This window comes from Pipistrellus kuhlii, unplaced genomic scaffold, assembly GCF_014108245.1.
Source record: "Pipistrellus kuhlii isolate mPipKuh1 unplaced genomic scaffold, mPipKuh1.p scaffold_m20_p_5, whole genome shotgun sequence".
NCBI lineage: Eukaryota > Metazoa > Chordata > Mammalia > Chiroptera > Vespertilionidae > Pipistrellus > Pipistrellus kuhlii.
Window position 1 is genome coordinate 72,896,872 of NW_023425551.1, and position 140,212 is coordinate 73,037,083.

The window sequence follows — 140,212 nt, forward strand, 5'->3', positions numbered from 1 at the left end:
AGGGCAGGAATGACTCCTCCTCGACCCGGAGCCTCCCAGGGCCGCCCAGAGAAGTCAGGTGGGTCAGCGGTTATCACTGGGGATGATCATGCCCCTAGGGAATGCTGGGAATGTGTCAGGGCGTTTTCGGTTGGCATAGCTGGGGAGCGGGGTGGGGTGCTCCTGGCATCCTGTGGGCAGAGGCCACGGCTGCTGCTCACCATCCTGCGGTGCCCGGGACAGCCTGTGGCTGATCCTGCACACAGGTCAGGAGGGCGAGGCTGGGGAACCTGGGGTACGTGAACGGCGAAGGGCACCCACAAGCAAGGCGAGCTGCTCTGTGCCTGGCTGTCCCAGGGTTGTGTGGCCTCCCGGGGGCCTGGAGGACCCAGAAGGCGCTGGTGCCAAGGGAACATCAGAGGGCGGATGAGGCAATGACAGGTACAGCTCTCTTCCCTCATCTCCCTGAGGCCTCCGCCCCGCAGCTCCCAGCTCAGCATTGCTCACCTCCCTCATGCAAAGCTCGCTTACATCCTGGACACCTAGTCCCGGGGGCTGAGCCCATCACTCAGCCAGCTGGCAGGGAGGACACACACACACACAAACATGCACACACATGCACACACAAACTCCACCCCAGTAATCCACAAGCTCTCCCCAGAGAGGCACAGGCCGGAGCCCTGTTAGGTGGGGGCATGGGCAGCTGAGACAGACAGACAAGGCCGGGTCTGGGAAAGACAGGCAGACGGCGGAGCATGAGTGGCCGGAAGCCTTCTGTTCCTGTTCATGTCCTGTCCCCCCTCAGACTGGGTGTCATCTCAGAGTGGGGGCGGGCTGTCCCCCCATCAGACAGGACAGCTGAGGACCCACAGTTGGGAGCAATGAAGACGGTGACTGGATTCCCAGTTAGGGAGCTTCTGAAGAGCCAGGGCTGGGCTGGGGTCTGCTCCCGGGGCCCGGCCTGCACTCCCAGGCTCAGGCCATGGTGAGGGCCCGAGGAGCCGGGAGGCTGGGGCCAGGGTGTCTCCCAGGCTGGCTCAGGGGCAGGGCTGAGCCCACACTGGCCACTTACCTCCCACCCGCAGAACAACCCAGCTGTGCCGGCCCCTTACTCTCTCCACTGCAGTCTGCTCTGTGCCCCGAGAACCCAGCCCCCACCCGCACCCCCAGCCCTGAGGCCTGGTGCCCCGCTGCCTGTGGGCCCGGCCTCCGAGGACCCAGCCTCTGCACCGAGGGCCTGCTTTCCAGGCCGAGGGGAGTTCTCTCTGCTCCCCGAGCTTTATTTCTGTCGCTGGGGTTCCCTCACGCAAGCCTTGTCCCCAGGCAGCTGTGACGGTGGTGAGCAGTCCCCCCTTCGCCCCAACTTCAGCCTCTCAGCGGGGACCAGGAGAGAGCTCCAGTGTCTGAACCACAGCCTGTTCTCTCCCCAAACTGTGTGAGGAAGAGGACCCTTCGGGGACACAGCCCCTTTCCGGGGGTTTGGTCTGCAGGGCACAGGCCTGGGCCGTATCCGAGCCTACCTGTGGACAGCATTTTGGTGGCTGGTCTGGTGCTGACAGTTAAAGGTTCTGGGGGGAGGGGCGGAGGACTCCACCCGCTCAGAAGGCTCCAATTGCAGGGGGTTCCTAGGTCGCTGGCTCCTTTAACAGCTGCCTTTCCCCTCTCATCCCCCGGGGGCGCTCTGAGGCCCTCTCCCCACAGGGATGGGAGACTCAGCACCCACCCCAGGGGGCCTTCTCCGGGTGGGCTGTCCTCACGTCCAGGGTGAGTGGGGCAAAAACAGGCTTACAGTTGTTCCTATGGAAAATGATAACAGTAGCCCTAACTGGTTTGGCTCAATGGATAAAGCGTCTGCCTGCAGACTGAGGGGTCCCAGGTTCGATTCCCATCAAGGGCATGTATCTTGGTTGCGAGCACATCCCCAGTAGGGAGTGTGTAAGAGGCAGCTGAATCGATATTTCTCTCTTATCGATGTTTCTAACTCTCTATCCCTCTCCTTTCCTCTGTAAAAAAAAAAAAAAAAATCAGCAAAATATATTTAAAAAGAGAGAAAATGGTACAGTAATTAATAAGTAATAATACAAAAATAAACTGCTTTGCTGACTTGTAACTGTAAACCTACTTTTGCCTCACCCTGTGTGTTCAATCAGGTCAAGTAGGATCCTAGTCTGTCTCCTTCAGCCCAGGGCTTGTCCTGGGCACCCCAGCCCAACTTTTATCCTGAAACCTCCTCATTCCCAAAAGCCGCTCTGCTGCAGACCCAGCGTTCTCCCCGCCTGTCTGTCCTGTCTCCTCACAGACGCCAGCTGTATAGGATGCGGGCTCCCTACCCTGGCAATGACCAAATGGTAACTCGTCCCTTCTGCAACCACCCTATTTCCAAACACGGGCACCTGCGGAGGTCCTGAGGGACACAGCTCCACCCTTGACCTCTCCTCGGCCTGGTTAGCCCGCTGGCCTGTCAGGTCTCTCCCTGGGAAGAGGGACTCTGGTGGGGAGTGGTGCCCGGTGCACATTTTCTAGCACAGAATGCAGGGCCGTTGAGGACAGGCACTGCCGAGGTTGCCTGGTGCTCCTTGGCCCTGCCGGGCGGTGCATGGGGCACAGGGCGGCCGCTCAGGCAACTGAACGGAACCCAGAGCCTTGTTGCAAGTGGACCACGGGCAAGTCCTCTCTGCTGCCCTTTCTAGGTCTCCATTTCCTCATCTGTAAGAATATAAATGACGGGAGGGAGGGAGGGGGGCAAAAAAAAAAATCAATAAAATATGTAAAAAAAAAAAAAAGAATATAAATGATAGTTTACTAAATTCCTTGTGTGGCAAACACTGGCCAAAGTTTTATTACAGTATCTTGTTATAATTGTCCTATTTTTACCTTTAGTTATAGCAATAACTTTCTAGGCCTAATTCATAAGTCAGACTTTATTATGTATTGGAAAACACAGACTAAGAACTCTTTGCTTCTTGAATCCTAAAACAGCTCAAGGACATGGTTTCACGATTCCCACTTTATCGACTAAGAAAGTGAGGTCCAGAGGCGACGCATGTATTTGGTCTCTGCCCAGGTTCCTGACACAGAGCTCCCCCATCCCTTGGAGGTTCCTGAGGGATAGGAGCACCTTTTGTTTAACAAGGCGACTCTTGGGGCCTTCTTGATGGCCTCCAGGTGGGGCTGTCACCAGAAGGTCTAAGCCATGAACTTTCAGCCCACCCTCCTCCTCCGGGGAGGACAGGGGACCGGGGATTCAGTTAACAATCCATCATGTTTAGACACAAGACGGAAGGAAGACGAAGCATCCCATGAACAGTAGGAACGTACAGGAAGAAGAAGAAGTGGAGGCACTAGAGAAGGGAGCCACACCCAGCACCTGATTCCTCCCCTTGTCTATGATGCAGACCAGGCATTTCCAACTGCTGTGCCACAGAGTTTTAAAACATGAAATATCTGACTACCCAGTCAGGGGCACTGGCCTCTTTTCCCTTAGACTGTAAAAAAAATATGGCAACAGCCAGCACCACGATAGCTGTCCTGTGTGAATGAATAAAAATCACACCTATTTTTATTGTCAGGTTGGCAAAAAACTTAATGTATTTTTTTTTGTGTGCCACAGAATTTTAGTAGTTCGTTTATGTGCCATGCGTTGAAAAAGACTGAGCGTTGCTGATTAGCAGCCGTTGTGGTTATCAGAGAAAGAGAGGTAAAACGTACTACATTTATGTTAAGTTTTATTACAGTATCTTGTTATAATTGTCCTTCAGTTATTTTTTTATTTTTTTTTTTACCTTCAGTTATTGTTGTTAATCTCTTCCTGGGCCTAATTCATAAATTAGACTTTTTATGCATCGGGAAACACAGAGTACATAGGGCTCAGGACAGTCTGCAGTCCCGGGCACCCACTGGGGCCGTAGCCATGTCCCCACGGACAGGGGACGGCCGTAGTGGGATACAGTGCATACGTTACAACGCTGTTGTCACCAGGAACCAATACTTCCATTGTAAGAGAAAGAGACACAAAACATCAAAGAAACAAGAGAGAAATCTACCTTGCCTTTGTGATGAAAACTTTGTGAGGTACCGGGTTCAGAGAGCGTCTGGGTGGGAGACACCTCCACATGCTGTCCCAACCCCACAAGGACAGAAGCTCTGGGGTTCCTTCTGGGCCTCCCCCCCGGGTCCTTCCTCGTCTGGCTCTCCCCTTGTACCCTTGATCATGTCTTTCTATAACACACTGCCGCATCTAGCCAATTACGGAATCTGAGAGTTCTCCTCTATGACAGCCTCCCACCTGGGGCAGGGCTCTCCCGGCACCTTCGTCCTGCAGGCTCTCGGGGCCTTACCTGGAGTTTCACGTCGGAAACCCTTGAACTTGGCCTTCAGCTCAGGTGCTTCCAGTAGAGCCTTTAGGGCGGGGTTCGGGGAGACCCTCCCCCAAGAAGGGAAGGCACGCTGAGCAGTGAGGAAGCAAGGGGTCTAGGCTGACCAGAACCCGGGCTGAGGTCTGTCCAGGCCAGGCTGTGCGGAGAGACAATGGGGCTTGGCAGGCGGGCGACAGTGATATGTCTGTCCTCCTGTATGGACACAGCCTTCAGGAGCCCCGAGGGGCCTTCACGCGCCAACATGCTGCTTCTTTAAGCCTACCCACTGGCTGGCACTGTGCTCCCCCGCCCCTGGCCTGGAAGCTCCGGCAGCCCAGGACGTTGGGACTCATTTCACAGATCTGCAGATCTGACCTGCACCAGAAGGCCGAGCCCGGCCTTCATCTCCACTGTGCTTGGCCCACGCTTACCCACAGCCAGTGAGCAGGACATATTGGCCCTCCAAGCAGTTCCTTGTGTGGTGGCTTCTCTCACCCCAGGCACTGTTTGCTTCCTGTCCCTTGCCGCTCCTGGGTGATTGGGCTTTCTGCTGTCTAACCCCCGCCCCCGCCTACTGTCTCTCGTAGACCATCTGCAGGCCTTGGCAGACTATTCCCTCTCCTCCTCCTTCTCAGAGCTCTCTGCTCCCCTGGGAGTGCCTGGACTCACTTTCTCCTTTTGTGGGTTCTGCTGGTAGGTATGGGGGGGCCAAGAAGATGCCAGGAAATGGGGTGACCCCATGGCTCTGTGGGCCTCTGAAGGGTGGGCTACAGCAGTCACAGGAAATTTGTGTTTTAAAAAATATATCTTTATTGATTTCAGAGAGGAAAGGAGAGGGAGACAGAAATATCAATGAAGAGCCCTAGCTGGCTTGGCTCCATGGGTAGAGCATCGGCCTGCAGACTGAAGGGTCACATGTTTGATTCTGGTCCAGGGCATATGCCTGTGTTGCGGGCTCCATCCCCAGTAGGGGGCATGCAAGAGGCAGCCAATCAATGGTCCTCTCTCATCATTGATGTTTTTCTCTCTCTCTCCTGCTCTGAAATAATTTTTTTTTTTTTTTTTTTTTTTTTAAAGAGAAACATCAATGAAGAGAACCATTGACCAGCTGCCTCCTGCACATCCCCTACTGGGGATTGAGCCTGCAACCTGGGCATATGCCCTTGCCTGGAATTGAACCCGGGGCCCTTGAGTTCACAGGCCAACGCTCTATCCACTGAGCCAAGCCGGCTAGGGCTATGGGAAATTCCTTAGAGAAGGTGCACTTAAGCTGGGCTTAGAGGATGAGTAAGATCTGATGGAGGGCGGGAGGGGGCTCTTAGGTGAGGGCCTTGAACACTCTTGAGGGTTCAGGGATGGATGGGCTGGGCCAGTTTCCTGAGAGTCAGCGGGACCTTTCAAAATCCCCGCACCTCCCCCCCCCCCCCCCAGGCCGGTTTGACCTCGGGCCACCCCAAGCCCTCCCTGGGTCTGTGTCTTCGCCCACAGCAAGGGGACAGCCACACAATTCTGTGCGCCACTTTGCAGGTGCGATTCATGATCATGGCATTAACCGTAATTGATGTTTACTGGGTGCTTATCAAGTGCCAGGGGCTGGGCCAAGGCAACCCTTGACATAGATTACCTTATGTAATCCGGCAGCAAACCCACGCCCGACTCGAGCCAGGTCTCTGAGGGAATGCTTTACAGCACGCCATGGCCATTCAGCACAATCCCAGGCACATGCTAACAACTCGGTATGCCGGGTAACAGTGACAACAAATCACGCCGACAGAATTCGGTTGACTGCAGCGCCGTTTTCTTGCCTCTCCCTCTCCAGCGCAGCCTGCTGAGCCCCTTCCTCCAAGCAGCTTTCTTGGGACCTTCCTCCTCCAGGAAGCCTTCCCAGACCAGCATGGCACTTGTGGCCTCTCTACCCTGCATCTCTACTCTACTGGTGCGGTCTCGGGGACTCAGAATGTTGGCCCGTGTCCCTGCCCCTCAGTCTGAGTGGGGGTCCCACAAGTTCCTCAGGGCAAGCGATGGAGGCAGAGGGGGCAGAGGCAAGGGGATGGGGGGGGCAATGTTAGCACAGCAGGCCCCTCCCCCGAGGCCCCCAGAAGTCTCTGCACAGGATGTCTACCCAGGCTCACGTGGGGACTCCACACAGATCCTCAAGACTCACGGAGGGTGGCGGCTGGACCCCAGCCATGTGTCCAGGGCAGCAGTGCAAAGAGGACACCTGTCTCGGAGCTTTTCTTTCCGTTTTTTATTTTAAAGGAAAAAAAAACAAAAAAAAACAACAAAAACAAAAGAAAAACAGTGCAAAAACCCATTTTCCAGTGTCAGCCATGCCTGTCCCCCACCCCAGGCCACCCCCTGGCTCAGGCCTGACTCTTCCTCCCCCTCGGCACCCCCTCCCCTCTCATGCAACCCTCAGGGGCCGAGGCTCCGCTTCCCTGGAGCGCCAGATCCCAGGGGGGTTTGGGGGGGACAGAACTGGGGGCCGCCCTGATCTGCCTGCACCCCCGCCCCCCTCGTCTCCAGCCACTGCACCAGGTACCCAGCTTGGCTCTCATTAACCCTTTTCTGACCACACTACTAGCCTGGGGCGGCGGGGGGGGGGGGGGGGGGCGCCGATCTGGGGAGCTGTGTCCACACCCCTGTGCCCCGGGGCCAGCTCGGGGCTCTCCTCACTGAGGTTAGAGGCTCTCTCTCCCCCCGCTGTGGTGGGGGGAGAGCGGCACCCCCGCCCCGGATTTAAATACCTTAATGAAAGCAGGGACTGGGGAGGAAGGGGCTTTAGACCTAATAAATTATTAGCGTTTTTCTTTTTAGTGTCCATGAGGGGTGGGTGGGTGGGCGGGTGGGTGGGGCAGGGCGTGGCCTCCAGGGCCCCCCCTCCCCTTACTGGTGGATCTCATTCTCTATGAGGCTGTCCTCGCAAGACTGGAAGTCTGTGTCCGTGAGGCCATCGGGTGGCATCAGTAGCTCCTCATCCTGGGACGAGGTGGACGGGGGCTCGTCCCCCGAGCTCCCGGGACCCCCATCCCCATCCCCGTCCGCCTCTGAGTCCTGCAGCACCTGAGCGATGTATTTCTGAGGGGGGAAAGGGGTGAGGTGTGAGGGCGGACGGGGAGGGAGGGGTGACGGACCGGGAGTCGCAGGCCTGCAGGGGAGGTGAGCAGTACCCTGTGCCCAGGGGAGGCGGGCAGGCGGCCCCCCCCCCCCCCCCCCCCCGTGAGGCAGGTCTCTCCTGCCCCTCTCCCCTTTCTGGAGGATCATGGGACAGTCAGCTCTGGAGCCATCTCCGAGGCCCCCCCCACCTTGGCCATGGGGTGGAGCACTTACCGCAGATTTGGGGACAGCGGCCACAGTGGGGGGACGGCCGTTGCTTCTGGAGTCCGCGGTGTCTGTCTCTGTGTGCTCAATCTTGAGGGCCCGGGATGAGTATCAGCCACCATTGCGACCCCACACCCTGCCGGCACGCTTTGCCCCTGCCCTCAGCTCCCAACCACCTCCCCCTGCACACCCTGGAGCTTCTGCCCTCGGCCGCCCCCTCACCCCCTCGCCCCACACCTTGTAGTTGTGGGCACTGAGGTATTTGAAGTGTCCGAAGCAGACGTGGCAGAGACAGATGACAATGGTGATGACCAGGACCACGAATGTGAACATGGACGTGGGGGCTAGGAACCCTGTTATGGAGGGGGAACGGGACAAAGAATGGGCTGCTGCCTCTCCTCCCAGGGGCTCTCACTCCACTCTGCTACCTTCTGAATGCAGCCCCTCACTCCCACGTGCTGCGGCCTCTCCCTGGCCTCTGTCCGTGCCCCGCCCCCACCACGGGCCTTCCTGGGGCCTGGGCTCCGGAGGGCGGGCCCTCACCGGTGCGCATGGTGGAGAAGAAGAGCAGCCAGAAGAGGCAGAGGATGGGCGCAGCCACCACCTGGTTCACGGCCCCCGAGTGGATCTTCTTGTCCAGCTTGGCCGGCAGGTAGGCGTAGTAGAGGTTGTACCTGTCTACCAGGTGCTTCAGCAGCATGTACATGAGTCCTGGGGGAAGCCACATGGTCCCTGACCTCGGAACCAGCCTGCCAGGCCTCCGTGCGTCCGTCACAGGTCGTCCTGGTCCTTCTGAGGTCCCCGAAGGGCCGGCCTCCCTTCGCCTGCCTCGGCCTGGCACAGGCGCGCGCCCGCAGCCCCCAGCCCTCAGCAGGCCCAGGCTCAGCTTCCTCTGCTCCCCCGCTCGCTCTGCAGCCCCTCCCTGGCCCCTCCACTATGAGAAACCCGTTCGTTTGGGTCAGCACGCATCCTGCTAAGATCCACACTGTCTTTTCCTGCTGCTGTTCCTACAGACGCCTGTGCATCAGGAGGCACATTCTGTTTCCCGGAGACTGAGGGGCTGGGAGCTTGTGGATGAGGACAGGGAGGTTAGTTTGGGAGTTTGGAGCCTTCCATGACCAGGCAGGGTGGTTAACGGGTTAGGATGTTTTCAGGGGAAAGTGAGGGCAATAGTTGAAGAGAAACTTTGCTAAATTTCAGAAAGAAGAGGGACTCGCCTAAGTCATGCGATCCAGCCCCACCCTGCCCGCAGGACCTTCCTGAGTCTATGGGGCCGTGTAGACATGTGCCCACGGCTCCTGTGGAGATGTGTGCGGACACCTCCGTGGGTGTGTGACGTGTGTCCCGGTATACCCGGCTGAGTGGAAGCCTTGGTGCGGGCGAGGATGGTCATGTTGGGGTGACTGTGCCCAGGGGTCCAGCACACCGGATGGGTCCGGCCTGAGCGGAGCTGGCTTTTCCCCTCCTTCCCCGCAGGCCGGGTCCCAGACTGAGCCAGGGACCGGTGGGAGGCCGGAGGGGCCGGTCTCCCAGCCAGGGCCCTGTCCACTCGGGGCGGCCTGCCTTCCTAGCGTGGCGGGCGTGAGGTCCTGGGTCCCCCCGAGCAGGGCCCAGGTCCCGGCGCGGCGGTGCCTACCGAAGGGCACGATGATGGGGCAGGTGATACTGTAGGTCATGACCACCGTGAAGACGCACATCATCCAGGCGTAGGCTGCGCCAAACTGGAACTCGTAGGCCTGATGCTGGGGGGGAGATGGGCAGGAGGTGGCTCAGCGGGGAGGGGCAGCCTGGAGGGGCATGGGGCAGGTGGGTGGGGAGGGAGCAGGAGAGGCAGTGGGGAAAAGGAACCCGTCTCCAGGGAAGGGCAGGGCATAGGCAGATGAAGAGAGGAGCTGTGGCCGAGGAGGAGGAGGAGGAGGTCAGGGTGAAGAGTGACAGGGCACAGGCAGGGGCCTTCGAGGGAGCAGGGACTGGCAGGGGTGCACTTGGGAGCGGGGTGCTCCGAGTCCTCCTGTGGGGTTAGGATCACGGGCCCTAGGTGTGGGGGCCTGGATCTCCCCCAGCTCCCACCACAGAGCACTAGACCCGCAGAGCTGGCCAGGGCCCTCAGTGTTATCTATGTCGACCCATCACTGTACCTACGGGAAAGCAGATGGGAAGGGGGCAGCCCAGCACCCAGAAGCCCCACACCCTAGCACTGCCGCTGTTTCTGGCCGGGCCCACCAGGGGGCGCTGTGCAGGCCGCTGCGCCGGGCGGCCGTACCCGCTTCACGTTGCGCCTCTCGGCGGCCGAGCGCGCCAGGCAGAGCCGGATCATGTACATGAGCAGGCCCGGGATGCGCAGCAGGTCCATGGCGTTGCCGATAAAGGCTGAGGCAATGACGTAGTTCACGAAGAAGGCGCCGTTGTCGGGCAGGAACACGCACCTGCGGGCACCGGGCGCTCCAGCACTGTACCCTCGGGGGCCTGTGGCCTCCTGCCCACTGCCGGCTGACAGCACCACACCTCCCCCCAGCTGTCTTGTGAGCACGAGGTGACCCAGTCCCTCCCCCCAGAGTGTGAGTCCCACAGACAGACAGACGGACGCCAGGGTGTCAGCAGCCACCTCAGACACTTCCACGTGCGTGGACACCACGGAGAGTGTGCGCCCAGAGGCGCTCTGCGAACCTGTGCCCCATAAAGCCCCTCGGAGAGAGTGCTTGAGGCCCCTAAGGCCACCAGGATTCAGGGCATGACTCCCGAGATCTCCATAGACAAGCCCTGACACACACACACACGCACACACCCAAAGATCCCTGAGAGTGTGCCCCAGGACCACCCAGAAGGCTCCCCTCTGTAGGCCTTAACTTAACCCAAAGTTACCTGGCCCCGTCCCCCCCGCCCGCCCCGGATGAGTCCCAGTCTCCCCTAGAAGACAAGCTCAGAGATCCTCCCTAGAGATGTTCAGAGGGAAGAGCCCAGGATGCTCATGACGCCCCAAGTGTGAGCCCAAGATTCCCACAGATGGCCCAGAGCAAGACCCCGAGAGCTGCACCCACAGAACAGGCATTGCACACTCCCCTGACTCCCTCCCCGGGACCCCCAGAGCAGGGGCCCAGAGAGAACGCCACAGTCACACCTCCGAGCAGGAGCCTGAAACGGGAGAGGTCTTCCCAGAACGTGTGCCCCGTTAGTACCCCAAAGCGTGAGCCCGAGAGTCCCCCCCAGATACTCAAAGTGTGGGCTCCAGAGACCCTCAAGGATACGCTAGGGACCCCCAAGATCCCACCACGCATACCTCTCCAAACGTCCCAAGTCCCAGAGTTCACCCCAGAATATAAACCCAGAGCCCTCAACCTCCCCCCCACCTCCCGCCGTGGGGCCTTAAATACACATTGAGGGAGACCTTGGAGTGAGCCCCAACACAACCAGGGACAACTGCCAGGCATATGCCTGAGACACGTGAGTCTGGGACGCTCCTGGCAGCCTGGGATGTAAGCCCCTCCCCTCCCAGCCGCAGGGCTGGGGAGCTTTTACCCTCCCAGGCCTTCCCGCCCCGTCCTCCATCCAGTCTTCTTCCCTGGGGCCCCGGCCACTCACTCAAACCGAATCGCTGCCTCAGCCAAGAATTTCTTGTCAAAGAGCCAGCGGAAGAAGAGGTCCAGGCTGGAGAGGAGAGGCGTGGTGGGGGCTGGAGTAGGGATGGGGAGTCCCAGCCGGGAGCCTCTGAGGGTGCCCCTAGGCACGGGGTCCCTCGCTTGGGAGGGGAGGTGGGAGCCTGGACTGCTCCCTCTCCCCATCCTGCGACAGCCCCCCGCCCCAGCTCCCGTCCCTTCCTGCGGACCCACCTGCTCAGTCCCAGCGAGGGCAGGAGCAGCACCATGAAGATGAGGAAGGTGTAGCACTTGTGCATGGTGGTCCTGTTCTCCCCGGAGCTGAGGCAGGGGGCGGAGGGGCAGAGGTCAGCGGGCCGGTCCCCAGGCCGCTCCCCCAGCCAATGCAGTGTCCCAGGGGGGTCCCCTGGGGAGAGGGGGCTTCCCAAGGGGAGGTGCTGGCACCATGCCTCCCTGCCCGCGCTGGGACCCCGGGGGCAGGGGGCCTCAGTGGCAAAGGGCTGCCCGTGGCTGGGTGTGCCTCCAGGCGCCATGTGCACGGAGCTGCTCACCGTGTCCAGTGGGCTTCGAAGAAGGCAGAGTAGTAGACGATGGTGGGGAGCAGGGCGGAGAAGCACCACAGCAGCAGGGTGGGGAAGAACTGGGTGATGATGGGGTTCTGCAGGTACATGGGGGTGGGGGGGTGGGAGGATGCTTCAGGCGAGGGAAGCCTGGTGGGCCCAGCTTGCTTTGCTTCCCTGCCCGCTCCCCCCGAGTCCCGGGCCCCATATCAGAAGCCCAGACATCTGGAGGCCCAGGGTTGAGGGTCGGGGCCGGGGCCAGATGCACAAGCCCCAGGGTGAAATATATTAGTACGTGCTGAGGACATACTATGTGCCAAGCACTGGCCACGTACTTTGCACGGATTCCTCATAACGCTATTACTCCGTGTTAGCGATGAGCCAACTGAGGCAAACTCCCCCGCACGGTTCAGTAGCTTACCCAGCTCGTAAGCAGTGGGCTGGGGATTGGAACCCAGGTAGTCTGGGTCTTACTGACTGGGCTAGTATAACTCAGAGATTTTCAAACGACCCTCCTTTGAATGACGTGGCAGGAGGGGTGAGGGGAGACCAGGTGGAGTGTCCCCCTCTCTATCTATCACCTGAGGAGCCTTGACTCTCCACACTGGGTTTCATGTAAGATTCCTTCCGATAAAAGCTCCGAGTCGAGAAGCCAGGGACCTAGTCTGAACCTTCTACCTTGGAGTGAGGGATAGGACTGATCCAAGGTCATATGGTCAGTTAGGACGGGGCCCTGGCTCTCTTTCTCCCCTGGGAGGAGGTGGCACACAGTGGGACCTGCAGCCCAGGGTCACGTGGGAACTGCTTGGTGGGCTGGGACTGGGCAGGAGGCATCCTAGTCCCCCACGCTCCTTCCCAGGAGGGAGTCAGAGCCCGGTTTCTGGGTCCTGAGACACATAGTGGAGGGGTGGGGGGCGTGGCCTCACGTTGAGGTACTCCACGGGCTTGGTGACGTTGAACTTGTCCATGGTGGTGATGATGATGGCCGGGGTGGTGAGGAAGAAGAGGAGGATGAAGAGGATGACATTGATGACCAGACAGCGCAGCCACCAGATGAAGCCGCGGATGGAGAGGTGCTCCCTGGGGAGGAAGGGGAGGCAGTCACTTCGGGGACCGGATGCCTGTTCGGTCCCCAGGGACACCTAGGACCTCCCTCCCCTCCCATCCCCTCCCATCCCCTCCCTTCCCCTCTGCCCACGGCAGCCCACCCAGGCCCCACGGAGCCTGCCCCCTGCTCACCAATAAATGTTCTGGGGGTCAGGGGCGTAGGTCACGGTCCAGTTGGAGATGTGCAAGGACTCGCTGCAGGACGAGGAGCGCGGCTCCCCACGGCAGGTGCAGCCCTGGCACTTACACACGTTGAAATCCTTCAGGATGCTGTGGGGATGGACACCAGTTACCAGGGGCCCAGCCGATAGGGAGCCCAGGGACCTGGGGGTCCCTGCTGACTGCCGGGGGCCCGGGGCCGGGGGAGGGCAGGCTGGGAGGAGGCTCACATGGCGGTGATGGTCTCGTTGTGGAAGGTGACGAAGGCCATGCCGAGAGGCTTCTCGTTCACCTTCTCCCTCTCCCGCTGGTAGTCCTCCTTCAGCTTCTGCTCCAGCTTCGTGTAGTACTCGATGGCCTCCACCTGCAGGGAAGGGTGAGGCAGATCTGGGCAGAGAGCTGGGCTGGTGCCCACAGCACCAGCCAGCACTGACCTACAGCTTCCTACAGGCCAGGCGCTGCTTTGAGCCCTGTCTGCTTCTCACAATCCTATGAGGTAGGTACAATGAGCCCCATCTTACAGATGGGGACACTGAGGTGCAGAGCAGTCAAGAAACTTGCCTAGCCCTGATTGGTTTGGCTCAGTGGATAAAGCGTCGGCCTGCACGGACTGAAGGGTCCCAGGTTCGATTCCAGGTCAAGGGCATGTACCTTGGTTGCAGGCACATCCCCAGTAGGGGGCGTGCAGGGGGCAGCTGATTGATGCTTCTCTCTCACATCGATATTTCTAACTCTCTATCCCTCTCCCTTCCTCTCTGTAAAAAAATCAATAAAATATATTATTTAAAAGAAAGAAAAGAAACTTGCCTAAAAGCCGCTGCATACAGCACAACACTGTCCTCTTGGCTGACCTCCCTGATTCAGGGCCTGAAAATTTGGTCACTGCAGGGACAGGGGGCAACACAGCTGTGGGGATGGGGCTGCAAGGACTGTAGGAACAGGCGGAGGGCTGGGGAGAGGGACTGCGCCCTGCCGTGGCCTGGCTCCAGCCCGGCCTGGCCCCTCTGGGAGCCTGTTTGCCTTTGGGTGTTGTGTGCAGGGCCTGCTTATGTGTGTGTTCCCAGGGTTATGGGGCATATATCACTGGGAGCATCCGTCTCTGCTGTGACCCATCCCCCCAGGACCTGCCAACTCCTCCCGGTGCCGCCTGCAGCTCTGGGGCCCCCCTGCTGTCTGCGCCCAGGCCAGGCAGGCCCCGCCCCCGGCCAGCCCACCTCGTACCTGCTCACAGCCCCGCACCACACAGCAGCAGAGGTGGCCGCAGGGCTTGGGGTTGATCATGGTGGGGACGTTGTCTTTGCTCTGGAGGTTTGTGAAGTACAGCTTTCCCCGCTCAGCCTTCTTCCTGTGGTACCAAGTGCCCAGTCACAGCCTGCCTGGCTGGGGCGGAGGTGGGGGCTGGGGCTGGGGGTGGGGAATAGCGCTGGGGCAGGGCTGGGGCTGGGAGGACAGGGAGGGGGCCCAGCTCAGGGATCATCTAGTCCTCTCCCTAGAGACAGGACTATCTTGCTCTTGGGTTTGTTTAGGACGCATGTTTCAAACATGTCCCCATCCCTCGAAGGCCAGAGATTCTTCCTGTAGTCTGGCCTCAATTCCTTACTCGGTAGTTAAAGGAGGGTCTGTCTTCAGAGGGGGTGGGGACGATGAAGCCTTTTGCAACCAGCTCTAACCTCTAGGCCTTGCTCTCTCCAGAGCTGAACTGATAAGCGCTCCAGGGGCTGAATTAACATCAAAGGCCCCGGGAAACACCTGGCAGGGGAGCCAGGCTCCTCTATGGATCTGAAACACCCTCTGCACTGGGCAGCGGCCACAGCTGTCACCCCCCACCTCCGGTCCCTGGCCCATTACCTCTCTGCATCCAGAAACATGAGGCGAGCCACGTTGTAACACGGGCGGGCTTCCAGGACCGTGCAGTTGGGGTAGGCCTCCCTGAAATAGAGTCCACCGTCATCTTCAGCGGGGACCCTGCCCACACACCCCAACTTTCATGCATGACCCCATTACCTTCAGGACACCCGCCCCTCCGCCCCCAATTCAAGCAACCCCTTTCTTAGTCTACACAGATGAGAGGTCTCCGAGAATCACTCTTTGAGATTCCTCCTCAGGCTGATCTGCGTCGGGGGAGTGTGCACAGAGGAGTGGGGACCGTGTGGGCCGAGGCCCCGGGACGTGAGTGCTTGGTGCTCGGGCAGCCACGACTGTGGTCTGATTCTTGTCCGAGGCTGCGAACTTTACGTCGAGAGACTGTTTCTACTCATGGGTTGTTCCCTTTATCCTGTTCCCAGAATGTCTGGGTACAGTTCAACATTAAGCCTTGACCATGGACTGACCCTAACCAACTCACAGCCCAGGCTACAGAATGATCTCTCCCCCAAACCCAACCAGAGGTTGATCCTGAACCTTGACCCAAGATTGACCTGTAACCCTGGACAGAGACTGACCCTTTACTCTGACCCAAACTGATCCATAACCTAGATCCAAGAATGACCCTCTAACCCTGACCCTAGGCTGACCCCAACCTTTGAGACTGACCAGACTGTTCTTGACTCTCAGTACCTAGTACCTGGCAGGACTCAAGGGGTATCTGCTGACTGGTCTTAATCCCTAATCTAGACTGAGCCCCATTAAACATTTGCATGAAGGACCACTAAGTGTTACGGATGCAGGAGACAGGGTTCTGAAGCAACAAGATGGACCACACAAAACTCACGAGAGTTTGGAACATGACATCTGGGATGGGGTTCTTGAAAAGCACTTCCGGGACCTTTCCCCTGACAATGTTATTTTCAGACCATTTTAGGGCTCCTCTTTGGAAGGGCCTCACCCCTGTGGCAGGCGAGCCCTCATTCTCATAAGACTAATCTCTAATCCCTTGATCCCCACCACACAGGCTCCCTGCGTTTGCACACAGGATATTCCCTAACTCTGCCGGGCCAGTCCTCCAATCCAGACAGACCCCAGGCCTGGACCACAAGCCCTGCCCAACACTGTCAACTGGCCCAGGGGCTCCCTGAGGACAGGCAGCCTGTGTGTCACCACATACCCATGCCTGAGCCCACAGCTCGCACATAGGAGGTGCCCGATGGACGAGTGCTGAAGCCTGGATCAATGAAATATGCTGTAATATTCACCCCATGGATCCCCCAGACTCCCATTAGGACCACCTCTGCTTATGGGCTCACCGTCAATTTCAATCAAAGGCTATTTCCTAAACAGAACCACAGCCAGATTCTTGAAACAGACGACTTGGATCATGAGCTCCCCACAGATAGCACCATGACTGGTTCTTTGTCTTCCTGGTATGATGCACACAGTAGGTGCACAACAAATGTTTGTGGAATGGACGGATGCTTGACTGTGGAGTTCATTCCTGCATGCAGGTCTCCGCTCAAACATTCCCGTCAGAGTCCCCCAACTCATCCCATCTGAACACCCTTCCTGACACCTTTACTCTGTCCCTCTTCCAGCTTTGGTTTTCTTCTTCCTTTTTATTTTTCATTTGTTTTTAAAAAAATATTTTTAATTGATTTTTTTACAGAAAGAAAGGGAGAGGGATAGAGAGTTAGAAACATCTATCGGCTGCCTCCTGCGCACTCCCTATTGGGGATCTGCCCACAACCAAGGCACATGCCCTTGACCAGAATTGAACCTGGGACCTTTCAGTCCGCAGGCCGACGCTCTATCCACTGAGCCAAATTGGCTTTGGCTTCTTCCTTTTTAAATATATTTTTATTAATTTCAGAAAGGAAGGGAGAGGGCAAGAGAGAGAGAGAAGAAACATCAGTGAGAGAGAATCCTCAATCCGCTGCCTCCTGCACTGAGGACTGAGCTCACAACCCGGGCATGTGGCCTGACTGGGAAATGAACCGTGACCTCCTGATTCCTAGGTTGATGCTCAACCACGGAGCCACGCCAGCCGAACTGGTTTTCTTCTTAGCACCTACTTGACACAGTGTCCATAACTAGTTTACTCGCTCCTGGTCCTCCTCGGCCCCCTGGAATGTAAGCAGGTGGAGGTGGGGACTTCTTCTTCTTTGCTTATTGGTATTTCCCCAGTTCCTACTGCAGTGAAGCCACAGGGCAGCTCCACAGACACTTGTTGCTAAAGGACTCAGTCAGCACAAGCCGACAGTTGATTCCTATTAAAATGTCACCTAATTCGAGCACACACTGTCCTTCATACTGACCCAGATTGCCTCTAATGCTGATCACGGCTTAAGTGCCAGGTGGGACCCCAAATCATTCTCTCATACTGACCAAGTTTGATTTAATTTTGACTGCCATGAGGGCAGGCCTGTTTCTCATTTACTTATACCTGGGGTACAGAAGGTGACTAATAAATGCCTATTGAGGGAATAAGTGTTTATCTACCTATGTAATCACAACACAGTCATCTTCTCATCACTCAGAGGCATGGAACCTGACCCTGACCAGACTCACTCGCATTGCTGTCCTGACCCGGAACAGCGCCCGACCCCTGATCCCGGCCAACCGACAGGGAATCCAGACCTCACCAAATCCCGATCCTGACCACAGACAGCCCTGACTCAGACCATCACTGCCCCTGACCAACTCCTAATTCTGACCACAGACTGACCTCAGGCCACTCTTTGATCAGGCCCTGGACTGGCTCCTAAAGCTGGCCTCCCTGCTGCGAACCCCCGAGAGTTCGATGGTCCTTTATTCACACTCACAGTTCCGAGGCCCAGCACTTGAGGAAGCGTGCTGAGCAGATAGACGAATGAGGCTAGGATCCCTGATCCTGCACACAGACCGCCTGGCACCTGGGGCCCCTCCCTGCCGGACAGACTTCCAGAGCTGGAAAGAGCCTCAGGGAACACACGGCCCGGCGCTCCTGGGCTCCATGACGAAGCTCTCCCCGCCAGGCTACACACAAACTCCAGACCACCACACGTAATTATGAAAAGGCGACACCTATGGACCCTCGGGCCACAGCCCACCACCCAGCTCATGTCGGAAAACGGCGGTGGATGGAGGGGTCGGGGTGGTTGTGTGGCACAGACTGGACTCCCTTCCCAAGTATTTCTCCTGTGTTCTATCACCCAGGCCAGGTGTTCGGCCTCCCTAGAGCCAGAGAATTCTCCAGTCTAACCTCCACCCTCCCGTGGCCCAGACCTCGGAGGGAGAGCAGTGGGAGGCACGTGAGGAGGGTCTTGGGAGTTGAAAGGCAAAGAAGGGTCTGCAGGGCCTGGGGCTGGGGTAGGAGTGTGGCTACTCACTCAAAATGCTTCTTGATCTTTTCTGACTCTGCATATTTGGAGATCCCGTTGATGAAGAGAGTCCGCTTCACCTGGCGGGAGAGGCAGGTGAGAGGGACCGAAGATGCAGGGAGGGGTGGGGATTGGAGAGCAGAGAGGAGCGGAGAGAGGTGGGAGGGGCCCTGGTGAATTTCTAGTAGAAACCAGGCAGTGAGCCTAACGAGAGAGCCTCTGGCCCCTGCTCCACGGGGGCTTGCGGGCGAGGAGACAGAGTGCCGGTCTCGGACCCTCAGGCCGTGAAGCCCCAGAGCAATGGCTGGCATGGGGTGTGGGCGTTTGCTACCAGTTCAGGGAATCAGCAGAGAAGGGCGGGGGTCTGACAACCACAGCATTTTCCTGAGCGCCAGGCACAGCCGGCGTGCTTTCCACGCATCCCTCTCCTCGCCTCGCCTCCCCACCGCCCCCGGGAGCGGCACCGCTGTTACTTCCTTCGTCAGAAGAGGAAACCAAGCAATTAGCGTACAGGGTGGGGGCTCCTGAGCTGCTGGGCCAGGAGTCCAACGGAGCCGGCCTGACTCTGGGGCTGATGCACTTCAAGCTGATGCCAGAGAGGCCCGGGAGGGCGGGGGTTGGGGGTGAGAGGGAGAGGAAGAGGCGGCACGGGTGGTCCCGGCTCTGCCCCACTCACCAGGTCATCCTCCTTGTAGCGCATCTTGGACGTGTGTCTGCGCATGCTGTAGACAGTGAGCAGCAGGTACAGGAAGGCGAAGGAGGTGTGCAGCCAGAGCAGGTGGTTCCTGGCAGAGCAGAGGGCACAGAGGCCACGCGGCTAGACACCCACTCAGAGAGCCCGGGCCTCTCGGTGGTAATCAAACCCCGGGCAGGGCTCCTCTACTGGCACACAGAGCGGGCCCCACCCTCCACATCCTCTAGACCACACGTGTCAAACACAAGGCCCGCGGGCCAAATCCGTCCCGCCAGGCCTTGCAATGTGGCCCGCACCGCGCTGTCGTCACTGCACTCCGCTGCGTTTCCATCACAGTGACAGTTTATGACTGTTCAGTAAACCATTCGGCCCGCGATTTAGGCTGGATTTTAGATTTTGGCCCCTTCTCTGATTGAGTTTGACACCCCTACTCTAGACTCTGAGACTGTCCCATTCCGACGGAAATAATCCCAGAGGCCACCTCTCCGTGCCCTACCCCCTGGCTTCACTGCCCCCCCCCCCCCCCCAGGTGGCCTCGCCGACCCGGCCTGAGGTTGCATCCTCCTCTCTGTATCTGGTCCTTCCTGGCGACCCCACAGCAGGTGCTCCCTCTTCCGCTTCCAACCACAGCCTCCCGGCCCCACAGACTCAGTCACTGCCCCCCCCCCCCGACCCTCCCGCTCCTTCCCTCCTTGTTAGGGCTCATCTCTGACATGGACCCTGGCCTCACAGACCTGCTTCTCAAACGTACCCTGATTTCAGGTTGGCGATGGTGGTCCTCCCGAAGCTGTAGGCATTGTTCTCTGGGGGGTGGGGAAGGGGAGAGGATGGTGGGGGGTCAGGGCCTGTGGCCTCTGGGTCCTCCTCTCCACGCCCCCCCCGCCCCCCCACATCCGGGCCCTCACGGACCCAGCAGGTCCCCTGAGAAGTTGACGGGCAGCACGATGCCCACGGAGAGGACCCCCACGACGACCAGCAGCCCGATGATGTGCCTCTGGAAGGACAGGTAGTGCACGGCGTCGCCCCCGCACTTGTCCCGGATCTCATCGTCCCTGAGGGCGGGGGACAGGGCGTCAGGTGAGGACAGGCCACCAGGGCGCCCACGTGCCTGCCCTTACCCACCCCACCCCCACCCCCACCCTCACCCTTGCCAATCTGGCAGCAGTGTGGGGCTGAAATGGGGTCTGAGACTCCTATTTTCTGGGAAGAGAGGGAGGAGGAGCGGGAAGGGAAAGGGGAAAAGAAGGATGAAGGGAGAAGGGGGAGAACAGAGAGAAGGAGAGGAATAACTGAGGGAACAGGAAGGAAGTTAGGAAGGAAGAAGGAGGAAAGAGGAGTGAAAGGAGAAGAAAGACTGCAGAGAGAAATGAAGGCTGGAGAGGAAGGGAAAGCAAAAGAGGAAGAAGGGAAAGGGGGCGTTGAGGCCAAAGGAGGAGGACAGTGACAGAAGAAGCAGATGCAGGAGGCTGGAGGGGGTTTGGGACGCAGGCCCCTTACGGGTGCCGGTGCACGCGGTACATGGCCCGCTTGGGGAGGGGCCGGGGGCTGCGGGCGGTGGCGGTGCTGACCTATGCGGCTTCCTGCCTCTCTCAGCGCTCACTGCCTGCCTGCCGCACTCGCCAGCTCCTGCCTTCTGCTCGACACTGGCTCCTGCCTGCTGCTGCCTGGCTGGCTGCTCCCAGCCTGCATGCTGCTCCCACCCACAGGGGCAGGGAGGGCTGTGGGCGGCGTGGGCCTCCCGGGCAGGGGGCACAGGAGGCCACGGGCAGTCAGTGAGGCTAGCTCAGGGCGCAGCAGGAGCCCAGGCTCCGGGGCCAGGCTCCTAGAGGAGGGAGGAGGGTGCTAAGCTGGCTAGGAGCGCTAAGGCCCTCAATGCTGCTGGCCTCTGGATTGGGTGGGGAGATGACAAGTGCTGAAGTCTTTCTGTTTCTTTCTTTAGAGCCTGAAGACTGTTCACTTACTTTATCCTGAAGATGGCTGTCAGCCAGGAACAGAAACCCTGGGGGGACAGAGGGCCATCAGCGGCAGCCCTGGCCCCCTCCGCCCTAAACCTCCCCCTCAGGTCCCGCTCACCCTGGCGCAGCTTCCACAAACTCTCCCCCACAAAACTGGCTCACCCCAGGGAGGGAGAGAGGGAAGGGCCAGCCTTCAAGGAAGAATGGGACCAAGGGCAAAGAAAGGGACTGTGCCTAGGCCAAACACCCAACAGGGCGGCAGACTGGAGCAGGCCTGCAGCGGTGTGGCCAGGGCAGAGATGGGTGGTCTAGGAAGAGCAGTGAGACCTCTAGACCTGTAGCTAATAAGGAGTGTTTGCAGCCTGGCTGGCACCAGCAGAGGGCTGGCCTCACGGCCTGGGACCCGGCCTCTTGTCTTCCAGCACACACATCTCACAGGCCACTGAGCACCATCTCCCGCCCACATGTCCCAGACCCGCCTTCCCACAGAGCCCGCACTCAGAGCCGGGGGAACGCGGGGGAGGGCTGGGCAGGGAGAGCCCTTCCCCACCTTCCGGCCAGGGGAAGGTCCAGGCTGCACACAGGCTGGAGCAGAGAGCTAACCTCTGGCCCGGGAGGGCTGTGCTACCTGCTGCCAATGTCACTGCGTCTGGGACCATCGGGGCAGCCTCGTTCTGGCTGGCGGGTGACACCTTCGCTTAGCCACTTACCAGTAGGCGTCCCATTCAGGAAGCTGGCAGGCTTCTTCCGCTACAGCTGCCTCAGCAGCTGCTGCCCAGGGGCCCAGCCTAAGCGGGACTGGCCAGGGCCACCCCGGGACCTGAAGACTCGGACTGACCAGGACACTCGCCCTGGCACAACGCTGGGGCCAGGGAGGTGGGTCTGATGTGAGAGGGGGTCTGGGGACTGCTGGGAATCACCAAGGACGAGTCTTAGCTTCAGGGGGGGCCCCTGCCATGCAGCTCCAATCCGCAAGCTCGTCAACGGGCCTCACCCACCCACCCCGCCAGCCAGGGGCTGCCTGCCCACCCGCCTGCAACCTCTGAGCAACACAGTAAGCGTCACGGAAAGCTCATTATTCCTTCTGAGACCATGACTCAGGAAAAAGGGGTCCTTAGAATTAAGCAAGAGGCTGGCACAGGACTCTACAGCGGAACAAGTCCGAGATCACGAATTAGGCTGGTGCCAGCTTGGAGGCTGGCAGGGAGGACAGCACCAGGAGCTCTTGGCTGGGCGGTTATCCTGTGGCTCTCACAGGCCTCACACCACAGGTCTGCCTGCTCCCGGGAGCTAAAGGCTGCTGCCTTCCCCCACCCCTCCCCCCCTGCACTGGAGGGCCAGGAGTGGCTACCAAGTCCAGGGAGGGCACTCACATTGTCTCTTTGGTCAAAGTCAACGGAGCTGGAGACAGACGTGAGACGCTCATACCGGTCATGACTGTCCCCGTGCATAGCTGAGGCCACACTGGGGGTGAGGAGGCGAGAAAGGAGAGAGCCTGGTGAGTCCGGGTCCCGCCCGGGCGGGCAGGGGTGACGCGGGCGGGCTCCCCCTCCAGAGCTCCAGGCGTGAGACAAGGCACAGAAAGCGCAGTGGCCCAGCAGGAAAGAAGAAATGAGGCCCCTCTCCCCGCCTCCCCCCTTCAGCGGGGTCTGGGGAAAGACACAGGCTGCAGGGGGAAGGGAGGAGGGTGTCTTCATCGTCGCCCCCTGGAGGCTGAAGGTAGCGTGGGAACTGGCCCTGCCATTCCGGAGCGGACAGGGCGCAGGGCCACGGGGAGGTGAAGGACAGGATGGACAAGGGGGGCCGAGGGGATGCCTCCCAGGTGGGCCCGGATCCACCCTCTTCCCTGACCCCAGCAGCTGCCGAAGTTCCACCACCAGTCCTACAGACAGAGACCGAGACGTGACACAGGGGGCCAGACCGGGGGCTCCTCGGGCAGCTCCCCTCTCAGGCCTCCTGAAGCAGTGGGCAGAGAACCCTGGAATAAGAAGAGCCAGCTGTTAGGGAAGCCACAGGTGACACCCCATCTTGACTCTGCCACCAACCGGGTGCGGTTTCTGTGAACTTCCGGGAGGACGGCCCCTCCACTCCAGCCACGGAGGCTGGGCGCACAGGGAGGGCTTCTCCCAGGCAGAGAGCCGGGGAGAGAGCTGGGGGGTAAGGCAGCGACAAGCTGGGGAGCCCCCTGCTCTGCAAAGCACACCGCCTGCGTTAATCCGAGAAGGAGCCTGCAGAAGAGAAAACTGCAGAGAGAAAAAACCAGCGACTCGGCAGGAGAGAAGAGGAGCACGAGAGAAGGAAAGAGAAAGCTGGTTTAGTGGATGAGGGGGCTGGCGCCCCACATACTATTCCTGTTCCACTCGGTCCCTCTCCTGCCGCCGAAGCCTGGGGGCAGAGAACAGACAACGTTAGGGGAGGGGAAGGGGGGAGGGGGGAGGGTCCCTGGAAATGGCAAGGGACAAAGGCCCAATGAGGGGCCCTCATGCCCCCCCAAACCAGGGGGGTGGCAGAGGGCTGGCCCTTTTCTAGAGGCGTATGGCACACGCTGTGTGTGCGTGTGCAGAGGTGGGGAAGCCCCAAAGCTTTACCTGTCTGCATCTGTCACCAAGGCCAGCCGCCCATAGTCCCAGGCTACCTTCCGGAGGATGGAGAACAAGAACAGCAATGCCTGAGGGAAGAGGCGGGGGAGAGGGAGGGGTTGGCAGGGGGAGAGGCCACTCGCCCACTGGACTGGCCAGAAGAGCAGGGGCAAGGGGGGAAGCATCTTGTCTTAGAAGGGGGTGGCCCTGGCCTGGGAACGGGCAGAGGCTAGGCTTGTGCTGTGGGATGGGGATGCCTCCTGCAGTTAAGCCTGGGGAGTCAGGGCCAGGTGGGAGAGTGGTTAGAGCTCCAGGTATTTGTGCCAGCTATGTGCAGAGTATGGGTGGGTGCCAAGGACGTGGGTGGCACGCGAGCACTCACAAGGAAGCACATGAAGTCGAGGGCCAGCACGGTGGGGACGCCCCCGAAGGGCAGGCCCTGCAGGACGGTGCTGCGGATGCGTGCGCTGTAGCAGTAGTCCTTGGGGTTGCTGTTGTTGAGGGCCGTGGTGCCCAGTGTGGCCAGCAGGAAGGGCAGCATGACTGCTACTGCCGCATGGTCCTCCTGGGCAGAGGGCAGAGCGGTCAGCGGGGCCTGGCCCCTCTCCCTCTCAGAGCTCTGGCAAGGTGGGTGTGGGGAGGGGGAAGCCAGGGTAGGTCACAGGGCTTGCTGGGTGGGTGGAAGTGCTGGCCTCCAGAGATAAGCGCCTGGGGAGGGGAGGGTTGAGTCATTATAAATTTACCTTCACTGGCTCTCAGGCTGTGACCCCACCCGGGTCTGGGGAACTTGGCCCAGATGGGGACTGGGGAGACTGGTTTTTCTAAGCTAGAAGTCGTCTGTGGGCCTCTAACACCTACCGCCCACCACCTCCACACACACACTTGCAAATGCTCTCCACACACACAGTCTCTGTCTCCTTCTCTCCCTGTCTCAGCCAGGGGGCGGAGCTGAGCCTGAGAGAAGATGGGGAGGGGTCCTATGCCTGCGGATCCAAGGCTAAAAGGTGGGGTCTCTCCACCATCGGAGGGTGAGGAACCAGCTACCCCACCCCGATCTTCTCTCTCTCCCATTAGAAAAAGGACATGTTTTCATTTGCTTAGAATTTTCAAGTCATCACCTTCCCAACATAACTGACTTCAAAATAAGATATTCACCTTCAGAGCTGCCCCCGCTGTCCCCAGGGTAGGGGGTCTGAGAAGAGGGTCAGAGCGGGAAGTCGATTAAAAAGCAGGACTTCTGGACTAACCCAGTCACTGTTGCTTACTCTCATTCCTTTTCCCCTGCCCAGGCAGCAGCTGCACGCTTCTCCACTAGACTTCCTCACCTCTCTCCAATTATTTCTGCACTGGAATCACCTGAATGGTGTGGAGACTACAACTCCCAGCCTGCCCTGCTCCAGGGGCAGGAGCAGGGCAGGCTGGGAATGCGTGCCTCCAGCGAGCTTTTCCATTGGCAAAGGAAGGGAGAGTGGGCGGGGGCCTCTGAGCCTGTCCAAACCCCTGGCTGCCAGTACTGCCGTCCAGTCCGGTTTCCCGCTACTGCAGGGCTGTCCAGCCCTGGACGGTCCGATGGTCCAGGTGGAGGGTGGGGAGAAGAGAAGGGACGGGCAGCCCAGATGCCAGGGTTCTGGAAGTGCCTGGGGACGGGCCATGCAGTGCTCTGGGGAGGCTTCCAAGGAGAAGTGTGGCTGTGGCATCACTGCCCCACCCCCGTTTACTGGATGGCCCCTGGGGCCCCCTTCTGCTGACAACACTGAAGCTCTGCTTGGTGGGGGTGGGGAGGGGTGGTGTCTCCAGGGAAGAAAGGAAAGCAGACAAAGAGAACAACAAACTCAGCATTGGTGACTGCAACACTGGGGTCAAGTGTCCCCACAGCCCCATGGGGTGACTCAGAGTTTTTCCTGCCCACCAATTCCTGCCCCCCCCTCCCCCCCAACACTTAGACCACAGGGCAAGAGGCATGAACCCTTAGGTGGAGGGAGAAGCTGGGTTGTTTATGTGCTCCATTTGGTCCCCGGGAGTCTCTGAAAGCCTGTTAGGAAGGCTAAGGGAGTAACTGCCCCGTGTGACATGCCTCCCTCTTCCTTTCCAGCCTAAGTTGCCTTAAGAACCGCCCCTCCCATCCCGTCCCCCAAACTAATTTAATAACTGTAGCAAGTGTCATTTAGAGTACCCCCTGTTTCAAGAATACATACATGATTTCATTTAATCCTTGACAATCCCGAGTTAGATGACACTGGCATTTAAGATGAAGACATGGGGGCTCAAAAAGGTTACGTGACTCCTGAAGTCATGCTACTAACAAGAGGATGGGCCTGGGATTCGAACCTCGTCCTTCTTTCTAAAGCTAGGACACTTTTCAGGGCACCACGATGCTTTCCGATGTGCCTAGCACAGGACTCTGCGGACCAAGGAAACTCTGTATATGCTCAATGACTGTCCCCTGGCGAGAGAACGAGGGAGCACAGTGGGTGTGCATTTGGCTTGTAAATGCTGATGTATTTATGTGTGGGGTGGGGTGGGGGGCAGCTAGGTGACTGCATGGCAGCACACAGGGATGGAGTGCTGGTCTGTACGTGGGGGTATGTATGTGGGTTTGTCTGGGAGCCTCGGTGTGTAAGCACAAGGTGCCCAGAACTCTGGGGGGCCAGGGGAGGTTAAAGGTAGGGATAGGGTAGGGATAGGGGTCTGTGGTAGTTGAGGAGCATGTACATTAGTCCCCCTTTGACCCCCAACTCTAATGCACTCCAGAAATTAAGATAGCCCATTCCCACTCCTTGTCTGCTTCTCTCCCCAACTCCAAGGTGCCACCAGGTCAGAAGGTAATGGGTATAAACCCCTGGAGCGCGCGCACACACACACACACACACACACACACCCATCTTCTCCACCTGGAAAGATGTGGAATATTCTGGGAGCTTCTATATTAAGGGAACCAGGTAGGGTGCATGAGGAGAGTCCAGGTAGATGCTTAGTAACTGAAATCACCATGTCCATCTGGGGACTTCCTTTTTACAGTCACAAACACTCTGCCCCCCCCCTGCCCCCAATTGCACTGATCTTCCCACCTAATCCACGAGGAAAGCAGGGCAGATCACTCTCCCCATTTTCAGGGACCCAGGGAGGAGAAGCTCCTCAAAGGAGGTCACAGGGCAGGTCGGTGGAGCCAGGGCTGGTGGCTCTACTGGCTGACAGGGTTACTCCATGTCTTAACTGTGGGGGTGGGTCTGCAGGGCTGTTTCACCCAGGGCAGCTGTTCCTTCCCTGAGAGCAGCAGAGAGGGAAGAGAATGAGGCAGAATTTTTTTTTTTCTGGGGGGAGGGGGGTGGGGAGGGGTAGGTAGTAAGGGAGTGAGGGCAGTGCCTCCACTCCACGAGGTTGCCAGAGCCAGCTGTATCCCGGAATTTCTCTAGTCTGATGCAGGCTTTTAGCTGGAAGTGTGCAGAGAGTGATGGAAGATTTTATTTATGGCTAACGGAAGGCTGTTATTTCACCATTAAGAAGAGTGTGCGTGGCAGGGGTGGGTGAGTTAGAAGTTACAAGTGTTTTCTTACAGAGTTACTTGGGAAGATTTAATTTAGGGCTTGGGATCTTGGGAAGGTAGTGTGATCTACTGGGAGGAGATGGAAACGGAGGCTACTCTGCACTATGTAACCTGGGCCTGAATCCTCTCATCTGTCACAGAGTTAGCATCCTCTCTCTGTTCCTACCCACTTCAGAGGGATGGGCAAAAATGTATTCACAAATGAGTAGGAAAAGAATGCAATTATCAAATACTTCTTTAACTCTTACTCTGTGCCAGGCATGTCCTAAGCACTTTACAAATGTTAACTCATTTACTCCACAGCACAACTCTAGGACAGTGAGGTCCCGAGAGGGTACACATGCCCAGTGTCACACAGCCAGTCTGTGGTGGGTCCAGATATGGACCGAGGCAGCCCAGGTGAAGTCTATGCTCTTCACCACTATGCTCTGTTGCCTGGGCCCACAGGGAGCCACTGCCACCAGGGAGCTGGGGGCTGGCAGCTGTCAGTCTGGAAGATGCCCCACCCTATTTTCTACCTGCTCACCTTCCCTCTTGCTTGTAAACCGCCCCCCCCACCCCCCCCCCACGCACACACACACTCTCAGGCCTAGGGTTTGTGATTTTAGGTTCTGAGGCAGGGGTAAGGAACAAGGCACAGGCTCTCCGATGAGACAGATCTGGCCTGACCTGGCAAATTACCATCCTGGGCCTCAGTTCCTTCCTGTGTAAAATGGGATAATAGTTCAGCCGTGTGGCTGTTTTGAGGATTAAACGAGATGACTTATGCAAAGCTCTTAAGACAGTTCAAGGTACATAATTGGTTCTAAAACATTACCTACTGTTATTAATAAATTGTGGGGGGAAACTGTTCAAAATAAAAAGGAAACTTATGATATGACAGAGCCCCTCCGTCAGGATGGGCTTCCTGTTTCCACCGAAGGGCTTATCCCACACTGGGGACTCTGCCACGGAGAGGCAGGGAATGTTCCCATTGTACCCACCCCACGGGCAGCCGGCTGGGAGGTGGGGGTACAGGAGGGTGATGCTGTGCTAGACTGGGTCAGAAGTTCAGAGAAGAGAACCCGTTATTGATCAACTCCCAGGCAGGGTGCCAGACCCTACCTGGGCTGTCTACTTTGATCCCCAGGATAAATCTTGAAAGGAAGTGGCAGCGAACACACTTTTTAATTGAAACTGAAGTTCAGACAGGTTAGGTAACTTGTCAAGGTCACACAGCGGAGCTGGAATTTGAACTCAAGTCTCCAAGACTGTTATAATTGGAGGGAACGTGCAGGATGTCTAAAAGGGATTCTTAGCTACCCCCCACACCTGCCTTTTGCCTTGCAACATCCCCACCCACCCACCCATGGGCCAAGACTGAGTCGGGTGAGCCAGCAGCAGGCCTCAGCATGTGCCACCTGGGGCATGCCAGGGCTTGGGCCCTTGGGTGCCCTGGAGGATGGCCATACTGCCAGCACACCCCCACTGGAAGCCTGGCAGACACTCCCGCTCCCCTACTCGCCAGTGCCTGGGAGGCAGGCAGGGCCAGGAGCCCTCCTCCGAGGGTTAGGCTCAGCCTCCTTCTTCCTAGGCTGCTGCAGACCCACAGTGAGACCAGAGAGTGGTACTGAGCCGAGAACCCCAGACCCCTTCCCCTCTCCCTTGGGGAAGTGCAGTGCCCAGCGGCCAGTCCTCTGCACAGGGGACCCAGGCAGGTGGCAGCACAGAGCCCCAAGGGCAGCCGGCCCCTCTGACCTCTCCTCTCTACTTCCCCAGCGTCCTCCTCTGCTGGGACGCAAGGCGCCAAAGCTCTGAGGCCGACCTCCCTAGGTGGTCAGGAAGGCCGGGAGGGACAAAGCGCGCCTCCTCCCAGCTGGGCCTTTGCCCCACTCCCGGTTCCGCCGCCGTTGCCTCCTCTCTCCACCGCACCCTCCGACGCAGGCCCGGGCGGCTCATGAATGAACTGCACTGTGTGGGGCGCAGGGAGAGGACGCACGCTCCCGGGGCTGAGCCGCCTCCCCAGCCCGCGACCAGTCAGTGCCCAGGCCGGCTGGGGGCAGCGGCCGGCCTCGTGCCAGCGCCCGCGACACCTGCCCTTCCCCGGGCTCGAACCCCTGCCCCGGGCTCGGCCTCGGGGAGTGGGGTCCTTGGCCCCGGGAGCACGAGAATATAGAAAAGAAGCCGAGGCCATCGGACTTGGAGACCCTGGCACACAACACTCGGGGGCGGGGGCGGCGGCGGGCTCCCCGCAGCGGCGGCGGGCTGCCTGGGCGCAGCTGGAAGCCCGGAGGGCCGCGGAGGGCAGGCGCACCTGGCCCGGGCGGCCGGGAGAAGAGCGGCTCTGGGGCGGCGGGGGTCCCAGCCCTCAGGGTCCCCGGCGGGGTGGGCGCAGAAGGCAGTGCACATCTGGAACCCGGGCGGGGGTCGCCGGGCTCGCATCTGGCTCAAGATGGTGCGGGGTTCGGGGCGGCGCGCGGCATCGGCAGGTCCCGCGGGCCCGGGCACCTCTGGGTCCAGCGGGAGGTGGAAGGGAGGGGACGCGCAGCCGAGTCTGGGGTTTTTCCTCGGGTGGCGGCGGGATCGTCCGAGAGGGGACGGGAAAGAAAGAGGGGGGGGGCTGGGGAAGGGTCGCGTACTCACCCCCAGGCGCAGACTCGGCTCCGGCTCGGAGCCCCTGGTCGGGGCGGGGCGGGGCTGGGGGAGGGGAGGGGGAGTCGCTGGGCGGCTCGAGCTCCCGGCTCCTGCGGCGGCCGCGGCGGTGTCCCGGGAGGGAGGGGGGGGGCGGAGGAGGGGCGGGGCGGGGCCACGCAGGGTGCGCGCGCACTCTCGGGGCGGGGCCCGCCGGGCGCGGGCGCAGGCGCAGGCGCACGGAGAGGCCGCGTGGGGCGCGGGGGGAGGCGGCGCTGGGCCGGAGGGGCCCGCGGCGGGAGATTCCGGGGCGGCGAGAGCGGTACGGAGGGGCGGGGAGGCGGGGGTAGGGGGCGTCCTGCTCCTAACACTTGACTCCCTCCGCTGTCCTGGGGCGGGAGGCGCCCTTTCCGGGGTGGGTGGGCGCGCAGAGGCCGGAGGGCGCTGAGGATAGGCGCTCTGGGGCACAGGGGCTGTGGGAGGGGAGATCTCGTACCCGGACCCTCCTCCCTCCCTCCCATTCCCAAGGGCGGCGCGGGGCTCCCGTGGCCTCCGCGCCCCGCGCCCGGGCGGTGCTCACCTGCTTCCCAGGAGTTTGGGGCCGGCGGCCCGGGCGGGGGCGCGCTGCGGTCGGGCCTTGGCAAGGCGCCCTGGGCCGGTCCCTCTGGTGCGGCACGTCCCTCCGAGCTTGTCTGCCTCTCTCGTCCTCGCACCCCGCTTCCCAGTTTGGACCCGGAGATAACTTGGTGACTTGTCAGGCGTGTTGTGGTGTGGAGAGTGAGTCCACTGCTTTCGCTGCCCCGCGGCTCCCGGGGCTTCCCTGGTTTCTCGTTTCACCCGAGGCCGCGTCTGCCTGGGATTACCTGGATAAAAGAGAGCACTAAGCTGATCGAGAGGCAGAGGTGCGCGCGCGCGTCCTGCGGACTCCTGTGCAGGAGCGCATCGCCCACACAGTTAGGCACAGAGCACCAGCTGGTTCGTTTACCTTTGGGTTCCTGGGAGGGTTTCTTCCCTTCAGTCTCGAAGGGGCTGGGTTTGGAGACAAAAAGGGAAGCACTGCTTTTCACAGAGGGCAGTAAAGAGATCGAAAGGGCTGCATTTATAAAGAGGCTAACAAAAGGGCCTCTGACAGGGTCACTTGGGGTTATTGGGGAGAAGCTGGAGGTTGGGAGGTGCCTAACCCTGGGCTGCCGGACCCGGAGAGAGTGTGTCTGGTTCCTGTGGCGTTTCAGTGTCTCTGGGGGCGTTCTGAAGCGTTTGTGAGTAGCTTGTGGAATGAGTTTATCAGTTTTGATCTAGTGCAGTTCACACTGAACTCCCAGGCAAACCGAGTCCCGTTGATTAGTTGGAAATCAGCTTACTGGATCACAACCATCATTAAAGGAAAAAAGAAACAGAAGGTAGCGGAGTGCATTGTCCTTGTAAGGGTAAATATCGTTTCATGACGCTTGTTTCAGGTAGACACACCTGTGTTGTGTACTAAGAGATGTTAGAAAACGTGTCTGTGTATAACGGAAAAGCTTGAAACATATTGGTTACCTGCTTGTCCTCTTGCCTTCTTTAACCTGAATTTTCATTAATTTAAACCTGCCCTTGAGGATGCAGTTAGCACACTAGGAATCTGTAATAATAAAAGTGTAATATGCTCATTAAACCGGACGTCCTTCCAGAAGACCTTCTGGACAAAGCCACGGGGGCTGGGGGCCAAGCCCTTTGCACAAATTCGTGCATCGGGCCTCTAGTATACAGTAAAGAACAGAGTGAGTCTCCTTCAGGAGTTTACTGCCCAAGAAGAAAGACAGGCAGTCACTCTTCACTCATTAGAAATGCGTGTGATTGGAGAACAGGATTTTGTTGGAGTAGGAGCAAGACTTTTAGATGAGAAGGCATCTACTCTAGTTTTTGGGTGGAATTGCCCATTTTACCATTAGAGCTTCGTTGATGTGTATTTCCTATGAAACACTGTACATATTGTTGATTCTATGGCTGTAAAGCTGGATAGCACTTGTGGTGGATATCTGGAAAGTGGAGATGGAGGCCATACTTGCCTGGTTTTTGGACCTCTGAGGATCACTTCCTGGTTCATGGGTCTTTTGTTATGTATTATTATTTTTAAGAATGCAGTTATCAATCTGAGCATGTGGTGGATTCCTGATCTGTTCCTGCCAGTGCCTACCTAACTAGGGTCACACATGCTAATAGACAGAGATGAGAATAGTAGGAAGTGCATTGTGGAACCCTTGAAGGAACAGTGGTCAAAATGTTTAATTATTGCTCCTGAATATGAAAGGTAAAAATCTCTTCTGGAGTCCATTTTTCAGGTTTCAGGCTCCCCTCAGCAACTAGAATCTTAGATGATGCAAGAGTTCTTACAGCCTGTCTTTCTTGCCCCACTTCTGTGTTATGATACCTGGACACCTGGACCCACATTAGGTGTATTTTTCCATTGCTTTTATAGTTGTGTGAGAGCTTAGGAGGGTCTCAAAAACCCGGTAATGATTTAGCCATCCTTCTTATTTTTTATTTTTAAATATATTTCATTGATTTTTTTTTTTCCCCAGAGAAGAAGGGAGAGAGAGAGTTAGAAACATCGATGAGAGAGAAACATTGACCAGCTGCCTCCTGCACACCCCCTACTGGGGATGTGCCCACAACCAATGTATATGGCCTTGACCGGAATTGAACCTGGGACCCTTCAGTCCCCAGGCCCATGCTCTATACACTGAGCCAAACCGGTTAGGGCTAGCCATCCTTTTAAAAGGCTGATGGTTTGTTCTGGGTTGTAGCTCACTCTGGTGCGATTTTACAATCACAACCAGCATGTAAGAGAGAACTGTGATTCAGATCCCAGAAATGTTGCTCTGGTTCAGGTAATATGCTCTCTTATTAAGAAAGGTACGAGGTTGCTTATTATTCACTAGTGAAATAACTCAGAGTTGGAAAGTGCCCCTGTCCAAAACTTCCAAAAAAAAAAAAAAAAAAATCACCTATGTCCCTAGAAAAGAGAAGGAGTACTTTTCCATGTTTACTTTAACTTGAAAAACACTTTTAGGCTGGGCCAGTGTGCCTCAGTGGTTGAGTGTTGACCCATGAACCAGGAAGTTACAGTTCGATTCCCGGTCAGGTCACATGCTTAGGTTGTGGACTTGATCTCTAGTAGTGGGCATGCAGGAGGCAGCAGATCAGTGATTCTCATTATTGATGTTTCTCTTCCTCTCTCTGAAATAATAATAATAATAATAATAATAATAATAATAATAAAAACATTAAAAAGAAAACCATATACACCTACTTTCAGGACTGAGTGATTTTTTTGTTTGTTTTGTTTTTAAATAGTTTTCATTGATTTCAGAGAGGAGGGGAGAGGGAGAGAGAAAGAGAAATCCATGATGAGAGAGAATCATGGATAGGCTGCTGCCTGCACGCCCCCTACTGGGGTTCGAGCCTGCAATCCGGGCATGTGCCCTGACCTGGAATCAAGCCCTGACCTCTTGGTTCGTAGGTCGATGCTCAAGCAGTGAGCCACACCGGCCAGGCAGGACTGAGTGATCTTAAAGACACTAGTAGTGCTGCCCTGAGAACAGGGAGCGAGGCTGTTCTCCTTGTGAGGATTCCGGAAACAAACTGCTTAACCTGCAGTCCCTGGTCCCTACTGTGCTATGATGTGGAAAGGGTTTCTCCACTTTAAAGTGACCACTTCCATGAACGAAACTAAAGCTCAGTTCCTACCGTGCCTCTTCCCAGTTACCCTTGGCAGAGAGTCATTAAGGCCAGGAGAGGCTGATCCCAGGGTCACAGACAGCAGAGGGGAGGACGGGTGGAAGGAGATAGACTTCTATCAGCAGCATTTCCTGTTTGAGTCCAGGGCCTCCTCTAGGTGCTTCCTTTCCTCTTTGCCCGTCTCCCCACCTGACGGCTCCGTAAACCTGGCTTTGTGCCGCTGGCCCACTAGAGGTGGTGATAGGAAGGAAACACGTTCATGATTGAGTAGAACTGAACTTTGTGCACTTTCTCTGAGTCTGACCACACTGATTATTACAAACTTATTTTTGGACTGTAGATGTTTGGATACTTGTGACATTGGGGTTGAGGGGGAGTTTGAATGATTGAGAATTGTCAACTATATTTTAGAACCACAGCTTGAAATACTTTTGTGACCAGGTTGGGGGAGGTGAATAAATAAATACAGGACAAGAGTTCTGGAAACACTGGCCCAAACAGGTCTTCGTGCTGAAGAATACGCTGTGAAGACTCAATTTGGCTGGGGAATCAGGTCAGCTCCAGCTCTTTGCCTAAGCTGTGCTGGGTGTCATACAGATGTTATTGAAAAGACAGCTTTTTAATTCCTGAGTTTTTAAAGATTATATGGCAGCCTTGATAGAGAAGCATGGATCCTTGTCCTGTGTGGGGTGTTTTCTTTTTTTTTCTGTGGTGAAAGCAGCATCTTTAGCTGTGCAGGTGTTGTGCAGGGTACAATAGGGTGTAATAGAAACAGTTTTCTAATCTTGAACGAGTCAACAAGTCACTTAGCGTATCAGACTTCATTTCTAGTTGCAAAAATGGTACTGACATTTCTAGTCTGCAAAAATGGTAGAATCATTCACAGTCCTAGACTGATTCAGTCCCTTGCAGACTGTTGCTCTCGGTTATTTGTCTTTGTGTTTTCATTGGGTGCTCAGGAATGAAATCATCTAAGAAAGCAATCTGTGTGAAAGCGCTTTGAGAGTTGTAACATGCTGTCCTCGTGTGAGTTTAAAAAAGATCCCCGAAAGAGGGTCAGTGGACAACAAAACAGGAATGAGTTTTTAAGCAACAGGTGAGAGTGCTTGTTGGTGCAGAATGATGGGGGTGAAACCTGCAGGAGGTTCAGGGTCCTGGAGGTCCTTTGCTTGGTTCCTCCAAGCTGCCAAGCCTCTGCGTTGTCCTGCTTTAGCTAAGAGGACGTCTGCCTCCTCGTGTGGGGTTTCTCCTTTTGTGGGTGCACGCCGCCTTTGATTTCTTAGCGTTTCTCTTCTGTCCTGTTACTTACCTATCTCCTCTAAGCACTCCTGTATGATTGTGGAGCTTTTATTTGTTTACTAGTCTCTTTTCTTTAGAGCCCCTTCCTGTTGAAAAACCTTTGACATGCCTCACCTAAAGATGGAAACCGTTCATGAGGAAACAATGTGTAATTATAGCCGAAGCCCGTTTGGCTCAGCGGTAGAGCGTCGATCGATTCCGGTCAAGGGTATGTGCCTTGGTTGCGGGCACATCCCCGGTGGGGGGTGTGCAAGAGGCAGCTGGTCGATGTTTCTCATCGACGTTTCTAGCTCTCTATCTCTCTCCCTTTCTGTTAAAAATCAATAAAATATATTTTAAAAAAATGTGTAATTATATACAGGGCTGTGATACTAAGTACATTTCCACGATCCTCAAGTAACGGTACTTTCCAGTTTTCCACAAAGCATCCATTATTTTTTTCAGTCAGTCTCTGTGTGTTAAAATTAGCTAAAAATGAGCTCTCAGTGGGTAGGAGGCCCCCCAAGTCACTCGGAGAAAGGCACAAGAGAGACCACCAGTCCCCCTACATGGAGCCTGCTGGAGCTGGGGGATGAGTTGCAGATTAATTTTATCCATTTGACAGATACTCACTGAGCTGCATTTGTGTGTCAGGCACTGTTCTGGGTCCTGAGTGTGCAGCACTGTACAGGGCAGGCAGGCAGGCAGGCGGGTATGGCCCTGCCCTCACCTCACTGAGCGCCCTTCCAGTGGGATCTGTAAGGTGATGCCAAGTGAAAAGCTCGCCTGTGTGTACTGAAATGCACAGTCCTCCCTGGCTTCCACAACTGAAGGCAGACCTTCAAGTTAAGTCAGGTGGGAAATGGACATGGTTCTTGGGTTGTAAGTAATTTATCCTTTTCTTCCTTCTCTCTCTCTCTCTCTCTCTCTTTAAATATTTTATTGATTTCTGAGAGGAAAGAAGAGGGAGAGAGAAACATAAGTGATGAGAGAGAATCATTGATCGGCTGCCTCCTGCACGCCCCCTACTGGGGATCAAGCCTGCAGCCGGACATGTACCATGTCTGGAGTCGAACCTGGGACCTTTCAGTCCTCAGGCTTACGCTCTATCCACTGAGCCAAACCAGGTAGGGTATCTTTTCTTTCTTCTCCCCCTGTCCTCCCTTCTTTCCATTTCTCCCTCCCTCCCTCCCTCTCTCCCTCCCTTCTTTTCTTCCTTTGCCCTCCCCTCTCTTCCTCCTCCTCTCCCCTTCCCCCTTTTGGAGAGGTTGTGATTCATAGACCAAACGTGAAGGGCAATACTCAGTACTGACCAGAAAATGGCATGAAAAGCCCTCTCTGGCACTGGAGTTGTCTGAACACCTGGCCTCTGAGTGAGAGTGTTAGAGGAGGAAGTATCATTGGGGTTATTTTCCGGGCAAACAGAAGACTGGGTGTTGAAATAAAGCATTATATATAGACTACATTTGAAGTGGATCAGGGCCTGTGCTTACAGGGTGGATTTACGTTAGGAAATAACATCGAGGCCAATCAAAGTTACTTTGAAGTAAATTGCTGCCTCCATTATTCTTCCTTGACTCAAACCAGTCATTTAGAGGTGGAATGCAGTGTTTTTTACAGCGGGCAGTGTGGGCACCAGCCTGGGGGATGATTCCAGGGGCCTGTGACAGCATGAGCCAGTCCTGCCGCCACCAGCACTGTGGTCCCCTAAAGCATGTTTGCGTGTGATGTCCCGGTTCCCGACAGACAGAGAAGAGCTCCACAGCAGTGGTCGCCAGCCTTTCGGACCTCACGGACCATCAGTGGTCCTCGGACCCCCGGCTGCTGACCACCGTTCTACAGTGTGTCTGGAGCTATGAGTAGGGATGTCTTTCTTTTTTTCTTTAAAAAAAAAAATATTTATTGATTTCAGAGACGAAGGGATAGAGATAGAAACATCAACGATGAGAGAGAATCATTGATTGGCTGCCTCCTGCACACCCCCTGGATTGAGCCCACAACCCAGGCATGTGCCCTTGGCTGGAATCGAACCCGGGACCCTTCAGTCCGCAGGCTGATGCTCTATCCACTGAGCCAAACCAGCTAGGGATAGGGATGTCTTTTCTTTGGCTACTTTATTTATTCAACCAGTGTTGACTGTACGACTCCAGGGGGACCTGCTGAGGTCTTGCTGGGGTGGGAGTAAAGGAGGCTACAGACTTAAAAAAAAAAAAAAAAAAGGAATAAAGGATATCCATCCATCCATCCATCCATCCATCTATCTGTCTGTCTGTCTGTCTATACAATAAGTGAATACATTTGGTTCTTTTGTGCTTTCAACTTCGTAGGAAGGCTTACTGTTGTCCATCTGATGTCTTAGGCCCTTTGGGCCTAAAGGTCATCTTTAGGTCACCAAGAGCTAGTGAAAAGTCCTTGAATCAGGCCCTTCCGTGTGCGACTGTAAGAGCTCCCTGGAGACAGGAATGTGTGCTCTTGTGGTTGAGGACAGTACAAGTATCCCCCATGACCTGAGTCTGCGATTCCTGAATTCCTGCAATGAGTTCAGATGCCACGTTATCAAGATTTCTGTGGTTTCTGAGTTTGAGTAGCAAGAACTAGAATGTTAAGGGTTATCAGCTTTAAAAACAACAATGACAACAACCACAACAAAAAACCCCACAAAGAATATCAGCTTTATTTTTTAAAAAGTACCTAAATTTGCCCGGCTGGTGTTGCTCAGTGGTTGAGAATCAACCCATGCATGAACCAGGAGGTCACGGTTCAATTCCCGGTCAGGGCACATGCTGGGGTTGTGGGTTTGATCCCCATGTGGGGTGTGCAGGAGGCAGCTAATTGATGATTCTTGTCATTGATGTTCTCTCTCTCTCTCCTTTCCCTTCCCTCCCTCCCTCCCTCTTTCACCCTTCCTCTCTCTGAAATCAATAAAAACATATTTTTAAAAAGTACCTAAATTAAAAAAAAAAAGCACCTAAATTTATTCACTGTTTGAGTTTGGATCCTGGAAGTTGGAGCAGTGAGAGTGCTTTTGGCACGGGCTGCCCAACTGTCCTCTGTCAGGAGGGGTAGCATCTGATGCTGCAGTTTGCACGAGGCTTCATGGAGGAGTAGCACTTGGAGTTGGGTCAGACTTAGCTGGGCAGAGATGGGCATAGGCCGGGGGGCTCGTGAGCAAGGCCCTGCGAGGCCTGGGTGTGTTTGTGCACACACTGCCCTGAAGAGTTCAGGCACCTTGAAGGACGAGGTTTGTTATACTCAAGACAGGAAAGTTCTGGAAAGCCCTGAGGCACTTCTGTAGTTCTTGGACCAACCTAAGTGCCATTGATGAAACAGAGTGGTGTGAAGGGACAGGTGTCTCCTTCTCAGGAGCGGACGTGTGGGTGGTGTTGGGCTAACCTCGAGGGCTCTCTCAGGAGCGTGGCCAAGATGGGCGGTACCTGCAGCCTGGACCAGGACTGCCGTTTGGAGCAGGTTGTTAAAAAGCCAGTCGTCAGTTATTGCTCCATTGTGGAGCTCTTGCCACCGACACCACAGATTGTCTGGAAAACTTAAATTGGGTTACAATGAAAAATTTTAACCTGATGTTATCTATATTACAGTTGACTTAGCAACCATTGAGTTGGGTATGAGTAAAATGTACATGGAACAAGGATGATTTAACAGTTGGAAAAATATTAATTTTAAAATTAAAGCTACCATGCTCACGCTGTTGACTAAGAGCAAGGGCTCAGGAAGCCGACTATTTGGGTTTAGGTTACAAGGCTGTCACTCCTGTCTGTGTGACCTTGGCCACGTTATCTCACGTCCCTGGGCCTCGCCTCCTCACGTACGAAATGGGGCCAGTTACAGCTCCCGTTTCATAGAGTGGTGTGAGGCTTACATGGGATGGTAACGTAGAGCATTTAGGCCAGTGCCTGTAGCATAATAACTGCTCAATACATTTTCGTAAAGGAAGCAGGAAAAGACCAGGCTGCCCTTACAGATGCTTCTGACCCTGAGCTTCCATGTGTGAGGTGAGTTTCGTATGGTAGAGTGAGGCTGCAGGGTGCGGTAAAAAGAACCTGGGATGGAAACCTGGTCCACTTCTGGTTCTGGTTCTGCCCTGGCTAGTCGTGGGGCTTTACATACGTCACTTCATCTCTCCGTGTCTCAGTGTCCTAATCTGTGAAATGAGATGCGACTAGATGATGACGACGATGATGACGACGATGATGATGATGATGATGATGAAGGCAGCTAATAGGTTCTGAGTGCCAGGCACTGGGCCCTGTGCTCTGAACGGCTCACGCCATGACCTCCTGTGAGTACGCGTTACAGATGGGGACATGGGAGCTCCGTTCCTTCTGCAGGGTTACCTCGCCACCCAGGTAAAGCTTGCCTCATCCAGCATTCCTCAATGCTGTGCATTAGGTGTTAGTAGTTCTGCAAGTTATCGGACTCCTTTTGCACTTAATTTTTCCACCATACTTCCATCTTGGCCAGTGCTTACTGGGTTGTTATAAAGAAAACACTGGGGAGTAGGCCTGTGATTTGAGGCTAAATTGCAGTTAAAACGCATTTCTAAAGTGTGTAGATATTCCTGTGGAGGTAAACGTGGGTTCCCTGCCCCCACACCCTTAAGAAATAAAGTCTTACTTGAGGTGTTTTGAGCTTGGGCAGAGCTGCATGTAAACACTTCGGTGGGGGAGCCTCTCCAGCAGGGCTTTCGCAGAGGCCCTCTACAGCCCGGCGTGCGGAGGGCGAACAGGCGTGTTTTGCAGTTGGAAAGACTAGCTGGCTCTAGGTTTTTCATAAACACACCCCTACCTGATGCCCAGGTGTTGCAGGAAACGGGGCTGCCATGTTTCCAGGGTTGTGCACGCTGGAGCATTAGTGTTGGGTCGGGGTGTGCTCTCCACATTAGCTGCAGGGTGGGGCAGGTGGTTGTTCTGAGTTAGGATGCTGTTTGGGAGACTTACCCAAATAGAGACTTTGGGCAGTGACTTGTCAAAGGCTTCGTTTGGCTCCACTTTGCTAGCCTTGAGCTGTCCAGATGTCCTGGCGTTGACGTGCGGGGGGAGAGGTGATGTGACAGACAGCCTGGGCAGTGGCTCAGGTAATCTGCTTCCTTTCCGGGAGCAGAAATTCTGGTCTCAGGAGGCCACGCATGTCAACGAGGCCGTGCATGCAGGTTTCCTTTGCAGAGGGCATGGAACATGATCGCTGGCTGGCTGTGCAGCCAGGATCGACGCTTCCCTCAGGCCCTGTGGGAGTGATGGGGTGATGAAGGCACTGTCTGTGCCATTGTGTTCCTTGTGGCGAGAACTGCTGTGGGTCATGGCGGCGCTCTGACACCAGCGAGAACATGAATCAGCAGAATTGTAGCTGGAGTTCCAGTGAATCATCGGCGTACCTTTTCACCACTGAGGTTTATGTTTGGTGATGAACGATCTTGTGCTGGAAGTGCCATCTTCCACACAAGTCCTCAGCCGTCTTTTATTAAAAAACAACAACAAAGAACACGGGCTTTGCGTAAAGCCACTGACGTAACAATAAAATCTCCCCCTTTTTCTGCAGGATTTGCCTTCTTGGGATCCCATGGCTTTCCTGACTGGGCTCAGGGGCCCTCTCACCCACATCAGCAGCGGCCTCGGCTGGCGCTGTTTCAGGTAACTTTCCCCAGGAAGTTCTTACAGCTGCGTCTTTGATCAGCCTCCCATCAGGGCTGGTTATTATGGTGACTAGACCAGGAGTGGGAACTCCGGGGGCGGGGGTGAAGGAATCAGACTGAGCCGGGGCCTGGTGGGGTCAGGTGAGGGGCAGAGGAACGGAGATGACGGTGCTGTGAGAGGCGGGAGAGGAAAGGCATGTGGTGGGAGATGGAACTTTTCAGTCCTTGCCAAACTTGAGTGAATCGGACATCTCTTAACCCTATGATTTCCCCCCAGTGCATTGAAACCTTCTATTTAAAAACTGGAGTCGTTTTTAAAAAGCTACTTACTACCAAAAGCTCAAGCATGGCGGAAGTGTGACAGCTTCCCCTCCTTTTGGATGCCAACCCAGGGGGAGAGCACAGCTACATTCCTGTTGGCAGACATGCCTCTTGGCCCCGTCCGTGCCCTCCTTTCACAAGCGCTCACCGAGCACCGTGTCTGGGTTGGTAATAGAGAGATGAATAGGAATTGCTTCCTGCCCTGGAAGAGTCCTCACAGTTAGCCATGGAGCAAACTCGGAGACAAATAACTGGAAGGAAGTGTGACAAGTATAATAATAGAGGTTTGTATGTGCTGTGGAGGCCCGGACCAGAGCTGCTAATGGAGGAGGAGGAGGAGGAGGAGGAGGAGGAGGGGAGGAGGAGGAGGAGGAGGAGGAGGAGGAGGAGGAGGGGAGGAGGAGGAGGAGGAGGAGGAGGAGGAGGAGGGGAGGAGGAGGAGGAGGAGGAGGAGGAGGAGGAGGGGGAGGAGAGAAAGGGAAGGAGAGAGGAGGCGGCCCTCCCAGAAGGGAAGAGGGAGCAGGCCCTGGGAAGGCTGCGGGGGCCGTGTGCTTGGCGAGCTCCAGAGCTTCCTGGACACTGGGGCACAGGGCGCGTGTGTAGGTGGTAGGAGATGGTACCTTAGCAGGCAGGTACAATGGGGCCAGGTTGTTGACAGTTAGACATTGGGAAACCATTGAACACTCGTAAGCAGGGGAGTGGCCTCAGTTGATATTCTAAAAGGAGCCCTTGGTTGGCATAGTGAGGTGCACCGGGAGCCGGTTAGGACACAGCGTCATAATCTTGGTGTGAGAGAGTGAGCTGTGAATCTAGGAGGTGTTGATGGGGTGGAGGGAGAGGACAGAGCTGCTTAGGAGGCAGTATCAGTAGGACTGGCAGCAGCTGAGGGTGATGCAGGGAGAGGTGTATGGCTTGGGTGCTGGAGTTTCTGGAGAAGCCATGATCTCGATGGGAAACGCAGTCGCAGGGGGAAGATCACAGGGGAGGCGAAGGGGTCAGTGTGGGGCCTCCTGTGAGTGGCTGTGGGATGTGCAATGAGTGTAGAGTGGAAACACAGGACTAGAACACAGGAGACCGGTGGGGCTGGAGATGGAGGGTACCGGTTGGAAGCGATGGGCATAGATAACATTGCCCAGAATAGGCATTGGGGGGAGAGGAGAGGACCTGGGGCCCCTGGGGAGCACCAGCACATAAGGTGCTAGCATCAGGAAAATGGAAACCCACTGTCCTCAAATTACTTAACAATAGCTCGTCTGCCTTTAAGAGGCACCTGTTTAAAAACAAATGTCTAAAAATAAAATAACAATAAACCACAAAGTTATTTCAAGTGAGGGAAAATGCATTAAGACAGAAGACTGTTACCTTGACATATTTCCTGTCTCTGCTATGTAGTGTCAGCAGACTCCCTTTGCAGACCTACTTACTTATGGTTCCCAGCAACTTATAGATGAGAACATTTGGGAATCAGCATAGTCTGGGGGAGCAGGTTTTGCAGGTAAGTCAGAGGTTGAGGCCTGGCCCATGAGGTATTCCCTTAATACTCAGAGTCCTTTTGGAAATCAAAGGCTTTCAATTCAGGGGGCCATGAGGTTTGTTGTAACAGAAAAGTGGGTTCTCTTTAAAACCCAACAGAGTCAAGATCTTTTTATTTTATTTTTTTATTTTAAATATATTTTTATTGATTTTTTACAGAGAGGAAGGGAGAAGGATAGAGAGTCAGAAACATCAATGAGAGAGAAATATAGATCAAGCTGCCTCTTGCACAACCCCCACTGGGGATATGCCCGCCACCAAAGTACATGCCCTTGACCGGAATCGAACCAGGGACCCTTCAGTCCCTCTATCCACTGAGCCAAAGAGTCAAGATCTTGACCAGGCAGCAGAAGCTTTTGTCTGTGTCGGGTACAGAGAAGTCCTCGGAAGCACCTGCCTTCCGCCAGAGCCTGGGCGGGTCTCTGTCCCGCGGGTTGTTGCTAACGGGAGCTCTGTCCCATCCTGGCCTCTGCGCTGGGCCAGGAGAGGCGCAGGTCTCAGACTTTCTTTTCCTTTCCCCCCAGCACCACCGGGACCCTTGGAGCGATTCAGAAGATGACGCGGGTGCGCGTGGTGGACAACAGCGCCCTGGGGAACACGCCGTACCACCGCCCTCCCCGCTGCATCCACGTCTACAACAAGAACGGGGTGGGCAAGGTGGGCGACCGCATACTGCTGGCCATCAAGGGGCAGAAGAAAAAGGCGCTCATCGTGGGGCACTGCATGCCCGGTCCCCGGATGACGCCCCGGTTCGACTCCAACAACGTGGTCCTCATCGAGGACAATGGGAACCCCGTGGGCACCCGCATTAAGACGCCCATCCCCACCAGCCTGCGCCGCCGGGAAGGCGAGTTCTCCAAGGTGCTGGCCATCGCGCAGAACTTTGTGTGAGCGGAGCCGGCCGCCGCCACCGCTGAGTGGCTCACGGGGGAGCAGTTCTGGAGGCCGCGCCCTGGCTGGAGGGGAGCGTGGGGTCCCATGGCTGGGGAACAGTGTCCTGTGAGAAATAAACATGTTCACATGTGTCCCTTCCTTGAGCTTTCTGGAAGGGTGTTGGGAGGTAAATGGCAGTTACGAGGTGGCCAGCCCGTGTCAGGCCACAGACGGCAGTGTCTGCATGGAGCAGGCTTCCTCGGGGCTCCCTCGGGGGCATCAGGCTCTGGGAGGTGAGGGGGCAGCCAATGCCCATTAGTAAACGTGCAGTGGAACCCATCCCTTCTAACCAGGCAGACCCTCCCCCGTTCAGTGTCATCTCCCTGTGTCAGAGGGCGGTCTGGGAAGTGTGCGGAGAGGACCGGGTTGTCATGAACAAGAGCGGAGTGACGTGTCAGATGCAGCCTGAGGTTGCCTTTAGGCTCTGACAGGACCCAGGCAGACACCCTTCCTCTGCTGGGGAGCGCCCTGCCGGGACCAGAGCCTCCTCGACACCCACAGAGGAGGCTCCCTCCCTGGGTGCTGGGGAGAAGGGGGACTAGCCTGTGTGTGGTGGGTGACCGATCTTGGGCCTGTGCAGGTGATTCAATGGCAGCCTGTCTTCCATTTGTTTATGGGTCTCCTTGGGGCAGTGTGGGGCCTCTCTCGGTTCCTTTGATGGAGCCTCATGAACTCATCTATGAATTCATTCATTCACAATATCTTGGGCGCTAACTCATTAAATAATCCAGGGGCCTCTGAGAGACAGAGTCGCATGATGAGTAAGAACTCTGTTCTGTAGCCAGACTGTCTGGCTTTTGTGGTGACTTTGAGCAAGTTCTCGAACGCCTCTGTCCCTCCGTTTCCTTACCAGTAAAATGGGGATATAACAATGCTACCTACGCAATAGGGCTGCTGATATGAGAGTTTCATGAGTTAGTACCTGTGAGTGCCTGGCAGTGAATAGGCACTCGACAGGTATGAGCTATTTTCTGTCATCATTACTGAGCATGTGCAAGCACAGGGAAACGGGTGAGGCGACGCAGATGTGGTCCCTGTTCCCGAGGAGCTTACTGCGTCCTCGGGGGCTGGATGCCGATCACACCATTGCTTAAATGCAAACCCCTCGCTGTGAGTCAGTGCCCACGAAGGAGGGCTTTGGCTTTCCCCATGGGATTGGAGGCCGCTTCCTGGGAAAGAACGAGCAGGCGTGGCGATAGGAGTCACAGCAGCAGTTACCTGGGAGTAGGGAGGAGTATAGAATGAATAGGGCAAGAGAGCACCTTATGGGGTGCTGGGTTGTTTGGGGTCTGGGCAGAAATCGCATGAATGTGTACATCTGAACTAATTAGGAATCTTCGTACTTGAATGCACTCTATGTACTTTCTACCTTAGTAAACAAATGGAGAGGCATTAGCTAGATGCGGGTGTGTGTTTGTGTGTGTGTGTGTGTGTGTGTGTGTGTGTGTGATATTTCAGGCAGAGGAAGAGCATGCAAAACCCTGTGGTGGGAGGGAATGGGGTAACATCCAGGGACCGAAGGAACAGCCAGGAGCAGGGAGCGCAGGTGAGCGTGGGGTAGGGCGAGGCTGCAGAGGAGCCGTGGGAAGGAGGTTTCCCTGGGGGAGGGCCTGGGGCCCTGCGGTGGAGTTTTTAGCAAGCAGGGCAGGGTGGTGGGAGGGAAGGCATGGTTCTGTTTGCTCCATGGCGAGGGCTGGGGGAGGCCAGCACGAGTGGCATAGGCCTTGCTGGAGACTGCGAGAGGACGGCATGTAGGACTGGGACGGGCGATGGAAGGGAGTAGAAGCCTTTAGGCTAGGGGTGTCGAACTCAATCAGAGAAGGGGCCAAAATCTAAAATCCAGCCTAAATCGCGGGCCGAATGGTTTACTGAACAGTCATAAACTGTCATTGTGATGGAAACGCAGCGGAGTGCAGTGATGACAGCGCGGTGCGGGCCACATTGCAAGGCCTGGCGGGACGGATTTGGCCCGGGGGCCTTGTGTTTGACACATGTGCTTTAGGCGGTGGAACTGACTGGGCTTGGTAATGCATTAATACGGGTGGGGGGCCGGGGAGGGCAGAGAGTGGGCCTAGGTTTCTGGCTTCCATCCATGCCTGTACGGGTGATCCTGACCAGCCCTGCACGGGGTGCCCTGGGAGAGGCCTGAGCGTGGGGGCGGAGGAGCAGCGGGGGCATCTGAGTGGGGTGCCTTTGAGACAGCCAGCAGATGTCAGGTAGGTAGCTGGATATAAATAAACTCTTAAATTGGGATAGCACTTAGCATCTATTTTGAAAGCATCTATGTGTATATGCATACTCTTGGTGTTCTTCAGACCTTCGGTTTGGCAGACGCTGGTCCTGCTTTTAAGATGGAGACACTGAGTTCCAGAGGTCACATGATCTCTTAGGTGCGCAGGCGGGTCTCTGATCCCAATCCCGGGACTTCCAACTCGGGGGGTTTGCTGCCGAGGAGTCTCCAGTCGATTCTCACCGGCTGATATCCCAGAGGATGGTCCAGTTCTCCCGTGTCCAGTGGGCACACTGGGAGCCTCTTGCCTGCTAAGCCTTGACTTCCAGGAAGTGAACACTGGCTTTTAGCCTCTATCTTCCCAGCTGAGCGGTGCACTGCTCCCCAGGCTTCTCCGACGGAGCTCAATTCCGGCGTCTCTGGGTGTTTTAGGAGCTGAAATCCCTCTCCCTCTGGCCTCTGGAAGGGCCAGCAGACTCTGTGGCGTGGTCGCTGCAGTGGCGCCTGGCCAAGGAGGAGGAGTCTCACCCAGGCCAGGCCTGCTTTGCCCGTGGTGAGTGTCTTCAGCAGCAGCAGCTGGCCCTCAGCAAGCTCCTCACTCTGTTTCTGGGCTGCTTCCCAAAGGCTGCAGGAGGAGGGGATCCACCTGCAGGTAAAGCAGAGGTGGAATTGGTGTTCTCATCCTGGCACCGTCGGCCCAGGGGCTGGGCCTTTGCTCCGACCGACCGACCGGGCAGCTTGACCTGAGCTGCTGTCACGCTTTGCAGGTCACTCGCTCTCCGGGGTCGGCCTCACTCCTTTCTCTCTCCTCAGTCAGCAGAAAGTGTGCTCATCCTTCCAACCGCTCCCAGGCTGCCGGCCGCTCGGCTGCATCCCTCAGCCCCTTCACGTGTTAAGGTTTACCCAGGTCCCTCCAGTGACTGTCCTCGCTGCCCCCTCTCCTGTCTTCCGTGGGCTCCCAAGGTGCTCTCGCTGCCCGCTGGAAGGCTGCGGTTTCCACAAAGCCGCTGGCCGGCGCCCACGCTCTGACGCAGGCCCGTGCCGCACGCCGCCCAGAATAGCTTCGGTGCTGCTGCTCTTCCAGCTGCCCTATCACTTTGCAGACCGGGATCTAATTTGCCGTCCAACCTCCACACCCCGGTCTCTCGGCCGGTACTGCTTTCTTTGCTCATAAAATATTTATAATCACAGATTATGTTTCCCTCTGCGTATACACTTGCTTTTGTTTCCCTCCCCCTTCCGTGCTCTTAAGAAGCTGCCCCGACGGGTCAAAGAGCTCATTTCTCTGGGTTCTCAGCCTTCACTGCAGTGTCTGCTGAAGTGTCTGCTGCGGTGCCCGGCCCCACTCCTGGTTGGGCTCCCTCAGCTGCACCACTGCGGGAGGAAGGGCTGCAGACTGGAGGCTGTGGCTGGGAGACCAGGGCTCCAGTCGGGCCTGTGCTGCTAACTCCAGGGTCACTTTGGGCAAGCCACAGCTTCGGGGGGGGGCTGGTGCTCGGGACCCAGCTGTGTTGCGGCCTCTGGAGCGGACCAGGCCTGGCTCTGGCTGCAGCCTTGCCCCAGCCACCTTGAAGGCGTGCCCTTGGCTGCAGATGGGGACACGGCCAAGAATGTGCAGAGATCATCCTGTCACCGTAAACACTCCTGGAGAAGCAGCAGGCCACTTCCTGGATGACAGGCAGTTCCCTCCTGAAACTCTGGAGCTCAGCCTTGTTCCAGTGCCGGCAGCGGAGGCAGCGAGAGCCTCATGCTACAGGCAGAATGCACCCGGGCATGAAGCATGCCGCCTCCCCAGCAGGGGGGCGAGTCCCAGGCCTGGGGGGCCAGTGGGGTCCTCTGGCCTCGCCTGGGCACAGCCTCCTAGGTTCCCTCCTTCACCTTCTCACCGCCTTTCTTGGCTTCTCATGTTCTCTCAGTTTCTTTGAGAATTCTTGTTTTTGAAGAAAATTGCATGATACTGGAATACTTATCTGAAATTCAAATCTGCCCAGCAGCTGCGTTTCTTTCCTTCCTCTAATTTGGTAATCCAATCTTTAACAACAACTTTCGGGGCTTAGTTTTATTCTCTCCCACCTGGAGGATGGCTGTAGATCAAAGTTCAGTCCCCCATCAGCATTGTAGACAATTGCTGAATCATTTTTTTTTGCTAAATATTAGTAATTTCCCAAATTATTTGGGCTTCCTCAGCTCAAAATGGTCATCAGTTTGCTTCTCCATTTTCAACATCAAGCCAGTTTCTTTGTGTTTAAGCCAGTGGTTTTCATCCTGATAATCAGTTGTCATTTGCTCAATATTATGACAGGCTGCCTCCCAAGACATACCAGGTGTCATTTAAAAAGGAGAGGCCATTTAAACGCATTTTATTTTGAGAATTTCACAAGAGCTCTTGAATAAATGGGATGCCCTTGGATGTTATGAAACCCTGATTGGCAGTTGATTTTAGGCCAGATGTTTACTTGGCAAATTGACTCACCTCTTGGTCAACTGGGACGGATCAAAGCCGCCCGTCCTGCTCCCCGCCGCGGGGTAAACCCTCCCGAGGACAGGGAGGGCAGGGAGGGCGGAGAAGCAGAGGCCTGGAGGAGCTCTCCCACGTGCTGGCCTTGGCAGGGGAGCCATGCCCGGCCCCCGGACTCCCTGGGCTGGGAGTGGGCTGTGCCGCCCCGTCCCACAGGCTCACCCAGTGCCCTTGTTGGCTGGCTCCCACGGCCCGAGCAGAGCTCTCATTTGTCCGCTTACCTCACCGGCGCTGTCCTTTGCCAGCCGCGTTAACGCATCGTTTTGCTGCCAGCTCTGGTGAAAGGTTTGCTGGTGAAGGAGAAGAAAACCCTTGCTTGAAACGAGGTTTTAGGGTTGTCTGTGAGTTCTGTTTCTCCAGGCTGGTCCCCACAATAGGCAGACGCTTGAGAATGAGTTACAGAGCTCTCCATTTACTTTTCAGCCTGTGCTGCAGGTCCCCCCCCTCCCCCCCCCCAGGCTTCCCTTTGTACTTAGTGAAGTTGCTCTCGGGCAGGTAACTGCTTGCAGAGAGATGGTACATGTATCTATATTTTTTCTTCCTTTTGTTACACATAAAATTAATTTTAGTCTTACCCATTCCCTATATAAAATCATGTATTTGTTTTTTTAAATTAAAAAATATTTTATTGATTTTTTTTGAGAGAGAGAGAGAGAGAGAGAGAGAGAGAGAGAGAGAGAAACATATATGTGAGGATGGTACCTCCTGCATGTCCCCTACTGGGGATTGAGTCCACAGCCAGGGCATGTGCCTTGACCAGAAATCAAACCAACAACTTTTATTTATTTTTTGTTAATCGTCACCTGAGAAATTTTTTCCCCATTGATTTTTTTTTTTTAGACTCTAAGGGGGAGTGTGGGGGAGGGAGGAAAGAAGGGGGGTGGGGAGAGAGAGAGAGAGAGAGAGAGAGAGAGAGAGAGAGAGAGAGAGAATATTGATGTGAGTGAGACACATTCATTGGTTGCCTCCCGCATATGCCCTGACTGGGGCTGGGGAATCAACCTGCAACCCAGGTGCACACCTTTGGTGAGCAGGTCAATCTCTCATCCTGAGCAACACCGTCTGGGGCTGAACCGACAGCTTTTGGTGCACAGGACAATGCCCAAACAGCTGAGCCTTGCTGGCCAGGGCTTTATGTTTTTTAAAAGCCTGATGCTGAGTGAATTAGGAGTGCATTGTCATGACGTCTGCAAGCAATGATCAACTGATGAATCTCAATGAGTATATGGTGATTGTACCGTTCTTTCCACCTTTTTTAAGTGTGACATTTTCAAAAAATAATGTTGAGGATAAAAGATATAGAAAGGAATAAAAAATTTTTTTTGATGAAAAATAAAAGCAATAAAAAGGTATTTTTTCTTTTCAAAAAATTCTGATGAAAGCAAACGTATGTTTGAAATGTGTTCCCCTGGCCAGGGCCCAGCTGGGTCAGCTGAGCTTGTAGCTCTGCACTGGCCATGGGATTGGACAGTTCAGAGCAGGAGTCCGGGCTGCGGAGTCCACCCACTTGCTGCCCACACTCCAGCTCCTGGCTCCACCTTTCACACCACCTCTCCCCCTCCCTGTGGCCTGGGCTTGGGCTGTGCTCTTTCCTTCTTTCAGTCTAGGAACATGACCATTGCATTTCTTTTAACTCCATGTTCTGAGCACCTGGCACATAGTAGGTATGCAGTGAATGCCATTAATAAATTGCTTCTGTTCAAGTTTGCGGTGAATTGTTTTTTAAAAGTATATATTTTTATTGATTTCAAAGAGGGAATCATTGTCTCCTGCATGCCCCCTACTAGGGATCAAGTCCATAACCCGGGCTTGTGCCCTGACTGGGAATTGAACCGGGACCTCCTGGTTCAACCACTGAACCACCCGGCAGGGCTGTGGTGAGCTTTTAAGGGAACGGAGGGCTTTGTGCTTCCTGAGAGCCTCTGTGAGGAGGGTGTCCTTTGCTTCCTTTGGGACACGTGGTTGGGAATGCAAAGGAGCCTTTCTCCCTGGGCAAGCGCTTGTCAGAGCTCACCTCCTGTGAGTTCACTTCAGCACAGAACAGGCGTGGCTCGGCCCTTTCACTCCGACCCTGTAGAGTCGGGGCTGAGGAGGCCTCCGAATTTCCCAGGTGGAAGCTGAAGATTCAGGATGAGAACTCGGCTTTTCTGGTTCCCAGACCAGTGCTTTTCAGAACCTCACCGCGTCAGTGAGCAGTGTTTTTCACCGCTGCGTTTAAAACCCTTTGGACTGAAGTTGGATTTTTAAAACCCTTCACCATGCCTACCGAGCCCGTGGTGGGGAAAGCAATGCGTGTGAGGAGCTGGGAGGATCTGGCTGTCCTGCCAAGCCTTTGTTCCCCGAGGTGAGGAGGCTGGTGTGCCATGGAGATGGGACTCGGGGCAGCAGGACAGACACTGTGCTGCTATGGTCTGAAGCCCCCGCTCCTCCCCTCTGGCCCCTTCATTCCCACCGGGCCCCCGAGCTTCAGAGCCCATCTCCCTGCTTTCTCTCCCTCCTGAGCATGTCCTCAGGGGGCCCGTGTGATTTCCGAACACCACACAGCAACCTCGACCTCCGCCAGTGCCCTCCCTGCACCAGTCTCACCTCCGCCATCGCCCTCCCGCTGGCTGCTGGGCTCTTCCACCCGCGGTGACCACTGCGAGCGGCAGTTTGGGCTGCTGTCCCTATTTTGTAGGTACAATAGAATGCTCAGCGCGCAGTGGTCTTTTTATTACTCTGCGGCCCTGCTGTGCCCACATGCCAGCCTCACACGGTAGCACCTTTGTCATGTTATGGCTCTGAGCAGTGTCCGGCTGTTCACTGCCAGTCCCTTTGCTGGGCAGGTGCACAAAATACTGAGAGCTCCAAAGTTGAAATTTGGATTGTCAGTTGAGGAGATGTCTCCTATGGGAGTTGGCAAGAATTAAGATACCTACGGAGTATTTCCAAGGCCTCTGCTGGACAGGGCTGCTTATCTCCGAGTGGATCCTCACCCAGTGGATTTCACCCACGCTGGCCGGACGCCCAGTGCTTCCTGCTCATGGGATACCTCCCCCTGCCAGGCCCAGACCGATAAGCCTGTCAAACTGGGGTGCACATTCACCTGCAAAGAATCAATGTGTCATTTTTGGGGGAGGACCCATGGGGAGGTGTGGCTTTTGGCCATACCTTTGATGTCTGACCAGGACGAGCCAGGAGGAAAAGGAGCCCTTCCCTGGAACTTGGTGTCTTTCTTTCCCAAATATAAATACCGTGCACTGAAAGGTCGCCAGTTTGATTCCTGGTCATGGCACATGTCCAGGCTTCGGGTTTGATCCCTGGTTGGGGTGTGCGGGAGGCAGTTGATTAATGTCTCTCAGATCAATGTTTTTCTCTCTTCCTCTCTCTCTCTCAAAATAAATAAAAACATGCTAAAAAAAAAAAAAAAAATACTGTAGCCCTAACCGGTTTGGCTCAGTGGATAGAGCATCAGCCTGCGGACTGAGAGGTCCCAGATTTGATTCCGGTCGGAGGCATGTACCTTGGTTGTGGGCACATCCCCAGTAGGGGGAATGCAGGAGGCAGCTGGTCGATGTTTCTCTCTCATCGATGTTTCTGACTTTCTATCCCTCTCCCTTCCTCTCTGTAATAAATATCAATAAAATATTGTACCCTTTCCTAGACTTGCTTTTGATCACAGACATTTCCATCCCTTCAACTGTTCAGGCAGCAATAAAAAAGACAGGCACAGGTGGCTGTGAGGCAGGCCTCCTACAGCGGCTCAGAGGGCAGTGCTCCCTGCAGACTGGAGGTATGGGAGGGTTGAAGGGACAAGGTGAACTGAAACAGCTCAGTCCTGGGCTCACATTCCTTGGTGTGCTGGGAGGCAGTCGGCAGTCCTCGGGCTTAGGCAGGGACGGAAAGAACAGGAGCGAAAGTGAAAAACATGCAGGAAGATGCAGTGATGGCAGGGGACGGTGAGTGCCGTTAAGTCGTCCTCCGTGCTCTCCGAGGTGTTGGCTGCTTCTTGCCAACCAGGCTCTGCCACCTTCCTCCACCTCATGTCCTCCCCCTCCCCACCCAGAGGGCAGCTGAATAAATGTGCTTACTAATGGGCTAAAGTTGGATTTGGAGGAGAAAAGAAAACTGAGCAAGGGATAAGGCAGTGGTCCCCAACTGGGGACAATTGTTTGGAGACATTGGTGGTTAGAACTGGGTTGGGGGGTGGCGGGGAGCTGCCAGAGGTTCTGTGATATACAGAGTAGGACCTCCCGCCCCCCAAACAAAGCCATCCAACCCAGGTTCAGGTGAGGAACCCTGAGGTGAAACTAGGCGGGACCTAGTGTAGGGGACAGAGTATATGTGGGAATCAGAGTGAACTGTTGGTTCCTAAACAATGGCGTAGAATTATGGGAAATCCATGAAACTAAAATCCATGAAACTGTCCTTGGCCACTATATAATTTTCTGGCATATAAGATGACTTTTGAAACGAAAAAAAGTCAATCAAAAATCGGGGGCAAAAGACCAAAATTGCACAAAAATTACCTGCAGATCTTGACGGCAAAGTAAGTCTTTTCTTTGAAGTGGGGGGTAGTCTTATACAGCAAATATATGCCTAAACCTATGTTTTAACTGTAAAATTAGGGGGTCGTCTTATACGCCGGAAAATACGGTACCTGCCCAGGACCCTGACTGGAGCCTTAAAGGTGGAACAGGTAAGTCCTCTGGCTCAGTGTTTGAGCATCGACCTATGAACCTGGAGGTGATGGTTTGATTTCAGTCAGGGCACCTGCCGGGGTTGCAGGCTGGATCCCCAGTGTGGGGTGTGCAAGAGGCAGCCAATTACTGATTCTCTCCTATCATTGATGCTTCTAGCCCTCTCTCCCTCTCTCTTCCTCTCTGAAATCAATAAAAAAAAAAAATGCTTTTAAAAAAGGTAGAGCAGGTAATGGGGAATACAGAAGGGCTGCAGCTTACGGAAGAGTTGAGAAATAGACCCACAGAGTCAAGGCCAGCAGAGTCCCGGGCACTTGGCTCACAGAGCGCAGATGGAGGAACATGGTCCACGTGAGGGCTCCGGGGGGGGGCCTGAGGTCAGGCTGCAGGTGGACTCAGCCGCTTGCTTGTGGTTGGGTCAACGTGACTGGTCGCTGCCTCAGAGCTTCTGCCCGTGTCCTCATTCTCCTTGACTGTTGCAGCTGTGGCACCAACACCCTTCCTGCCTCACAGACCTCACAACGGTGGGCTTGCTTGTGGCTTTGTCCCGCTTTCCTCGTCCACTTTCAGTTTTCAGAAAGTGCTGCCCGTTCTGCAATGGCGGAAGAGGTCCCCCTCCTTGTCCTCCATCTCTGGGCCCTCGCCCCCTTGCTACCCTGGGGCCGGGCTCCTGTGACAGCCCAGCTGCCCCCCACCCCACCCGCCCGGGGCCCCCACGGGGCTGTAGGAGCAGAGGAGGAACCAGTGCCCCGAGGGCGTGCCTGTGCCGTGTGAACTCGGGCTTCACACACTCTGTTCCAGGTGGTCCTCGCGATGACATGGTGCCCCGGTGCCTGACGTGAGTGGGCAGCCCAGGCTGAGAGGAGGGAGGGGACAGATAGGCAGTGCGTGGCGGCCGGGATGGGCAGACAAGCCTCACCTGACCTCACAGCTCCTGCTTGTCCCGCTGCTCTGACCTGCGGTGGAAATGCTTCCTGGCACCATGCCCTCCCTCAGCTATTTTATTTTAAATTATATTTTATTGATTTTTTTTTTTTGCAGAGAGGAAGGGAGAGGGATAGAGAGTTAGAAACATCGATGAGAGAGAAACATCGATCAGCTGCCTCCTGCACCCCTTCCACCGGGGATGTGCCCACAACCAAGGTACATGCCCTTGACCGGAATCGAACCTGGGACCCTTCAGTCCGCAGGCTGACGCTCTATCCACTGAGCCAAACCGGTTTCGGCCCTTCCTCAGCTATTAAAACCTCCTCTGAAGCACCCGCTGGGTGCCCACTGCAGGTACTCGCTGTTGCTCCGGTTGCCACTCGTCAGCTCCTTCCATCCGCACGGCAGTGCTTCCCGCGGGAAGGCCGCTCCTCGCCTGTTTGTCAGCACCGTCTCTGGTCCCTCTCCACTTGAGCATCTGCTCTGGCCAAGGACAGGGCCCCTGCCGTACCCTCTGTGCGCCCCGCCGGCTCCCTGGGTTCGCGTGCAGCCTCGGCAGCAGGATGGCGCAGGCTCTCCCTGTGTGCCGGACCTGTGTGCCCTCCCTCACCTCCATGCCAGGCGGCCTCTGCTTCTCCACACCCATCTCTGCTGGAACACCCAGGCACGAAAGGCCAGCAGCACAGCTGGCTCAGCGGCCTCCAGGGGGCGGTGGGCTTGCCAGCTCACTCTCGATTCCCCCAGCCCCATCCCCTGGGCTGGACTGCTGCCTCCGTAGATGTTTACCGTGTGGGCCCCACTGGAGGCCGGTGGAGCCCAGCGTGAGGCGGGCTGCACCTGTTCGGCTGGAAATGTCCTTTCCCCGGAGAGGCGGCCCCTCACCCCACGCAGCCCTGCTCAGTCGTCCCCTTCGTCACGTTTTGGTCCACTGACGGTCATGGAGACCCGGACTGACATCTGAGCGTGCCCCTTGCTCCTTCCCACCCGATTTGTGCCCGTGCCTGGAGACCGGCCTGTGTGGGATGCATTAGGGCAGTGGTTGGCAAACTCATTAGTCAACAGAGCCAAATACCAACAGCATAACGATTGACATTTCTTTTGACAGCTGATAACCAACATCTGCGCATGGACCACGCAGTTTTAATTGCACTTTACATGTGCCCGCCTGTGGTATTTTGTGGAAGAGCCACACGCAAGGGGCCAAAGAGCTGCATGTGGCTCTTGAGCCGCAGTTTGCCGACCTCTGCGTTAAGCTCCAGGCCCCTGGCTTCCACCTGGGCGTGGCCAGTGGGAGGAGGAGCCAGCCGGAGGTGGAAGGACAGGAGGAAAGGGCCTGCACCCTCTCTCCTTGCATCCCCCGCCCCCAACACCCTCCCTCCAGGCCCACACCTTTGCAGAAAGCCCCTTGGTTAAACCCTCCCCAGGTGATCCTCCCGGGAGTGGCCCAGCCTCACTGTGTGGACCCTGAGGGCACCTCTGGCTCCTGCCCCGAGAAGCTGCGGGGCAGTGCCGGGACCGGTTGGCTCCACGGCAAGTGTCCGGACGCCTGTGTGCCGTGACCCCGTTAGCCTGGGCGAGTCAGAAAGGCTTCCCGGGGAGACGCCCGGAGCCGGAGGAGTAGCCGTCAGTCAGGTGACAGTGTGAGGTGCCAGCACCGTTCAGCCCGGCCCACGCCAGGTGGCAGCGGTGGGATGCAGCTGGACCTGCCAGCCCTTCGGGGTTCCCGGGAGGCGGCAGTGAGTGAGGTGGCGGAGGGGGAGCCCACTCAGACCTTGTCCCCGCCCAGCCTGCATGCCCAGGGCTCCTCCTTCCGGTGTGTGCTGTCAAGCTCGCCTAGCGGCTGTGCAGAGGAGCCCTCCGAGGGGCCGGCGTGGGGCCAGGCTGGCGGCAGGGGGTCAGTACGGTCCAGAGATGGTAAGAGCATTGGGGCAGAGCAAGTCAGGGATGGAGGGTGGAGTCAAGAAAAATTAGGGGCGAATTCGGTGTTTAGAGAAATTGGTATTTAGCAGGTTGAGATAGTTTGGCTGGAGGCAGGGCGGTGGTTCAAAACTTTGGGTTAGCACCACTCAGCTATTGGGGGACAAGTTGCTGAGGGGTGAGCTTTGTATCCACAGGACCTGTGTGGTGGGACACCGACTCGGCAGCTCAGGGGGTGGCTGGTGGAGGCCTGGGCTGAGGAGGGGTGCCCCCACATCCCTGTGGTGGGGAGACCTGCTCAGACAGCCCTGTGACCGGAGCCACTGGGCCTGTTCTCTTCCGCCATCCTGTGTGCTTCCCGCCCCCACCCTCGCCCTCGCCCTCAGGAGCTGCCCCTCCTCTGAGCCATGTCCCTGGAATAAGGTGCAGCCAGCACCCTGCACCCGGAGTCTCAAAGCTGCGGGGCCGCCCGCTGGCTAGACTGGCCCAGAGTGGATGAGGCTGGCTCGGTGAGTGGTTATAGGAGGGAGGCCAGGGTGCCTCATTTCTAGGTCTCCGGTGAGGGGTGCAGGCGGGGCTCCTCAGGGACTCGGGGAGAGGCTCTGAGAGGAGGTGGGCGTTGGGTTGAAGGGTCCGGGGGACCAGGGCTGCACTAAGCACAAGGTCAGGGGAGAAAGCATGGCGGAGCATTTCAGAGCCATCAGCACATACATGGTTCTTGACCACGAGGTCACCCAGGGAGAGGGGGAGGGAGAAAAAAGCAGTGAGCCAAGGGCAGCGCGCTGGACACTGATGGTAAGAGGTGGGAGTGGAGCCCAGCCAGTGTGGCTCAGTGGTCGAGCGTCTGCCCATAAACCAGGAGGTCACAGCTCGATTCCTGGTCAGGGCACATGCCCACATGGAGGGCTCGATTCCCCATAGGAGCAGCCGATCGACGATTCTCATATTTCTATCCCCCTCCCTTCCTCTCTCTGAAATCAATAAAAATATATATTTTTTAAAAAAGAGGCGGGTGAAGGAGGAGGAAGCTGGGCAGGAGGTGGAGATGCAGTGGTCAGGGCGGGAGGGAGAGGCTGCAGAGTGGAGTCCTGAGGCAGGCGGTGAGGGCCGGAGGAGGTGTCCCTCGGCCAGATGTGGCGGGGCCATTAGACGTGAGGTCTGCGGGCCGGTGACACGGCCATGTGGCCGTCCCGGGCGGGGAGCGGGTGGGCGGCACCCGCGGTGGGTTACAAAGAGGACTGGAAGGGGTGTCCCTGGGAGAGTGGGCTGTGGCTAGGGGGCCACAGAGGGGAGTGTTTGGGGCTGGGAGAGACCCGAACTCCTCTGCAGACACGCGGGTCCTTCCCCCGTCTGTGCGGGGGTCTGGGTAAGATGTGAGCAGGTGTTAAAACAAACCACCAACGGAGACCAGCCTGGAAGAGCCCCCGAGGAGACAAAGCCGTTTAGTCATGCAAGCAAGGCTTAGTGTGAGCTTACTGTGGGCGTCTACCTTGACGGGTGGCATTGCTTGTTTACGTTCTGGAATTCAGAAGCCCCATGCGAACTGTTTCCTGAGGTGGGTAAGAGGGATCGCCTGCCCGGGGCCCGTCACTCAGAGAATACTAATACTGCAGCCCAGTCACTGCCTTCTCACCGCGCGAGCTGTCTTTCTGGGGTGTGCGCAGTCAACTTGGACTTCTGACTGCTTGGCGACTCCCTGGTTTGCCTTCTGTCGTTTCTTTTTCTTTCTTCCTTTCTTTTTTAAAAATATATTTTAATGATTTTTTACAGAGAGGAAGAGAGAGGGATAGAGAGTTAGAAACATCGACCAGCTGCCTCTTGCACACCCCTTACTGGGGATGTGCTTGCAACCAAGTTACATGCCCCTGACTGGAATCGAATCTGGGGCCTTTCAGTCCGCAGGCCGACGCTCTATCCACTGAGCCAAACCGGTTTCAGCTGCTTTCTGTCGTTTCTGAGCTTTTGGCGGCTGGCGAGGCTAAGAGGTCAGCGATGGCATGAGAAGACCCACCAGCGTGGCCTGTGTTTCGCTCCTCCCAGACCCAGGTCTGAGGAAGCTGACCCCTGGGAGGACCATGGGACAAACTGCCCGCTGGGGAGACAGGCCCTGGGTGGAGGTGGCAGACCCCCCGGGAGGGATGGGTGTGGGGTGCACCTGACTTGGACGGAAGGAGGACTGGGTGGGGACAGTAAACGGCCATGCAGTGCCACCCCCAGGTTCTGCATCCTGACCACCTGATGACCGTTCACGGTGCCCTGCGCCCTTTTGGATGCTGTGGCTGTGGCTCGGGTTAAAGCGGCAGCAAGCACAGCCGGCCACACCCGCCCGCAGCTCCCTTCCAGGCGGGTCACCTGCTGATACACCGTGTCCTCCCAGCGCCGCAGGCCTGTCAGTCCCACCGGGTTTGCGGGGCTGCCGATGCGGGAACCGACGCTCAGGCTGGTGGAGTAACTGTCTAAGGTCCCGGGGCTGCTCCTGTCCCTGAGGAACTCATGGGGGACAAAAACCCGTGCGGAGTGCTTAGCCTCTGCAGTGCTGGGCGGTGCTGGGTGCTTAGCCTCTGCAGTGCTGGGCGGTGCTGGGTGCTTAGCCTCTGCCGTGCTGGGTGCTTAGCCTCTGCCGTGCTGGGTGGTGCTGGGTGCTTAGCCTCTGCAGTGCTGGGTGCTTAGCCTCTGCTGTACTGGGCGGTGGGAGGAGGCCCCAGCACAGGGAGACCAGGAGTGTCTAAACAAGCACAGGGCACCCTGAGTCTGGAGGCAAGCGCAGGGGGTGGAGGGAACAGGAGGTTGAGGTCGTGAATCCTAAAGGCCTTGGAGAGGGCGGCCGCCCACTGAGTGTGGGGGTTCAGGAGGAGGCAGAGCAGAGGATGCAGAAAGGTCAGCGTTGGTGTTGTGCAATGGAGGGGGCTGTCCAGCGGGGCTCAGTGGCCACCTGGGGGGGGGGGAGGAGAGGCGGTCGCTGGGTCATCCTGGGCCAGCGTCTAAGGGCCCCGCAGGGAAGGGCCCCTCCTCTCCCAACAGACATGTGGCCCCAGGACAGAGTTAATGCCACCTCCTCTTCTCCCTGTGTCTGAACTGTCTGTCCCTGGGCACCGCACACGGAGCTGTGCGAGTTGAAGTAGGAGTCTGAGTCGAGGGGCGCGTCCTGTCAGACTCTAGAATAGGGGTGTCGAACTCAATCAGAGAAGGGCCCAAAATCTAAAATCCAGCCTAAATCGCGGGCCGAATGGTTTACTGAACAGTCATAAACTGTCATTGTGATGGAAACGCAGCGGAGTGCAGTGATGACAGCGTGGTGCGGGCCACATTGCAAGGCCTGGCGGGATGGATTTGGCCTGCGGGCCTTGTGTTTGACACATGTGCTAGAAGGAAACGTACAAAGGATGAGCCTGGCTCTGTCGCCAGCGCTGGATACGATGCTAGCACCAAGGGAATCTCGCTTACCCCACTGTCCGGTTCTTGTCCCCGTGAGTTTCTCAGGGACAGGAGCAGTGCGTGGCGCCTAGTAGGCAACCTCAAATCTGTCCCACATCCTGGAGACCCCTCAAGGCCATGGACACAAAAGGGCCGCATGCTAACCTGACTGGCTCATGGAAGGCCTTGCAAACTCAGAGACCTAAAGAAGGCGCAAAGGATGGTCTGAAATGAAAACTTTTTAACTAAGAGCAGTTTATGTCCTAGGCCGGTGTCTTCCCTGAAAAAGGTCAATCTTTACCTTAACTGAGCCTGTCTATTGTCTTTCTGCATCTAGGATAACATATCTTTGAATGTTAAAGCAAATTTCCCTTTTTCGGACCCCTAAGCACAGGCACCGCTCTTCAGAGACCACACGTCCCCTCAATGTCACTGAGTTAATTGTTGACTGTTAACTATCCCGCACTCACCGATGTAAAAGAAGTGTGTGTCTATCGTTTTCCTCTATTCCTGCCCCAGAGGTTTCCCCACTTTGCTTTCTCCCACCTCCCTAACCTATCATCAGTGGATTTCATGTAACCCACATGTCTCCTCTTTTGATTGTGGTGTATAAAACAAGGTGCAAAACTGCCATTCCCCGGAGCATTATTTCAATCCCTTGAGGTTCTGCTTCCCTGTAATTGTCGACAGTTTGTTTTCAATAAACTCACAAAACTTCTTCACAGATTGAGTGTTTCTTATGTTGACAAGGGAGAGGGCTGGGGCTCCTGTCTCTCTGGAAACCCTGAGAGACAGGGTTTGGTCTCCTTTGGTCTCTGCTTCTCCCAACACATCTGTGTACACTCATAGACATACATATACACATGTACACACAAATACACATATATACTCACACATGAGCTCACACTCAGATGAATGTGTGCACACATACACACACTCACAGACACATATGAACACATACACACTCACAAGAGCTCACACTCTCATGAATGTGTGCATGCACACACACAGACACACACATGCACACGCAAACACACATACACTCATACAAGAGCTCACAATCACATGAATGCGTGCACACACACACACACACACACACACACACACACACACGTTTCAGTCAGAGCTGCCCTGAGCAGGACCTCTCTGGGCCCAGGGCCTGTCCCGGGGCCTCCCTGTGGTGTGGCCCAGCACGGGCAGCAGGGAATCTGCTCCCGGCATAATCGCTCCTAAATTTGTCCATGGCAGGTTTAGACTCAGAGCATAAGGGGCTGTTGGCTCTGGGTGAGCCTTGGTACCTGCTCTTAAGAAGGTTCTGGCTGCCTAAAGGGCGTGGCCAGAAATGAAGGAGGCTGAGGGCAGGGATACACAGCAGCACCTACTGTGTGCTCTAGACAATTGCATTCACTCTTCGTACCTATGAAGCACATTATTCCCCTCACTTTGTAAAGTGGAAACTGAGGTTCAGGTGTTAACTAGTTGCCCACAGCGAGGAATGGAGCCAGGCTTTGGGCCTCAGTGTGGCTTCAGAGGTCCCCTCAGCCCTAGATGGAATCCTTGTTAGCAAAGCCGCTGGGAGGAAGAGGCTATGTGGCCCGCCTGGCTGCTCTGAGCACATAGCATGCCATTACTCCGGAAAGGCACAGGAATCAACATGGGTCAGTGCTTCTGGCTTTTAGGGGCCCTTTGAAACCTATTTGGCTCAGCGGTAGAGCGTCAGTCTGCGGACTGAGAGGTCCCGGGTTCGATTCTGGTCAAGGGCATGTACATTGGTTGAGGGCACATCCCTGGTGGGGGGTGTGCGGGAGGCAGCTGGTTGTTTTTCTCTCATCGACATTTCTAGCTCTCTATCTCTCTCCCTTCCTCTCTGTAAAAAATCAATAAAATATATTAAAAAAAAAAAAAAAAAAAAAAAGAACCTGAGAGCTGGTAGGGGTTCTGGACCCTCCCCCACAGTAGGCCATTCCTGCAGAGGCACGCACCGACAGCATTGGGTACGATTTCAGGGGTTCAAGGCCCCTGAGGCCTCCAGTGGTTCCCCAGGTTGAGCGTGTTCCATAACAGCCTGATAGACGCGCAGCGGTGACTGTCCGTGCCCCGGCAGGACACACATCACAGTGCACGAGGAGGTCTGTTCCTGCACGCTCACTTCAGCCCCACCTTTAGTAAGACTGGAACCAGCGTGCTGACCAGCAGGTGCAAACAGTAGCTGGCTCAATCAGCAAGCTCCGCACACAGTTCCAGGAGGGGATGGCACAGGTGTAAATAGAGCTCCTCTCCCACGCATGTTGTTGAGTGGGGGAAAAGCATGTTGAGGCGTGATATGCACACACATCATTTATGCAAAATAAAACACAATAATAGCACATAACGATAGTACTTATCTCCTTCAGATGCAGAAAAAATATGTGAAGGCGTGTATAAGGGACTGGAGATACCCAAGATGCTGCTGTTACCCTTTGGGGAGGGTAGGAGGTCACAGGGGGCACAGCCCTGTCTACAGTGCCGTACATTTCTTACAAGGAGAACATATCCCTTTATCTGTATACTCCATACTAATTGTATTTATTTTTTATTTCAGAGAAGAAGGGAGAGGGAGAGAGATAGTAACTTCAATGATGAGAGAGAATCATTGGTCAGCTGCCTCCTGCACGCCCCACACTGGGGATCGAGCCTACAACCTGGGCATGTGCCCTGACCGGGCACCGAACCTAGACCTCCTGGTTCATAGGTTGATGCTCAACCACTGAGCCACACAGGCCAGGCCTTAATATGAACTTTAAAATGTGGCACACACATGGATTTATGGGAAAGGAGGAAGGGATGCTGAAAGAGGTAGTGTGGGGTAGGGAAAAGCCTTCATGTTGGGCAGCGCTGTATTCCAGTCCTGACCTTGACCATTACCTGCCAGTGACCTTGGGCAAGTCATGGGGCTTGAACTTTGAGTTCTTGAGGCTTGAGGTTGAACTCTCTGAGCCTCAACTTCCTCATCTGTGTAACGGGATGATAATGTTTGCCTTTCAGGGAAAAATAACTCATAGCACTTAGTAGGTACTTGATGAATGATAGCCATTATTCTTATTTCAATTTTCAGCTGAGAAGATACGAGCTTTTACTAGGAGACAGTTGGATTAGGACTTTGAGACCATCTGATTCCATCTGAGATGATTTTCTGGAGGAAGAGGAGGAGTTTGAGCAGCAGGGAATCAGAGAGAAGGCTGTGCAAAGGCCGAGGGGGATCTCACAGACAAGGACCGTGGAGTGTCTAAATTAGTTGCCCACCGATGCAGAGTGAGGAAGTGCAGAACTGATCATACAGAAGGAAAGAGCTTAGGAGGAGAACCTGGGAAAATGCAGAAAACTGGATGGTTCTGCCGGAGGGAGAAGAGGGGAGAAAGGGCTTTGGCACCAGAAAGACTCCTGAGGACAGGGATGTGGGGCATTTAATGGGCCAGTGTGGCCTCAGCGAGCTCTCAGTGAAGGTGGGGAGTGCAGGCCCAGCGGAGACAGCAGGAACTAAGGTCTTACGTTTGCAAGATGCGTCTGACAGAGGCCACCAACCAGCAGCCCTCCCACCGCCCTAAGGCCCGAGCAGAAGGATTCAGGAGTCATGCCAGGCTGCCCCTCCCCAGGAGGCTGCTGTCTTCTCCCCAGGAACCTCCACAGAATGGGTGAGTTGAACGCTGGCTGGCAGTGCTGCACCACACCCAGTCGATGTGTATCCTGTGAGCTGGCAATGCTGCTCCTGGGTTCTCAGGCCCACAGGAGCCACATGCAATGGTGCTCACGCCCGATGATTGAGGGCTGTTGGAGGGAACCTGGGTGCCCAGCACCCTCAGCGTGGGGAAGTACAATAGATGTGGAGGGTGCCCACGGGGGACTAAATATGCCCATCGCCACGTGGTTGGGTTTTTTAAACACTAAAACTGAAAAATACGTGCTCATGTTTTGCAGAAACACATACAAATTGTTGGCTATGGGGTGGGGTAAGGAATGGGGATAAACGTGAGATAAACAGAGTACATACGTGGTGAGAATCAGTCTTTAGGTGAGAGGGGAGACAAGCCCTCATTTCTGCGTGCATCTCGCCATCTAGTGGGCATGGTGGCTCCTTGCTTGCTGGGTCCCAGGGTTGTGCAACCTTGGGGCCAGGGCACCCTGGGGCAGCCCCTGGAGCAGAAGGGGGGGCAGGGGGTGGGGGCTGCACTAGTGCAGGGTGGGAGAGGGTGGACGGGCTGGCCCTGCTTCCCCAGGGGGCTCTCTGACTCCAGGGGCCACCCCGGCTGTGAGGGGCCAGAGCACGAGGCCCAGAGGCAAAAGTGTCCCCCTCAGCCATCACTCGGCAGGGACCTCATGAAAGCACAGAGCGGCGAGGAGAGAGGGCAGAGCCGCTCAGAGCCCAGGGAGAACGAGGGGAGGGCTGACGAAGACCCCGCGCCGAGGGGCGAGGAGCCTCTACCCGCGGACCTGGCACCAGGCGGCCGGGGCGCCAACCCCTTGGGCAAGCCCCGCAGGACAGTCCCCCTCCTGGGAACACGCTGGTGCTTGCCTCGCAGGGATGTGGCGAAGACGAGATGAGTGAGAGTAAAACACTGAGAATCGGCCCCCTCGGTGAGGGCTGTTCCGGGTTGGCTGCTATCAGTATCTGAGGGTCACCCAGCCCTATGAAGCTGACACCCCACCCTTTATGCTCCCAGATAACGGGGGCTGGGCCTGAACGGACAGCTCTGGGCCGCTGGGGGTGAGGGGGGTGAGGGGGGTCACCGGCAGCAGGGCCTGGGGCTATTGGCTAAGAATGGACTGAGGATCCAGGCCAGGCCTGAGGAGGGGGCGGAGCAAACCAGGGTGTGGCACCCCATATTTGGGGTCTGCAAAAACCCCTCTTTCCCCACTGCCGAGCTGTCCCAGGCCCTGCTGGGCTGTGCGGTTAAGTGTCATCAGGATAAATACACCACTGTGGGTGGGGACTAACAGTGCTGGTTATTTTGGGGTGTGAGGGGCCCACCCTGCCTCCCCACCCCCTCTGCCGTTCATGACTCGCCACTTCCCTCTTTCCTTCACTCCTTTCCTCTCTTACTTTCACTGTCCCTCCCCGCAGCCCCAGCCTTTCCTGGCTCCTCCACCAAAGGTATTTTCCTAAAGCACAGAATGGGTTAGGCCCGTGGTCGGCAAACTGCGGCTCATGAGCCACATGCTGCTCTTTGGACCCTTGAGTGTGGCTCTTCCACAAAATACCACGTGTGGACCCTAACTGGTTTGGCTCAGTGGATAGAGCATCAGCCTGCAGACTGAAGGGTCTCAGGCTTGATTGTGGTCAAGGGCATGTACCTTGGTTGCGGGCACATGCCCTGTAGGAGGTGTGCAGGAGGCAGCTGATGGATGTTTCTCTCTCATCAATGTTTCTAACTCTCTATCCCCCTCCCTTCCTCTCTGTAAAAAAATCAATAAAATATATTTTTTAAAAATACCACGTGTGGGCGCGCACCTTCAGTGCGACTGAAACATTGTGACCCATGAGCAGTCTATTTTGAAGAAGTGGCCAAAGTTAGAACACTCAAGGGGCCAAAGAGCCACATGTGGCTCATGAGCCGAGGTTTGCCGACCATTGCCCTAAAGCACAGCATAGGTTAGCCTGTTGGAGAGCCTTCCTTTGCTTATCATTGCCTGCGAGTCAGCTCAGATGTCCTGACGTGCATCAGGTCATCTCACACCAACGGCCCTCTCACACCTGTCACCCGTGACTCCCATTCTCCCCACCCATCACCTGCATCCCCCCGCAGGGCCTGTGCCCCCATCTCTGCCTCTGCTCGGCTTTCTGCCTCCTCCCCACTTCTCACCTGGTCAAGTCCTCCTCCTTCGAGGCCTGGTTCCATCGTTAGCTCCACAACAGAGACTTCCCTGGCACCCCATGCCCCGTCATTAAGCCAATCGCCCTGAATCACTCACAGTCCCCACGTTTGGAGCAGCCCTGGGCGTCAGATGGCAAGGTGGGGTCTCGGCCTGGCCACTCACCAGTTGAGTGATCTTGGGCAAGGTCGTTAACCTCTCTGAGTCTCGGGCTTCTTATCTGCTAAATGGGGATAAAGCTCTCATTATCCGACCTACATGCCTGACCACAGCCCATAAGGCCTTGGCTGCCCCGTTCCTTCCTCTTTCCCAGGTGCCACGCTGCAGCCACGCCAGCAGCCACGCCAGCTGCCCAGCCGGTCACCGAGACCTTCCTGCCTTCCGGTCTGTGTACGTGGCGCTCTGCACCCAGAACACTCCTCCTCCTCACCTCCCCCGCGTCCTCAATGCCGCCTCCTCAGAGAGGTTCTCTGCAAACACCCTTCAAATCCCCACTGTGTCTCACCTTCTGTTTCCTTCTGGGCTTCCCCAGTCGGCACATTTCCTTCTTTTTGAACTGGTTGTCAGCTCTGGGAGGACGAGGCCATTGTCCCGGGGATTACGGGGGATGAACAGACTGGATGGGTGTCGTCCTGGCCTCGCCGCCTCCACCCGCTCATCTCGGGCGTGTCTCCCGTGTCTGCCTTTGGGCCCCGGGCCCTGGGCCTGGCCCAGAGGGGGCCCTCCATCTGCCCTCTCCTCCTCTTCCTCCCTCCTTTCCCCGTCACGCTCCTCACGGCCCTCTGATGGCTTCTAATGCGTGTCCGGCGGAGCCTGGCATCTCCCATAGGGGGCCGTGCTGGCCGGGCCCAGATCTCTGCTTCCAGCCAAAGACAGGACTTGAAGCGGGAGTTTGGGGTCCATTCCTGACTGTCGCGCAGAGGCCGTGGCCATGCCCTCAGGACAGCGACCTTTCAGTCTGGTGTAAGCTGAGAGACTCGGAGAAAGCCGGGGGTCCCAGCGACGCCCACGGCCCCTGGCAGGTGAGGGAGCGTGGGCTGGGAGCTGCCAGGACGAGTGAAGCAGCCTCGTTGGGTTCACAGGAAAAGCCCCTGAACACGGGTTGTGCTTCGTAAGCCAAACTGGAGGTCTTCGGAGGTTACCCTCTGCGGGGGGAGGGCAGGGCCCCGGGGCAGGACCCAGGCGCAGTGTGTTGGTGCACAGAGGCTGCCCGGAGGCAGTTCCCGAAGGGGTGGGAGCTGACAAAGCCTCCGCGCAGGGAGGTCCGGGCGCCCTCCTCCCTCCCACGGGACACTGAGGCCGGAGGCAGCCCCTGCCTGAGAGAGAGGCTGTGGTGGGCAGGGAGGGCTGGCTCCTTGCATTTGAAGATTTACTGATAAAATGTCAGGAACTGACGGAAGGGCTGCTGCCCCTTATTTTGTTAAGTAAAGACACAAGGGCAATTAAAAAAATAACTTCCTATTATTACGTCCTAAAAATTGAACACTTTAATACCACCCCCCCAAAAAAAAAATTTGAAATAAAGATGATGAGTCCTTCCCAAGAACGCTGGATAGGCATCTTTACTCCGGCATTCTGAGCTGCGGACAGGTGAGGACAGGAGGGAGCAGCTCTCGGGAATTCTTGGCTCAGGTGTGTGTGTGTGTGTGTGTGTGTGTGTGTGTGAGAGAGAGAGAGTGTGTGTGAGTGTGTGTGAGTGTGTGTATGAGTGTGTGTGAGTGAGTGAGTATATGTGTGTGTGTGTGTGTGTGAGCGTGTGAGTGTGTATGAGTGTGTGTGAGTGTGTGTGTATGAGTGTGTGTGAGTGTGAGTGAGTGTGCGTGAGTGTGTGTTGTGTGAATGTGTGTATGAGTGTGTGTGAATGTGTGTGTGTGAGTGTGTGTGAGTGTGTGTGTGAGTGTGTGTGAGAGTGTGTGTATGAGTGTGTGTGTGAGTGTGTGTGTATGTGTGTGTGAGTGTGTGTATGAGTGTGTGTGAGTGTGAGTGTGTGTGTGTGAGAGTGTGTGTGTGAGTGTGAGTGTGTGTGTGTGAGTGTGTGTGGTGAAATCCCATGGAAGCAGGTAGCTGCCTAGGTGTGACTGGAGGAAAAAGGGAGTGCCCCTCCACCCTAAATATTTCCTGGGTGAGACCAGGAATTCTTCACGTCCCTGTGTCACTTAGCTTTCTGTGGATTAACAGATTTCTCTTTGAAAGTGCAAACATCCCATGGATAGAGCCCATCAGGGACCTGGACAAACACCTCCAGGGAGGTGTCTGTCCAGGTGAAATCTGGTTGGGATAAATGTCACAGGTGTGTGTGGTGAAGGGAGGGAGGGAGAGAAAGGACCAGCCACGGCTGAGCCTCCCTGAGAGTCAGGTCCTCTGCCTGGCCTATTCCCTGTGTGTTAACTCAGTGAATTCTCCCAGAGACACGGAGAGCTGCTGCTCCATTTTCCAAATGAGAAAACTGAGGCCCAGAAAGGCACAGTGCCTGTCCAAGGTCACACAACCAGTCGGGGAGCCAACGGGCTATACAATCCAGGCTTCTCTGCATTCAGAGCCAGAGCTGTTGTTTCTTGAGAGGGACAGGCACAGAGATGTGTAAGAACAACCTGAGCCCAGCACCTGTGGCAGCGGAGTGTCCGGGGACTCGTGTCAGATTCATGCTGTCCATCCCTGTGCCAGTGCTCCCAGGCCTGGGCGGGAATGTCAAGAACTGCTCTGTCCAGGCTCCCCCTTAAGTCACTTAAAACTTTAAAAATAAGACAAAACTTACCGCCTTAACCATTTAAAAGTGTATACTTCAAGTGTGTGGAATTCGGAAGCTTTTAGTGCATGTACCATGCTGAGTGACCAGCTCTGTCTAATTCCAGTTCCATTAAGTGGTCACGCCCTAGTCCTCCCCCCCAGCCCCTGGCAGCTGCCAATCTGCTGTCTCTATTCTGAACATTTCACATAAATGGAATCTTACAACATGTGGCCTTTTGTGACTGGATCCCTTTATTCTATGTCTCAGCATGGATGAATATTACGAAGCCTTTTTATGGCTACACCAGGAGCCCAGTGCTCGAATTTATGCACCTTGAAAGGCCCTGTGGGCCGCGAGATTGCAGTGGGCACGGAGGCGGGTCTCAGCCCATCCTCCGCACCCCCACTGGCCTCTCCTGCTGCAGTCCCCCCACCCCCGTCTGCCAGAAACCCCACTCCCACCGCTGCTTCCGTGTGCTGATGGTATGGAGTGATTGGGGCCGGCACCAGCAGTGGGTGCTAGTGGGGCTGGCGCTGTCAGAGGGTGGGAGCAGCGGCTGCTGCCCCGATCACCCCTCAGGAGCAGAGGGGTGATTGGGGCAGTAGCTGCCACTCACACTTGCACCCGCTGATGGCGCTGAGCAATCAGGGTCAGTGCCAGGCACGGGCAGTGTGTGCGAGCGCCGGGTGGGACCGTGGCATGTGGGAACAAAGAATTTTCAGTAACCACCGGAGGCTTGCCCAGTGACAGCAACCGACGCCCCACCTTGGTTTGGTGCTCCCGCTCACCTGCTCCACCATCCCACTGTGGCCAATGTTCCCCATGCACCCCTGGTGGTCAGCGCATGTCATAGTGACCAGTTGTTTGGTTGTTCCGCTGTTTGGTCTATTTCCATATTGGCCTTTCATTATATAGGATCGTTATATAGTCCAGCGCACAAAATCATGCTCGGGAAGGGCCCCTAGGCCTAGCCTGCGATCAGGGCCACTTCCACCTGCTCACCAGTCCCCAGGTCCACCCCGCCGCTGCCCACCCCGGTTCCCTGTGGTTCCCCGTTGGCCATCCAGCGATCAGAGCCTGTGGGGTGGGGGAGGAACCGAGAGGTGGTCAATGCACCTCATAGCGACCGGTCGATTGGTCGTTCTGGTCGTTTTGCCATTATGGTCATTGGCCTTTATTATATAAGATAATATTCCATTGTATCGTGTGCCACATTTTGCTTATCCTTTTATCAGTTGATGGGCACTTAAGTTGTTTCTACCTTTTAGCTCTTGTGAATGTTCTTGTCCAAATTTGGGTCTGTACACCTGATCTCAATTTTTTGGGTACGTACTAGGAGTGGAATTGTTGGGTCATATGATAATTCTATGTTTAACTTATTGAGGAACAGCTATACTGTTTGCTACAGTAGCTGCATCATTCTCCATTCCCACCAGCAGTGTGTGAGGGGTCAATTTCTCCAATTCTTTTCCAACATTTGTTCTTTTCCTTTTTTTTTTTTTTTAATCCGTACCTGAGGATATTTTCCCAATGATTTTTAGAGAAAGTGGAAGGGAGAGGAAAAGACAGAAATATCGATGTGAGAGAAACACAACTGATTACCTCCTGCATGTGCCCTGACCAGGTTCAGGGCCAGGGAGGAGCTCGCAACTGAGATACATGCCCTTGACCAGAATCGAACCCAGGACCCTTCAGCCCACAGGCCAATACTCTACCCACTGAGCCAAATCGGCTAGAGCTGTTCTTTTCCTTTTTATTGCCATCCTAGTGGATGGGAAATGTGTCTCACTGTGGGTTTACTCTGCCTTTTTAAATTATTTTTTAATGAGTAGTGACATTGATTATCTTTGCCCTGAGCTCTTTGGGGGTGTCTCCAGCAGGTCCCTCACTCTGCCTATTGCCGTAGTTTCCTCACGTTGAAATCAGGGCACTGCCTAGGGTTGTTGTAGGATGAAATGAGTGAATCATGCGAAGAACAGCATCTGTGCTGGGTGGGCACACAGGAGGGACTCTCCAGACCATCTCAGGCCGGCCTAGCCCACCCTTGCTCAGCGAGGGGAGAGGCTGGCCTCTCAGGGGACCTTCCTGGCTCTGTCCAGCTGGGACTCTGTGGGGAAAATCAGAGTTGCTCCCCTGCCTGACAGTCCCCATCCCCTCTGCCACCCTGAACGACACAGGGAGCCAGGACCCTTCCGAGGCTGGACCAGGCCGGATTGCCACTCATCCCAGGAGGCATCATGGAGGGTAGCAGAGCCCTCAAACCCCTTTCCCATTTCTGTGCATGCTCCCCGCCCTCGGTGCACTTTCCCTTCTGTGTGCACACTCTCTGCAGACTGCCCGCCAGTACAGGAGCACCATGGATGTGCCGGGGAGTTTATTCCCCAAGGTCATCCTTAGCCAACGCCTGGGGTGTAGGAGAGGGAGGTCCCAGCTCCCTTACCTCCAAGGGAGCAACCTGAGGTGGAACTTACATGTCTGGGTCCCCTGGGGGACAGGCATCCTCTGCACTGAGTGGCCTCCTCCTCTCCTGTCCTGCTTCCCCTAGTCCCTCTCCTGTCCTGGGGGATGGGGGGCACTCCCTCAGGGACTCCCTCAGCCCGGAATCCCCATCTCAGGCTCTGCTTCTGGGGAATTCCACGTAAGACACAGAGTACCTGCTGGCGCGAAGTCCCATAGATAATGCTGAGAAAGACAAAGGTAGACAAGATGCAGCTTCTTCCCCACAGGAGCCTGCAGCTGGGCTGGGGCTGGCTCTGATATCGGTAGTCACGCCAACAGCCAGCGTTGCACACTTTCTATGCGGCAGGCACCGGGCCGATTGCTTTAAAGACATCACTTCGTTTAAACTCTGTAACGAGTCTGGGAGGGGCTGGTATTGTCCCCACGTTACAGAGGAGGACACTGAGGCCCGGGGAGGTTAACTGACACGTGGTCTCCGGGTGCACAGCTTGGAAGTGGCAGCACTCACCTGAGCCCCAGCTTCATCTGCCCCCCAAGACCATGCTCCTGCCCACTGTCCCCCTTTTTGTGGCTGCATTGGGGGCCCCAGGCACGGGCTCTTCCAATCTTCAAATGACCTGGAGTCACTTCTCCTGAGGGGGACGAGCTTCAGGGAGACGGGAAGCGGAGGTCTGGGACAGAGATCCTCCAGGGCGCGCTGTGACCGGCTATGAGGGGTTTCACAAGTGGCTTGTTACTGATCTTGGTTAGCTTCCTGTGAATGATTTTAATTAAGAAAAAAATAAGTGAATGTAGGCCCATCTCCCTGATGCTGTCCCTTCCCTTTCACTCTGTTTGCTGAGCAAGAACAAGAGACGAGTGCAGGTCCTCCCCATACGCTGGTGCTGCCGCCCGGTAGAGACCCCACGTATCCTGACCGGTTTGGCTCAGTGGATAGAGCGTCGGCCTGTGGACTGAAGGGTCCCAGGTTCGATTCCAGTCAAGGGCATGTACTTTGGTTGTAGGCACATCCCCAGTAGGGGGTGTGCAGGAGGCAGCTGATAGAAGTCTCTAACTCTCTATTCCTTCCCCTTCTTCTCTGTAAAAAAAAAAAAAAAAAAAAGACCCCACGGATGTGCTGTGGTGAAAACAGGGCACCAGCTGCTGCCTGGTCTCCTCACCATCTGAGCTCCCGCGAGGCAGATGGGGAGTGGGTGTCAGGCTCCCACGGGGGAGGAGGTGTGGCCATTGGCCTGTGCCCCTTTGTGATAAAGCACCGCCCCACTGTCACCAACTTCAGACCCCTGGCAATCAGAAGTGCGGTCTTGGGAGAAGCCAGGTTCGCAGTCTGAGCGCACTGGGTGGTTAAGAGCACGGACTCAGGGCAGACAGCCTGGGATCCACTCTTAGCTCCCTGTGTGCGAGCTGAGCGACTGAGAAAGTTATTAGTCACCCAGTGCCTCAGCTCCCCATCTGTGAAGCGGAAACAGTGATAACTTTGGCCTCTTAGGATCCTTTGAGAATTAATCCAGAGAATATCCACAAGGCAGACAGAGCACAGCTTTCCACATGCACTAGTCCCTTATCTGCTGGGGTACGTCCCAAGAACCCAGTGGATGCGACCCTACAAACATCAGGGGCCCTGTATATGTATGCTTTTTTAACAACAATTCTATCTAATAAAATAGTAATATGCAAATTGACCATCACTCCAACACACAAGATGGCTGCCCCCATGTGGACACAAGATGACCACCACAAGATGGCCAGCAGGGGAGGGCAGTTGGGAGGAACCAGGCCTGCAAGGGAGGGCAGTTGGGGGAGATCAGCCTGCAGGGGAAGGCAGTTAGGGATGACCAGGCTGGCAGAGGAGGGAAGTTGGGGGCGACTGGGCCTGCAAGAAAGGGCAGTTGGGGGGAACACAGGCCTGCAGGGGAGAGCATTTGGTGGGGACCAGGCCTGCAAGGGAGGGAAGTTGGTAGCGACCAGGACTGCAGGGGAGGGCAGTTAGGGGTAACCAGGCTTGCAGGGGAGGGCAATTAGGGGCAAACAGGCTGGCGGGGGAGCAGTTAGGCATCAATCAGGCTGTCAGGGAAGTGGTTGGGGGTGATCAGGCTGGCAGGCACAGTGGTTAGGGGCAATCAGGAAGGCAGGCAGGCAAGCAGTTGGGAGCCAGCAGTCCTGGATTGTGGGAGGGATATCTGACTGCCCATTTAGGCCTGATCCTACTGGAATTGGGCCAAAACAGGCAGTTGGACATCTCTTGAAGGGTCCCAGATTGGGGAGGGTGCAGGCTGGGCTGAGGGACACCCCCCACACCCCCCACACAAACACAATTTTCATGCACCGGGCCTCTGTAACTGATAGATCCTCTCTTCTTCCAGTTGATGGACAGACATAAACCTCACCTGTGGCCAGACATACCTGGGCACTGAACCACCCAATCAGCACGTGCCAAATACCCTAAGCCCCCCGATTCCTAAGTCCCTAGGTCCCTAATCACCAATTAGGATGCGCTGAGTACCCTAAGCCCCGTCCCCTTATCCTCCCCTTAAAAGCAGACCCCTGGGTTTCTTCTGTCCTCTTTCTCTTTGGAAGTAGACAGCGGAGGTACCCTTCTCTCCAATAAAAGCCTATCTGCTGGCATCCCAGTCTCTGGCTACCTTCTTTATTTAATCTTTTAGTAACTAATAATAAAGTAGGACAATTATAATAAGGGTTACTTGAACTCGAGCAGGATGATACTGGGACAGTCGATCTGATAACTAGTAACTGACCTAACCAGCAGGTGATGTATGTGGCGTGAAGGCACCGAGCAAAGGGGAGACTCACACCCCAGGTAGGATGGAGCCAGATTCCATCACGCTACTCAGAACGGCATGCCATTAAAAACATACGAATTGTTTCTTTCTGGAAATTGCCATTTAATATTTTCAGACTGCAGTTGACTGTGGGTAACGGAAACCACAGAGAGCAAAGCCGCAGATAAGGGGGGCTACCCTGGTAGGAACCCTGAGAGTGTGGGCTCTTGTTATTACTGCTGCCATGAAGGGAGAGGCTCGGCCCAGCGAAGACTCCTGACCTAGAATCGGCCCAGCCCCTGAGAGCCTGGGGATCAAGGCACACCCACCCAGACAGACATCTCTGGGCCCCCCTGTGTTTCCAGGAACAGGATAAGGGCCTCTGCTCCCTCCTTCCCCGGCCCTCCTCTCCCTGGCTTGCATCTCGCCCACGCAGGGCTCCTGGTGGCTCCGGTGGTGGGACTGGAGGCTGGAGGAGCTGGTTCCAGGCATTCCACCCTGGACTCTGACCCAGGGCACTTGGTTTACCAGCCTATAGGCCTCATGGTGGTGGTGGTGGTGGAGGTGGAGTTGGCAGCTGGTACCTGTGAATAAGTCAGCTCGACCACTACCTGGCTATGTGGCCTTGGCTCCCTCCTCGGTCCTGGTGACAGTATGAGCATCCTATCTAATAAAAGAATAATATGCAAATTAACTGTCATTCCAACACACAAGATGGCGGCTCCCATATGGTCACAAGATGGCTGCCACAAGATGTCCAGCAGGGGAGGGCAGTTGGGTGGGAGGGACCCAGGTCTACAGGGGAGAGCAGTTGGGGGGGCCAGACCTGCAGGGGAGGGCAGTTTGAGAGGGACCAGGCCTGCAAGGGAGGGCAGTTGGTGAGGGACAAGACCAGCAGGGGAAAGCAGTTAGGGGCAATGAGGCGGCAGGGGACGGCAGTTAGGGGTGACCAGATTGGCAGAGGAGTACAGTTCAGGGTGACCAGGTTGGCAGGGGAGGGCAGTTAAGAATGATCAGGCTGGCAGGAGAGGGCAGTTAGGGGTAACAGGGCTGGCAGGGAAACAGTTAGGCATCAATCAAGCTGGCAGGGGAGTGGTTAGGGGGTGATCAGGCTGGCAGGCAGAAGCAGTTAGGGGCAATCAGCAGGTGAGCAGTTGGGAGCCAGCAGTCCTGGATTGTGAGAGGGACGTCTGACTTCCTGTTTAGGCTGATCCTTCTGGGATTGGGCCTAAACAGGCAGTCAGAATCCCTCAAGGGGTCCCAAATTGGAGAGGGTGCAGGCTTGGCTGAGGGACAACCCCCAGCCCCCATGCACGAATTTTGTGCACTAGGCCTCTAGTTTAGGAAATATTACCTCATTATTCCGCAGTCACCAGGATTCTCATTCTCATTATATGACCTGGAACCTGTTGCAGCACGAGGTGAGTAACCACAATAAGAACTTGGGTCCTGGCCGGCTTGGCTCAGTGGATAGAATGTCAGCCTGTGGACTGAGGGACCCCGGATTGATTCCGGTCAAGGGCATGTGCCTGGGCTGTGGGCTCGATCCCCAGTAGGGGGCGTGCAGGAGGCAGCTGATCAGTGATTCTCTTTCATCATTGATATTTCTATCTCTTTCTCCCTTCCTCTTTGAAATCAATGGGGGGGGGGAAATATATATATATATATATATATATATATATATATATATATATATATATATATATATATATGAAGAACAGAGACTTGTTCGGGGGAGGCTGGGCTTCTCCCCATGGACAGGAGTGGGTTCACCGTGTCCCCTCTGTTCCAGGCACGCTCTGTGACGGTGAAGAGCCTGGGACCTCCGGCAGGTGGAGCTGGAACCAGATCCTGTGTTGAGTGGGGTGCAGGGCCTCAGTGCGGGGACCAGGCCTCTGTCCACATGTGAGCAGGAAGGCCTGGCCACTCGGAAGGCAGGGGCTGCCTCTCCCCGATCACAGTGAGGGCTCCCTGAGGTCAGGGGCTAATCTCCTCACATGACAGACTTTCTCCCTGGGAACTTTTTTTTTAAAGTTTCTACCATGGAAACTTTCGAGCATACATGTTAGTAGGGATAAGGCATAATAAACCCCACGCGCCCACCGGCAGGGGTGGCACCGTCCTTCACGGCCAATCTGGCTTCCCCAATCCCCACCCTCTCCTTGTCACCCCAGCCCTCCACCCCTTAGGTGATTTTGAAGGGCATCTCAGACTCCGTATCGCCTCACCACTGTTTCTCAATGTGTGTCTAGAGATAAAGACACTTCAGGAAAAGGGAAAACCCCTTAATTATGGAGACTTGGGAAGCTGCTCCCGTCCCCCCTGCACCCGGCCGGGCGAGCCCACTGCTCCAGGTCTGAGGCTCTTCGGCGTCCGTGTCCAGGGCGAGAGAGCAGTGCAAGCCATGGGGGCTGCGGGTGCATCCGATTGACTGGCTAGACCGTCCCCTGCCTGCCTGCCAGGCGGTGGGGTGGGGACCTCTGAGGGCAGCCCAGCTCTGACCCTCCGCACGCGGTCCCACCTGTGAGCCTGTGCCGGGCCCTGGCCCACCCCCTTCCTGGCCCTCAGGAGCGGAGTGGCCTCCCTCGGTCACATCACCGGCCGGCACACCCGTCCTTCTGTGTTTTGTTTGCACTGTTATTCCTTCCCATCCCCTTCCCACACCTTCTCTCTCAGTGTTTGCTGCCCAGCTTTCTGCTTGTCGGTTTCCTGCAAACGGGAATTGCTGTGCTTCACACATGGTTTTAATTTCCTTACTTTGGTGAATGCTGTTGTGAAATAGCGCTTCGCTCAGCGCTGTTTTAAAGATCTAGCCGTGTTGCTTCAAACAGTTTCCTCGCACTCCGCGATGTGCAAACCCACAAGTTTCTGTGCGCGTGCGCCCCCCCTCTCCCCCCAGCCCCAACCATGAGCTGCCTGGCTCCCCGGCCTGAGGTGGTGACGCCGTCAGGAGTGGCGCTGCTGGTCACAGGACCCGCTGGTGTTCCGTTTCACTCAGCACGGCTGACCGGGGGCTGAGCGTCCACACCTGCCGAGCACAGGCTCCTGTGTCCCCGCCGCCGGCCAGCGCTGGGCTTTGGCCAGCTCCCCCATGGCCCATCGGCCGGAGGCACAGGGACGCCCGGTTTTCAGCGCCTTCCTGGGCCTGTGAGCGCGGGGTCTTGCCTTCATGGGCGGCCTCTTCGCTTCGCCTGTTTGTTTCTCTTGTCCGTTGTCGGGTGGGGCCGCGTCCTCGTCCCCTTGCAGGTGCTCCTGTGCCATCTCCTCTCGACAGGAACCTTTGTCAGGTGCCCTGGGCCGGCCGGGCGGCCCTCACCGGCATCCTGCCGTCGTCAGAACCTTTGAAACCCAACCCCGCTCCCTCCTGCCTGCCGCCCGCCCGCTCTGAGTGGATGGCACAGGTGAGGCCCTTCTCACTGTCTCTGCCCTTTCGGTAAATGCCAGGCGTCCGGAACAGGGTACAGCCTGCACCAGGAACTTGCGCTTAGCACGGGGCCCAGGCAGGGGGGAGGGAGACTGGCCAGGGCAGGGCAGCAGCTGCCCCAAGTCCTGTGCCTCCCCCGTGGGTGCCCTTGCCCCTGGCAGGTCTAGGTTCCTTCATCCCCCACACGCCAGCACTCCGCTGGGTCCTGGCATCGGACCTGGGGCCTCCGCTGGATGGAGACAGGACCTGACCTCCATGCCGCCAGCTCAGTGGGGAAGACAACTTTCTCACTGACAGGGGGCAGCTGGGCCTCGGAGAGAGGGCACTGCCAGACACAGCGTGGGCCCTGACCGGTTTGGCTCAGTGGATAGAGCATCAGCCTGCAGACTCAAGGGTCCCAGGTTCGATTCTGGACAAGGGCACATCCCCAGTAGAGGAGAGGTTATGCAGGAGGCAGCTGATTGGTGCTTCTAACTCTCTATCCCTTTCCCTTCCTCTCTGTAAAATATTAATAAAATATATATTAAAAAAAAAAAAAAGACACAGCTTGGACCACTGCTGGCGCTGGTCAGGGCGGGCTTCCCCGAGGTGGCTTTGGGCTGTGGAGGAAGCACAGGGGTGCGTCCTGCAGGCCTCAGTTAACATCTTAGTTAAAACCCCGAGTGGGCAGAGAGGGGGGCTTTTCTCTTCCATTCCAGAGGACATGATTTCTGGTCTTTCTCTTTCATGGCCTTTGAGGTCAAGTGACCTCCCATAGACACCCCCACTGTCTCCAGATCAGCTCCTACTTACTGCCCCCTCTGCAGTCCTCAACCCGACCCCTTTCCCGCTGGGGCCCAGGGTCCCTTCGAGCCTGCTTGCTTCTCTGCATCTCTCTGCAGTGTGCCAGGGCCTGGGCGCCCATGAAGCCAGGGGGTCCCTGAGGCTCCCCGTGAAGCCCCGCCCTGCGGCATACGCTGGCTCTGAGGAGGGGCTTGGGCGGGGGCTCCGGGCCTCACATCCTGGAGAGTCACCCCTCCCTGAGGTTGGGAAGGGTCAGCCATGGAGGACGTCACCCCCTGGCGCCCAGAGGGGCTGGGAACCTGGGCCTTGGCACTGGCCTGGCACGCGCCAGATGTGGCCAGCCTGTAGTGCGTGCCCGCCCTGCTGGAAGCTGCTGGGCTATTGGAGGGGAGCAAGGGGGCTGGGCACCTGGCACATGCAGGGACTCATGCCACCTGGGGGTGAGGAGTGTGCATGCACGCACGCATGTGCCGGCTGTGCTGGCCCCGCGGGAGGCGTCCTGGGTTTAACACCTGACTCCCCTGCAGGGAAACTCAGCCGTGCTGGGGAGCCAGCAGGCCTCTGACCTGTCTGCACTGTTACTATGTTTATAGTGAGGGGCCTACATCTCATTTGCTTCCCCCCTGGGCAAAGCCAGCTTTCCACATGGAACCCCGGCTGGGGGAGGGCTGGGGGAGGGTCCGCAGCATGAGCGCTCCGCCCAGCCCTAACTCCACCTTCTCCCAGCCCAAAGCTGTTCACCTCCCTGAGCCTCAGCTTCCACCCTGCAGGAGGACCAGCACCACCCCGCCCCACCCCCAGAGGGAGCTGGGAGTCTAAAGGAAACCAGCCGGAAAACTGCGCATGAATGTGGGGGAGCCGCTGGTCAGCGTTTTGCACTTCCGCTCCTGCTGTGTCAGGCCCAGAAAGGGTGCTGGGCGGCCCCGACTCCATTTGCTAAGGATGTATATAGCCCAGGCCCTTGAAAATGGGTGGTGTTGCCTGGGCCCCTGAGATGTGGAAGGTGGCTGGGTGAGGTTCCCTGGTTACATGCATGAAGGCATACAGAGGTGTCCACCAGTGCAGGAGCTGAGCAGAAGGCTGCCCCCCTCTGAGAGATCAGGGAGCACTGAACCAGATGATCCCGGAGGTGACGTCCCACTGCTGCTCCTGTTCGGGCCCTGTGACTCGAACGGAGGTCTGCGCCCTTTCGAAAAACTGCTTGCTCCCAAGGCTTTCTGTGGCCTGTGCCCACAGGTCCTTCCCTCAGGGGTTCCTGGGTCAAGGAACCCACAGAGAGCAGAGTTGAAACCCATGCAAGACCTACGGGATGGGCCAGGGCTGAGGCAGGGGATCAGCCTGGAGGGCTTCCTGGAAGAGTCGTTATTGAACCTCATTTTGGGAGACAGAGCGGGCCCCTGGTCTCAGCTGCTCAGGCTTGTGGAGACGAGGGTACACCTGCTCTCTGCCTGTCCCCAGTGCCCAGTCCATGGCCCTGGAGGGCAGGAGGGGAAGGGTGTTCTGCTGTGGTAGCCGAGGGCCGAGGGCCCAGGTGAGCGTGGGGACTCTGAGCCTCCAGTTCAGTTCTTAGTGGCTCTCTTGGGGCTGATAGGTGTGGTTCTGACACTGCCTGACCTGGACGGGTTCTAATCTCTCAGAACCCATTTCCTCCCTCGCAAAAAAGCGGTTTGCAAGGGTGACCGTCCAGGGCCCCCAGGGCTAGGATTCTGGGTGGGGCTCTGCTGGGAACTACCCGGGCAGCTCAGCCCTGGGGTGAGGGTGACCTCTCTCTTTGTAGCTGCACCTACGGGAGGGCCTTTTGGGGGCTGGAAAGAGTCCCCAGCAAAGTCCACGCCCTGGCATCTGCCCCCCTCCGGGTCCCTCTGCCCCATGTTGTCCCTTCGGTGTTACATTCCACAGAGGAAAGTGATCCCTCACTCAAGGCCGGGGATTACAGGTCGGAGAGAAGTCTGCGTTGCCCTGGGAACCCTCACGTGGTCCTTTCTCACTGGTGCCCTGCTCCTCCCGCTAAAGGCCAGGGTGGGGCAATGATCCCGACACCCCGGCTGAGTGAGTGGCAGGGCCTGGGGGGGGGGGGTCCGTGACCCAGGGAGGGGGTACACTGTGCTGAGCTTCTCGTGGGAGCTCTGAAGAGGTAGCTAGGGGCTAGGCTCTGGGATCACCACATGCTGGGCTCACCTGCCCCCTCACTTCTGCTCTGAACCCCCTTCCAGGCTGAAGCCCCCTTTCTATCCCTGCTAAGCCAGGGATTTCCGCAGGCTGAGCCGACCGCCTGACCCTAATTATGGCACCTTCATCCTGTTGGGGTTAAGCTCCCGGTGGCCTTCCCTGCCCCCACCGCAGAGGCCAGGCTTGGGGTCAGAGATTCAGGAGGCTCCAGCCTGCGTGGCCCCCTCTGGGAAGGGCCGATGGCCGGTGTTCTCCCCGGAGACCCCGGGGTGGGCGAGGAGGCAGTTTGTCCTGGGGGCCATGGCGGACAAGGTAAGAGGCCCAGGGGATGCTAGGGGACAGTGTTGGAGTATTCTCTGAGGCAGAGCCCTGGGGAGCTGACCTCTGGGGGTCAGGGAATCCCGAAGAGGAGAATCTCCCAGAAGCCCCATTCTCAACCCTGGCTTCATATCGAATCACCTGGAAAGGTTTTTAAGAATGCCCCTACTTCGGCCCCACTCCTAGTGATTTTTGACTTCATCAGCTTGGGATGGGCAGGTATTTTAAGAATTCTCTCCCGGTGGTTCTCAGGGACAGCTGGCTTGAGAATCACTGCTGCTCCGTCCAACACCCAGGTGCCCCGAGGAGACTGGTGCTCAGCCACCAGAAGCCCCTTGGGGAGGTCGCTCTGTTAGCCGGACAGGGCTGAGTGGGAACTTGGGGCCTCTAGCCGCCCAGCAGGCCCCTTGTCCTGTCCCCCGGAGGTTCATTGCCTTGTTGGGCATGAGGAGCTGTGTGACGCTGAGCAAGGTGCTTGGCCTTGCTGTGCCTGGCTTCCCTGTGGCGGTAACAGGCCCTCGTGGTAAGAATTGAACGAGATGGGGCCAGAGCAGGGTCTGAGCAGAGGCTCTCTTCGTTTCCCTGCCCATCAGGATGTGCAGCCTTCAGGTGGAGTGGGGAGTTCCCCGGAGGCTGGCCGGGTCCTTCGAGGGAGTCGGGAAGTGCAGGGAAAGGGCTGGAGAGAACGGCCCCCTCACCCACCAGACCTCGTGCCCTCCCAGGAGTGGGGTGTCATTGGTTCGGGCCTTGCAGTTCCTGCAATGGCCACCAAGTGTCACCCTCAGCTCATACTTGAAGCGAAGGCAGCCCAGACCTGAAACTGGGTGGAAAAAGGGTAGTTCCACTCCTGGGAATGATTGAACCTGGGGAGAGCCCGGCCGCTGGGATGGCTGTTAATTTCTTCAGGAAGGTGATCTGCAAGGATTCACCTGTCTGCTTTCAGAATTCTCCTTCCCAGGCTGACAGCAAATCACAATTCAACAGGTGGTTGTTGTTGTTTTTTTAAAAATTTTTATGGGCACCTGCTGCACGCCGGGGGGTAAGAATCTTATTGGGCACCTCCCATGTGCTACACCCTGTGCACACAGTAGGCCACTCACTATTCACAACAACCCTGTATAGTAAGTATGACTGTGAGTCCCAGGTTACAGATGAGGAAACGGATGCTCATCCCGGTTAGGAATGGGCCCGAGCTGGACAAGGATTGAGGCCTGTCTGGAGCCTGGGTTCTTTCTCCTGCACCAGGAGAACGTCCAGAGAGTCCCGTATAGAAGCCCTGTACTGTGTCGGGGAGGAGGTGGCAGGTGGCAGCCCTACCTGGCCCTGCTAGTCAGGAGCTACTGAGGGGCCCCCAGGGCGTGTGCTGGCGGGCAGGGGAGGGAGCCGTGCTCACAGGGGTGGGGGGCAGTGCGGTGGGTGGGTGCTGGATGTTACGCCGAGGCAGGCTGCAGACATGGCAGTGATGAGAGCCTTTCTCTGTCTGCCCCTGTGCCCCTCTGAATGACTCCCACCCTCAGGGTTGTCCCATCTCCTCACCTGTCATCCCAGGGTTAGACTTTGTTCAACTGTGTCCCTGTCCCTTGCCCTCCGCCAGGCCCTGAGCTGACCACTTCTCAGGACAGATACTAAGATGGACAAGACAAGCCACCCCTACCCACAACCACACCATCTTAAGCCTAAGACCAGTGGCCTCCCAGAGGTAAAAAACAAAAACAAAAACAAACAACAAACAAAAAAAACCCCAACAACAACAAACAAACCTGTAATATAAGCATACTTTTATATTGTTTGCCTTGTAAAGCACACACTAAGTGAAAAAAGGATGAGATGGAACAACAATGTCCTGATATTTCCCCCCCGCACCCCTGTAACCCGTGCACACACAGCACTGCAGGGCCCAGCTGTTCCAGGAGCCGGGGGCGGAGTCCGTCCAGCCCGGTCAGGACGGGCTGTGGCCAGCGCTCTGGAACATCCCTGCCCACGCCTGCGTGCCCTCGCCAGGGACAGGGGCGGCAGGTGGGATAGCAGAGCCACCCTGGGGGAGACCCAGACGACCTGGGCAAGAAGCAGGCTTTCCTTTCAGACGCCGATGCTGGAAGTTGTGTGACTCCTTTTTGTACCGAACCAGGACATGGCGTCCCAAGTGGTATCCGATTTCATGTACCTGAGGTGGATCTGTTCCATTTCCAACCGTTTCAAACTCTCCCTCCACCCCCTCCTTCCTGGAAGTTTGGGATCACTCCCCGCACCACACACACTTGGGGCCGGAAGGACAGAGCCTGGCTCCAGTGCCCCTCCGGGGTTGGAGGTCCTCATGTCCCCTTTGCCGAGGCAGGTCCTTACGCAGGGCCCAGGCCTTGGGGGTCTCCATGCATATGGGTTGCAAGAGGCTGCATCTGAGGCACAGAGGGAGCCCCTCTAAGAGGCTCCCTTACTCAGAGGCGTCTCAGCAGAAGCCCCTTCTCTGCCACAGAGCATCGCTGGAGAAGGACCAAACGGCTCCTGGGAGCATCTGCCGGCTCCCAGGGCGGCTGCCAGGGCCGCAGCCATGACGGCTGGGCGGTGTGGCTGCCTTTGTGCCCAGTGACTGGGGATCTGTTCCTGCCATCACTGGGCGCTTGTTCTGTTGGGCGAGGGGTGTGGGGGCGGGGGCATGGCCTGTGGCTGGGCATGTACGTGAGGCTGGGCACGAACAGCCTCGCTCACCAGCCCTGCTCCTGCCAGGTACAACTGGCTGCAGTGCCTGCCCACCGTCTGCCTCCTCCCTTCCCTGGGCAAGGCCAGGCCGGGGGGCAAATGACTTCATGGGCACCGCCCCCTGCTTGGACCCACGGGGCAGAGCAGGATCCCCTGGGGCACAGCCAGGGCGCCCAGCTAGGGGGGTGCTCTGCCAACCCCGTGCCCACTGCTCCCCAGGGGGACGGGTGGGGAGGCACCCAAGGGTGCGCCTGGAGAGCTGTGCCCCTCTCCCCTCCCAGCCTGTGGAGGGGTAAGAGCCGGGCAAAGGGAGCTGGAGGACGGGGAGAGTTTCTCTGCTTGTGGATCAGGAAACAATTTCCCATGCAAATGAGATGCAAACTCCCTAATGAGCTTGCCATTAGGAAACCGGGGCTGTCGTGCCCTGCAGGCAGCGCCTGCGAATTTTATGAATGGGCCGGCGTGGGGGATGGGCGGCCCGCCGGCCCGCCCCCACATTTCCCTGCGCTGCGCCCGCCCGCCGCCCGCGACATGCCGCGCCGCACGTTGCCGCGCCTGGCCCGCCGCCAGCCGGTCAGCTGCTTCGGATGGGGCTCCGGAGGCCGGGCCAGGCCCCGCCGCCGCCGCCAGCGCCGCGCCGGGACGACGGCACGCCCCCCGGGGCCGGCGGGGGCTCTGTCCGCGGGCGCTCCTGCCCCCGGGTTTGGAACGGGCTCCTGAAGCGGGAGGGTGTGCAGTTCGCCTGCAGGCCCTGCTCCCCTGAGGACCGGCAGCCCTGGGAGGCCGCTGGCTAAGGAGGGGGTGGCGGCACTGACCTCGGGCAGGGGGGAAGGGCAGTCCTTTCTGGGTGTCCTGGGTTACCCCGTGGCTGGGGCACTGGTGGGACCCCTGGGAATACCAAGATCCACGGACGGTCCAATCCCTTACAGAAAGTATTTGCATAAGTGAAGTATTTGCATAATACACACACACACACACCCTCCTGTGTACTTTCAATCTTCTCTAACTTACTTACAATACCCATCACAATGTACATGTTATGTAAATAGTTGTTAGGCTGTCTTGGTTAAGTTATGACAAGAGAAAAGTCTGTACACATTCAGAACAAAGCAACCACCGCAAGTCTAACCATCATCATCAGAAATGAGGTAGCATTAAAAAAATTTTTTTTGTTTTTATGTTCTGCAGTTGGTTGATAGGAAGGGCCTGCTGGCCAGCAGGACAGGTATGGGAGAAGGAGTTCCCATCCCAGACCCCTTGTGCCTTCCCATTCCTTCCCATGCTAGTTCCCACCAGCCTACCCAGGGCACCAGCCTACCCAGGGACACCCCAATCTACTCTGGGCCTTGCTCTGAACTGGGGCCCAAGAATGTATCTCCTAGGTGGGTGGGTTCTCTCAGCTCAGCTCTGGTCTGGACTCACCAGAGTTTGAGGGTTCGAGCCCCATTAGACCACAGAGCCTCCCTCCCCCATTGCTTTCAGAGAACTTGATGGCCTCCAATGGAAACTCCTTGCTCTCGGTTCCCTCCTGGGCCTCACTCCCTGCCCCTGGAGTCCTCGTCACCCAGCCGGGTCTGGAAGAGGGCCTGGCCAGTGAGTGGAGTGTGGGGAGGGGCGGGAGGGAGGAAGCCCACAGTGCCATTGGCTTCTGGGGAGTGGTCCAGGCAGCCAGGCCCTCGGCCTGCCTTGGGGTTGGGGACGGGCTCTTGTGGGGCCTGTGAAGGTCAGGAGCCAGGGCTGCCTTTGGAGGTCAGACTGGGTGAAGGGCCTATTCTGACGCTGAGGCCCCGGGGCAACCCTCTTAAGCAGGAGCAACTTGAGAGGCAGGTTCTAGAAGCTGTAGTCTTCGGTGGCACCCACTGCCTCCGGTACCCCCACACCCGGAGAAACCCCAGATGTCTCGGGGGGTGGGGGGAGAGGGTGGAGGTCTACCATATCCCTTCTCTCTCTAACCCCAGCCCCTCCTGCTGCAGCAGCCAGAGCTCCTTCATTCTGTGCTTCCTATCCCCTAAGCGGCACGGAGGCTCAGACCTAGGCTAGCATGGCCGCTCTGCCCTGCCGCCACCCTGCCCGCGTGTGAGACGTGATTGGGAGGATGCCTGGTGGCTGGAGTCAGGGTGATGGGTTGTTGACCCGGGCCTCACCTCTGGCGGAGCTGGCCTCTCCTGAGACAGGCAGAACCACACAAGGCGATGACTCAGGCCCCTACACCACCTTGAGCCCTGCCATGCCAAAACCCTGGGCTTGGGCCATCTTGTGGATGTGGGGCGAGGGTGGGGGCAAGGATTTGCCAATTGCAGACTTTTCCCTGGAGTCACCTTCTCTCCCAGCCACGAGGAGCCAGGCCATCCATGGCTGGAAGGTTCAGAGCCTCCAGGCCTGGCTGTTCCTCCCAGTCCCCCATCCCCGCTAGAGGCTGACGTGAGGGCCCCTGTCAAGCAGCAGGAGCGGCAGAACCAGCAGGTGTGGGAGCCACCCAGGGCAGGGGCAGGGCTGCTCCGAGGGGTGTCTTGAGCCCCCATCCACCAGCTTGTGTTTCCCTCCTTGGCAAACCAAGCTGGCTCAGAACTCCCGCCTCCAGGAGGGCTTCAGCATGCTCCCTGACCCGTGCCTAGCTGGCCACCACCCTCAGCTGGCTTCCGGTGTGTTCATTTGACTCTCTGCCTCCTGTTCCTGTCTCCAGACCCTCCGTGAACGCATCCGCAGGACTCCGTTCTTTCCTGCACTTCCTAGTGGCCAGCAGAGGGCGCCGCTTCAAAACCGAGGCACCAGGGAGGGAAGAGGCGAATCCGCTTCTCCGGATCCTGGCACGGTGCAGAGCACAAGCTCCCGGTCCGTTTGTGTGCAATGGATGTGACCAGGCCGCCTCCCCTCTTGGGGATCTGGACTTGGCCTGTCAGCAGTGGGCTAGAGGTTAGACGACAGGGTGAACCAAGTGGCCCTGGGCAGGAAGGAGAGGATGAGGGAGCGGCCCCCTCCCAATAGCTGAGTGGGAAAGGGCGCTGGAGACCCCCAGCTTTCCATCCTTGACGCTGGGAGAAGGGCTGGGAGGAGCTGCATAGAACAGCTAGGGTCCCACCCTGCGGGAAGGGCTGCTGTGGGCATCTGGGCCACAGCTGGATTCCTGGCAGGACAAGGGAGCTGGCCTGTTTGGGATCCTGCAGGCATATAAGGTGGTGGCCTCTCACCCTACAGTCCTGGGGAGCTCTTTACAAACAGGTAGGGCACAGCCCCCTCATGCGGTGAATCCATCCCGATCTAGGAGGGTCCCTCCTGACAGGCAATCCTTTGACTATGGCCCTGGGGGCCTGGGGGCAGCCTATTGTGCGTCACCCAACCTTTCCGCCTGCCGTCCTGAGTGCACGTAGTGAAATGCTGGCCCTCACCCTGTGGGAATCGGGGACAGGCTCTGGTGTCCACCCTGTTCGTGCCCCTTCCCCAAGGTGGGCGCGCGCGAGAGAGGGGAGTTAGGCTGCAGTACCCCGAAGGGCCCCACCTCACGACGGGCGGGCGGAGCTGGGTAGGGCTTGCTGCTGGGTGATCTCACACAAAAGCCTGGGAATGGGATTGGCACAGGAAGGAGGGAGTGATTCTTTCGCTAGTTTGGGTTCTGGGTTGGTGGGGGTGGGATGGGGGGGGGGTGTACAGCAGGAGAAAAGCCCTCTTGGTGGGCTAGGTTCCAGGACGCCCAGGCGGGGCGCAGTGGGATGGCTGCAATGGCCTGCAGCAGGCGGCGAAGCGAGGGGAGAAGGGCGGGGGGAGCGTGCGCCCACCCGGGCTTCCCCCCAGCCCGGCTCCCCCGCTCTCCCCGCCGCCGGCCGCGGCCCCTCCTCCGGACCCGGGCGCCGCCTCCCCTCCCCTCCTCCTCCCCTCCCACCCCGCGCCGCAGCTGCTGCCGACGGACCATTCTGCACGTAGCGAATGGAGGAGCCGCACAAGGGAGGCCCGAGTGCGCGCGCGCGGGGGCCGGGGCGGCGCGGCGGGCGGGGGAGCGGCGCGGGCGCGCGGCGCGGGCCCGGAGCGCGCGCCCAGCTCCGGAGCGCGCGCGGCTTGTCTGCGCCGCGAGGTTGGGGATGCTGGGGCGTTGGGGTCCTCGCTCCTTCCAGACTCTCGGGGTGGGGTGGGGGTATTCTGTGCCCCTTGCAACGAGCGCCACCTCCACCTAGGCCCTTTCCACCTTCCACCCCGATGGCACGGCCCTTTGCGCGTAGTAGGTGCTTCACCATGCCTGGGTGCTGGAACAAACGGATTCCCTCGCCCTGTTCATCCTCAGGGTCACGGCCACTTTCCCACCCGCTCTGCCCCTCAGAGGCCTGGGATGAGCATCCTCCTGGCTTTGCGGGCAGGTGCAGGGCCTTGCCAAGGGATGTCAGAACGGAACTGGCCGCCTTTGGGACCTGCTGTAGTGGCAGTGGGGGTGAAGGGGACTGGTCAGCGGCATATGGTGAAGGATGGAGGTGGCTGAGGGTTCTTTGTCACACATTAACTTGAACTTGCCTTAGTTCGATCTCTCTGAGGCTGAGTTTTCTGTCTCCCCCGGGAGTACAGCATTCACCTAGTTGAGGATTAAAATGTGGTCTGCATATAATCCGCCTCACTATTGAAGGCAGATGCTCCGCAAGAGCTAAATCTTTTATTATTATCTCGTGTGGACTGGCTAAAAGGCTGGCAGCATTTCCCTCAGCTGGATATCCACGGGGAGAGCGAATTCAATACCCAGAGCCGTAGGCAGCCCCGAGGAGGCTGGAGGCAGTGGGTTTTCAGAGAACGATGGAGAAACCAGTTCTATGTCATACTTCTGTCATCGTCCAAGAATGGACCGGTTCACACTTGTTTTCCAGACATAAACATCTAAGACCTTAACAAGAGATATTTTAGGTGGAAATCACCAGTAGGTATTACACACACTTTTCGGCCTTCTTAATCAGAGGTTACAGAACATGGGAGTCTTTGTGATTCAGAGTTGTTGTGGTTACAAGTGAAAATTCAAGATTTTATTTGGCCTCACATGAAAAGACCCATGCCATGAGGGCGACATTGTCACCGCTCTTGCGTCTATTTTTCATGTTATGATTCTTATCACTCCATCCGTCACCTCCCTGCTCGCTGTGCCTGCCGTCACCGCTGCTCTGCCTACCTCAGGGGGACCACCACCCACCTCATCCTTCTCCGCTTGTCTCTGTTTCTGTTTGGGCTGAGAAACCAGATCATGTCTCTCAGAGGAGGTGAAAAACAAGAGCTTTTTTGAACTCGACAGACAAATTATATTAAAATTCATCTGGAGAAATAAACATCCAAAAAGAGCTTGGAAAATTCCGAAAAAAGAGGCACTATAAGGGATGACCAGAGCCGCTAAATGTAGGAGAGGGCTGCAGTTATTACACTGGCACAAGAACAGACGGACAGATCAAAGGAGCAGACGAGAGTACAGACACACTTCTGGAGCAAACGAAAATTAAATATATGATAAAATAACATTTTAGATCAGAGGAGAAAAGTATTATTCAATCAGATGGACAACTGAATAGCTGTTTAGGAAAAAAAAGAAGAAACACCACAAAAACACCTAAAGCCAGTTTTCCACTAGCTTTCTTTATTCTGAAACAAGTCCAAGATGGATCAAATATTTAAAGGTAAGAAGAAAATCATAAACTTACTAGAAGAAAACATTAACAAAATAATTTTAAACACACAGCCTTGGATCGGGGAAACTATGACACAAAAATAGGAGTCACAAGGGAACGCTTGTTAAAAATTGGCCATATAAAAATGTAATATCCTAAGTCTAAAGGCAAATAACAGTAAAAACGTCTTCAATATATACGACAGATGAGGTCCTACAAGCCAACAAGGAAAAGGAAAGCACTTAGAAAACCGGGCAAAACGCATGCACAGAAAAGGGACTGTGGAATGGCTAACTAACAGTGGAAAATGCCCTCTCTCAGTCAGAATGCAAGCAATCCACATTAGAAACGATAAGGTTCTCTTTTTCCTGATCTGATTGACCACAACTAAACATGGGCAACCCTTTTCGCCTTGGACACGGGCGTCCTTGAAGGTGGTGGGAAGACACATTGCACCTGTGAGGGGGTTGGCGATCCTTGTGAGAAGAATTAGTTGGCACCCTGTCGCTTCAGGGGTTTCCCATCTGGGAATTTACCAGATGCACGGGCACAGATGTTGCAAATGTTCAAACTTCATGCACAACTGTGTTCATGGCAACATTGTTTCTAAATCTGAAAAACTGGAAGCCTGTGGAGCCCGAGCCCGAGAGTGCCATGCAGTGATTACAAAGAATGAGGCCCCTCTTTAGGCCACGAGAGTCACTGGGTGGGTAGGCAAATGGCGGGACTTCGCTTAGCTGTTGCTAAGTCAACAAAGGGCCTGCCCTCCAGGCACCCCGCAGAGGCAGTTAGAGACCCGGATCGTGGGTGGCCTCAGAACACCAGGGTCAGGAGCCATGGGGCTGGGGCCCAGCAAAGTCCGTTCTAACTCTCTCTCTAGGGTGTTCTGATAGGTCACGTTTCAGAGGCGCTAGTGAGAAGTGTCATAATTTGTGTAAACAAATGGATATAAATCTATCCACCCTCTGCTTGGAAAATGTGAGATTCACTCTGAGCCGAATGAGGCGGGGCTGAGCTGAATTTTCTTTTTTCTTTTTCTTTTTTTTAAATATATATTTTATTGATTTTTTACAGAGAGGAAGGGAGAGAGATAGAGAGCTAGAAACGTCGATGAGAGAGAAACATCGACCAGCTGCCTCTTGCACACCCCCTACTGGGGATGTGCCCGCAACCAATGTACATGCCCTTGACCGGAATCGAACCTGGGACCTTTCAGTCCGCAGACTGACGCTCTACCGTTGAGCCAAACCGGTTTCGGCTGAGCTGAATTTTCATTTTGCACCACTTGATTAGCTTCTGACTCTTCAGACTTTCTAACCTGAGAGTATATTACTTTGATTTCCTAAAAAAAAAAAAAAAGTTAACACACAAGCTACCCACAAAACCAACAAAAAGTGATACATACCAGCAAGGAAGTATTATTCAGCCTTGTAAAGGAAGGACATTCCTACATGCTACAATGCGGTCAAGTCTTGAGGGCGTCTCGCTAGCTAAGTGAATCAGCCGGTCATAGAAGGACAGACACCGTATGACTCCACTTTGATGAGGTACCACATTCACAGACACAGAAAGTGGATGCTGGTTACCGGACTGGGGGGAGGGGAGGACGAGGAGGCATTGTGCGAAGGGCACGGGGTTCCACTTGGGGAAAGAGGAGAAGACTTCTGGAAACGGACAGGGGTGATGGCTGCACAACCATGCTGTGTACTTCATGCCACTGAAATGTGCATTGGCTAAGATGGTGACTTTTCACTGAAATGTGTGCTGAAAGTGGTGAATTTTATGTTCTAGGTGATGTACCACAGTTTTAAAGAAATTTTGTTTAAAAAAACAGCTACCTGCCCAAAAAGGTGTGTAAAGCAGGGATGGTGATTGAATGCTTCCCTCTAGGTTACAGAGTGTGAACGAGGGTTGGGCTCTTCCAGCTGCAGCAAGCCTTGGCGGCAGAGAGGAGAGAGAGACCATCTCCCTGTCCACACGAAGAGAAGCAGACCCAGTGAACCTGCCGCCTTGAGAGATGGCCGAGGCTGGCACTGAGACAGCGAGGAGCGTGGTTTGGTGCAGAGGCACGCTCGGTGTTAGGGAGGCTGGGTCACCTGCTGCCCCTTGCCGGCTCTCCACGGGCCAGAGCTCTCAGTGTGGGGAGCCCATGGCCTGGGGGGAGATGGCTCCTGTGGGGAGGGGGTGGGGAGAGGGCAGGATGAGCAGAGACTGGCAGGGCAGGACATGGGTTTCTTGGGGACAAATCTGTGCTTAGACATCTGGCGGGGGCAAGGACTGTACTTGAAAGAGGGACGATGCCAGGGTGGAGGCTGGGATGGGGGGGGGGGGTACTGGCCAGGCTGGACCTAGCACAGCCAGCTGGCTGGGGCCCGGGGGCAGAGGAAGGCACGCTGGCTTCTATCAGCCCTCCTGCCAGCCGGGCCGGGGCGGGGGGCGGGGGGGGGGGCTCTTGCACTGGGCTCTGGGGGCTTCTCCAGGTGCCCATTCTGGCCGGTGCCTGACCTCCAGGAGCCTGTTAGCCTAGCCCCTCCCCCTTTCCCCCCAGGCACCAGGAATCCGGAGCTGCCAGGGACCCAGTGGGAGCTTGTGGTGAGCAGGCGAGGAGGTCCTGCAGACAGCAGAGGGGACTGGGAGAGCATCGAGCACCTTCTGAACTTCCCTGGGCTCTCTAGGACCAGGGAACAGAGACCAATGAGGACACCCTAAGGCTGACATTGGAGGCTTCCGGCCTGAACCCCCCCCCCCCCCAGGACCAGCTCAGGCTGGGCACTTAGCCTGCGTCCACTTAGCAAGTTTCTTTCGGGAGCCGGAGACGGGCCCCTCACCCCAGGGAGCTCACTGACCCCAGGGAGCTCGCAGTCAGACGGGAGAGGGCCGCCTGGCTCAGGCAGAATGGGTGCCACAGGCCCGGCTGGCTCACTATGGGCTGCATCTCCCCTGGCTCCCAATCGCCAGGATCCTCAGTCCCCACATCTGTATAATGGGTGATGCTCAGGCATCTCAGCACGCTGCCCATCCTCAGTGCTAGCGGAGAGGCACACTGGGAGCCTGCCTGGAGGCAGGTTGTCCATGGAGCAGGGAGGGCCCAGGGTCTCAGCTTCTGTTGTGCTCACACCAGCCCCAGAGCTGCCCGGTCCTGTGGTTGGCTTCCCTGGAAGGCTGTGGGAGCCGAGGAGGAGCCGGAGAGGGGTGGGGGCGGGGAGGGCGGCAGGGAGTCTGGGAAGGGCCCTGCTCCTGGAGTGGAAGGTGATTAGGGATGTGGGGGACTCCGGGCCTGTCCAGATGCTTCCGGCTTCCTTCCCGGCCATATGAATCCACTCTAGGGTGGGGCTGTCCCCTCTTGGGGACATCTAGGGGGAGGGGGGGTAGTGTGCAGGACAAGGATGAACTGACAGGGTTTGGGACCCACCACACTTCTTATGGCCACTTAGACTCGTGAAAGCAGGAGGCACCTGGTCCGGCCTCCCCAGGCCACGGTGGCCCAAGCTTGGCTGCCCCGCCCCATGCTCAGCTGCGGGTCCAGGGGCACTGACCCTGCAGACCCCTCCAGCCGAGGCCCCTCCAGCCAAGGGTGGCCAAATAGGAGAGACTGAGGCCAAGAATGTCAGCTCTCTCGGCGAGATCCCACCTATCCTGTGGGGGACAGGGACCAGACTGTGGGAGGGACCTCCAGGGGCGAGTGGGTGGACCGAGGAGCCGCTCACGGAGGCGCCCCAGCCAGTGAGTGGGATGGGGTTTGCTGGAAGTGGATTCCGGCTGAGTCCAACCATCTGCAAATCCCAAGTGCCGTAGATGGGGTGAATCACCTGTTCCAGAGCACAGGAGAGCCAGGTCAGCCATCTGATGGGAAAGCCACTGCCCTGCCTTCTGGGAACCAGTGTGAGGGGGTCATGGCCTGTCCTCAGGGAGCCCCAGTCTGAGGGGACACAGCCCTGTCCTCAGGGAGCCCCAGTCTGAGGGGACACGGCCCTGTCCTCAGGGAGCCCCAGTCTGAGGGGACACAGCCCTGTCCTCAGGGAGCCCCAGTCTGAGGGGACACAGCCCTGTTCTCAGGGAGCCCCAGTCTGAGGGGACACGGCCCTGTCCTCAGGGAGCCCCAGTCTGAGGGGACACAGCCCTGTCCTCAGGGAGCCCCCACTTGCTGGGAAAGGCCACGTGCTCCCTCCTCTCCCCTCTTTGGAATGCTGTCTCCCCCTCCAGACCTGTCCTCTCTCTCCTGGAGGTTTGCTTCCTCCCCAGGAAGGACGGGGCGGGGGGCGCGGGCGGCTGTGGTGACTCCCAGCCCGCTCACCGTGTCTGCACAGAGCCGGGGGCGGGGCCTGAGGGGGCGGCTCCAGAGGGGACACTGAGTCATGGTGACTCAGGGTGGCCGGGACCCCTCCTCCGACCGCGTGGCGGGTGAGAGACACAGGAGGCCAGGCAGGGGAGGCAGCGGGGCTGGGGAGGGGGGGGGGGTGGAGAGCGACTCCCGCCCTGGCCTTCCCTCCCGGGCCGCGCACGCGTGCGGGAGAGCATGTGCGGCTCAGGCACGTCCTTGCGTGGAGTGAATCATGGGGCTCGTGGCTGTCTGGAGGCCAGATGTGGCCCAGCTGTTGAGGCAGGAGCCCAGCCGCCCACAGAGCAGATGTGGCGGCCCCGCTGTCTTCCTCCACCGCCCACCTCACAGGCCCTCAGAAAGCATTTTTGCAGGAGCCCTCACCCCCATGAGGGGTCCCCAGGCGGGAAGGACAGGCCCCCCATGCTCCTACCCTTGGCTGCAGCCTGCACCGTCTGGGTGCATAACCGCAGCTCACTTCCCAGGATGCCAGGGTCTCCGAAGACAGGAGGGCGACCACACGCAGGTGCTTCCCAGACGGCCCATACGGGCTTCCTGCAGCCACACTGCGTCTCCCGCCACACTGCACCCACACTGCACCACACCGCACCACACTGCACCACACTGCACCACACTGCACCCACACTGCACCACACTGCACCCACACCGCACCCACACCGCACCACACCGCACCACACTGCACCACACTGCACCCACACTGCACCACACCGCACCCACACCGCACCCACACCGCACCACACTGCACCACACCGCACCACACCGCACCACACCGCACCACACCGCACCACACTGCACCACACTGCACCCACACTGCACCCACACCGCACCACACTGCACCCACACCGCACCACACTGCACCACACTGCACCACACTGCACCCACACTGCACCACACCGCACCACACTGCACCACACTGCACCACACTGCACCCACACTGCACCACACTGCACCCACACCGCACCCACACCGCACCACACTGCACCCACACCGCACCACACCGCACCACACTGCACCACACTGCACCACACTGCACCACACTGCACCACACTGCACCACACTGCACCACACCGCACCCACACTGCACCACACCGCACCACACCGCACCCACACTGCACCACACTGCACTACACTGCACCACACCGCACCCACACCGCACCACACTGCACCCACACCGCACGACACTGCACCCACACCGCACCACACTGCACCCACACCGCACCACACTGCACCACACTGCACCACACCGCACCACACCGCACCACACTGCACCACACCGCACCACACTGCATCCACACCGCACCCACACTGCACCACACTGCACCACACTGCACCACACCGCACCACACTGCACCACACTGCACCACACCGCACCACACTGCACCACACTGCACCACACCGCACCACACTGCACCACACTGCACCACACTGCACCCACACCGCACCACACTGCACCACACTGCACCACACCGCACCACACTGCACCACACTGCACCACACCGCACCCACACTGCACCACACCGCACCCACACCGCACCACACTGCACCACACCGCACCCACACTGCACCACACTGCACCACACTGCACCACACTGCACCACACCACACCACACTGCACCACACTGCACCACACCGCACCACACTGCACCACACTGCACCCACACCGCACCACACTGCACCCACACCACACCCACACCACACCACACCGCACCACACCGCACCACACTGCACCCACACCACACCACACTGCACCACACTGCACCACACTGCACCACACTGCACCACACTGCACCACACTGCACCACACCACACCACACTGCACCACACTGCACCACACCGCACCACACCGCACCACACTGCACCCACACCGCACCACACTGCACCACACTGCACCACACCGCACCACACTGCACCCACACTGCACCACACCGCACCACACCGCACCACACCGCACCACACCGCACCACACCGCACCACACTGCACCCACACCGCACCACACTGCACCACACTGCACCACACTGCACCCACACTGCACCACACTGCACCACACCGCACCACACCACACCACACCACACCGCACCACACTGCACCCACACTGCACCACACCGCACCACACCGCACCACACCGCACCACACTGCACCCACACCGCACCACACTGCACCACACTGCACCACACTGCACCCACACTGCACCACACTGCACCCACACCGCACCACACCACACCCACACCGCACCACACTGCACCCACACTGCACCCACACCGCACCCACACCGCACCACACCGCACCACACCGCACCACACTGCACCCACACCGCACCACACCGCACCACACCGCACCCACACTGCACCACACCGCACCACACTGCACCACACCGCACCCACACCGCACCACACCGCACCACACTGCACCCACACTGCACCACACTGCACCACACCGCACCACACCGCACCACACCGCACCCACACCGCACCCACACTGCACCCACACCGCACCACACTGCACCACACCGCACCCACACCGCACCACACCGCACCACACTGCACCCACACTGCACCACACTGCACCACACCGCACCACACCGCACCACACCGCACCACACTGCACCACACCGCACCCACACTGCACCACACTGCACCACACTGCACCCACACCGCACCCACACCGCACCACACTGCACCACACTGCACCACACTGCACCCACACTGCACCACACTGCACCCACACCGCACCACACTGCATCCGCACTGTACCCACACCGCACCACACTGCACCACACCGCACCCACACCGCACGCTCCCCAATGCATACGCCACACCTTCCCTGCGGAGTGCTGTCCCCTGAGGGTGGACCTCCTCTCACTCCCTGTCACTCAAGCAGGACCTGCCTCAGACACTGACACCCAAGCTGAGGCTCCCCGAGGGCAGGGCGGTGTCCCCACCCGCCCGGAGTCCCTGTGGGCAGGGCAGTCCCTGGCCCTGGGCTGCTGCTTTCCCCTGTTCAGCTACCTCCCCATCTGGAGGGGCCGACCCCTTGGACTCTGCACTTGCAGCAGATCCCCAGCATCTTTGATGCGGCTGATGACTCAGCTCTCAGTTTCTTCTCCTGCCTGGGCCGCCGAGGCCCTGAGAGTGCGAATTGCCCTCCTCTCCTCTGCCGTCTGGTCTCGGCCTGCCTCCCGGTTCCCCCCTCCCCGCCCCCTGTCTCCCCCAGAGGAGTGATCTCACAAGCCCAGGACACAGGCAGGAATGTGATCTGCAGGGACAAGTGGGGGAACCGGCCCAGAGAGGTTGAGGGGACTGCTCAGGGGCACGCAGCTCTGGGAGGGATGGGACTGGGCAGGGCCTGACCATGCAGTGTGCCCGCCAGCCAGCTGCCCAGCCGATGGACGACTTGCTCAGCCTCCACCCTCTGGGAACCCTGCCCGGGTGTGGGGTCTGAGGGAGCTCCCGCCTGAGTACCTACCGCCAGCACCGACAGGCTTCCTGCAGACGGGACAGGGAGAAGCCAGAGTCAGGGAGAAGCCAGTGACAGGGAGAAGCCAGTGTGGTGGAGGGTGAGGGCAGTGCTGGAGTCGGCCATGCCATTGGGGCACCTGGCTGGGCGTTTGATGGCTAGCAGGGAACCCGAGGGTCGGGGATGGGCCGCACTGTGCGTTTGGCCTGAGGCCGTGGAGGCTGGGGCGGTGGGCTCTGCTGGGCAGGCAGAGGCCTCCCGAAGGCTCCGGGAAGGACACTTTGAGATGCAGGCGAAGGGCAGGAGCACCTTCCGTGTGTGGCACCTGCTGCTGCTCTTCCTCACATCGCTGCCCACTTCATAGGCACGGGTGGTGGTGCCCAGCCGAGCCTACCCCTGTGGGACCCCACAGCTCTGTGCCCGTGGGCTAGGACGGGCATCGCCCAGGGCTGTCCCTGCTCCTGCTGTGCTCTGTTGAGGGCTGGGTTCTGACTCAGCCTGCTGGTGTTTGGCGGCGGCCTCTGTCCTCACCACGGCCTCTCTGTGCCTCCGTCCCCAGGTATCTATGGCAGTAACGGCACCGTGCTTGTCCCATTGCAGTGCACGCGGTGTTTGTGACTGTGCCTCAGAGCACCGTACAGAGGCCGGCTCCTCCTGCTCTCCCCCTGAGGCCCCTCCATCCGGGAGGAGCAGAGTAGCGGAGAGATGGGACTCAGAAACCGGGCCAAGGCCTCTGGGGGGATGGAATACTCCCCGAGGGCACCCAGGCCTGGCTCAGGCCCTTTGGGAGGAGTCGGGGAGGAGCTGGCAGCCTCACTTCTCACTGGTCCCATCCACGTCAGGCCCCCCCCTCCCCCCCCCCCCCCCCCCCCGCTTCCCCCACGGAGTATGAGCATGTGGGCGCTGGCACATCACATACCAGGTGATAAGGGCCACCCGGCAGGCGGGACGTGGACTACGTGAGGGGCCAGCGGAGGCGGCTGCGTTGGCCAGCAGCTGCCTGCCCGGCTCAAGGGGCCAAGGCCAGGAGACTAGGCTGTGGGGTCCATTGTCTGCCCGCCCCCCACCCCCACCCCGCCTCTCGCAGACGCAGGCTCAGCAGCAGCCGGCAACGGGCTCTTGGCAGAAGCTCCGTCCTGCTCCCCCCACGCAGGCACGCCCTGGCCTGCACGTCCTCGCCTGGGCCTCCAGCCACCACGATGCTGCCCACTGGGCTGGCCGCTGCTGCTTCTGGCCCCCGGGGCACTGCTTGGGCCCCGGGAAGTTTTTGGGGGGCTGGCCAGAGCCTGGGGGCCTCACCTTCGGGTTGTCAGGGGCTCGATCTGTCAGGTGGGCTGGGTGAGAAGAGGGCAGAGTAGCTGGGCAAGTGACCTCCTGGATGTGGCTGGAGAGTTCTGGAAATGTCCATGTGGATTTTAGGTCTGGAGGTGGGCAGTGGAGCGGGAGCTGGTGCTGACCAGCGGTGCAACCTTGGCTTCCTCTCCCAGGGCTCGGTGTCCCAGCTGGGCCGCCTCCAGTTTCAATATTCTGTGATTCACGGCACCATTGCTCCCGCTGGCTGAGCTCAAACCCCGGCTGAGACCAGTGGACAAGCTGGGGCAAGTCCTGATCTGCGCCTCCCCCTCTCCTCCTCCATCAGAGTGGGGTGAGGGCTGGGGTCCCCGCAGCCCCGGGTCCTGGGGAGTCATTGAGGGGAGGTGGGCAGCTCACTTGCCCCTCAGAGCCCCCAGCCCCAGGCCACCCTGGGCCGGAGCTGTGGCCTCTGGTCAACAGGCTAAAAATAACCCCCGGGCTCTTCTCCCTCCGCGGGAATGGTATTTGTGTTGGCATCTGTGGCCCCCCCCGGCCCTGCCAACTGCCACAGCATGTGACACTGTCAAGGGACCATAGGTGTGAGCACACCCGCCTCGGGGCGCGTGCTGCTGCCCGGCCAGGTGAGGGCGTGATGCGGGTCAGGGATGGCTGGCGGGGCCACCTGTGGCCACGGGGCTGCCACGGGGCTGAGGGTGCGTGCAGGGTGAGAGGTAGCCCACGGTGGGAGGAAAGTGACGCGGCTGCAGGCGGGCTGACAGGTGCTGGCCAGGGCTGCGGGGCCAGGGCTGGGCTGCAGGTCACCCCAGGTCCTCAGACCCCAGGGCCAGGAACCACAGGCTGGTGGAAGCAAGGAGCTCTAGCCGTAAGAAGCCACCAGCCACATTTGCAGTCCGATCCCCGCTCAGACGGGAGCAGAGAGCAGCTCCCTAGAGAATATTTATGGAGCTGGCCCTGGGTGCCAGGCTCCCAGCTGGCAGCCGCTGAATCAGTCTCCCAGGGGCCCTGGGAGCCCAGCTCTGATTTTTGTTTTTGTTTTTAAACAGAAGAAGAAACCAAGGCACAGAGCAACGAGGTGGCTTCAAGCTCACCTCCGTGGAGTCCCGGGCCCACGCCCAGCACCCTCACCTTGTCCTGGTCCGATTCTGAGGAGCGGGGAGCGGAGACTGGGGGCACAGCCGCTGTGGAGGCGGCGCTGAGGGCTGTGAGGCCTCTCATTCCTGCCCCAGCACCCTCCCCGCCAGCACTCAGCCTGTGGGCAGCCGGGATGACCCCTCATTAACTGATGTAGTTCTTGTTTGCTGTTCCAAGGAGTCATCATAGCCCTCAGCTCCCCTCATAAAGCCCCTTTTCTCTCCCTCTCTCTCTCTTAAAAAAAAAAAAAAAAAAAAAAAAAAAAAAAAAAATATATATATATATATATATATATATATATATATATATATATATATATATAAAATTGATTTTTTACAGAGAGGAAGGGAGAGGAATAGAGTCAGAAACATCGATGAGAGAGAAACATCGATCAGCTGCCTCCTGCACATCTCCTACTGGAGATGTGCACACAACCAAGGTACATGCCCTTGACTGGAATCGAACCCCAGGTCCCTTTAGTCCACAGGCCTACTCTCTATCCACTGAGCCAGACTGGTCAGGTCAATAAAGCCCCTTCTCATCCTTAGCAGGGGTCTCGCCCATCATGTCACCACCTGTTTCCCCGGGGCGTTGTAGGAAAGGTACCCCCATGTATCAACTCGTGTAAGCGCTGGAGAGAGCACTGAGGCCCACCGAGTCCCCTTTCCCCTTTCTGTCCCCAGCAGGACAGGCCACTCCCTTCCCCCTCCCTCTGGGGCCTGCGTGTGCCCTCCAGGCGGCCTCTGCAGCCCTGCCTGGGCTCCTGCCAGTTTCTTGTGACCACGGGCCTGGCTGACTGCGGTGGGACAGCAGGCTCAACCTTGGCCGCCCCACCCGCCAGGCCTCCCCGCTCCTCTCACCTCCACCTGTGCCCTCAGGACCCGGATGGTGAGGAAGGGGTGGCTCTCCCAGGGCGTCATGCTCCTTAGTCTTTAGGGCCCCCAAGGGCTGGGCTGCTGTTCTGGGGTGCGGAGCCCAGAATTCTTTCCCCAAACTCGCACCACAGGCCAGTCGCTGGCGGCTTTTTGTGCTTCACACCCCGGGCAGGGTGTCACACCGGCCGTGATGAACAGGGATGGTTTTCTGAGCATCTGCCCTGAGCCCACACTGGGAGGAGCACTCACAGGGTCATCTCCCTGAACCCTCATGGCAGCTGGTGAGGTTAACCTGCTTCCCAGGTGGGGGATCCCAGCGTGGAGAGGGGCTGGGGGGACTTTGGCATAATGCCATGTGGGCCAGGTCAGCCACCCTGCTCCCCTCACCCTCCCCGGCCGGGCTGGCTGTTTCCCGGGGTATTTTCTTCCTCTGGGCCTCTCTCCTCATCTCACCGCTTACCTGATTCTCACCTCTCTCTCTCTCCTCCTCTCTCGCTCTTCTCTTCTCCATTCATCCATCCATCCATCTATCCATCTATCCATCCATCCACCCCCCCCCCCCCCTCCACCGCCCCCAGCTCCTCATGCAGCTTAGCCTTCCTAACAGGGCTCCTCCTGGACTCACAGCATATGCAGAAGGAAGGTTACTGGGGGGGAGGGGGTGGCAGGGTGGTGGGGGCAGGGGGGCAGAGGGGGCTGGGAGCGGGGAGTCTTTGCTTCCAGGCACCCTGTGTCCCACCCCATCCAGCCGCACATGAATTTTGAGGGGTTTGGTTTTACAAGGTAGATGAGCATTTTTTGCTCATGTCCTGGAAGCCTGGAGGTAACCACCCCTGGGCTGGTTTGACAGCCACATGCTGTCAGGGACCCCGCCTCCTTCTTCCTTATTGATCTGCTGGGTGTCGTTTTCATTGCCAAGGGCGCGTCATTGCTCAAGATGGCGTCTGGAAGGTCAGCCAGCAGGAGGGAGGAAGAAAGGGCTGAAGGAATGCCCCTTCGCTCTAAGGAAACTTCCTGAAAATCACGCACACTGCTTCTATCCCAGGGGTGACAGGGTCTCCCAGCCACAGGTAGCAGCGAGGGACTGACCACCGGGAAGCAGGGACGAAAGATGTTGGGGGCCACGTCTGCCACAGGCCCCTGTTCCCTTCAGTTTGCAATTGGCACAGGGTGGGCGGCGCCTTCCCAACGCCCTCCCTCCAGCACCAGGCTCTCTCCTTTCTCCGAAGCCTCCGTCCTTCCCTGATATCGATCTGCTAATGGCAGCGGCACAATGCCAGCACAATGCCAAGAACGCCCCGCCACTGGCTGCTGTCCGCCCTCTGCAGCTCCAGGCCCTGCTCCCATTTGTTCTCAGGCCCAGAGAGGGTGGGTAACTTTCCTAGGAGCACCAGCTGGCTGCCCCCAGCTCCCGTGTGCGCCTTTTCTGCGAGCTTCCCGGCAGGAGCGGGTGCCCTGGCCGCGCTCAGGGTCCCACAGGAGGAACTGGAACGGTGTGGAGCCAGGAGTGGCCTGTCCCGGAAGAGAGGGCAAGCAGGGGTGTGACCTCCCTCCGAAGGTGTCTCCTCAGCGCTTACTCAGGGCTCGGTCAGTGAGCATGCAGGAACAGGGGATTTCTGCTGGCGCCGGGAGCTGGCTGCCGTGGCCACATCCTCAGTGGCCACTTTCCCATCCGGACCCTGCAGGGAGGAAGGGCAGGAGCAGCCGGCCTCCACCACTTCCCCTTTCTCCCTTCTGCCCACCTGGTGGGGAAGGGGCAGCAGAGACTAAGTCTTACCCAAGCTGGGGGGAAGGGGAGGGGGGAGCTGGGCGGCCTCGGGGGAGGGGAAGGGAGAGGGGAAGGATGCGCCATCAGCTTTGAGGGGAAGGGACAGACTCAGGGCTTCCCCGGCAGACCAGGGTCATCCAGTCCACTGCTGGCCTCCGGGCTGGCCGGTCCTTGCTGGCTGCGAGGGGTGAGGCTGTTTGGCTCTGGGGTCTCGGGGGAGGTGTTCTGCGCGTAAGTGTGGTCACGGGCGCGACGTGCATTTAGTAATTTTACTGTAATATCTGTTCCCCATCGCTCGCCAAGAGGAAAGGCTCATGAGCCGTGAGTCACGGCTGGCAGTGGACCGTGGGCCCGGCCACATGCAGGCGGCTCCAACGGGGGTGTGCTGGGGATGGCCCAAGACCCAGACATGACCCCTGGTCTTCCGGAGTTCCCGCAGGAAACAGGCGATGAGTAGGAAGAAAGATGTGAGACGAGAGCCCCTGCTCCCTGCCCGCCTTCACCAGGAAGTCTTCCTTGATTAACTTCTTTGAAATTGCCCTGGGGTTGACCTTGACTTCCCAGCTCTGGCAAGAAGGGTTTTTTTTCATTTTTTATTGTTTTGCTTTACCATTCCACCAAGTCTGAGCAGTGAGCATGGTACTTTTATTGAATTAAACTCATTCATTCATTCATTCATTCATCCATTCATTCTTTCGACAAATGTGCCAGGTGCTGAGGACACTGAGAGCTCTGAGGGCTCAGCCCTGCTCTCAGACATGGGGAAGGAGAGACTGAAAGTAAAAGTGACATAAATATAAAGACTTACAAACCGCCGGGGAGAGCAGGGCTGGGGGCGGGGAGGGGGAAAGGGGGAGGGTGGCAGGGGTCTTCCTGAGGCTGGGCCACACCTGGTGGGTGCTGACCCCCCTGGCAGCCTCTCTTCCACAGACAGGGTTCTGCAGGGAGACGCTGGCCTGCTCCATGGCCCGGTGCCCGCCAATGGGTGCGGTGCCAAGCATGATGCGATGTGTGCTGATCGCTCTCCACTCCTCGCTGGCGACCAACGTCGGCTCTTCTCGCAGCGCAGGGAGCCTGGGGCGACTCTCCCCTCCCATCCTGGGGTGTGGGGGAGATGTCAGAGCGGGGAGAGGCAGGGTGGGAGTCTAAAAGAACCACCCTCCCAACTCCGAGTAGATGGGGCTCCCGGGCACTGTCCAAGCTCAGCCCCCTCTGCACCCCCCTCGCAGCCCTGCGATGAACAGAGGAGGTGGCCCCGGACCCTGTCCCGCCTCTCACCTTCCACGCCCTGGACCTCTCACTCCAAGACACATCGGAGACACGTTATCCCACCCTCTTTGGTCCCAGTTCTGGGGGCGGAGAGCCACTGAGGGGTTTTAGAAGGACAGGGGTTCAGAGGCAGAGATGCTCCCATCCCCCCAGAAATTACCAGAGTAGGTGACACGCTCTGTCTCCCTTTTCCTTCTGTGGGGTCCCCCCCTCCGGCCCAGGGACTGTGCTGGGCAGAGGAGGTCCAAAGCAGCCATTGCATGTATGTAGGCATCTATTTATTAAAAAAATATATTCTTGTTGATTTCAGAGAGGAAGGGAGAGGGAGAAGGAGAGAAACATCAGTGAGAGAGAATCATTGGTCAGTTGCCTCCTGCCTGCCCCACAAAGGGGATCGAGCCTGTAACCCGGGCATGTGCCCTGACGGGAATTGAACTGTGATCTCCTGGTTCATAAGTCGACGCTCAACCACGGAGCTACGCCAGGCGGCAGCAGCTGCTGCATTTAGATGTAGATTCTTGGGTCCCACTCACAGAGACTCCAGACGTCGAGGTCTGGAAGGATCTGGACTCTGCACTTTAACAGGCTCCCCAGGCCCTGGCTGTTGTGGCTCGGCTGGCTGGAGTATCATCTGTGCCCCCAAAAGGTGGTGTATTTTATTCCCGGTCCGGGCACATAACCAGGCTGCAGGTTCGATCCTTGGTTGAGGCGCATCCGGGAGGCAACCAATTGAAGTTTTTCTCTCACACCGATGCTTCTCTCTCCCTCTCCCTTCCTCTCTCTCCAAAATCAATAAAAACACGTTTCAAATAAATAAATAAGATGAAAAGGGCCTCCGTGTTTGTGACATGAGTGGCCGAGGATCCTGCTCCCCTTTGAGGGAAGAGCTCAGATCCGGGAGGTGCTGAGCCTGAGTCCTGGCCTCGGTGCCTCCTTTGCTCCCCGGGTGGCTCTGGGCAGTTGCTCTGGAGGCCTCGGTGTTCTCATCTGTGTAGTGGGACCGTGACACCTGCTTTGAAGATTCAGCAGACAAGTGCAGGGAAAGGGCCGGCATTAGGCCTGGCACAGAGAAGGTGCCCAACAATCAGTGCTCATCCCGGTCATTCACCCAGGCCGCCTTTAGACGTCGCTGACCCCGTCACTGTCCGGGCAGAGCTGGGGCCTCTTGTCCCTCCCACTATTTGGGGTCCTGGTGGGATGCAGGAGCCGGTGCAGAGGCTGGGAACTATGGCTGTGCCAGGAGCAGCTTCTCGGAGGCCACTGCTGATGGAACTGGGAAGGGTGAGCAGCCCCCACCGCAGCCCCAGCTCACAGGGAGTCTCACCTTAGAAACCCTAACCTAGCCGAAACCGGTTTGGCTCAGTGGATAGAGCATCGGCCTGTGGATTGAAGGGTCCCAGGTTCGATTCCGGGCAAGGGCAGGTACGTTGGTTGCGGGCACATCCCCAGTAGGGGGTGTGCAAGAGGCAGCTGGTCAATGATTCTCTCTCATCGATGTTTCTAACTCTCTATCCCTCTCTCTTCCTCTGTGTGAAAAATTAATAAAATATATTAAAAACAAAAAAACAAAAACAAACCCTAACCTAAACCACACAGCACTGTGTGCCAGGCACTGTTCTGAGTCCATTAACTAACGCAATCTTCGCGAGGAAATGCCATTTCGTTTTACAGATGGGGAAACTGAGGCACAGAGAGGTTAAGGACGCTGTCGAGGCCACACAGCCAGTGCTTGGCAGGGTGAGGGCTGGGCGCAGGCCGCCTGGACCTGCGCCGCCACCTCTCTCTGGCAGTGGGCGCCGTGGGGAGAAGGACGGCCTTTACCCACTTTCTGAGGCATTCGGGAGCGAGGCTTCTGGTGGGAAGAGGCAGGACCCGCAACACTTCTTGGGGTCTCCCTGACTCCAGCGCCCTCCCTCCCCGCCCCCTCCTCCCCTGGGCATCTCTGCTCCTTGGTGATCGCCACCTCCGCCCTGCGCTTCCTTCTCCTGTACCCAGGTCTACACACACACACACACACACACACACACACACACACACACGCGCGCCCGCGCTCCAGCTGGAAGCATCTGGACCCCCTGCCCCGGGCGGCCTGGCGCAGAGCCCAGCAGCAGGGAGAGGTGAGGAGCTACCTTCCCAGCTCCGTCCTGCCCGGCCCCACAGCCCAAGCCCAGTGGCCAATCCACTGCTTCCTCAGTCCTGGGGGGCGGTGGGCTTGAGGGCGCTGGCCCCCCTGGAGCTGCTGTTTACGACCCGGTAAATCACTCACTGTCCCCACCCCTGGCCTTAATGAGGGCCAGAGCCTGCTGCTAGACACCCCAATTAACCACACCATCTGTTTCCCTTTAGTGGGAGCAGCGTGGCTGGCGGGCAGGAGCCCGGCGCGGACGCTGTGGTGTGGGCTCGGGGGCTTGCTGCCTCCCTGGAAAACTACTTGCCACCCACCCCGGCCTCCGCCTCCCCTCCCCCGAAGGGCACGCTTGCCTGTCCCGCGGCCGCTAACGCCGGCAGCAGGCCGGAGGTGGGTGCAGCGGTGACTCAGAGGGGATGCAGGCTTCCTGGAGATTTGGGAGGCCAGACAGATGTCGGTATTGACACAGGTCTGTGCGTCCGGGAATGGGCAGAGGGGGGGACCAGGAAAGGGAAGCCGGTGGCTGGTGAAGTCACCCCTGAGCAGCCCAGGTGCGCTTTCATTGGCCCACGGGCTTACCGAGCTCTTCCCAGGTGCCCGGCACGGACTGGGCACCAGACACGCGAGGGTGCGGCGTGGGGAGCCAGAGGTCAGGCTTCTTCCTGGAGGAGGTGTGGGCTGGCGGCAGTTCCAGAAATTGGCCTCTTCAGCACCAGCTCTTTCCTGAGGTCAGCGCCTGGGGTCAGAGCCCTGGTGGGCGTGAGGGCGTGGGGAGGGCTTAGGCTGGGGCCGAGGCCGGAAGCAGGAGGGGCTGCTGATAAGAGGGCTCCAGGAGCAGATGCTGAGTGAGGAAATGAGCGGGCAGAGTCATAGGGATGGAGGTGGGCTGGGGAGCACCCTGGGGGACACGGCTGAACAGACCCCAGTCTGGCTTAGGGGGAAAACACCTTCGTGTGTTCGTGCTCCCTCAAATATGAGCGTCCACATGGTCATGTCCTCTTCTCGCCGGCCACGCCGCTCTCTGGTCAGAGCGCTCCCTCCTGCTGAGCCCGGGAACAGCCTCCACGTCCCCCACGCACGGGGCGGCCACCACGATCTCTGCCAGGGCGGACGAGGAATGAAAACCTACTGGCACCTGGACTGGGAGCCAGGCTGCACAAGGACAAGGAAACGCCTGGAAGAAAACTCACCCGCAGGGAAGACGGGAAGTTTCTAAAGGGAGAAATCTTGGCTAAGGGACAGGGCTTCCTTGTCAAAGGGCAAGGGCAGCTGTAACCGGGCTGTGACTGCTACTGGGCTTGCTCTGGCCCAGCCCTCTGGCAGACTCAGATCTGAGGACAGAGAGATTGCAGAGGACATAATCTCTTTATTACAGAGTGAGAGCTATTGGGAGGGCCAAAGATTGGGGATGAATTCTCAGAAGCAGCTCTCAAAGCCACACTGCAGCACTGGCCACCAAGGGGGCTGCAGCCTGCTGGGTAAGCATGAGGTCACAGGCATGAGGACCGCATGCAGTGCCGTCACTGGGGAGGCTGCTATGCTGGCCACTCCACACTGTGCTGCTGCGGTTCCACTAGCAGATGGATATGCCAGGCCTCACCTCTTACCCCTCTCCAAAACTGCAACAAAGCAACAGCAACAACACACCACCACCATCACCACTACCACCAACACCGCCGCCACCACCACCACCACCACCACCACCATCACCACCACCACCACGACCACCATCACCATCACCACCACCACCACCACCACCACCACCATCACCACCACCACCACCACCACCACCACCACCACCACCACCAAATGCCACCCTTCCCCTTGTTCCCAGAAAGCAGCAGGGGCTGCAGAAGCACCGCCTCCCAGACCTCATGTAAGTGCATCTGATTGATTAATTCTGAATCTAAGTCTTGAATCCTAACAGCAAAGGACACTGGGAAATGTAGCTCAAAAACGCCTTCCCTGTCTCCAGCCTCAGGAGGCACCTCGCACAGCGTGGGATGAATGGATGTTGAAAGCCAGCCCACCACACTCCCTCCTAAGCTTCCATACGATACCAGGCACACACAGCTCTGTGTTTGGATTCTCCTGGGTGGGAATGGAAGGGGGATGCATTTCCCTCTCCTTATCACACACCTCTGTACAGCTTTGGTACCTCAAGGGCTCGGGCACGCTGATGGTGCCCTTTGTGGGTGGTCCTGGGGGCCTCTGGCAGCAGCCGTTGCACCAGGTGAGGAACCTCCCAGGCCTGCCTGGGGATCGGTGGGCCATCGGAAGACACTGGGACCAGCAGATATGGCTATTAGGGTCTCAGCGATGCTATTGAACTCCCGGACAGACCTGTCTTTGGAAACACTAACACAAGCACCCACTATGTGCCCGGGTTTCAGGAACACACAGGGGAATGGAATGCAGCCCCAGCCGTCCGTTGTGTTTCCTTGCCTAGCCAAAGAAGGAATGTGGAAAGTAGTAAAAGGGTGCGTGGCACTGAGGGGAAACAAAGGAGGATGGTCCAGGAGAGCTGGGGCGTGTCCAGGGGAGGTGACCTTGGAGCTGAGTCCCAGGCGGCCCACGGATGCTGAGAGGAGGCCTGGGTGAGAGACAGGGGTACAGACGAGAAAGGCCCCAGACCTCAGAGAGTGGGCAGGAGGGATGTGCAGGGTGACAGAGACAGTGTCTGGGAAGCCAAATGAGGGCTTTCTCGGCGTCTGAGATTCAGCCTTCTCCTCGGGACCAGGCTGGAGGCCCCTGCCCTGGGCACCCACGTCTGGCCGGTGCTGAGTGCACGCCCTTCTCTCCTCAGCGCTGGGAAGGGTTTGCTGCCTCTGCTCGCACAGACTTCTGGGAATGACTCAACGGCCGGCCGAGGGGAAGCTGGTGGAGTCACGGGCTGCTGCCCAGGCTGGAGGCCCTGTGGAGGCTGCCCCCCAGGGTGATGGCAGCAGAGGAAAACAGCCCACGAGGGCAGGCAGCCCCATCCCATCCCTCCGAGCCTCCAGGCTACAGGCCAGGGGCTCCTCGGAGGGCGTCAGTGGGACCCCCAAGCCCCCAGCATCCTCTCTCCCTGCATCTCTCTCCATCCTGGTGCCAGCACCCCTGGCTTGTGTGGCTGGGGGCACCGTGTTGGGGTCATCACAGGACACAGCCGCCTGAGGGTCAGAATGGAAGCGGCCCAGCTGTCAGCTGGAACCCATCAGAGCCCAAACCCAGCCTGGCAGCAGGCAGGAGGGGGAGGGCAGCGTGGGAGAGAGGGGTCCCTGCTAGCTGCAGTCAGCAGGGCTTTCCTTAACTCTTCCCTACCCCTTCCCTGCCCCTGCCCTCCCTACCCCTTCCCTGTCCCTTCCCTGCCCCTGCCCTCCCTGCTCCTTCCCTGCCCCTGCCCTCCCTGCTCCTTCCCTGCCCCTGCCCTCCCTACCCCTTCTCTACCCCTTACTTCCTCTTCCCTGCCCCTCCTTCTCTAGCAACAGGGCGTATGCTGAGAATTTCCCACCGTGAAGGTGGCTCAGGAACCTAGTTCATCAACCCAGATCGATAGCTGCAGGGTGGGGTTGACTTCATTGAGAGACCATTCCCCTGCCTCAGAGGGTCAGAATGGAAACCCCTAGTCTGAAGGAAAACACACACAACATAATCCAGGTATCCAGGGAGACCCCAGGCTTATGGGGAAAATGCGGCTCAGTCCTATTCTGAGGGGGACACAACCCTGTCCTCAGGGAGCCCGAGTCTGAGGGGACAAGGCCCTGTCCTCAGGGAGCCCCAGTCTGAGGGGAGACACACAGCCCTGTCCTCAGGGAGCCCCAGTCTGAGGGGAGACACAGCCCTGTCCTCAGGGAGCCCCAGTCTGAGGGGAGACATGGCACTGCTCCTATGAGATCAGGGTCAGAGATGGGGAGGTTTGTCTTCTGATTAAACTGGGAGATCCAGCAGCCCCATCCCATCCCTCCAGGGCCAGCTTCTGACTCCCTATGTTTTTGGTGAAGAACCAGAGACGTGAACCCTGTGCTCTGAAAGTCCGGGAGGAAGGGGTGGTGCAGGCCCGGAGCGCTGCCTCCTCAGCCGCCGGCTCTCAGAGACCCTCCCAGCCCGAAAGCTGCCCCTGTGGGCTCTTCTCCCGGCTCCTTCGCCTCCTTCTTTGGTCTCCAGGAAACACATAACTCACGGCCTTCAGTTAACAATTAGGCTTGGTGAGCAAGAGCACAAAGGGAAACATGTCTACGTGCCACAGCCCTCCTTCAGCGGCGTGGTTTAGACGTCGCTGATTTATTTTCCACAATTAGCGGCTGGCCTCCTCCCAGCCCCTCTCCCGGCTGTCTTTGCAGGGCCTGCGGCCGCACCGCCGCCTGGCGAGGCTGTCCGAGGGCACCCCTTCCTCGGCTGGGATCGCCGGAGAGTCCAGGCCTCTTGGTTACCGGGCTGGGGCTGCATGAAGTGAATTACCAAAACCTGCAGGGGGAGGGAGCGTAGGTCAGCCCACCGGGAGGAGAGAAGAGGCTAAGACAGTGCTGGTGCCTTCCCGGGCCTTTGCTGTGCTCTTAGTCCTTCCACCGCCTGGGCCTCCGTCTCCTCACCGGTTAAATGGGGGTGAGCCATTGGGTTGGTTCCTGAGTGCCTTGCACCTGGACTCTGATGAGCTTGCCTGCTTCCCCTTCCCCCTCCATCCCACTGTGGGCTCTTCGCACACACACCTTGGCATGACCACAGGGGGTCGGTTAATCATTAACCAGCGGCCAACCCCAGAGCTGCTGGCCCACCTCTTCCAGCCTCAGTCTGCACTCCCAGGTCTGAGGGCCCTGTGGATCTACGGGCCACGTTACCCAGGACCCCCCTGAGCCAGTCTCTGGGCCTCCCCCTGCAGGGGCTCCCAGCACAGTGAGGTAGGTGCGTAATGGAGGCTTCACATGTGTATTTTTATCGAGTGCCTGCTCTTAGCCAGGTAGGGGCTGGGCAGGGGGATGCAGAGATGAACAGGCAGTGGCTCCTTGTGGTGCTTAGAGGCCTGTGTGGGGGCGCCGATGCGTGTCTATCAGATTCAGACCCTGGTCTGACGCTCCCTTGGGCATTGTTCTTAGCATCTCTATGCCTCGATTTCTCCCCCTGTGAAATGGGGTACTAACGGTACCCCCATCACGGGCTGTGGTGAGTCAGTGAACATGAAGTGTCTCTAGCCCAGGGGTGTGCTCTCGTTTGATGAGCACAATGCGCTGGGGTGGCACTGGGGGGAACCACATCCTCTAGGGAAGAGGAGAGGTCGTTTCTGGTCCCCCAAGGGGGTGGTGGTAAGTTGGAGAGAAACACAATAGGTGGCCATGGGGGAGGGCGCTGCGGGAGGAGGAGCAGCGTGGGTGAAGGGCTGGAGGCAGAGCGATGGGACAGGCGGGGAGGGAACAGGGCGGGGCGCGATGGGACAGGGCGGGGAGGGAACGCTGGAAATGCCCGAGAGGAGAGCATCGGGAGATGAAATGGAGAAGTGGGCTCCACCCACAGGAGCTCCTAGACCATTGGACGGGCCTTCATCCTGCAGACAAAGGGGACCCTAGACGGCTGTTCGTGAGGGGATCCCGCAGGGAGGTGAGCTGCCGTGTTTGAAGGAGAGGCAGGGGAGCTTCCCCAGATGAGAATGATAAAAGGAGCCTTTCAGTTTTTGGATGTAGAGCCCAGTAGGCGCTGGACTGCATGGGCGGGCATCGCTTTGTCTGGTCACAGGGCAGCCCCGAGGGTGAGCGAGCAGGGATGATCAGCTCCACTTTATGGAAAGGAAGGGGAGACTCGCCCAAGCTCACCAGCAGGCGGAGACAGAGCGAGGAGGGGGATGAGTGCTCATCCTGTGGCTGCCCGGGGACGGGCCTTCTTCTCAAACCCCATCCTGTGTCCTCTTCTTGTCAGGTGGCCCCGCCTCATCTGTAGGGCCTGATGGGCCAATAAGTGTGTGTGTGTGTGTGTGTGTGTGTGTGTGTGTGTGTGTTGGGATGAGGGTGTCTGTGCAAGGAGTCCCCCTCCCCCAACCCTGTTACCCTGTCAGGCCAGCGCACCTAGCACACAGTAGGTGGGCATCTAACTTCTGGCTGGTACAGAGAGCAGCAGTGATGTGTGTGTGTGGGGGGGGGGGCGGGGGTGGGAGGGGTTGGCTAGGCCACTGCTAGGAAGGGGGGCAGGGCTCCAGTAAGCGCTTTGCCCCTCTAGAAGCCCCTGATGGCAGCGGGGGAAGAGCCGAGGGAGGTGTTTGTGCTGCCCGGCCAGCCCTGGGAGAAGTGTGAGTGTGCACCACGGCCCCAAAGGCTGGGTGGATATGGGCTGTCCATTCATACATTCACTCACTTGTCCATTCATTCACTCACCCACTCACAATGACCACCTCCGGGCCAGGTGCTGAGGCTGAGGGATGTGCAGGGCAGATTGTTCCCTTCCTCCCGGAGCGCCTGGCTGAGCTGGGAAGGCTGCAGAGCAAGCAGGCTGCCCAACGCCCTGAGCTCAGTGCCAGAGAGAGGAGTGCAGGGCCCAAGAGAGGAGGACAAGACAATGGGCTTTCCTCTCACCCATGCTTTGGCTTCAGATCCAGCCCCTGGGGGGTGACAGGGAGGCTTCGGAGGGGAGATGGACAGAAACCTTTGGGATGATGGGTGGATGGGGAGGAGGGCCTGGAAGGAGGTGGGAGAATCCCAGAACTGGGTGGATGGGTGGGTGTTCCAGAGAATGACGATCATGGTGCAGGTGGGTGCAGGGGTAGCGGGTCAGATCCCACGCAATGCGCTATGTTGAAGGAATTGTCTGAAGGGCAGTGGGGAATCTTTTTTTTTTTTTTTTAAATGAAAAATATTTTTATTGTTTTTAGAGAGGAAGGGAGAGGGAGAGAGAGAGAAACATCACCAATGAGAGAGAATCATTGATTGGCTGCCTACTGCATGCTCCCTACTGGGGATTGAGCCTGCAACCTGGGCATGTGCCCTTGACTGGAGTTGAACCCGGGACCCTTCAGTCTGTAGGCCGATGCTCTATCCACCAAGCCAAACCAGCCAGGGCTACTTAGCTATTTTAAAGTGTATAATTCAATGACTTTTATTAATGCCACAGTGTTGTGCAACCACCACCACTATCTAATTCCAGAACATTTTTATCACACCAAAAATAAACCCCATACAGTGGGGAACTTTGGGAAGGTTCTAAGCCAGGGCTGGCGGAGGGCGCCTGAGGGGAGATCTGTACTGGGTTTGGCCCCAGGAACGAAGGGATGTCTCCAGGGCAAAGCCCCAGGAAGGCAGGACCGGGGCTTCTTACTCTCACCCCACAGCCAGGGAGGGCGTGCTGCCCAAATCCCATTAACGAGGCACCGCAGAGCCTGGGCAAGACCCTTCTCCTCCTCCTCCTCCTCCTCCTCCTCCTCCTCCTCCTCCTCCTTCTTCTTCTTCTTCCTCCTCCTCTTCCTCCTCCTCCTCCTCCTCCTCCTCCTCTTCCTCTTCTTCTTCTTCTCCTCCTCCTTCTCCTCCTTCTCCTTCTCCTCCTCCTCCTCCTCCTCCTCCTCCTCCTTTCCTCTTCTTCTTCTTCTTCTTCTTCTTCTTCTTCTTCTTCTTCTTCCTCCTCCTCCTCCTCCTCCTCCTCCTCCTCCTCCTCCTCCTCCTCCTCCTCTTCTTTTCTTCTTCCTCTTCTTTTTCTTTTTCTTCTTCTTCTTCTTCTTCTTCTTCTTCTTCTTCTTCTTCTTTTCTTCTTCTTCTTAATATATTTTATTGATTTTTTACAGAGAAGAAGACAGAGAGAGAGAGTCAGAAACATCGATGAGAGAGAATCATCCATCAGCTGCCTCCTGCACCCCCCCCCCCCCCCCCCCACTGGGGATGTGCCCGCAACCAAGCCTTTGACCGGAATCGAACTCGGGACCCTTCAGTTTGCAGGCTGACACTCTATCCACTGAGCCAAACCGGTTTTGGTGAGACCCATCTTCTTGCCCATTGGGTTCGTTCCTCTGGCCGGGGGCAGCCATAGGTTAAGCCCAGCCTGTGACAGCCGGGACCCCAGGTATGGGGGTGGACATGAATCATGAAAGTGTCCTGGGCTGGAGGTCCACGCCTGCCCGCCTTGGGAAGGGGGAGGGGCTGTGGAGGCCGGCCTTTGGGGCCACACCTCCCTCCTGAGCTCCTCGGCACCCTGTGTGGGCTGGGGCACGGGAGGCCAGGGGTTCCGGATGCTTCCTTCTCCCCCACTTCCCCACAGCCGGGCCTCCTGAGGGGAGAGGGGGATGGGAGGGCAGAGGAGGGCTGTTTGGCCAGGCCCCCGGGTCAGCCAGCCTGGGAACCCTGCCCGAGGCTCCGGAGACAATGCTGGAGTGAAGGCGGCCTGGCCAGAGCGGGCCCGGGAGAGGCATGAGCGGTGCCCACTCCATTCACAGGCCCGGCCCCTCACAGGCCCACGGCATCCTCCCTCACTTTGGGCGCCTGCCCTGTGCCAGGCTTCGGCTCACCCCCCCCTTGGCACTACCAGCAATGCCGAACTCCCAGAAGGCCCCTCTCCCACCCAGCGCCGTCCTAACCCTCCGAGGGAGGAGGATGGGTGTGAGTGCGGGTGTATCTGAGAGTGCTGCGTGAATGTGTGCGCACAGCGTGCGAGTGAGTGTGTGTGTACGTGTGTTGGAGTGTGTGTGCATACAAGCACCTGCAGGTCTCTGTAGGTGTAAATATGTGCGTGAGTGTGTAAGTGCATGTGAATGTGCATCTGTGAGTATGTGAATGCATAGGTGTGTGTGTCTACGAGTGCGTGTGAGCGGAGCTGGGAAGGCTGAAGAGCAAGCAGGCCGCCCCGCACACTGAGCTCAGAGCCAGGGGAGGAGATGCAGGCCCTGAGGGGAGAGGACACTTGGCTTCAGACCCTGGGCGACACGGGAAGGCTTCGGAGAGGAGGCACAACGGAAGCCTTTGGGATGATGAGTGGTCTGGGAGGGGGTATGTGTGTGTGTGTGTAAGTGTGTGTATGTGTGAGTGTGTGTATGAGTATATGTGTGTGTGTATGTGAGTGTGTGTATGTGAGTATATGTGTGTGTGTTTGAGTGTGTGTATGTGTGAGTGTGTGTATGTGAGTATATGTGTGTGTGTGTTTTTGTGAGTGTGTATTAGTGTGTGTGAGTGTGTGTATATGTGTGAGTGTGTGTATGTGAGTATATGAGTATATGTGTGTGTGTTTGAGTGTGTGTATGTGTGAGTGTGTGTATGTGAGTATATGTGTGTGTGTTTGAGTGTGTGTGAGTGTGTGTATGTGAGTATATGTGTTTGTGTTTTTGTGAGTGTGTATTAGTGTGTGTGAGTGTGTGTATATGTGTGAGTGTGTGTATGTGAGTATATGAGTATATGTGTGTGTGTTTGAGTGTGTGTATGTGTGAGTGTGTGTATGTGAGTATATGTGTGTGTGTGTGTTTTTGTGAGTGTGTATTAGTGTGTGTGAGTGTGTGTATGTGTGAGTGTGTGTATGTGAGTATATGTGTGTGTGTTTGTGTGTGTTAGTATGTGTGTATGTGAGTGTGTGTGAGTGTGTGTATGTGTGTGAGTGTGTGTGTGTATGTGTGTGTGAGGATGTGTGAGTGGGGGGGGGTGAGGAATCAGAAGCTGTGCCCACTCTCCCCGCCCTCATCCCACCCCTCCCCCAGCTATCATGACTACAGTGGGTGCCCTGACCTCTCGTCCAGGGACCAGGGATACCCGCTGGCATTTCTCAGGACTGTCCTCCTTCAAACAGCTTACCGCACACACTCTGATGCAGGTGGGAAGTGCAGTCCCTTCGCTGGGGGCCTCCCCATCTTAGAGTTGAGGGAGGCCATGATGGAGGCCTTTTGGTTTGAGGATGGAAAGATTCTCTCCACCTCCAGCCAGAGTGGGGCTGGGGGCTGGGGGCGAGGGCGGGGCCATTGCAGGTTACAGGGGAGACGGCCTCCATTTCTGGGGCCCTGGGTGGTGGGGACAGGCTCCCTGCTCCGGCCCGGGCGGGGCCCGGCTTTCCCTGGAGGGGGCAGTAGGAGGGAGCTCCAGCCGCAGGAGAACTGGGATTTGGATATTAAACCAAGTGGCACGCTCAGTTGGCGTTCTGGCCAACTTTTCTTCCCTCCTCTCTTTCTTCTCAAGATAGTAGAAATACCAGGGAGGGGCTCCTTCCATGCTGGCCATGGGGGAGGGGGCCCTGCCATTGGCCCAGGCCCCTGTCATCCAAGGCACACCCCCTGGGCGGGGCCAGCGCCACCCCCACGCCACCCCACCAGGGGGAGCAGTTTCATCAGCCTCTCTCTGCGGCTCCGGCTGGGGAGAGGGAGCCTCTGACCCGCTCCCCAGAGGACCTGCTCACCCTGAGGGCGGGATGCCCTCCTGACACGCCCTTCTGACCTCCGACTGTCCCTAACCCCTGCCAGGCCCTGAGACCCTGGTAACAGCAGGGGGCAGTGGGGGCAGTATGCTTGGGTTTTGCATTCTGTTCAGCCACTTTCCAGCGATGTGGCCCTCTCTGGGCCTCAGTTTCCCCACCTGTAACTGGGGGTGGCCGCAGTGCTGTCCTCACAGGTTTGTTCTGGGGATGCCGTGAGTCCATATGTGTAAGGGCCCAGTGATTTACCTCTCTCTGTAAGTGCTGGTTAACGAAACACATCCCTTCCCTGTGACGGCCAGTTACGGAGGAGCAGATGGACGGGTGGGTCGCCAACGGCTAACACCTAGCTGCATGCATGTCTCAGCACTCACTCCTTCCCTGGCGATCAGCTCCGACCCTGCATGGCCCAAGGTGTCCCTGCCTTTCGCCCGCCCCTCGTCCTCGTCCTCTGCGTGGAAGGCCCGCCCTCACCATTTTGCCCCGTCCTGGGCATTTAAATTTTAATTTTATTTATTTATTTTATTTTTTATTTAAAAATATTTTTTATTAATTTTTTTACAGAGAGAAAGAGAGTGGGATAAAGAGTTACAAACATCCATGAAAGAGAATTATCAATCAGCTGCCTCTTGCACACCCCCTACTGGGGATGTGCCCGCAACCAAGATACATGCCCTTGACCGGAATCGAACCTGAGACCTTTCAGTCCACAGGCTGATGCTCTATCCACTGAGCCAAACCGGTTTCGGCCATCCTGGACATTTCATCTCCTGGGGAAGAACATGGAGGCGATGGGGTTTAGGAGAAGGTCTCTCTCACCCTGACCAGGGTCCCTGCTGCTCTCTGGCCACAGGGGCATCCCCAGAAGGCTGCCTGCAAGAGGCGGAGGTCTGCCCCAGGCACCTTCAAAGACCCGTGCTGTTTTGGAAAGAGGGCGAGGCAGCTTTGCCTGCTGGAGACGAGGTTTGGGTTTGAGGATGGAAAAGATTCACTCATGGAAACTCACCCGCCTCCCTGAGACAGCGATGCTGATCCCGGACCAGCCTCTACGCCAGGCCGGGCAGTTTGCAGGGCTGCCCACCCGGCAGGGGTGGTGGAGGGATTCTCTGTCCTCTCCGGCCTCCTCCTCCCCGGCTTCTCCCTCAACACCAGCCCACACCCCAGTCCCTACCGCCTCACTCTGTGCTCCCTGTATCTCCAGCTCACCGTAGGTCTAGGACAGGCAGCTGTGTCCCTGGGCCCGGGCCCGTCTGATCTGGCTTCTTGGTGCTCAAAGTCCTTCATCTCAGCTCTGCTCTCATCCATGCTCCGGGCACCCACAATGTGCGCCCTGTGCCTGGCACTGGGGGCAGGGATGGAAGAGGCCCCGGTCCTCCTGATCACCGGGGAGCTCCTCAGCAGAGAATAGCCCTCAGAGGGAGGCCTACGGGCCATGGGGTTCCTTCCAACTCCCCTTTCCTCCTGACCGAGTCACAGAGCCCCTCCCCGGTAGCAGGGATGTGCGAGGCCTGAGCTAAGTGCAGGCTCACCCGCTAAAAGGTCCAGAGGGAACCCTGCTGCAGACCCACCAGGGGGCTCTTTCCTTTGAGTTTCACAGCTCTGCTCCCTGGGGACTCCTAGAGGCAGAAACTGAGTCTCCACCATCAGACTGTGTGTTTCCTGAGGCCCAGGCCGAGTCTCCACCATCAGGCTTCAGGCTCTCTGAGGGAGGGGCCTGAGCTGTCTCCCCCTTGATCTTCTGCACTCATTGATTCACAGATTCATACATTCAGTCACTCAGCCTGCTATGTGCTGGCTCTGGCCTATTGGCCAGCCAGGCAGAGGCTGCCTAACCCTGTTCCCAGTGGGTGCAAAGCAGCTGGCTCCGGGATGGAGGTGCCAGGTGGAGGGAGCAGCATGGGCAAAGCCGGGAAGAGAGGGCGACTGGAGGCGGGCCCTGGGCGGATGCTGGAAGGGGCTCTGCAGTCACAGTGATTCATGGAGCCTTGGAGAAAGGAGGGTTGGAGAATGGTTGGAGATTTCACTAGGGGAGCAGGAGATAAAACTCAGGAGAATGTCAAGCATCCCTGCTCCAAGGAAGAGAGGGAAATCTATGGAATCTCTGACTCACCCATCCTGGAGCAGGAGGTGGGAGAAGTCTTCAGTCCTGGCCTGTCAGGCTGGTCAGCTCCCTCTCCACGGACCCCTCCCTCCCTGCCTCCTCAAACTCCCTGCCCTGTGGGGAAGTATCCCGGGGCCCAGAGGCCCTCAAGTTCTTCCTGTTGTCTAATCACAGTCTCTCCCGCTGCATTCTTGCCTGTGCTTGGTGGAGATGGACCACAGGTAGACCTGCTGACTCTCTTCCCCATCCCCCCAGGCCCTGGCAGAAGCCCTCTCATCCTTTATCTGCCCCAGAGCTGGGTCCAGGCATGGGGCTAATTCCTGGGAGACAGATTCACTCTAAGGCTGGCCACGCCTCCACCCTGAGAGGGTGGAGGGGTGTAAGAAGCCATGTTCATTCCTCTTTTTTACCACGACTTTTAATCTTTTCCCCCATATTTGTCTTTTTCTCTCCTCAACTCTCTCTCCACTCTTACCCCCTTCTCCTTTGCGCTGTCACTCATTGGTCCTGTCTCCATCTCCTTCCTTCCCAGTCGCCTTTGTTTTTCTTCCTCCCTCTAGGCCTCAGCTTCTGTCCCCATGTCCCGCTCTCTTTCTGAGGGCCCCCAGAATGTCAGAGGATGACAAGACAGGCCTCTGTGCCCGGCCGTGGGGCAGGTGGCCTGGCTGGGGCCATGGTGTGTGGTGACCTCTTCTTCGCTAGAGTCAAAGGAGATTCGGGGGGGGGGGGGGCAAGGTCTCAGGTGGGCAGACCGGCTTCTATCCCAGGCTGGTGGAGGGTGTCCTAATAAAGGGCCCCGAAGCCCTGAGAACTTTCTAGAAGAAAAGCAATGTGGTTGCTTCTCTAACATGGAAACCTTGCCCATCCCATCCAGTCAGGGGAAGGAAGAACGTATAATAGTTGGACTTTTTCTCTCCTGCAGAGGTTCCACCTCCCAACTAATGGCGGGATCGGGACAGTTTGTGGCGAGGAGGGGAGGGGCTTAGCGGCAGGACATAAAGGAGGAAGTGGCCCAGCCTCTTCTCGGGCCCTTCACTAGCTCCCGGCCATCGGCCATCGGGGGCTCCCTGGCCGTCGGGGCTGGGCTGGGTGTGCCCAGGGTCTCTGTGCGAGCAGCAGAGAGGGAATGCTGAGTTTGCAGAGGAAAGTAAGCTCCTGGAGAAGAGACAAGCCGGGACAATGAAAACAGATTTATAGAGCCCCCCCCCCCCCCCCCCCCCACGGGCCAGGAAAGTGGAGTAAAGGGAGTTTTCTCCAACGAAGACAAACATTTTAGGAAAAACACGGAGCTGAGCTGCCAGATGCTTGTGCCCCTGGGTGCCTGCTTACCTGTCACCCCCTCTTTCAGGTCCCCGTTGATACCCTGCTCCCACGTGAGGGGTGTACTGTAATTTATTACTCCAGGGCTCTGTGAGCGAACCCCTGGGCTGCTTCCACTCTTTAAAAGAATTGTAAACAAGTATACACCATGCGGCAATGAGCCTCTCGGCACCTCTCTCGTATCCCACGGAACTAGAAGTCCCATCGCTTCACCTCCTGCGTCTCTGTCTTTGCCCACACGTGGTCTAGATGGCTGGGCTTCATGTCTTGGGGCTAAACATGAACCAGAGGACTGGAAAATGTGACCTTCCTCCGCAGGCCACACACCCTCCTTTCTCATCACGACTCCCTTGGTTTCCTTCCCAGGCTTCCCAAACCCCTCGTTGCATCATAGGGACCCTTGGATTGTACGTCACAGGGAACGCAACTCAGAAAGCTGCAGGCAATTCAGAAAGTGTTTATTTCACAGGACAGGAAGTCCCTAGGCGGGATGGCTGCAGGACAGTGAAGGAATGGCTCTACCACCTCATCAAGCATCCAGGTCCCGTCTTTCTGCTTTGCTCTCCTCCGTGTCAGCTTGCTCCTCGGGGGCTATAAGCTCCCCTCATGACACCAAGAGAGCTGCTGATGTTCCAGACATCACATCCAGTCATGATACATCTGGAGGTTTTTGTGGGTCTGTTTTTAAGATCAGGAAAAAGTTTGCCCGAAGTGCAACCTTACCCTCGGCTCTCATCGACCCGGGCTAGGACACAGGCTCATTCCTCTGCTCACTCTTGGTAGGGTGAATGAGGCTTCCCCGATCGGTGGGCTGTGTGAAGCGTGGGCTGGGTTCAAAGGGGGAAAGGGGCAGGGGGACAGAGGCTGAGTGGATGCCCGCAGTGTCTGTCCTGCAGGCTGGTGGCCTCCCCAGCGGACTCGGTGTCTGTGTTTCTCCACCAGCTGGGCCTGTGGCTCCTGCCCTGGAGACTCAGCTTGACTCTGACGCAACTAGGAATCTGTTGTTGAGGGAATGAAATATGGCCTCACCCTTGAGGGTGTTTGCTGTCATGCGGGAGAGGAGAGAGCAGAGCCAGGGTACAGGGCCAGGGAGAGAAGGCGGCATCTGCTGAAACTAGAGACAGGAAGTGCTCCGGGCCTTCTCTCCGAGGGAGGGAGCTCATGAGGAGCCCCGTGCGCGCTGGGACGGACGCGGACACTGACTGAGATGACCTTTCAGCTGGCTTCTCCCAGTGCTGGGACCAGCTCTGTGCTAGGGATGGGGAGACCGAGGTGCAGAGGGTATGGAGGCAATGGGGGGGGGCATTGGCCCCTTTGTCCTTGTCCCTGTGTCACAGAGGGCCAGGAAGGGAAGGAGGGCTGTGAGTCAGGAGTCTACCTGGGGATAATGGAAAAACACAGGAAGTGACTCAAGGCCATAGGGCAGGCAGGTGGCCTGCGGTGCCCTGGGACAGGCCCTGGGGGAGTTGCCTGAGGGCAAGGGTCCCCTCCCCAGAGGCCACGGTGCACACCATCATGGCTATTTCTGCCAACCACGTTTCCCACAAACCTCCTCACCACCGCAGGCCGCCTATCCACTCGCCCACAAACAGCCGCCAGCTGTTGCAATTCCTGGCTCTGGTCCACCCCCTGCATCCGGGAGGGCTCATCACCTCTGACCCCAGAAGATGGGTCAACCCCCTTCCGTGTCTCCCCCTGAGTCCACCTCCGTCCACCCTCACACTCGGAAGGGAAGGACGCTGGAGCCACCAGAAGATGGGGGTCTTCTGAGCAAAGCTGATGCACCCGTGCACCCTGTAGGATGGGGCTGTCCTCAGTCAAGGCTGTGGCCTCAGATGGGGTGACAGGTGGGGGTGGGGGGAGCATAAGCCTTGCGAACGGCTGGGTCCTCTGCAGTCAGAGGGGCCTTTGTTCCATTCACTGGAATTTGGGTTTGAGGCCAGGGCCCCAACTAGCACTATTCTGCCTCCCTTTACCTCTGTTTTTGTGCCTTAAGCCTCCTTAGGGACCTCTGAGGGAGGAGGAGTGGCCGGGTCAAGGCAAATTGAAGCACATTATTTTAAATATCATTTTACAAATGTAGGCTCTATGACTTGTACGTGTAGCAACTTGCTTTTTCACTTATTGTCTTAGACGTTTCCCCATAATAGTATAGATAGCTTTCTTCTTCTTTTTATTTATTATTTTAAAATATATATTTTTATTGATTTCAGAGAGGAAGGGAGAGGGAGAGAGAGATAGAAACATCCACGATGAGAGAGAATCATGGACCAGCTGCCTCCTGCAAGTCCCCCACAGGGGATCCAGCCCACAACCAGCGCATGTGCCCTTGACTGGAGTGGAACCTGGGACCTTTCAGTTCACAGGCCGACGCTCTATCCACTGAGCCAAACCAGCCAGGGCTTTCTTCTTTTTAGTTGCTGCAGAGTAGTTCACTCCATGGAAGCACTATCATTTATTTTACCACTCCCCTATAAAGGAACCTCTGGGTTATTCCTCCAACTTAAAAAAAAAAAAGTTATAAACAACGCTGCAGTGAACATCTTTGTTTCTTTACCTTTGGGCACTTGGATAAATGCTTTTGTGGGATAAAATCCTAGAATTTAAACTTCTAGGTCAAAGAACCTGAACTTTTACATGTTAGTAGATAAGACCTAATCGCTCTCCAGAAGGTAGGTTTCTTTCCGTTTAGCGTTGTATGAGCAGGCGGTGTAACCACACCTCCACAACACCCAAAGTTACGAATCTTCTTAATATTTGCCAATCTGATAAGGGAAAAACTGAATCTTGTTTTCATTTGCATTTGGAATTGTTAGTGAGATGGAACATTTTGTGTATTTTTATTAGCCAGTAGAAATTGTGAGTGACCTGTTGGCCATATTACCCCACTGGGTTATTGTCTTTTCCTTCTTTTTTAAAAAAAATATAAATATGTCATTTATGAATTAGGAAAATGAGCATTTCATCATATGTCTTGCAGGCATTTTCCCCCCTTACTTTGTTTTTTTTATTTTGCTTAGGAAGTTTGAAAAAATATTTTTAAGTAGAAGATTTACTAATCTTCGCTGCTATGGCTTCTGTTTTGTTTCATGACTACAAAAGCCTTTGTTACCTACCTCAAGATCGTAAAAACATTCAAACACATTTCCTTCTAGAACTTTTATGGCTTTATTTTTCAAATGTTTTGTTATTTTTTCCCTTTGAATCTTTGATGCAGCTAAAATTTATTTCAGGTAGGGAATGCAGGTTTATTTACTTTGTTCCAAATATCTGGCTAGTGTCTTAATTTATTGAATGGAATATTCATGTTTATTTGGGTCAGCTTAAAATTTCTGCATTCTTTACTACTGACCTGTGTGTTTATACCAGTTCCATACTATTTTAATTATTGTAGCTGTGTAATATTTTCAAAAGTGTTTTATGGGGTGACTCCTCCCTTGTTAGTTTACTTTTTTCCCCTCCAGAAATTTTGTGGCTCTTCTTTTATATTTATGTTCCCATGCATTTATAATCATTTTTTTTCAATTTATCTCCAGAAATTCCGCTGAATTTATAGATGCCATGTGGGGACACTGACATGTTTACAACGTTACTGACTTTTTATCTGAGAGCCAGGTCTCTCTCTCTCCGTGGGTTCGAGTCCATGGTCAAGTCCCTCCTTTATGTTTTATAGCCCTTCCTGTGTAGACTTGCACATTTCCCCTCTGGCTCACATTATGATTTCATTATCTTTGTGGGCGGACCCTATTTCTTGTGTTTAAGTCATCTTGCTTTTAAAAATAGCCACTTTGCTGAAATTCTCTCATTGTTAGAGAAGTTCTTTGACTGATTCTTTTAGAACATCGGTGCATAAAATCATGTCATCCAATGATAATACTTACGCTTTCTCTTTACAGTATTTATAGCTCTTATTTTATTACTTTATCTAATTGCATTATGAAGTTCTTCTAGAACAATGCTAAATGCTAGTGGCGACAGTTTATGGTGGCAGCTGACAACATCTTTCATATAGGACTATGTCTAGAGTCTCCCATTAAACATTATGGAGTAAAATGAAGCTCTTTATTTTACACTAGAGGCCTGGTGCATGAAATTCATGTACAGGGGGTGTGTGTCCCACAGCCTAGTCTGCACCCTCTCCAATCTGGGCCCCCCTCAAGGGCAGTCAGACATTCCTCTCACAATCCAAGAGTGCTGACTCCCAACTGTTCACCTGCCCGCCTTCCTGATTTCCCCTAACAGCTTCTGCCTGCCAGCCTGACTACCCCCTAACCAATCCCTGACAGCCTGATTGATGCCTAACTGCTCTCCTGCTGGCCAGATTGCCCCCAACTGCCCTCTCCTGCAGACCTGGTTGCCCCTAACTGCCCTCTCCTGCAGGCCTTGTCCCCCCCAACTGCCCTCTCCTGCAGGCCTGGTCACCCCCAACTGCTCTCCCCTGTAGGCCTGGTGTCTCCCAACTGCCTTCCCATGCTGGCTATCTTGTGGCGGCCATCTTGTGTCCACATGGGGGTGGCCATCTTGTGTATTGGAGTGATGGTCAATTTGCATATTAACTCTTTATTATATAGGATATAAAGATAATGTGTTACGTTGTGATTTTCAGTATTTGGCCTTCTTGTTCTTTTGGAAAGAACCACATTTAGTCTAAATGCATTTTGCTTTTATTTCCAGTCCTGATAAACACTCTCAGCTCAAAACTTCCTCCTTAGCTGATTATTCCTCACTTGGAAGTAGAGGCAGGAGGGCAGGTGAAGGTGTGAGATGTGTGTGTGTGTGTGGGGGGGGGGGGGGGAGCAGGGTGGTGGCAGCTGCAGGGAAGAGCTGAAGCCCAGGATGTGGGCTCTCAGCTTCCTATATCCAAGGAAATGGGGACCTACAAGCACCCGTTCCCCCAGACTGAGAGGAACCAGCTGGTCAGGGGGTGAAGAGGACCAGGGAAAAGGAGGAAGCAGGGGGTCTTGGAAGAAAACCAGGGAATCTATCCCTGAGGATTTCCTGCCCCTCTGTCCCCCTCAGGGCTACCTTGAGCCCTAGTCTTTGGGGGAATATGGTTCTGAACCTTGTGTTCGCTCAGGTATGGGTGGGTATTTCTATGCCAAGGGAGGGGAGGCATGGCTGGAGGAGTTCTCTGAAGCTGTTAAAGCAAGAAACAGCCTTATTTGGCCACTTCTGAGCATTTGGACTTCACTCAGGAGCTTCTGAGAGCCATGACCACATCTCCCCTCTGCTGTCTCCTGCCGGCTCCTCAGGGTGTTCTTTTGTCCCAAACATTTGACCTTGCTCCAGAGGCGTCCCATTTCCCGGTGCAGCCGTGGGGCCCTGGGGCCACGACCCTTTATTAGAATCTGCCTGCATTATCACCCTTGGGTGCCTGTTGCTGTGCCCAGGGCTTGTCAGACAGAGGAGAGGACTGGGGAGAGGAAGGAGATTTCCTAGTTTGGACCATGACAGACATTGAGGTGGCCCAGGGCTCCTTTGTAGGTGATGGGCTGAAGCCAGATGGTTAGAAGGAGACAAGAGGGCCCCTCAGATATCTTCTGTGAGCTGGCCCCCCTCTCCTTACTACCACTGCCAGCTCCAGGAGCACAGAAGGAACATGCCTTTGACCTGGAATCTCCACGTCTTCCAGGCACACAAACTCCCTCTGGTCCTCATTAACCTAGTCATGTAAGAGGAAAGGAAGTGACTTTGTGGCTGTGTTTATATTACCCAATTGGGTATAGACACACCCTTCCCCTTTTTTATTTTATTTTATGAGAGAAGGTCAAGAGCATACAGACAGGTGTGGGGGCAAACCGAGTTCCAGGCAAAGTGAGAAAGAGCCTGGTCAGCCACTGTCAGGAGGCCAGCAAGAGTGGATGTTGGGCACCCTGCCCGGATTGAGTGCAATGACCTCTGGATGCTGATGGGATTAAAGGATTCTGAGTCTTTTCCTGCTACTTTTGGTGCATCCCAAGAGGGCCAGCTGGGACTAACCTCATTTCCTAGCCACGGGAGGCTGGACCAGAGTAGGGAAGTTGGTCAGCAGAAGCGGCTCCACCAAGACAGTAAGAGCAAAGCAGATCCCAGTGTTGGGGGAGCCAGGACCCCGGGCAGACACTTGAGGCAGGGGCTTGGATAGAAAGAGGAAAGATGGGCCCTGGAGTTTGGACCTGGGCTTCCAGAACATGGAGGGGGACAAGGCAGAAGGAGGAACCCTTGAGACATTCGAGTTAGCCCTCGACAGCCACAACCCAAGAGGGCTTTCCTTAGAATCATCTTGCAAAATCACGATGGATCCCTCACCGATTTGGCTTCCTGTGGGAAAGTGAACTCTGCTGGTGGGTGCTGTTAAGTGCCCTGGCATGTCTTACTCACTTCCAGCCTTCTCAATTTCTGCACCGGGCCCAGGCCCCCGGGGGGAGCTGCTGGTAAACGCGTCCCAGATGTGCGGTGTGAGGTGGAGCCAAGAGGGCGAGGAGACTGCTTTTGGGAATAACAATGCTGTTTCCTTGGAAAGCCTTCTCCTTTGGGCAGACTCTGCCTGGTGTTGGCAGTGTAATGAGCCCAGAAGAGCTCCCCCCGTTCCCTCAAGGCCAGACCCTCAGGGGCGGAGGGACCCTCTGCACACTCTGCTCCAGGGGGCCTTGGGGGCCCTAGGGAGCCTCCTGAGGCTGAGCAGGAAGGGAGTAGACACCACCCCAGTCCTCTTCCCACCACAACCAAAGGGGGCCTCTGCGTTGGTCTGTTGGTGGCACACATGGGGCTGCTGATAAAGGGTGCTATGTACCCCGAGCTCTGAATCTTAACCTACTGGGAAAGGCCCTGAATGGCCCAGAGGGCCCTCACTGTGTCTGTGCCTGGGCTGTGGGATGCTGGGCTTTGCTCGGGTCCAGAGTCTGTTTCCTTGCTGGCTGTCACCTGCGAGTCCCCAGCTCTTGGAGGCCTCTCTCTCTGGTCATTGCATGTGGCAACTTACATCTCAGAACCGCCCAGAGCATCCTTTGCACACTGCGGCTTTCTCTGATGTCCCTTCTGTCAGCCCTGTCCTGCCTTCCTCTTCGGCTACGTTTTCCTTCCACTCCCATGTTCTCCCCTTTTAAGGGCTTGAGCGATTAGATTGGATCTACCCAGATAATCCAGGAAAACCTCTCAATTTTAAGGTTCATAACCTTAATCACTTGTGCCAGGTACCACACTATATTCCCAATCCCAGACATTAGGGCGTAGGCATCTTTGAAGGGTCGTTGTCCCTGTGTGTGAGCTGCCAGCCTTTTCTCCAGGCGTATCATCTCTGCGAAGACATAGTTGAACGCCTATCTAGTATTGCTAGCTGGCAACTCAAGTCATTTTCTCCTCCCCCACAACCCCCCACATCTGAGCTTTCCTCTGGCCAGCAGGGGCTGGGAGCCAGAGAGCCACAGTTCTCAGAATCCCCAGCAGACAACGGGCAGGCACTTCCCTGAGATCTGATCTGGCAGGTGACAGAGGAGCATCAATCACAGCATTGTTCTCCTGGCAGCTCGGCCAGGTATGTGGGCTTCGGCCCACAGGAGATTTGGGGGCAGCCTTCCGGCATTTTCTCTGCGTTGGTGCTGGAGTGTCAGGTGTCCTGAGGTCACAGGCAACATCCTAAAGCCCTAAACGCTGGCAGTGACCCTGACCGCCTTCCACAATGAAGCGACCACAGCTTTGTGCACACCTCATTCCCGGTATTGTGCCAAGTCCCTTTCTGCTCAAAACCACTAGTGGTCTCTATGCCCCAGCCGACTGACGCAGGGGCCCTGTTGGCCGTAGCAATGCATAACCTGTTTGTTTCCAAGAAATAAAAGGTCATAAAGATAAATCTGTCCACGGGTTATTCACTATTCTCAAAATAGCCAATGAAATGTGGGTTTCCTACGGATATTTCATTCTGTATTTAACCAACCCCCTCCCCTGCTGGTGGGCGTTTAGGTTGTTTCCTGTTTTCACTTTTGTAGGCTGTGCTGTGAAGAGCCTATCTGGCCAGGAGCCTCTGAGGAGTCTGTGCATGGCTCCAAGCACTGACTTAGAATATAGTCAGTGTAATTTCAGTTGCAGGGCATCCACTTTTGGAAAGCTTGTATGCATATTTCAGCGAATTCACTGTGTTTTCTTTCTTTCTTTTTTAATTTATATTTTATTGATTTTTTTAGAGAGGAAGGGAGAGGGAGAGTTAGAAACATCGATGAGAGAGAAACAATGATCAGCTGCCTCCTGCACATCCCCTACTGGGGATGGGCCCGCAACCGGAATCGAACCTGGGGCCCTTCAGTCCGCAGGCAGACACTCTATCCGCTGAGCCAAACCGGTTAGGATCTCCTGTGTTTTCTTCCCTTGGCCTGAAGGGCTCCGTACGCCTCAGGTGCTCCTCTGTCTCCTTGGCTAGTTTCTGTTCGCCTCTCCAACCTCTGACCAGGGGAGAGGCCGGGGACTCGGCCCATCAGTGTCTTCTCTCACCTGCACTTATTCCCTCGGTGAATTAATGTACTCTCCGTTGAATTAAATACTATTTGTATGCTGATGACACCTTCATTTATGTCTTAGGCCCAAGCCTTTCCCTGAACTCCATATTTGCATATTCAAATTGCCTGCTAACCTGGATATTTGATGGGAAGTCAAAGTCAAAACTAAACTCAAAGCTTACCTCCAAATCCAGCTTCCCACAGTCTTTCCCATACTGCTCTCTCCATGTGGCTCAGACCATCATCCTGACGCCTGCATTTTCCCCACTCCCTTGTCCAATCCATGACAAATCCATTGACTCATTTGAAATGCACCCATAATCCAACCACTTCTCCCCAGGTCCAACGTTACCATCTGGTCTCAACACCCATTGGGTCCCCCCAATGGCCTCCTAACAATAAAACTCTCTGCCCCACTCTCCACCTTGTACACACTTACTCTATTCTCGACAGTGGCCTGAATAATTATATTAAAACATGAACCAGATAACATTGCTTCTCCACTCAGAACCCTCCAGGGACTCCCTACTCCCTCAATAAAAGCCAGTGTCCCACTGAAACCGGTTTGGCTCAGTGGATAGGGCGTCCGTCTGCGGAATGAAAGGTCCCAGGTTCGATTCCGGTCAAGGGCATGTACCTTGGTTGCGGGCACATCCCCAGTAGGGGGTGTGCAGGAGGCAGCTGGTCGATGTTTCTCTCTCAGCAATGTTTCTAGCTCTCTCTCCCTCTCCCTTCCTCTCTGTAAAAAAAATCAGGGGGGAGACGGTGGCACTGGCATCCAAACAGGCACGGGGGCCCTCCACTCCACTCCTGGCCGTGCCTCCCCCTCATCACACAGCCATGTGCCTTCCAGGCCGCTTCAGGAACGAAGGTTTCACCCTGGCCCAGGTCTAGCGTGTGCCTGACCTGTCTCCCTGCTTCACGTTGCCCCTGTCTGAACCCGGTGAGTCCAGGCCCCGGCTCCATCCTCCGACCTCCTCAGAGGAACAGACAAGGGTGCAAACTTGCTCCCCTTCTCCAACCCACATTTACCAGGCACCCCCTTCCTCCAGAGTCCATCATGGCTCCCTATTATTTATTATATCCAAGCCAGCCTCTGCATCTGGCCATTGAGGCTGTAGTGCCAGCCCCCCCTCCGCCCCTCCAGTGCCATCCTCTCTCCCCTGTTTCTCCAGACCCCCCTTGCCCTGAGCTGGCCTGTCCCAGGCTGACCTGCTCCCCAACCTGTCCCCACCGTCCTCATCTCCTCCCGCCTCCCAGGCCTTGGACTTCCGAAGTGGGGCCCGGCTCGTCCGTTTCCGAGCTCCCTGGATGTGACACGTCACAGATAAACCGAATCTGCAGCAGCCGCCGGGAGGACGCCCATCAGTAATGGGCCCTAACGCAGTTACCGGCGGACTGGCTTTGGGGGAAGCAGGTAATCAGATCTCCCTCCGGCTGCCATCTGTCTCCATTGCCCCTGCCTCGCCCGCAAGATGCCTGCCCGCATCCGGCAGCCCAGGCAGGCGGGTCCGGGCCGTAATGCAATTTCGCTGCAGAGAGCCAGGGCTCTTTGGGGACAAGGGGGAGGTTTTCTGAAGGATGGACGAGAGGACAAGGCCAGACACAGGGGACAGGGTTGGAAACAGCGCCCACGGAAGACTGACCTGGGAAAGGCAGTGTGGAAAGGAACCTGCCATTCTCAAGATGCTTATTCCTTTGGTATTTTTGTCTATATTTTATTATCTTCCCGTTTCTGGAATGGCAGCTTTGCGGGAGGGCCCCAAGCACATAGAAGGTACATACATGTGTAACTCCCACCCAGTGGGCAGAGGCGGTCAGCCCCACACCCTGGCTGCCTAGGATAGAATCCCCACCCTGGCCCTGGCCCCGTGCATGACCCGGCAGGGCTAGTCCGCCTCTGGGTGTCTGAGTGGGTCCCTCTGGGCAGTGCGGAGTGTAGGCTGCGGGGACTGGGGGGATGGATCCAGGGAAAGCCTGAGCACAGGGCCTGGCGGGTGCCACTTCTGCCATCACAGGAGCTCTCACACGTGGAAGGCATGGCTGCTCTTCCGGGGCTGCCTCCGGGTGTGGGGCTGGCAGTTTTACAGCTGGCAGTGGCCGTCACCTCTCAGGATGGTGACTGAGCCCCATTTCTCGCTGTACCCGAAGGGCAGTTCCCAGGGGCTGCGGGCGGCCTGGTCCCTGTCTTCTCAGCCTCACCCGGGGCCTCCTCCCCGGTGCGCTACCCTGGTGCTCTCTCACTCAGCTCCCGTGGAGGGAGGCCCCGGTGAGGCTGACAGGCAGCCGGCGTGGGGCCCGCCCCCTCGGGCCTGGAAGACACCGGACTGCGGTTGCCGGGCTGGCAGAGAAGCGGGGGGGAGAGGTCAGCAGGAGGAGGAAGCACAGGAGCGGGAGGTCCCCCCAGACTCTCTCAGGGAGCAACGTGTGGCATGGAGTCTGGTTGCCAATTCATTTATTCCACAAATGCCTGCTGGGTGCCTGCTCGATGCCGGGGGCCCCCAGAGACAAAGCCACGGCTCCCTGCCCTCCAGGCCCCGGTTCCAGTGGGGGAGGCAGCAAAGGTCGAGATGAGTCTAGTGGCGGCTGCGGGGCGCCCCCTGAGAGAGCTGGAGACAGGGCGGTGAGGTTGTGTGTGCGTATTTTTTTACAAAACCGGAGCTACACTGAGCATACGCACAATTCGTACTTTTTAGCAATAACTTTCCACCTTCATAAGCAGCCATCCGCGAGGCTACCTCACATTCCATAATGCAGGCGTGCTGTAACCTACCGAGCCATTCCTCTGCTGGTGGGGATTGAGTGTCCCCAGGGATACATCGTGCTGGGATGCATGAATGTTCTCCCATAGAAATAGCTGTTCCTTTCTTTGGTTCGTAGCAAAGCCCTGAACCACTCGGACTTCTGGGGCTTGAGTCAGGGGCAAGACACGCCCACTCCTCTCTGCTCCTCCAGGCACTGGGCACTGAGAACCGCAGGCGGCAGCCAGCCAGCCTTCCTGCACTGAGCACACGTAGCACACACACCCTCTCTCTCCGCGGTCAGATGTGGTCCTCATCTGACACGTGAGGAAGCGAAGCTCAGAGAGGTGGATGGCCTGCCCAGACCACACAGCCGGAGCGTGGGAGGGGCCGAGAGAGGCTTCCAACCCAAGCCTGTCTCATTCCCCTCACCACACTGCACCCCCTGCCCCGACGCCGGCTCCTGCATTCCCAGACTCCACTCACTCTAATCCCGGGGTCGGTTAGGCCGGGGATTGGCAGAGCAGCTCAGAACAAGCTGGTCAGCATGGAAACTCTCTGAGCATCCTCACGCCTGTCTTCTCTTTACATCTGAGACCCAGGGCCTGGGGGAGAGGGACTGTGGGCAGGGTTGGGGAGGGCCCAGGGCCCATGGGCACACAGGCTGAGGCCAGGACCAGGCTGCAGCCCTGGGCTCCCTGTCCCTGGTTCTTTCTACCAAGGAGGGAGTGAGCCAGGAGGGGGAAGGGGCCCTGGTGAGCAGGGAGTCTGTCCTTGCAGGCAGCCCAGCGTCTCAGAGGGGAACCACGAATGACTGGGTCTCCGTCCAGCCCTAATCCCTCCGCACACACTCCCTTCCCTAAGGATTTTCCCTTTAATTTTCCCAGTGCAGAGACAATGAATGGAGCATTGGGGGTAGGGTGAGAATGGGTGATGGGGGAGGCCCCAGAGGCCTGCCGTGTGAAAAGACAAACAAAAGGACAGACACGTTTTTGGCGTGCCCCTCCCCCGAGGAAAAAGCCGGGAACACCGGCCTTCTGACGACGGGACCAGCAGGGCCCCTGACCGGCCAGCTGTATGACCAAAAGGTTTTCTCGGGCTATCGCGACTAGTTTATTTTACTGCTCACATGTTCTCAGGATAGGAGACCCCAACGACAGGAACTGCATGTGTCTGGCACCGGAAATCTCGCATGGGTGAGTGTAATTACGGTGGTGGGGTGGACAGTAGCAGCGGCGGTTGTGGTGGTGGAGGCCGTGGTGGGCGTGATGACGGTGGCAGTGTGGTGGCGATGGGGTGTCATGGTCATGGAAACCTGGAGTCACGATGGGAGTTGGGGTGGGCATTGTCACCCCGATACACCTGGGTCCCCTCCCAGCCCCACCTCCTCCAGCAGTCACTGTGGGAGCCGGCCTGAGCCCCACTCGCCTCATTGGAGAAATGGGAATGATAAGAGCTCTTGGGGAGTCCAGCGCTCCCTGGGGTGGGCACCGACTCCCTCGGTCTTCTGCATCTTTGGGGTTCTGTGGTCCCTCCATCTGCCCTGGCTCCTCCTCTTCTGCCCACAGACTTCCTTCTTCTCATCGTTTTACCAGCTCTTCCTTTAATCACCACTCAACTCCTTCCTTTGGAGCCTCACACATTCTAAAAAAGAAGTTTGTACACACTGCCTCAGCTTCCTGGCCTCCCACTCGCTCCCTAACCCCTTCTCACTAGTTCCGGGTTCCCGAAACTCTACGGAAACTGCTCTCAAAGTCAGCAAAGGCCTCCCCCACACACCCCCAGCCTCCACCTCTCGGGAGAAATGGGCCTCCTATGATCCCCAAGTCTTCAAGAGCCTCTTTCGAGGGCCTTCAGGTCCTGCATGTCCCTCCTCCCCACCGTCTCATCAGTGCTCTGATGCCTCCCCCTTGCTCTGTGCACTCTCCGCCAGGGTCATTTATCGGCCCTGGTTCCGAGTCCAGTCTTCACAAATAGCTCCCAATCCATTTCTCTGGTTTATCAGATCGCCCGCTAGAACCCACTCTGACCACTGACTAACCTCCCCCGTGGGCCTCCCTCCAACTGTTCTGCACTGGCCTCCCAGATCTCCGTGCTCTTTCCCCTCCCCTGCCCTCCCCCCGTACTCCTCATCCCTTCGCACAAATTTTCACCCGTCCACCAGTCCTGTCAATTTCCCCGGGGTCACGGTTCTTTAAAAATGAACACAGAATTTAATTATATTTTCAAAACACAGACACTTTGCTCCTATGACATTTATTATCCCGGCTAACCCTCTTTGGTATTAAAGCCAATAAATTATATAAATCTTGGATCTTTTCTTTTAACCCAGAAAAGTAAACTCTGTTATGACAGCTCAAAACATGTTAATCTGTGTTATGTAAACTGTTGGTCTTATAAAGAAAACACCCTTTCAACATGGGTGCAAATGTCTCGGAAACGTCCTACACTTCATTTGCTCCCTTTCAGAAACAGCATCTAGGTTTCTGACTCACTTTCTTCCCGAAGGCAGCTCGGAAAACTATACGTTAAAAAAATGAAAACCAAACAGAAAAGCCGTTTGAAGATCTGAGTGCCCAGAAGAGAAATAAGGTAGCGGGGGAAGCAGAGGCCTGGGAGCAGCGAGGGGAGCCTGCCTTCAGAAAGGCCTTCCTGTGGGAAAGGAGGAAGCAACGGGGAGGCCGGGAGGTTGACCAGAGAAGATGGTTTCCTGGGGAGCCTGACCAAGAGGAATGTTTGGTGAGCCCTCTTGCTTTGGGCTGGGACCCCAAGGATCTGCACCGGATGAACCGGAAGCAGGCCTGCTCTCACAAAGGCTGCTGCTCAGCTTTGACTCATCTCAGTTCCTGAAACTGGATGAAGGTGGCTCTGTGTGGCTAGTGCGGTCAGGCTCTTGTAAATCCTCTCTGCAAGAAGTTTATCATCCTGGGGTTAGATATCTCCACAAATGATTTTGCAACTACAATGTTCAGGGCACGTACACACGCAACCTGGCAAAGAACAAAGCTCCCTCAAAACCCCAGAACTACAAGAAACCAGACACATGATGAGATAAGACAATTCAAACAAATATGTAAGGTAACATCCTCTCTAGATGGAGTTATGCATGCAGATTTAAAATTTATTTTTAAATACAATGCTTAGCATGACCAAGGCAATAAAAGACACGATTGAAAAATTTAGCTATTGAAAAATTTAGCAGAGAATTAAAACTGTATTTTTTTCTAAATGAAAATTCTAGAACTAAAAATTATATCTTATACTAAGAATTCAGAGGATAGGTTTAAGAGCATATTATACAAAGCTGAACAAAGAATTAGTTAATTAGAAGTGAGAGAGAAAAAAAATCCAGAATGAAGCATGGAAGGGTAAATGGATGGGAAATATAAAAGCGAGTTGAAGAGACCAGGGGAAATGATAGAAAGTCTAAGAGAATGGGGCAGAAGCAACAAATAAAGGGATAATGGCTGAGAACTTTCAAAGACTGTTGAAAAACTTCAACAGTAAGCCCCAAGAATCTAAGTCAGGATAAGTAAAAGGAATCTACATGTAGTCCTTCCAGAGTAAAACTAAAGAGTACATATTTCCATTAGAGGAAAACTAAAAGCTGAAAATCAAAGATAAGGAGATCTTAAAAACAGAAAAACACAGATTGCCTTCAAAGAGGCAACAATTAGATATACAACTGATTTTTTAATGAAAACAATGAAAGGCAGAACACATGGAATTCTTCAGAGGACTGAAAGGAAATAATTCCAGCTTATTCAATACCCAGGAAAAATGATTCATGAGTGAAAATGAAATAAATACATTTTAAGACTGATAAAAACGGAAAACATGGATCACCAGCAGACTCATATTAATAGTATTCTTTTCAGCCAAAATGACATCATCCCAAAGGAAAGGTCAGAGATGCAGGAAGGAATGTAGACCAACGAAATGGTCAACATATAGATAAATATAAAATAATATTGGCTGTAGAGGAAAATAATAATAATATTATTGTGTTTGGGGGAAGTTAAGGCATGAAGGTCCCTACCTACATTTGGGGGAAAGAGACTAAAATAATTAATTAATATTAGGATTTGTTAAGAATTCATGCTGTAATTTCTGAGTAGCTACTAAATAATTGTAAAGGAGTAATTTCCAAATTAATAGAGAAGGATAACTAAATAATATAATCCTAACATAAGGCAAAGAAAAGGGAAAAATGGAAACATAAAATAAACAAAACATATAATAAGCACTTGTAGTGATATGATATAAACCCAAATATAAAAATAATTTATTATATGTAAAATGACTCCATTTTCTCATTCATAGGCAAAGATTTTCAGCTTAAAATGTTTTAAAATTGATTTTTATAGAGAAAGGGAGAGAGAGAAGGAGAGAGAGAGAGAAACATTGATGTGAAAGTGAAACATTGATCCACTGCCTCTTGCACACCCCCTACTGGTGATGGAGTCCACAATCCAGGCATGAGCCCTGACCTGGAATTGAACCAGCAACCTGTTGGAATTGAACCGTCAACCAACTTAGCCACACTGACCAGGGCGATTTTCAGCTTTTCAGACTTGTTTGAATAAGAACTAAAATTGAACTATACACTGTTTACAGAGATGTACCTGAAATATAGACACAAAGAAAGAGAAAGGATGAGAAAAAATATAACATACAACACTAGCTAAAGCAAAAAGCTAGTGTAGCTATCTATAATAATAAAAGCATAATATGCTAATTAGACCAGTCATCCTCCCAGACAACCTTCTGGATGAAAGGGCTGCCTGGGAAGCCCAGTCCTGGGTGCCAGAGGGAAGCCAGTGCTGGCAGCCAGGGGAAGGAAGGCCTACTCTTGCATGAATTTCGTGCATTGGGCCTCTAGTATTAAAATAAAACTAGATTTTAAAGGAGTACCAGTTATAAAGGGAGATACTTCATAAGGATATAAAGTTTACTTCACTTAGGAAGATATAATAATTCTGCATTTGTATGCACCTTATAACTTGGCATCAAAATACATAAAGCAAAATTGACAAAACCATAGTACTGTACTTTAGATTCTTTCTCTGCCTTCCTGGGGTCACAGAAGCTAGGCATTTTGTTGTCAAGGCTCTCTCTCGGAAATATCTTATCTGGTTCACGTATGGAGTCATTTTTAGACAAGAAGCCAACGTGGCTAACTCACCCCACTTTTATGTAAAGAATGTGTGTTGCAAATACTATTGCTGCCTTACCCTATTTTACAGGGACTCACTGTTTTTCCACATGGCAATTTGGTAGCTTCCAATTGCAAGCTCCAGAGGCTTTTTTTGGCTGCAGAGCCTGCTCCTACATGTGGGGCATCCCTAAAGGGCTAGAGAGTTAATATTCCCATGAGTCAATGCATAAATACCCTAACTCTAATGCTTTTCAAGGAATGAAGTAGACATGTTTTCTTTAGTGTCTCCTGGAGATCTCCAGCAAGATTGATCTCCAATTGCCTACAGGGGTAACTGGCTTCATATAATACATTAGAGGCCTGGTGCACAAAATTCATGCACAGGGGGAGGGGTCGCTTAGCCCGGCCTGCACCCTCTCTAAACCAGGACCCCTTGGGGGATGTCTGACTGCCAGACACCCCACAGGGGTCAGGCCTAAACTGTCATTTGGCCATCCCTCTCATAATCTGGGACTTCTGGCTACTAACTGCTTATCTGCTTGCCTACCTGATCACCTGCTTGCTTGATCACCCCTAACTGCCTCTGCCTCGACCCCACCTGGGACCCAGGCTTCCCTCCTCTAGCTGGCCGCAGGTACTGGAACCCAGGCCAGTTTCACCCGGGCTGGCCGCAGCCATTCTGGCCCCTGGGCAGCTTTGCCTAGGCCAGCCATAGGCACCCAGGAACCCTGGTCACTCTAACTGCTCCCCTGTTGGCCTGATTGCCCCTAACTGCTCCCCTGCCTGCCTGATAACCCCTAACTGCCCTGCCTCGGCCCGCACCCTCTCACAGTCAGGGAGCCCTCAGGGGATGTCCTATTGATGGCTTAGGCCCACACCCCTTGCTGCAGTCTGGCCTCCCTCTCTGGGAGGTGACCAAGCCAATCAGGAGAAGGTGCGACCCCATCACCCCAGCCACTGCTGGTGCCTCTGGCATCTCTCTGCAGGAGGTGAGACCTGGCGATCAGAGGAAGGTGCTGCCTCAATCACCCCGCTGCTGCCGCCACTGCCGGCCTCCACAGTGGCCTGCCCTTGGCCCTCACAGCTGCTATGGTGGAGGCCTGCCTCATGGCAGTGGCCTGCCCTCAGCCCTCCCCTTCAGCCCTCGCAGCCACTGTGGCTTTGTCTGGAAGGACGTCCGGTCTAATTAGTACATTATCCATTTATTAGTATAGATGTTTTTGGCTACCTTCTCTTTCCCATATGATTTCCCCACTCCCCTAATGTTATTCCTTAATATCAGCTTCCACATAAGCTACAATATATTCAAATCCTTTTCTCAGGTTCACTTCCCGGGGAATTCAAACAGATCATATCCTTTGTTAAGAACCTCTCCAATCTGTGTGCTTGGCTGTGAGAGGGTCTCCTTCTCACCCCATCCCCTGGCCGTTGTCACCATCCTTGACCTCATCTGTGCTTTTCACCCTGGCTGTTCCAATCGCAGTTTCCTGCCCCATAATGTCCCCCCATTGCTTCTGCACAGGCAGCCGCAGTAACCCTCCTATTAAGCGCAGAGGCCATCACTGCACACCTTCCACTCTGAGATCGCCAGTGGCCACCATTGCCCGAAGCATAAAATCTCAATCTGCTAGTGGATTTTGACAGCAGCTGACATTGAAATCCTCAGGAACGAGAACGCCTGGGTCCCGCTCATTGGATTGCCCAGAAAACAAAGCTGCTGTGTAATTTTGGGCCAGTTCTTTATCCTCCCTGGACCTCGGTTACTACAATTGCACAGCAAATGCTGTTGACTAGAATCAGTGTTTCTCCACGGAAGGAAGGGATGCAGGTCTTCATGGTGCAGGCGGCCTAGTGCATTGTGGGCAGCCCCAGCACTCAATGCCGGAGCAGCTCTAATCAATGAGAGCTGTAGCATGTTCAGATGTAACGCTGGGAGATCTCCACCAGACTGGGCGATTCCTTAGCATCTTGTACCCTAGAGACTCTTGGAGCCCTCTGTTTGGTGCGTAGGGACCCTGGTGGCCCAGCATCTTGTGAGACCTGGCCAGTGAGTCAATGATGGGAAAAAGCTGGACCCAAAATGGAGACAATGCCCAGTCCATGTCCCGGCACCTGAGGACAGAACTAGTGTCCAGTGTCCCAGCTTTCAAAGGGGCACAACATTCTGGTTGGCTCTGGATAGTTTCCTGGTCTCAGGCATTCAGTCTGCCTCATGGATTGGAGTCTAGATGGCAGGTGATGTTTCTGGGGAGGCGTGGGGCCCCCATAGCAGGACTCAATGGCTGAGGCCACCTGGGGCTGGTAGGGCAGGCACTGGGGCTTGAGATGCCTCCCAGGCTATCAGTGGAGCTAGAATAATACATTTAAAAAGTCAGTTTTCTTATTCAGGCATCGTAGGCTGTTGGGTGGGATGAAGGGGGAACAGTGGTGACTTGGGGAGCAGGAGAGGGCTGGACACTGCCTGCCAGGCATGGGGGCAGTGGTTATATGACAGCCCCCCCGCCCTGCTGGGGGAGGTGGCTGACATAACTGGTTGCAGACTAGATAATGCGATGGGTGGGGCAAGGCAAAGGAAGGTGGCTGTCCCTGAGAGAGGAAACATGGCCAGGGTGGCCGAGACCACTGTGAGCAGCCCCTTCGCAGAGGTGGTCAGTGGCCGGGACCCTATGGAAACCAGAGTGTTGCTCACTGTCCAGAGCTCAGGGTGAGTTTTCAGGGCATTCTGGGAATCCCTGTATTCGTTGATGAGTGGAGCCAACCACGCAACAAGCATCTCGGGGGCTGGAAGGAGACCACCCCATCCTGTGCGTACTCTGGAACCACAGCTCATCTGGTGTGAGGTGCCGGAGCTGGTGGTGACTGATAAAGGAGGAACTTGGAAGGCGAGGAATTTGTCAATATTTATCCAGCCGGGCCCAGGGGAGGCAGCTCTGCATTGGGATGAGTCCATTGGCCTCCAGCAAGTGATGTAGGCAGGGCAGAGGTCAGGGGAGGAGGAGGGCCGGACAGGACCGTCCTGGCACTGTCCCAGGATCTCACCCACACAGCCACCCTGTGAGTGCGAGGCCCCGACTTCCCCCAGGACAGAGGCCTGCTCTGGAATTCAGAAGGGCAGCTTGGACCCCCGAGAATCTCCAAGCACCCTTGCTGTGGTGTCTGTCGTCTTTGGGGCTGAGGTGGTGGCTGCAGAGGGGAGCAGCCCTGTGCCCACGGTGTCCTGAATGGATCTCAGTTACTACAACTGCACAGCAAATGGTGTTGACTAGAACTCAGGCCCCATGGCAAGGCCATGCCTCGGCTTGCCGTAAGCCTGGCCAGCCTCTTGGAATCTGCTCACCCTGGGCCAGTGGTCAGCAAATTGTGGCTCGCGAGCCACATGTGGCTCGTAAGCCGCAGTTTGCCGCCCTGTTGACTAATGAGTTTGCCGACCACTGGGATAGGGGCTTAATCACAAGGAACGACAACAGCCTGTGATTATTGGAATCGAGAGTCTAGGTCAGTGGTCGGCAAACTCATTAGTCAACAGAGCAGCAAACCACAGCTCGCAAGCCACAGTTTGCTGACCACTGCCCTGGGTGAACCAATAAAACCAAATTTTTGAACTTTGCATAGCAAGGACCAAGTTGCTGTTGCCACCAAGCACCTAAGAAAGTTAGCTAATACATTCTGAGAGCTGTCATGTGCCCAGCACTGCTCTCAGCAACGCAGACCTATTAATTCATTCAGTCCTCAGACCAACCATTCTCAGTCCCATTTCACAGATGGGGAAATAGAGGTGCAGAGAGGTGGGGTAACTTGCCAATAGTCTCATAGCTGATAAATGGCAAATCAGGATTCAAATCTAGGCATGCTGGCGAGGGGCTGCCTGAAGCAGATTGTCCCCCTTGCCCTCCCTCCCAGAGTTGAGGACAGCTGGATCTGGGCCCCCAGAGTCTGCAGTCACTTTCTGGCCACGCCACCATTAGCTATGTGACCTGAAACACATCGCTTGCTCTCTGAATCCCCATTTTCTCCCTGGTGGAATGAGAGGGTTGAACCGCATGATCCCAAGCTAGGTTCCAGCTCTGACATTTCAGGAGGCTTCATCAGGCTAAAATAAGCAGCGAGAGGTACGCTGTGGTTGGAAAAGGGCAGCCTGGGACGTGCGTGTGTGGATGCTGGGAGGCTCTCCGTGGCGAGGGGGCGTTGAGGCTAATTACGAGTGGCTGAGCTCAGCTGGGGGCCACTTTCTCCCTCCGTGCCCGCAGCTGGCTGTGAGTCATGGACGCGTCACCGGGCACAGCGGAGCTGCTGGAGACAGGCAGGCCCCGAGCACGGACAGAAGACAAGTCCAACCTGGCCCCAGCCTTGGGGCCCCAGGGGGCTGCGTGCTCTTCCCAGCCCCTGTCTAGTTCCTAGGAAGGTGCTCATTCCTGTGTTCCTGAGCAGAACACCCCTTTCTCCCTCCCCTCTGCCACTCCTGGCCCCGAGGGCTCACCTCACACCCTGGGCACCTCCTGGATGCCAGGGCTGGGAGAGAGGCAGGTTAGGACACAATCCCTGCTTCCAGGAAGCTCGTGAGGACGGGGACACAGAGGGGTCCGGAGCCAGGACACTTGCCTGCCCATCCCCAGCCTCTGCAGACCAAGGCCTTGCCAAGTTCCTCCTTCCCAACCTCAGCCCCGAGGAGAAAATGGCCAGAGGCACTGACCTAAGGGCAGACCTATGCTAAGGGGGTTCCCCTCTGGGGAAGTGGCCCGAAGGAGGTTCTGGAAAGTGACCTCTTTGGGAAAGCTGGGAGGGGCGTCAGGGCTGAGTTGCTCCCAAGACACCTCTCTCCTTGTCTCTGGTGTCGCTGGATAGATTGGCAATATGGTTTCCCGTTTCTCTCTCCTTCCCCTCTAACCCTAACCCTAACCCTAACCCTAACCCTAACCCTAACCCTAACCCTAACCCTTAACCCCTAACCCCTAACCCTAACCCTAATCCTAACCCTAACCCTAACCCTAACCCTTCCCTCTCTCTCTCCCTCCCTTCTTTTATTTATCATTCATTGTTTCATTGATTCATTCATTCATTCAAATAACAGCACTTCTAAGAACTGTTCCTCTTGGTTCTGCTTAAACTCACCCTGAGAAGCTCAGCAGCTGTGACCTCTGACTTTTAAAACCTAACCGTTGCCTAACCCTGGCTGGGTTGTTGAGCATCAATCCATGTACCAAGAGGTTTCGGGTTCGATTCCAGGTCAGGGCACATGCCCGTTTGCAGACTCGATCCCAAGTGGGGGTTGGCAGGAGGCAGCTGATAGGTGTTTCTCTTTCATTGATGTTTCCTCTCTTTCCCTCTCCCTTCTGATGGTTCTGCCGCTGAAGAACCAGTTTAATCCTTCTTCACTTTATTTCATTTTTTGAAATTGATTTCAGAGAGGAAGGAAGAGGTAGAAACATCAATGACGAGAGAGAATCATTGATCGGCTGCCTCCTGCATGCCCCCCACTGGGGATCGAGCTCACAACCTGGGCATGTGCCCTTAGACCTGAATTGAACCCAGGATCCTTCAGTCTACAGGCCGACGCTCTATCCACTGAGCCAAACCAGCTAGGGCTGATCCTCCTTTATAAGGCAGCTCTCAGAGTGTTCAAGGCAGCTCAACTCCCCTCTCCCTTCCTCCTCACACGTTCTCTCCTCCTCCGTAGACATGTATTGAGCTTCTATTGTGTGCAAGGCACTGGGAAGACAATAGCCAGCAACAATATGTTCTGCCTGGACCGCACAGCGCTTACAGTCCAGCTAGAGACACTCAGACAGAACGCTGGGAGGAAGCTGTGAGCTGGTAGGTAAGTGTCCTCCTGAGGCGAGGGCGAGGCGAGGGGGTAGGCAGAGCAAATCCAAGTGAGGCCCAACCCAAGAGAGGCCAAAAAAGGCGTTGTCCCTGAGGAAGGGGTGGCATCCCTGAGAACATAGCTGGTTATGGAGGAGCAGGCAGTTCAGCAGTGGAAATATGGCACCCAGAGGCCACGGCTAGAGCGTGAGACTCCCATGTGCACACATCCTGTAGCAGTTCCTCCTATAAGGGGGTTTCTGGACCCTTCCCCATCCTACCAGTCTCTTTGTCCTTGTCCCCTTCAGAGGGAGATAGGCCCCCAGGTCTGGACCCCTGAAGGGTCCGGCCAGCTCCGAGCCTGGGGGCCACCCTCTCTCT

General features: G+C 56.4%; 2 protein-coding genes across 6 annotated transcripts; one reads left to right on the plus strand and one right to left on the minus strand.

The window, feature by feature from the left end:
- Positions 1–7,144: 7,144 nt before the first annotated feature.
- TMEM63B (transmembrane protein 63B) lies at positions 7,145–30,469 on the minus strand. 5 transcript variants are annotated; one of them, XM_036414072.2, is made up of 24 exons: positions 30,268–30,469; positions 23,916–24,098; positions 23,543–23,622; positions 23,301–23,339; positions 22,328–22,418; positions 20,961–20,998; positions 19,909–20,051; positions 19,751–19,802; positions 18,982–19,090; positions 18,315–18,385; positions 14,923–15,003; positions 14,296–14,419; positions 13,305–13,438; positions 13,048–13,185; positions 12,735–12,888; positions 11,800–11,906; positions 11,483–11,569; positions 11,235–11,300; positions 9,919–10,081; positions 9,292–9,397; positions 8,199–8,366; positions 7,893–8,008; positions 7,665–7,745; positions 7,145–7,412 (listed from the first exon to the last, which is right to left on the minus strand). In XM_036414072.2, the coding sequence occupies exons 2-24, from the start codon at positions 24,072–24,074 to the stop codon at positions 7,221–7,223; spliced, it is 2,499 nt and encodes an 832-aa protein (XP_036269965.1). In that variant the 5' UTR covers positions 24,075–24,098; positions 30,268–30,469; the 3' UTR covers positions 7,145–7,220. The 5 variants fall into 5 exon arrangements, with proteins under 5 accessions (XP_036269965.1, XP_036269964.1, XP_036269967.1 ...); XM_036414071.2 differs by lacking the exon at positions 30,268–30,469 and adding an exon at positions 29,700–29,846; XM_036414074.2 differs by lacking the exons at positions 23,301–23,339; positions 30,268–30,469 and adding an exon at positions 29,700–29,846.
- On the plus strand, positions 29,886–43,211 carry MRPL14 (mitochondrial ribosomal protein L14). The gene is made up of 3 exons (XM_036414076.2): positions 29,886–30,009; positions 40,239–40,330; positions 42,711–43,211. Exons 2-3 carry the CDS (start codon positions 40,260–40,262, stop codon positions 43,075–43,077), a joined length of 438 nt encoding a protein of 145 aa, XP_036269969.1. The 5' UTR covers positions 29,886–30,009; positions 40,239–40,259; the 3' UTR covers positions 43,078–43,211.
- The last annotated feature ends 97,001 nt before the right edge of the window (positions 43,212–140,212 follow it).

What these genes read in the sequence shown, in the direction of transcription:
- MRPL14 (XM_036414076.2), top strand. Translation starts at nt 40,260, where the DNA reads ATGGCTTTCCTGACTGGGCTCAGGGGCCCTCTCACCCACATCAGCAGC. An exon ending in CTCGGCTGGCGCTGTTTCAG is followed by an intron (nt 40,331 to 42,710) that starts GTAACTTTCCCC and finishes CTTTCCCCCCAG; the next exon opens with CACCACCGGGACCCTTGGAG.
- TMEM63B (XM_036414072.2), bottom strand. Translation starts at nt 24,074, where the DNA reads ATGCTGCCCTTCCTGCTGGCCACACTGGGCACCACGGCCCTCAACAAC. An exon ending in TCGACTTCATGTGCTTCCTT is followed by an intron (nt 23,623 to 23,915) that starts GTGAGTGCTCGC and finishes CTCTTCCCTCAG; the next exon opens with GCATTGCTGTTCTTGTTCTC. An exon ending in GCTACAAGGAGGATGACCTG is followed by an intron (nt 18,386 to 18,981) that starts GTGAGTGGGGCA and finishes CTCTCCCGCCAG; the next exon opens with GTGAAGCGGACTCTCTTCAT.